At 51.5% G+C, this 137,725-nt stretch overlaps 6 protein-coding genes and 2 long non-coding RNA genes across 16 annotated transcripts; 4 read left to right on the forward strand and 4 right to left on the reverse strand.

Moving 5' to 3' along the window:
- Nucleotides 1-13,956: 13,956 nt before the first annotated feature.
- Nucleotides 13,957-32,883, forward strand: ADA (adenosine deaminase). The gene is made up of 11 exons (XM_086760590.1): nucleotides 13,957-13,995; nucleotides 20,737-20,798; nucleotides 23,657-23,779; nucleotides 23,929-24,072; nucleotides 24,881-24,996; nucleotides 27,236-27,360; nucleotides 29,118-29,189; nucleotides 29,500-29,601; nucleotides 30,224-30,291; nucleotides 30,743-30,872; nucleotides 31,102-32,883. Exons 1-11 carry the CDS (start codon nucleotides 13,960-13,962, stop codon nucleotides 31,201-31,203), a joined length of 1,080 nt encoding a protein of 359 aa, XP_086616716.1. The 5' UTR covers nucleotides 13,957-13,959; the 3' UTR covers nucleotides 31,204-32,883.
- Nucleotides 32,884-34,710: 1,827 nt separating this feature from the next.
- Nucleotides 34,711-50,641, reverse strand: PKIG (cAMP-dependent protein kinase inhibitor gamma). 3 transcript variants are annotated; one of them, XM_086760648.1, is made up of 4 exons: nucleotides 50,411-50,636; nucleotides 44,926-44,993; nucleotides 36,801-36,976; nucleotides 34,711-35,670 (listed from the first exon to the last, which is right to left on the reverse strand). In XM_086760648.1, the coding sequence occupies exons 3-4, from the start codon at nucleotides 36,949-36,951 to the stop codon at nucleotides 35,591-35,593; spliced, it is 231 nt and encodes a 76-aa protein (XP_086616774.1). In that variant the 5' UTR covers nucleotides 36,952-36,976; nucleotides 44,926-44,993; nucleotides 50,411-50,636; the 3' UTR covers nucleotides 34,711-35,590. The 3 variants fall into 3 exon arrangements, with proteins under 3 accessions (XP_086616774.1, XP_086616775.1, XP_086616773.1); XM_086760649.1 differs by lacking the exon at nucleotides 44,926-44,993 and having other exon boundaries at nucleotides 50,411-50,641; XM_086760647.1 differs by lacking the exons at nucleotides 44,926-44,993; nucleotides 50,411-50,636 and adding an exon at nucleotides 40,768-40,880.
- A 15,465-nt stretch (nucleotides 50,642-66,106) lies between these two features.
- On the forward strand, nucleotides 66,107-73,988 carry SERINC3 (serine incorporator 3). The gene is made up of 10 exons (XM_086760346.1): nucleotides 66,107-66,248; nucleotides 66,720-66,881; nucleotides 67,352-67,545; nucleotides 68,676-68,755; nucleotides 69,470-69,607; nucleotides 70,456-70,625; nucleotides 71,397-71,487; nucleotides 71,897-72,074; nucleotides 72,474-72,701; nucleotides 73,076-73,988. The coding sequence occupies exons 1-10, from the start codon at nucleotides 66,210-66,212 to the stop codon at nucleotides 73,212-73,214; spliced, it is 1,419 nt and encodes a 472-aa protein (XP_086616472.1). The 5' UTR covers nucleotides 66,107-66,209; the 3' UTR covers nucleotides 73,215-73,988.
- A 404-nt stretch (nucleotides 73,989-74,392) lies between these two features.
- TTPAL (alpha tocopherol transfer protein like) lies at nucleotides 74,393-83,626 on the reverse strand. 6 transcript variants are annotated; one of them, XR_015260286.1, is made up of 7 exons: nucleotides 83,593-83,626; nucleotides 81,897-82,349; nucleotides 80,981-81,174; nucleotides 78,986-79,096; nucleotides 78,043-78,240; nucleotides 77,115-77,268; nucleotides 74,393-75,896 (listed from the first exon to the last, which is right to left on the reverse strand). XR_015260286.1 is itself a non-coding variant. In XM_086760350.1 (6 exons), exons 2-6 carry the CDS (start codon nucleotides 82,333-82,335, stop codon nucleotides 77,221-77,223), a joined length of 990 nt encoding a protein of 329 aa, XP_086616476.1. In that variant the 5' UTR covers nucleotides 82,336-82,349; nucleotides 83,593-83,626; the 3' UTR covers nucleotides 74,393-77,220. The 6 variants fall into 6 exon arrangements, 4 of the variants coding, with proteins under 4 accessions (XP_086616476.1, XP_086616473.1, XP_086616474.1 ...); XR_015260285.1 differs by having other exon boundaries at nucleotides 77,115-78,240; XM_086760350.1 differs by having other exon boundaries at nucleotides 74,393-77,268.
- An 80-nt stretch (nucleotides 83,627-83,706) lies between these two features.
- LOC147598702 (uncharacterized) lies at nucleotides 83,707-95,682 on the forward strand. The gene is made up of 3 exons (XR_015260344.1): nucleotides 83,707-84,080; nucleotides 85,002-85,074; nucleotides 95,519-95,682. It is a non-coding gene; the product is annotated as an uncharacterized LOC147598702 (long non-coding RNA).
- Nucleotides 91,422-110,954, reverse strand: HNF4A (hepatocyte nuclear factor 4 alpha). The gene is made up of 10 exons (XM_086760783.1): nucleotides 110,799-110,954; nucleotides 106,928-107,102; nucleotides 104,974-105,068; nucleotides 102,379-102,485; nucleotides 99,690-99,849; nucleotides 96,293-96,376; nucleotides 95,659-95,814; nucleotides 95,138-95,374; nucleotides 94,348-94,470; nucleotides 91,422-93,656 (listed from the first exon to the last, which is right to left on the reverse strand). Exons 1-10 carry the CDS (start codon nucleotides 110,917-110,919, stop codon nucleotides 93,514-93,516), a joined length of 1,401 nt encoding a protein of 466 aa, XP_086616909.1. The 5' UTR covers nucleotides 110,920-110,954; the 3' UTR covers nucleotides 91,422-93,513.
- LOC147598703 (uncharacterized) lies at nucleotides 107,054-118,758 on the forward strand. 2 transcript variants are annotated; one of them, XR_015260343.1, is made up of 3 exons: nucleotides 107,054-107,257; nucleotides 114,445-115,092; nucleotides 118,247-118,758. It is a non-coding gene; the product is annotated as an uncharacterized LOC147598703 (long non-coding RNA). The 2 variants fall into 2 exon arrangements; XR_015260342.1 differs by lacking the exon at nucleotides 107,054-107,257 and having other exon boundaries at nucleotides 113,916-115,092.
- Nucleotides 118,759-130,268: 11,510 nt separating this feature from the next.
- R3HDML (R3H domain containing like) lies at nucleotides 130,269-134,483 on the reverse strand. The gene is made up of 5 exons (XM_086760786.1): nucleotides 134,223-134,483; nucleotides 132,778-132,896; nucleotides 132,191-132,323; nucleotides 131,024-131,139; nucleotides 130,269-130,921 (listed from the first exon to the last, which is right to left on the reverse strand). The coding sequence occupies exons 1-5, from the start codon at nucleotides 134,481-134,483 to the stop codon at nucleotides 130,789-130,791; spliced, it is 762 nt and encodes a 253-aa protein (XP_086616912.1). The 3' UTR covers nucleotides 130,269-130,788.
- Between the last annotated feature and the right edge of the window lie 3,242 nt (nucleotides 134,484-137,725).

The following is a 137,725-nucleotide window of genomic DNA, read 5'->3' on the forward strand; positions in this document are numbered from 1 at the left end:
TGGTCTGCAGGCTCTGAGCCGCCACTGCCCATCAAACAAGGTGATGTCCCCATTCTGCGGTGACATCTTCATCTTCACCTGGTTGCGTGAGGCTGCAAATTACAGCCATCACCTCCTGCTGCTGCACCGCAGCCACCCCACCTCGCTCCCACAAGATGCTTGATTAGTGGTTGCAGGAAAATTCCCTGGTTCTTGTTTAATGGGAGTCTGCTGTCTTTCAGCCGTGCTAGCCCTGCCTGCATGGGGTCCCTGCACCCACAGCCCTCCTGGCCATGGGAAGGGAGACTGTTCTGGAAGTTTTTCCTTTTCTGACTAAAGCTTTTTTGATTATTTTCTTTAAAAGGAAGGGGAAAAAAAAGCCCATCCGTGACTCGTGACTCACTGGGTTGTGTCAGGTTCTGGATTAGCATCTGCTCGTTCTGGGCTCATCCCCTTCATCATGGATCGCCTTTTCCGTTTGCTTAACTGGGCCAGTTCTGTTTCTGGCAGGGAGATCGGCACATCCCTGGCTCTGACCGCACCACCAGGAACGGCTCCTCCGAGGAGTCGCTGCTTAGCTCCCTTTGAGCACTTGGATGCCCACTGAGCATCGCAGAGCATCACTGCCCCACCGAGCTTGCTGCAGATCTGTGGGACAGTCTGCAGAGGCATCTCGGCGAGGCAGGCAGGGCAGTGTTGTGAAAACCATGTGTGCCTTGACAGCAGCCCAGATCCCTGCAGCCTGAAGGAAAAATAGCAGGAGCTCCTGCCGAGGGTCATCAGAGCAAGGCTCACACCCGCGGCCATCGCCTCCGCCCTGTGAAAAAGCCAACAGCTCGTGGCAGAGCTGCAGCGGGACCTGGGATGGAATAGGCTGTACTGGGAATTGCAAGGCTTCCTTCATGTAGTCCTCAAATAAAGGCTCTTTGGGGTGGGGTTTCCACCTGCTGCGTGGCTTTGGGGAGGGAAATATAGAAAGGCAGTGTTTAAAACCATTACTCCTTCTTCTATCACTGCATCCTATTGCTGTCCATGCTGCATTTCCAACATTATCTCCATCTCCTTGGAGAGGGTCTTTTTAGAAGGGGAAATAGTGATAGAAGAAGGGGTAATGGCTTTAAACTGAAAGAGGGTAGATGTAGATGAGATATAAGGAAGAAATTCTTCACTGTGAGGGTGGTGAGGCACTGGCACAGGTTGCCCAGAGAAGCTGTGGATGCCCCATCCCTGGAAGCGTTCAAGGCCAAGTTGGGTGCAGCTTTGAGCGACCTGATCTGGTGGAAGGTGTCCCTGCCCAGGGCAGGGAGGTTGGAACTGGATGACCTTTAAGGTCCTTTCCAACCCAAACCATTCTATGATGCTATGATTCCTTCCTGGGGCCGGGAGCTCCTCAGGCCACATGCAGAAATCTGGTCTCCCCATGCAGTGATTTTTCTGGAAACCACAGCTAGCGCAGCATGTTTGGGGTTAGGAAAGCCGTTTCCCCAGCAGTTGGCTGCGCTCTCCACCACCAGAAGCTGACCGCATTCAATCTTCAGTTTTCTTTACGTCCCCCGGTCCTGCTGAGATGTGGTCTGCCGCCTGCGCAGGCAAAGCCACTGCGCCAGCCTGCCATCCAGAAAGCACGCTCTGAATCGCCTGCATGAGTATTACACACAAACACTTTGCAAACCGCAGTCCTCGAGTGCGAGGCAATGAGCCGAGAGCTGTCAGATCCTCGGAGCCGCGCAGGCGAAGCTGAACCAGCCTGGCACACGCAGGCGGAGGAGCAACAAGTGCAGAGGCTCTGGCTACAAGGGACCTCAGTCACCCTCTACGTGCAACCCTGGCTTTGAGATCTCATTTTGCTGCTGCCGCTCCTCACCAGTCCCACGTGTGATCCCCATCACAGAGGTGGTGCTGGGCGTGAGGGGAGCCCGGCGATGTGCCGACCATGCTGCTGTGCCTTCCCCACATTGCACTCACCCTTGTGCCACCTTCAATGTCACCAAAGGTGCAACAACTCACAGAGAGGCAGCTTGAAGGCTCTGTGGCGGCACAAAGCTTCTGCTTGGACCTGGCCATGTCCTCCACAGCCTGGTTGTCCACACACAGGGCCACGGGCACCTGCTTCGAGCCAGCTTTCCTCTCCCAGGACCTTCCCCTGCCCGGGTGAGAGCCCAGCCTCTCTCCTCCTGCCTCTGAGCCCTGGCCCCTGGAAACGTCTGCAAGGAAATAGCTGAAGGTATTGAAAGCGGAGGCAGGAAACGCTCAGAATTTTTTTTTTTTTCTAAATATAATGATACTAATGCTGTTTGCAGTGTTAAAAATAGAATTCAAGGGAACCTGCCTTTTTCCTGTTTGCTTTCAGCTCTTGCTTTTCTGCCTGTCTCTGCGTTCCGGGGATCTGTGTGAAAATAAACCCAACAAAAAAGATCTCAGCAGCATACAAAGCAAAGCCAGATGGGTTTGGCCTCAGCTCCAGCCTCCCCCAGTGGGGCCATGCCCCGCTGTGCGGCGCAGGGAGCCAGAGGCTGTGAGCTCCCCAGGTCGGGAGCTGGCCCCGCAGGCTCCGTGCTGCCGTGGGACCCTGCGCCCACCCAGCTGCCGGGGACCTGGCCGCTCTCACTGGGTGTCTCTGGGAGCGCAGCCACCCTCCCACACCCTGCGACCTGGCTCCGGTCACTCTCCCGACTATTCCAAGTCAGCTCCGAACACTGCTGCTGCTCTTCCTCCTGGGGCTGTTCTTGCATCCAGGGCTGGATCTGCCGGTGTGCTACCGCAGGGGCCCTGGACAAAATCCCCCCATGGCCACCTCTCCCGCTGGAGACATCTCTCCGGACGCCTGTGGCTGGGCTGGAGCACATCCCTCCGCCGTGCCCTGCACACGCCCGTTCCAGGGCTCGCTGCAGCCTCCCTGGGTGCATTGGGAGGATGCATTGCTGCCGGTCTCTCACCAGCTCGTTAGAGAGCGAGGGCCACATTCAGCACTTTGACTCTCAGTTCAGGGTGTGATGGATTCGAATTCCTGAGCTCTACAAGGGCACCCAGAACTTGAGGGATCAAGATGTGGGAGCCAGCTCCCTTCCTTCCATGGGGAAAAGAAGAAAGCTGGAGCGTAGCAAACCGGCTGGGGAGACAGCGTCTGAACAGTAACGTGCCTTTCATTTGGGAGGCGATACCACACCCCGGGTCAGCGCAGCTGTCTGCTTGTTGCAGGTGTTCAGATGAAAAGCTCGGCACTCGTCTTTCTGTAGAGCAAAGCGAGGTGTGCGTGTCTTGGATGGAGGCTGCTGCCTGATTTATTACAGACTCAGCTCTCGGTGCCTCGGGAGAGTCAGTCCTGGCAGGGGATGAGAGGCGAGCGTGTGTACGGATGGATTGCAGTGCACAGAATGCTGCATTGTAGTAAGACTGCCTGGAAGGCGCCGAAGCTGGGAGCGGAGAGGATGAATGAGTCCTCCATCCTGATTTGCATTCCTCTGCCCTCCCCATTCCCTTCTCGAGTCGGTGAGCAGGGCGGGCAGGCAGCCCTGGGCTCTCGCTCTGTCTTGGGAAGCCACGAGGCAGACGAGCGCCGGCCAGGAGTATCGCTGGCACTGGCGTGGCAGAGGATGTGGAACACACTGGCAGCACTGGGGGACCCACTTTGCTGTGTCACAGGTGCCACCCTCTGTACAGCTTCCCCCCAAAAGGCTGATGTTTGCAAGGAGTGGTTTTCCATACAGTGACAACTTACCAGGTTGACCTCAGGGTCTTCAGTTAGCTTGAAATTAAATGTTTAAAATGTCACCGGCTATCACAAGTCACTGTCTGGGCCACTTTGGTATCATGGAGCCAGTTCTGCGTGTCACTGGAAAGTCCGCGCTTGAACTTGGCATGACGTGACACTTCCACAAGAATCTTCCTCGAGTTTCCTTCCCCACTCCAGCGGCTTTCCTGGCCCTGGCACAGCCCCAGGCCCCGGTAGCCAGCACATCCCCTCTGCAGCTTTCCATCTGCCTCTGCCCTGTCATGTGTGTGTGGTCCCAGTAGCGCCCAGTCTCTGCTGTCAGCGAACGTTCAGGCCTCCCCGCAGTGATGTGTCAGCATGCAAAAGGGACATCGATCTGAAGAGTGTGACAACGTCCTGGGCTGGCAGATCATGTCCAGCTGTTAATAGGACAGCCCTCTGCTGACAGGGTTTCATCGGGGGCTCGCTGACCGTGCTTTTGGAGCCCATTTGGGCACTAAGTCTGTGGTGGGAATGGGATTCTGACCCCACCTGCTGCTGATCAGCAGCCGTCAGGGTGTGAACTGGGGCTGGAACTGGAACCACTGGCAGAGGATGGACATATAGCTATGGGGACTGAGCCCATCCCTGCGAGCTCCTCCCCTGCTTAGCGCATGGCACCTACACAGTCCTTCTGTAAGGCAGCAGCGGGGTGAGTGCCCCTGATCTACTGATGGGACCTGGACCCGGACCGCAGGGACTTCCCGGGCTTTCCCCTCGCTGCCGTCCTGCTGCTGACCCATCCACAACCCCGTCCCCGCAGCCGCATCCCTGCAGCCCCCTATCCCTGCAGCTCCGATCCCTGCGCAGCCTCAGCCCCGTAGCCCCCAGCCCCGTAGCCCCCAGCCCCGCAGCAGCTCTCCATCCCCGCAACCCCACCCCCGCAGCCCGTTAGTCCCACATCCCCATCCCCGCAGCCCCCAGCCCCGCAGCCCCATCCCGCAGCAGCTCCCGGGCTCTGCCTCCCTCTCGCGGCCGCTCTGCACGGGCCCCGCCGGTTGCGGCTCCGGGGCTGCGAGCCCGGGCCCCGCACCTCCCTCCAGCCCCCTGCCCCGGGCTCCCCTCCTGCCCCCCGGGTCGCCCCGTGCCCCTCCGCCGGACGCCCGCACGGGTTTATCCCAGCGCGGTGCTCATGGGGGCCGGAGGTGCGAGCGAGGCCGAGCCTGTTCTCTCTTTGCACAGCGCCATTCCCCGCTATTCACTTTTTTTTTTTTTTTTCCAGCAAAGCCTTTCTGCTGCCCCTGGGGAAAAACTTTTTATAGCCAGACTTGCATCACGCCTGGGGAATGATTGGAAACGAAGCCAGCTTCACTAGAGACAGCTGCCTAAAAATTGAAGCTGTTTTCTTCCCAATAATCTGTTTTCAATTTCTTCTGCAGCCCGTGAAGCCAAGAACAGAACAAAACAAGAGGTCCAGGAGATCCTATAGAATACTAATCGGGGCAGGGCCCTGGATTAGATGAATTAAAGTGTCTCCAGAAATTTCCAGCTCGACACAGCGAGGATCGGTTTCTCTTCAAACATTTTTTGCCGTTGCAGGAGGCTGTGCCCTGCCCGCCCTGGGGCTTGCAGCTGCCTTTCCCCGGGGCAGCTGCCAGGCAGCCCCCCTGTACGCCCCAGCACCGTCCCTGCTGGGAGTCAGCCCTGGGGAGATGGGTAGGAGCACCTGGCTGTTCCTCTTCTCCCTCTGCATCTTCTCCCCTCCTTTCCTGCTATTTCTCCTTTTTACAGCACCCGATGTGATGCTCCTATCATTGATATTTCTGCTGGTGGTCTGCAAGCCCGGTTTGAGGAGCGAGCATCTCCTGGGACCAGAACCCCACGTGCGAATGCTGCGACCCTCAGCTTGGGATCAGCCGGACCCCAGGAGGCACTGCAGGGTGGGTGATCTGGGATGGCAGCCTTGAGCTGGGACCAGGGAGGACAATTTAAGTTACTGTTCTCTGGGTGTGAAAGCAGCTCCTCTGTCATTCGAAACCACCCATGGGCAGAGCAGAGCAGCAGCAGGGATGGACCAGCGCAGGATCAAACCCTGCTGTCCACCAGGTTTAAGGGCTCTGTGGGGTCTCGCTGTGCCCTGGGTCGGGGTGGCAGAGGAGGGGAGGCAATCCCCCAGCTTTGCTTTGCAGGATGTGACACTGTGAGTGTCAGAGCCCTGAGAACACTAATGGGCCTCAATGGCCCTGACCAGCCCCACCTGGCCCCACAGCCGTGGGCCCAGGAGCTATATTTAAGCCCAGCCTAGGAGCTCAGGCTCTTTTTGAGCTGTGCTGGAGGAGTGCTGAGCTCCAGTACAGATGCAGGGGTACTTGGCTGTGGGGCCTTGGTCTTGATCTCAGCCTGCTGACTGGCTTGGTGTCAGTCCTGCCCCACTGCTATGGATGGACCTGCCTGGTGCTCCTGGACCTGATCCCAGCCCTGATGGGTAAACTGGCTTGACTGGGGACCTGCCTCATGTCTGTGATATTGCCTTATGATCTGCGCTCTTGATCGGACCTTGCTGTTACCTCTGGGTCTGTGCTGCTCCCTTTGCTGGCCCAACACCTGAGTTTGGGGACAGATGTGAACATTGCCTGGACTGGGATGGAGATGCAGGTATGGGACAATGATGGACTCTTTAGCTCTGGCCCACCAGTGCTGCTGAGAAGACCAGGGACCCCCTTCAGCTCCGGCACTGTTGTGCTACAGCCTGAGCAGGACGGCTTGGTCAGAGCCCATACTGGTGGAATAACCAGCGTTAGATCCCTGATGTGGTGGGGTTTCTGACAGAGGTGCTCAGGGGCCTGCAGGCAGCACCTCCCCACATGTGACCTGCCCCATGCAGTGGCTCCTACAGCCCCACTGCAGCTGACCAGCCCTGCTCCTATCCCTCTTTCCCCCGTTCTACCCTGAATGACCATGCAGTGAAGGGCTGAGAGCTCAGTTAAAACCCCTGGAGAAGCACAAAGCTGATCCTATGGATCCCTGAGGAAAAACAAACAAACAAACAATCAAAAAAACCCCAAACAAACAAGCAATCAAGCAACAGGCTTCAGAAGGTGGCACTGTGCGGAGAGGTGAGATGTGGGATGGGCTTCAGCGGGAGCTGGGAGCTCCCAAATCCCCTTGGGCCCTGCCAGCCCCGGGCAGGGGAGCTGTACTGTGAGCTGGGAAGTGGAGTTTTCCAGCTGGGACAGCATCCTGCTCGTGAGCTGAGGCTGTGATACTAAAAAGAGTCTGAGGGGGGCAATATTATGCTGCTGTTCTCTGCTGCTCAGTCCCAACCAAAGAATTCCAAGAAGGTCAGGTTTGGCAAAAGCTTTCTCCCTTTTCTGGTTTTGCCGTTGCAGTGAGGATGGGGCGCGGGGCGCTGACCTGCGGCATCCCAGCCCTTCTGAGAAACGCTGTCCTCAGTTCCTCTCTGTCCTTTCGTGGCCCGGGCAGCATTGTCTGGCTGAGTGCTCGTAATCTAATTATCTGCTTATGCTGGGGGGCAGCTCAGCATCCCCAGCACAACACGTGCGGCTAAAGCCTGGGCATGTAGAGTCTGGGGCTGGAGAACCTTGTTCCTGCTGGGCATGGCTGCCAGGTGTGCTGACAACACCCTGACCAGGGGTCTCATTTGGGATCCTCGTTACTGCCCCGCTGCAGTGACTCTGCAGCTTTTAGACAGCACTTGGCCATGGGACAGGGTGGGAAACCTGCTCTACCTCCTTCATGGCTGGAGGATGGAAACCTGCTCCCAGCACAGCCCCGCATAAGGAGGAAGAGCCGGGGAAGTGCCATGGGTTTGGGGCTGTGGAGCTTTGCGTGTCTGTAAAACTGCGCAAGCCTTGGCTCCCTGGGCCCTGCCTTGCAGAGACAAACATCAGCGGTGTCAGCCCATGTGTCTCCTTGTTCAAAAAGCGGATTTGGATGGACCGGTGTTAACCGACCATGGCTGGGCTTTTCCTTGTCCTCGGGAGCTGTACCTGTGCTGCTCTGCTCAACCACCCCCTCACACGAGCAGGGCAATGCGCTCTGTGCAGAATTCCCTCTGGAGACGTGCTGCAGGAGGGGGTGCATGGGGCAGCCATCCTGAATGGGGCTTGGCAGGCTTCCCCCCTCCGCTCCCCAGTGGGTCCCAGTGTGAGGGGCTGCACTGCTGGCTCAGGGTGCTTGGGCCAGGCCCTGAAGGGCTGGTCCAGCTCTGCAGGAGAGGTCAGGTAGGCACCAGTGGGGCACTGGGGTGATATTCCATCCCCAGCGTGGACACTGCTGCTGCTCCTGTGCAGGTTTTGCTCTGCAGGAGAGCTCTTCTGCCTTTTGAGATGGTGCTAAAAACCCTCAGGGGAAGCACGCTGTGCCAGGCCAGGCTGAATCTGGGTGCAAATCCTAGTCTTTTTGGGTGGGTGGTGTGTACAAGGAGAGCAGCAACCTCAGCAGGGAAAGAAGGGCTTGATCCCCTCCATCCTTCCAGGATGGTTCTTCCTCCTGTGGAATGGTGAGGATGGCTCTGCCCTGCCTCGCTGCTTGGCTCCTCCGAGTGCTCCTGAAAGGCTTTGCTCGGGGCAGCAGATCCACAGTGCTGAGTCCCAGCTCTGCTACACCCCACGCCTTCAATAGGGGATGTGTTTATTAAAGGAGAAACAATACAGAGGAACGTGACCCAGCAATGAACTCACCTCCTCATTGATGGGAATTGGACCATGCTGCACTGGGACTGGCCCATTGTGGTGTGGAAACCCCCTGGGATCTGCTGGAGCATGTCTGACTCACATCTCACTCCAGTCTCTGGGTTTCCCTTTGTGAAAATCGGGGCCAGGGTGGGGTGGAACAGGTGTGTGGCTGGGCTGGGTTCCTCTGGGGTGCAAGGGTCTCCTGTCTGGCATGGTGGGGGTCTCTGGGCACTGACCCAGGCAGGAGGGGGAACCTCTCATCATTCCAATCAACCACTGGTGGGAGGATGGGTCCAATCCTGCAATTAGCATCAGGTTCAGTAATTCCCCAGCAACAAAGCCTTCTTCCAGTGCCTGAGGCACCATCCATTGTGGTGAAGGTGGTGGGTTTCTTCCAGTGTGCTTGGACAGGGAAGCCTCATACCCACCCACTCCCTTATCTCCTGGCCTCCTCAGGATGCTCTTGGCTGATGATGTTGTTGGCTTTAACCTGGGAAGGGGTGACATCCCAGTGAGGTTTCTGTCTTAGCCATTGTGGCTGGTTCAGACTTTTCTCAGCTCCTTCTCTCAACAGCGCTGGCACAAGAGGGACAGGGTCATGTCTTTCCACAGGATGGAGCCGGTTCCTTCCCTTTACCCACAGGAAGAATCAGAGGGCAGCTGGAGCCCAAGGACCCAGGAGGAGATGAGCTGTCTGCACCACACCTCCATGGCATGGCAAGGTGAAGCCAGCTTCCATTTGTGGTGGTTTTACCGTTTGTGGTGGTTTTACCCTTGGTCTTGAGCTTGCACACCTGACTCTAGCACTGTGAGACAGGCTGACAGAGCGGCCAGGGCAGAGGGAAGGGTGATGCTCCCACCAAGGTGAAGCTGCCCCGTGCTGTGGGGACTGTGTGCTCCTCTCTCCTGCAGGCACCAGCTCCATCCGCACCCTGGGATCTGAAGAGCTGGGTGTGAGTGGGGCTGCCCTTATCCTTGGGTGACCCTCAGAGGCACTCCTGGATCTGAAATGCTGCCAGATCCAGACCACTGCTCTTTTCCACAGCCCAAAGCACTGACACTCTGCCTCTTCTCTGCTGTATGACCTTTAAAGTGGTGCTGTGCCTGTGTCCTGTGGGCCTGGGAGCAGCCCCATGTCCCCATAGCTCAGTTCAAGCATCCCTTCTGGGCCGGGAGATGTTCAGAGCAGGCTGAAATATATTAGCACAGCCTGATGCTCGGTGAGAATTGGCCCTCTTGGTGTTACGGTCTTAATCCAGTTAGGGGATCAGCGCAGGCTTCCCGTGGCCCATGTGGCTCTGCTGGCGGCTGCATCCTGGGTGTGTTGTCATCAGCCGGGGGTGCGCTTCTGTGCTGCTCAAAAACACCCCAAAATGGGAAAATGCAACTTGTTTACCTGGTGTACATCTCAGGGGGTGTCCACTGTGGAGGTTAATGGGTGTCTCTGTTTTCAGGCTAGTACTGCACTTAGTGGGGTGAGGGTTGTGGTTCCTCAGGAGCCCCAGCCAGCTGTGCCCACTGGCAGCTCTGGGGGTACCCAGGCAGCCCTCAGAACCCTGTGGTTGCCCCAATGCTTTTGGGGCTGCAGTTGCATGAATATCCTTAGGAAATGCCTGTCACCTGCTCCCTGCTGATGGAGAGCTGGAGGAAGACCTGCTTGGGACTGCGGTGCAATGCAGGACCTCCTGCTTTTGGAGACCAGTGTCAGATCTGCTTCCAGCTCCTTTGGGAGCAGAGGGGAAATGAAATCCCTTCAGGGATCAGGGTGGCTCCTCAGTTGTTTTTTTGCCTTTCCCATTGACTGCAGGGTCCTGTGATTCCCAGCAGGAACGAAGCCGGTTGCAGCTGAGTTCCCACCAGTGACTCCAGCACGGGAACTGGCGATGGCTCGCCCCGGGGCAGAGGTTTTCCCTGCCCTGCGGGGAAGCTGCAGACGTTAAATGGGAAATGCTGAGATAAGTTGGGGCTTTGTCTCAAAAACAAAAATTTTGCAGAAGCAATGGATGTTTGGGCTGAGAGCCTCTACTCTTGCAAAACCAACCAGTATGTCATGTTTATACATGACAGCAGCATTTGTAATATCTTACTGGTAGAATCAATTAATGTAAACACTTTTTCCTCCCTTAGCTACTTAGAATGAGCTGTAGTGTGACACTTTTTTTTTACCAGATACCAAAAAAAAACCCTGAATCAAAACAGATCAAAAGTGCTTTTTTTTTTTTTAATTTAAAAAAGCATAGCACACTTTTTTTTTGGGGGGTGGGGGAAGTTGTTTGCAGGTGTCAGCAGCCCTGACACACAGTTGGTATTAACCTGTGAGGGCAAGAGAGAGGGAGCAGCTTTAAATATAGCTCCTGGGAAATAAGCATTTGCATAGCTTCCAAGATCAGTTTTACTCCTACTTTGTTGCCTGGGATTTTCAAAAAAAATACAAAAAGACAACCAATCCACAGCAGAGACCAGAGCCGTGGGCAGGCTGTGCAGTTCCTTCCCCCTGGATGGCCCCAGAGCATCCTCATGTGGTGATTGCACTTGGCCAGGCCATCCCAAGCCTGAGGTGTGTCCCTGTCCCTCTTACGGTCCCTGCTAGGCTGTGGTGGCTGCCCCACATGCTATTGCAGCCCAGGGTGCCTCTTGCATCCCCCACCACCATCAGTGTGGGCACTCATCCCTGCGGAAGGAGAGGAGCTGGTGTTCCTGCAGCTGCCAGACGTGCATCCTCCTGCCTGGGATTGCCACCTCTGCCTGTTTGCAGGGGCCAGGAGAGGCTCTGAACTCAGGGCAGCAATGTGAACCAAGTGAGCAGAATCACACCGGGGCCCTTCATAACCACGTTTTCCCCTCAAGCTGTGGTTTGCTCTATTCCTAACAGCGAGGCTCTGATGTGCTGCAGGGATAGAGGGGTTTGGTCTCTTCTCCGCTTCAAAAGCGCGGCTCCTCAAAGCTGGACCCAGCCCTGGGGGTCTGCTGGACAGCCCCTGGGGCTGTCTGTCTCTACAAGCCACTCAAAGGTATGGCCAAAATGGAAAGGGAAGCAAATGAGGTCTGAAGTGTTGGGCTGACACAAATATCCAAGCAAGGGTTTGGGTGGAACAGAGGTCCATGTCTGTGCTCCTCTGGCTTCCCAGGTGGGAACTCACCATCAACCATTAAGTTACAGAGTCCTCTTCTTCTTCTTGAGCCTTCTGGTTGCAGGGAGATGCGGTGCTCCTGATGGGAACGCTTTCATTTACTGACCACGGCACAGCAGCCATCGCAACAACCCGATTAAGCCCGTGGTAAAGATGGATAAAGTGGATCAGGGTCAGGTCAGTTAAAATCAGCCCAAGCCTTATTTCTAAGGCTCTGCAATGAACGTGCTGTGCTGTCCTGGTGTTGACACTCCTGGAAAGAGCTGAGTCTGCAGCGCAGAAAAACCCCATCAAAAAAACCCTTACTGCATCATTCCCAGTCGCTGTGGCCAGTTCAGCTCCATTTGCCTCTTTCTGACCTTTACTAACAACTCTTCTCCCAGCAGAAAATTACCAACGTGCCATTTTTTTTTTTACCTTGTAATTTCCTTTAATCTCAAATAAAGGCTTTAAGTGACCTCTGTCCTCCCAGTGTAGAGGACTTATTGAGCAAGGCTGTGCCCACAAAAGACCATTAGAAAGCACCATGTATTCACACTGGGACCATTTATGCTACAGGTGCTTTGAACCAGAAGTCAGACCTCAAATATGTGATGCTGTGGGACATTCTCCAGGCAAAATACATGTTTTTTTTTCAAGTGGCTGCTCAAAAAAAAGCCTGTGGTGTGAATGGGAAATGGTCCAGGTGAGCCAGAGCTCACCTCGCCCAGGAACAGTTTCACACCCAGTTGCTAATTTGCACTTGCAAGCATTTTATTTCTGCCCCCTGGGCACACCCAGGGGAGTTTTACTGGAATTCAGCTCTTGCAAAGCTTTGGGAGCTTGGAAAATCTCACCTTTTGATGGCTTCAGAAATCATGCTGCTTATTGCTGCTGGTTTCCCACGAGCCTGGTGTAGCCCTGCTCCATCCCACAGGCTCCTGAAAGCCCTGAGCGGTGCTGGTCCCATGCTTGGCAGCCAACAGTTACTTTCCCGTGCCAGTCACTGTTTTGTAAAGAATATTTTTGCTAGTTAACTGTGGCTAATGTGCTTTCATCTCTACAGTAGGGATGCAGCCAGAGCACCTCTGAAAGGTGGTGCTTAATAAAAGAGAACATGTTGATGAACTTTTCTCCCCAGCCAAGCCCCGTGCTTTTCCCACGGGCTCCACTGCAGTGCACATATCCAAAGACCTCAGGATCTGAGCTGAAAAACTGCTATTTTCTCAATGCCTGCTTGGCTTTGGGGCAGAAATTCCATCACTGCTCTCATGGCAAAGCTGGAGAGGAGTGACAAGGGACACTGATGACATTTCCCCGTGGAGCATGTCCAGCATTCACTAAGCAGCGCCTAGCGCCAGTTTGCAGTCCTTGCTTTCAGGGCCACTCGCTCCCCGTTTCACATCACCTTGCTGGGGTGACAGCGTGGCTGTGACAACACAGGGCTGGAGGAGCACCCAGCCCTCCCCGTCCGTGTGCACAGGGCTCCACCATAGCTAATCCCCTGCCGCCAGCTTCCACAAACAGTGTCCCTCTGGTGTAAACACAGCTGGGGAAGGAGAAGAGAAAACTTTATTTTCCAACCATTCATGGTAGCGCTCGTGCCTGCAGCCCCAAATGCTTTCTCTGCTTATGCACCAGAGCGAGTACTAATAGTATTTTCCATTGATAGGGTGGTTTCATCTCCAGGGGTCCCTGCAGCCCTGGCCTCCCCTGGGCAGGTGAGCTCCAGCCATGGAGTCCCCGGCTGTGCAGTGATTTTGGAAGCATCACCTGCCTGCTCAGTGCTCTCCAGGCAGCTTGGATCTCCTCTCACCCAGGGCTGCATGAGAAGCCAAGGGCTGGTCCTCAGAGCTCACAATGGGCAGTGGTTCCATCTTGTAGATTTCCCTTTACCTAAATGGGTGCGACTCTGCGGGAGCTTCAAGACCAGAGCAGCTGAGAGCTCTGCTTTCTCCCAGTACCACAGAAGCCACGCTTGATGGGGAGGAGCTGGACTTTTTGCCCTCAAGGATGCAGGCTGCCATGTGCATCACCTATGGGACAGGAAGGTAGGAGGCAGAAGAGCGGAGTAAAACATCATTAGGTTTTGTGAAATACGAAATGAAACGCTGAGCATGAGCCTGCCGGAGCTGAAAGCGGGTGTTGGACGGACCAAACATGTCCAGGGAGCCACTGGACAAAACACGAGCGACACCAAGCAGCAGCTCTGTGAACAGGAGAGGAGGTGAGAGGTGGTCGCTCCTCAGCTGAGCGGTTAAATCCTTTTTAGGTTAAATAAATAAATATATATATATATACACACATATATTTCCATTGGCTTAAGCTTGCGACCAAAGCAGCCCTGCCCCCCGGGACGCGCGGTGCTCGGCGCGGCGCGGGGCGCGGGGCGCGGGGCGGGGCCGGCAGGGGGCGGGCGAGCCGGGCGGGGCGGGGCGGGCGGCGGGCGCGGGGCGGCGGAGGCGGCGGCAGCGGAGGCAGCATGGAGCGGGGGCTCTGCGTCTTCGGGGACCCCAAGGTGAGGTGGCGGCGGGGCTCCGGCGTTGCCGGGATCGGGACCGAGACCGAGGTGCCGTGCACCAGGGCTGGGAACGGGGACCTGCACCAGGTCATGCACCGGGGCTGAAGTGCTGTGCACCGGGAACCGGGAGCGGAACGGGGAGTGGGAGTGGGAATGGGGACCTGCACCTGGGCTGAGGTATTGTGTACGGGGGCTGGGAACCGGAACCGTGCACCGGGGTTGAGAACCGGGACCGAGAACAGGGACCACGCACCGGCGGCAGGAGCTGGGGCATGCACGGGGGCTGAGGTGTCGTGCACCGGGGGTGGGCACCGGGACACGCACCGGGGGTGGGCGCGGCGGCCGAGCCCTGAGGCTGTGCCCTGGGGTCTCGCCCGGTGGCTCCAGCCCGGCTCCGCGCTGCCCGGCCCGCTGGTCCCCGCGGGAGCTGCCCCGCGTGTCCCCGCCGTCCCGCACACCGGAGCGGTGCGGGCCCAGCCCCCCGCCCCGGGCTGGAGGTGCTGGGAGCCGGGCTGGGGACGGGGTGAGCCCGGCAGGGTCCGGCACTCCAGCCATCGCCTTGGTCTGCTAAAACAAACGTTTTCTCGTTTTGTTTTGTTTTGTTTGTTGGTTTATTTTCTTTGGGGAGTTGGTTTTGGTGTTTTGTGGTTTGTTTGTTTGGTTTTTTTTTCTCTTAAACACTTAGTTCAGCTATTCCTCAGATACCCGTGATACCACCTTGGCCGCTGCTGTCAGAGGGTGCTCCCGTCTTTCGCTCTCGCCATGCGCTGTGTAAATACGTCTCAAGCAGGACCATACAGTACCGCGTTTATTAATCAGATTTTAGAAGGTAGAGAAGGGAGAAGATGAAACGGATGTGGTTGGCGATAATCCCGTATCTGATGGCAGAGCTGTGCCGTTTCTGCAGGACAGCTCAGCTGTCGGATGTGGTCTGGGTGAGCTGGCGCACCAGGAGCAGGTTTTCCCTGCCTGGCTGCCTTTGGGCTCTGGCCCTCCCTGCCAGGAGGGGTAGGGCTCTTGGCGGGCAGCGAGGGGCCGGGGCAGAGGAAGACTGAGAAAAGTGATGTGGGAGTCGTGGTGGTCCCGCTCTGGGAGAACCTAAGGGGTGGCAACTGCAAGCAGCTTCCCTGGGGGAGAAAATTGCCTCCAAACAAAAACCCCAGAGGGTTTTTTTTTGCCACTCTTTGCATCTCCTACCACTCCTAAACCATTTATTTCTCAGTTTGAGCTCACACCAGAAATGTCTAGCATTCTTGGAAAAGCCTGCGTGGATGGCTCTGATTCGTGCCCATTCCATCACTGCGTGAGGCGTCCCCCTCAGGGACGGTGACCCATGCAATAACAGGCAAACCTTGATACTGAAATCTGGGGAGCGTTGACACCTGCTGATGGGTAAAGCCTTTTAAGGCTACTTCAATTGTGGGAGATATTGGCATTTCATCAGCTCCACCAAGAACAAAAGCTGTTGGTTCACCCCATGATTGGTGATTGATTCAACAGCCACGCCGTCACTTTCAGCTGAGAGAAACAAGTTCAGTTCTTTCACTTGTGCTTCTTCCTACTTTTCCAGTGCATGAGAGAGTGGGATGGCAAAGAGAGAGACCTAGGAAAAACCATGCGGGGTTTGACCGCTAAGATCAGGCTTCTGTTGTCTGGTTGCCGTCAATTATGAGACTGGTTTTCCTGAGTCAGGCAGTCCCTTTCAGTCCCGTGAACCTGCTAAGTCAGGCTTGGGGGAAAAAAAAAAAGGGTCTGAAGTCAGTTAATGAGCCCTATTCATTCCCCTGGACCCTCTGCCATTGGGAGCGATCAGTTTTGTGTTTTAGAGATGTTTCTGGTAACCGGAGCAGCTTCGAGCCCCGGTTGAACATGGGGCCGGGGCTGCCTTCATGTTTTTCGGGAACTCACTGACTCCCAGCAGCAGATGAACGGGGAGCTGCTGGAGGGCGACTTTGAACCCTGCTTATTGTGGGCCATAAAAGAGCAGAAAAGACTGCAGTTCCTTGGAGGCCAACCATCAGCCTCTTGAGTGGGCGTCCTGCCCCGCTCCCAGTAACACTGCAGCCTCCCCCTGCCTGGGAGACCTGTCCGTCTGTGCCGAGCTGGCAGTACGGGTGTTTGCCTTGGGTGCAAAACTTAAAAAAAAAAAAAAAAAAATTAAAAAACATGATCCTTGTTTTGGGGAGTGGAAGTGCACAGGAGTGTGCTGAGGATGATGTTTTCTTCAGGTCATCTACTTGTCATGCACAACCTGACCCTTGATTGTCTTGGCACGGGTCAAAGCCTGGTGCTGCCAAGGCCATGCTGAACTCGACCATGCCTTACGCTGTGATGTGTGTACTCGTTCCTTTGTTAGCACAGTGCAGGCATGCTCTCAAACAGCCTTCCCGCTTCCCCGTGTCAAACGTGATGGCTGGGTGCTGCACAGTGCAAGGGCTCTGTTGATCGCTCCAAAGCGTTGCCTCCTCCCAGCCACGCGCAGGTGCGAGATCTGCGATGGCTGAGGGAGGGAAGTGGCCCTGCTTCCCGGTGGGAGCCATCCCTGCAGGAGAGTGATGCACAGCCACTGTCACCTCTTAACAGCACCAGGAGCCTTGTGCGGAGATGGGTGGAGGTTGAGGAAGGAGGTTGAGGGAGGAATGGCACTAAAGGCTGCTCCTCATGGATCATCCTCCTCCTCAGTCACCAAACCCACGTATCATGTGAATGCTTCTCTAGAAAGCACAAATAAGTCTTGCAGTGGAGCGGTGTGTCATGTGGGTCTTGTAGTCTCCCACGTTTCTCTTTTGAAGGCTCCAGCCTTAAAGGTTATGGCAAGTTCATCTCCAAAAGGCGTTTGTGGGTGTCTTCAGGCTTGAGGATAATCCTGTGCCTCTTTCCACTTCACATCCCTCATGACCCGCTCTCACCTCTTGCTTCTGAATGAGTGTTGTGGTGAGTTTACGATGAGGACAACTTCTCTCCCGACAGCGCGCTTTCATAAAACCGGTCTTTGGAGAGCACAGTTCATTCTTCTTGCAGCGGTTGGTGTTCATCCTATCTCTTGTTGAATTTTGCTCTCTATTACATTTTTCTGCCACGTGTATGTAACAATTGACAAACAACAGCTGCAATTACTCTGTTGTTCGGGAGATCAATAGAGTGAACTTTAAATTATCACCTTTCAATGTGCTGATAAATAATCCTGGGCAAAGTCACTGCTAAGGGCTTTAAAATGATGCAACTTCAGCGGCTGCCGGGATTATGTATTAACATCTGCTGGAAACCACCAAAATGAAAGGTGAGGTTGGTGTTACTTTTACCATGGTGAGAGGGTTGACTTTATTCATTGTATATATTTTTAAAAAGACCCTAAAGCCACCTAATACAGAAATTTCCTCAAATGCAGTAGCTTGGATGGTACTTTTTATGCCATGTAATAGGCGAACCAAGCAGTTAACTGCTGTGTCATGGTCCGCTGAGCAAACCGTAGAGTAAGAGAGAAATTCTGTTGGTTTTACTGTAGCTGGAAATACTTTGAATGTTTGGTTAACTTTTTCCTAATTAACTTTTTCTTAATTTCACTAAATTAAAAATGATCAGGCTTGATCTTTGAACGGAACATATTGGTTTGAAGTACCTCATTTTCTGTTTGAATCTATTCTTGAAGCTTGTTAAATTTCAAACAAACCATTACAGTATTTTCAGAATAGAAAAGTCAACCCAGAGCCGCTAAAACTTCTCTTTTTTTTTTTTTTTTTTTTTTTAAGCTGAACCAACTTGCTGATATCTGCACTAACGAGTCACGTGCTGTGCTTGAGTGAAAACTTTTTTTGCATAAAAATAGAAAACGCTCAGTTTGCTCTGACAGCCTTGCTGGGGGTTGTCTGTGCTGAGGACGCACAATTTATGGCCAGTTACAGCCGTTGGGACTCATCCCTCTGGCTTTGGACCTCTCTTCAGTAAGACTGAGAGGTTTCATTGAATTGCACTAAGGTTTTTTGATGGGATCCTGGACCAAGTGTCAAGATCCCTATTTAATCAGTGTGCACAGGCTTCCTCTCCAAATAAACTGGAGGGCTTGAGGTGGGAGACCATGTGTGTGCCAAGGAGTGGAGCCCTGGAAGAGGCGCTGGGCTCCTGCGTTCACCTTATTTCTGTGTGCTCAGGCATCGTCTCCTGGAGCCACAGTTCAGAGAAAACTCTTTCATCTTTATCTGGGTACTTTCCTTGACTTAAAGCAAGGTCACCCACTTGTATCTGGAAAAGTCTTGCGCTTTGTTTGCCCAAAACAAACATGCAGGAAGAGAGCTGCAGTGTAATCGGCAGTGAGCAGCCTCCCAGGGACCTGGAAACCTGCGGGCTTTGCAAGCAAGGCGAGTGGTTGTGCCTCTGGTGATTGCATCCTTATCTGGGGTGGAGACCCTTGTAGACACACCTTTACTTCTTCACTTGAATGTCCTTTGGTCATCTAAATAGCCTAGATTAGCTCCCAGCTGCAGAAAACAACTTCCTCAGGCACTGATCTTGAGGAACTCCAAGAAGTTCTGAGTAGCATTGCACAAGAGTTTTAGCACTTCGTTTACGTCTCTCCCAACCTAGAGGAATGCATGGCAATGGAGGAAGAACCTGTTGCTGGTGTTGGAGAGGAATCCACTGCTTTACAAGGGTGTCACCTGCAGCAGCGGCAGAAGGAGGTGGCTTGCATGGGTGAAGGACACCACTGAATTTGCTCTCTCATTGATGGAAGTGTCACTTTGGGATGTTCTTGCAGGAAATGGTTGAGAAACGTTTGGAATGAGAAGATGCCAGCAGGTTTGGGTTGTTTGGTTTTTATGTCCAGCATGAGCAAGTTTCAAGCCTGTGACTCCATTGGAAGGTCACAAGGGCTGTTTAAAACCTGAAGGAATGGAGTTTACATGGTTTTGAAATAGGGATCAGAGCTCAATGGAAAATGTGCCAGGTGTCCACATCTGGCGATGCAGATCATGTCTGTTATTTTTTCTCCTGCTTCTCGGGACATTTAGTTCTCACAAGCAGGATTGTGTAACTCGAGGTGGGGGAAAAGATCAGGTTTTGCCCTTTTAAAATCTTCGTTCAGATCATGCCTTAAGGGTAGGAGAACTGACAGGGGTATCTTTTTACAACCTGCTATCAGAGGTGTCAGGGGGACATTCATGACCCCTGGGCCAGCTGATTGCAATGGTGCAGGTGCAGGATCAGCAGCTTGAGCTGCCCTGAGCCTGGCACCTGCATTTTGCATCCCACCGGCATGCGCTTCAGCAGCAGCTTCGTGGCTGTCCTGTGTAGGTAGCCTGAACCTGAGCACTGTCCTGGCAACGCTGTCCTTTTGCAGCAGAAGCGGTCAATGAAAACCCCGGCCGTGGGTCAGAAGACGGGTGTCTGCCTGCACGGCCGCTGTCTAGGGCTGTGGGAGGAGGTGGGGATGGGAACGAACTCATGGGCATCCGTGCTGGTCCCAGAGATGGGCACTGCCAGCGCCGCGCCGGGAGCCAGGCCAGCGGCACTGAGCTTACGTCAGCTGCTTGGAGATGCTTCAGAGGAGGGCGAAAGGATCTAGAGGTGGACGATTAACGCATTGCCCTGCTTGTAGGGACCGCTTACTCATTTTTCTTCCACCTCTTTATAGTTACTGTTTGATACGTACTCTTGACGCCAGAGTGTTCGTGAGTTTTAATTAGTAACCCTGGGTGGTTTAGTTATCCCTGCAGATATCCAGTCCTCTTCTGAATCCTGTTTGATTCTTACCCTCAGCATCCTGCAGGAAAATTTGCACAATGTCATAACTAACAAGAACTTTGTGTATTAAGTCGCTGCTCTACAGTTTCATTAAAAATAAAATGAAATTAAATATGTATTTTGTAGGCTATTCCTTTGCTTAAAAGAAAACAGTTCTGGAAATAGGAAGATCTAGCTGAAACATTTTGCAGCTGATGTTTTCCTTCCCAATTTGTCTTCCAAATTACATTTATCATGTTCCTTCAGAAGTCCCAGCTGCCGGATGGAAAAAGCTTGCTTTTGCTCTTCTGGGGCTCTTTCTTCAAAATTCATTGTTTCAGCAATAATTGGGCAACAGGGCTTCAGAGTGAAGGGATCTGAGTTGCTGTCCCGTTTTGAATGAGGCAAAATTTAAGTGTTTTGTTTTGAAACCAGCTTGTTAGCTCTATGGGGCAGCTCTTGTTCTTTTTATTTCTCACAGCATCTTGTATCATAGGACTGACTCCGTGTGCAGGATTAGAAAGCTGGTCAGCTCTGAGAATAGCAAGTAATTGACAGTGTACCGGGAGCTGATTCTTGGAAATGAAGTCAAAGTTTTTGTGTAATGGCTCTTAGCAAATGGATTGATGCTCGGGTGTCTGAATTCAAGAAGGAGCAAGCTGGGAAGTGAAGGTGTTTGGGGTTCGTTTTTTTTGCTCTTCCTGAAATCCAGACCATGCAAGCTAAGAGAGAAGAGCCTGTTGCAGGGCATTCCTGAAAACTGCTGGAAAATGAATAAATTTCTCAAGATCCATTAAATGTGTCAGCAGCAGCAGCAATAAGAAAATATTTAGACAATACTTAGATATTGAAAAATAAACTTTGTAGTGAGGGTGTTTAAAAAATGTTTTTGTGCTTTCTTGTTGTGACTTTGTCCCTGTACTGGCTGCGTTTACACCCGGGTTAGCGCCAGCTGCTTGTCTCTAAACTTCTGCTGCGGCTTTCAGAGTGCCTCACCAATTTCTCTTTATCTTATTGCAGGTCGAGCTTCACGTCCACCTGGATGGAGCCATTAGACCAGAGACAATCTTGCACTTTGGCAGGTGAGTTGCGAGGGGAAGAAAGCTCTGGGAGCTTCAGTTCAAAACTGTCATCCCTTCTGCCGGCCTGGTTCTTCGACAGAGGAGCGTGTGCTGGTGAGCCTGGCTGCGCTGGTCCCGTCCCCGCGCAGATGGGTCCTCTGGCTGCATGGCACGAGGACATTGAGCACATCCCAAAAACCAGTGCTGCCGCAGGGCCGCACCGGTAGTGGGAAGGTGAGTCAAGGAGTCGCGCTCCTGTGAGGGTGACCAGGAAAATGCTTGGCAGTGGCTTAGAGAGAGGTTGTTCCAGTGACAGAGCCCACGCGCCGCTTCTTGCTCCAGCGCAGCTGGTGTGGGAAGAGCCAGGGTGAATGATAAACGGGTGTGAGGGCCTGGCTCCGTGATCTTAAGCAAAATGAGACTTCTTCCAGCTGTCACTGTTCAAAAAGCTAATGGAGACTGGCAGGTACCATCAGATCGAGAAAACAGCAGACTTAAAGATTTCAGGAACTGGCTCTTGGGCACAACTGGTCCCTCAGGGAGGAAATCAGTTCTGAGGAGGATGGGAGGTGGTTCTGGCATCCTGTGAGCGCAGCAGACGCTAAGGCAGTGCAATCCTAGGGGGAAGTATTCTTCCAAAAGTAGCTTTTTCAGCAGGGAGTGGCGATACATTTTGCACTGCGGCCAGAGTAAGGAGGGTGGATCAGAGGTGCCCACCTTGTTCGTTGCAGGACGTTGGCATGGTGAGCTGCGGCAGGGTGAGCTGGCTCTGCCCGTGGCTGCTGGGCTGCAGGGCTGGAATACCAGTCCCCACGAATGGAGGAGTCGGTGCTGACTCCTCGGCGTCCCTCTGCCAGCGAAGGGAAAATGCCGGTGTAGTCCCCCAGGAGGGTCCTAGGAGCCATGAATCCCAGGAGGCACCAGCCATTTGAGGATCCTCTGCTTCTCTCTTGCTCAGGGCAGAAACCTTGGTTGCCCGAGTGTGTGCTGAGTTCCCTCTTATTTTTAAACAGCCCTGGCATCCCCCAGTGCTGCCAGTCCTCGGGTGGAGCAAGGCTGTGCTATTCGTGGGCTCTAAAACCAGCGCTCACCCAAATGTACAGCAACAGGGCGGTGCAGGAGGCTGAAGGGGACTGCCTTAGTGACCTCCCCCTGGACACAGAAAGCTGCTTGTGGTCTATTTTTAAAGGTAAAGAGCTGGAAATAAATTTGCCAGGTGGTGGCTGACTACATCTAAAGAACCCGAAGCTCCTGGGATGCACAAGCTCCCTTGGGCAGTGGCTGTACTCGTCTGTTTTTAAAAACTTTGGCTCCAATTCTGTCAGGTCTGAGTCAGGCTTTGCATCCCCAACCTGCCCAGCCAAAGGGTTTAGAGCTGTGGCAGACCCTCCGTGGGGTCCTCTCCACAGTGGGACGGTGCGCATGGTGCTGGAGGTGGCTCTGGGCAGGATGCCGAGGTGCCAGCGGGCGTCAGAGCTTTCCCCTGGGGCAGCTTTGCTCTGGGAAGGTTCCCGGCTACCGGGCAGGTTGGATGGGGCAGCAGCAGCTCCCAAAGCCATGCCAGGAAGATCCACCAGACCTCCTCAGCTGGAGACCTGACTCCCATATTTCTGCACTGCGGATTGCCCCAAAGCACTGTCGTGGAGGCAATCCTTTGGAAAGCCCATGGAGAAGGTCAGGGAAGTGGCTTTGCTGTAGGAAACTTTCCCTGGGCAGGTGGGTGAAGACGCGGGCCGGTTCCTGGAGCAGAGATCAATGTGTTAGTGCTGCGGAAAGGGCAAGACGGGGAGGAAAGCCGATGCCTTGGCAGTGATGAACGTCCCCTGCTGAGCACCAGCAACTTAATCTGTGCAGATCGCTTGTGAAGGCTGTGCGTGGGGCTGGGTTCCTTCCTGCCGGAGCAGGGAATGAGCAATGTTTATGGAGCCCAGGAGCTGGGTGCTTTGGGCCACTTCCCTGTGGATTGCTCATTGGGACGGCTGCTGGCGTCAGGAGGCTGAAGCTGTCTTTGGTGTTTTGTCTTGATTAGCAGGGAGATCCATCAATCGGCTGTAATTCCTCGTGGCAGGAGAGAGGATTAAAACCAAATGTCTAGTTATTATTCCTAATTTAGGTTGGCACGCATGGGCAGAGCGACAGCCTGTGGGGTGGGGGTGGTGAAGCCTGACCAGGCAGTGTGCAGCAGGGGCTCACAGCCCCTTCGAGCATGGCTGTCACCACACCGGGGACACTGGGTGCTCCAGGGCCAAGCGGCCTCTTCCCTCTTGGAAGAGTTTAGGTGGGCTTTACCATCTCCACCCCTTCTGTGAGAGCAGTTGTTGGGACTGCTGTTTGCTCCTGCTGGGAGGTGACCCCATCAGGGAAGGTGCCACCATGACGTTAAGGTGGGGACTCAGCTCGCTCGCGGGAGCTGTCGGCATTAAACCCCCGAGCACGACACTTCTGCAGGCGTGATCCTGGGCCTGGGAGCGTCTCCATGGTTTGTTAAGCCTTTGAGCCGTGCATAAGTGGAAATTAACTTTTCTAAAGAATTTTGGCAATTCTGCCGCTAGGACTAGGAGGTGCCAAGAAATAATCCAGAGCCCCTTTAGCCAGGGCTCCTTCTTAAGCTTAAAATGAGCTGTGGCTGTGTTCCTGCCAGGTCAGTCTGGGCTTGTATTTCGATTTGTTTGTGCTGTGCCTGTGTTTTGGATTGCCTTCTTCCCTGCTGAGACTCAGGGCTGCATCTGCAGGGAGATTTTGGAAGGACAACGTGTGCCATATCTTTTCTGTGAAGAAGTGGAGGTTCACGCTGCCAGCTTGGGTTGCGACTGCTGTATGACATGGACTAATTAAAAATGCAATACCCTTCCCAGTCAATAATGTGGCTTCATTTCCAGGAAAAGAGGAGTTCCTCTCCCCGGCAGCACTGTTGATGACCTCCTGAAGCATGTCAGCTACAAAACACCTCTGACACTTACCCAATTTCTAGAGAAGTTTAACCACTACATGCCTGCCATTGCGTAAGTACCCCGCTTTTTGCTTCTGCCCCGTCAACCCTTGGCGTGACCCCTTGGCTGACCTTGCTTGGCCTTGGAGGTCACCTTGCCCATCCCCAGTGTGCCCTAAGGGTGACGAGTCTCAGTGATGGGTCCCACTGCCATCCCTTCAGGGGTGACCGTGAGGCGGTGAGGAGGATCGCCTATGAGCTGGTGGAAACGAAAGCGAAAGAAGGTGTCATCTACGTGGAAGTCCGGTACAGCCCTCACCTCCTGGCCAACTGCCGCGTGGATCCCATTCCCTGGGGCCAAACCGAGTGAGTCATCCCGCCGTGCCTGGCATGGCCCAGGCCACTCAGCCAGCGTGTGTTCACAGTCTGGTCTAACCAAACCTTCTCTCTCCTCCAACGCAGCGAGCACCAGCATGCTTCCACCTCTCTTTCCCATCGACAGGATTTTTCCTTCCATAATATGTCTGCCTGCTGCCAGGTGTTAACGTCCCGTGCTTTGGGCATCTAGTTCTGCATGTGCAGGGCAGCTGTGTTTGGGTTTCTGGCTGGAGCCAGTCTCTGTGTGACGGAAGGCAGCGTTCGGATCTGGATTGCTTGCCTGCAAAATAGGAATTTGAGCTGGCAGAGATGGTGGGCAATGTTGGAGGAGGCTGGCGATCCGGTCTTTTTTTACATGTCATCCCTGCTGTGATGTGTGCCTCTGATTAAATCAGTGCTGGGCTCTGATGTGCTATGACAGGCGTTGAGCCCCCGTGCTCGTCCCTGCCCGTCTGCGGGCAGTTGTGTGCCCTGATGAGATGCTCTGGCAAAGAGCGGGTTCCTCTGCTTGGGCAGAACTGGCATCCAGTTCCCTGAGGCTTTTCTAAATCTTACTGTCATCTCTGCATGCTTTTGTGCCCAACACATGTAGATCAGGGCATGGCACGGGTGTAAAAGGTGCTCTTCAGCTCTGGGTGGTCTCGTCGGGCTCCTCTGGATGTTAAGGCGAGTGGGACCCCGGGCAGCCTGGGTTTTGCGTGGGGTGTCCCGTGGGGAGGCTGGGCTGGACCTGCGGCTCCTGCCCGCTTCCCTGGCAGGTGTCCAGCCTCTCGCTGACGGCTTCTCTTCCCTGCAGGGGAGACCTCACTCCAGACGAAGTCGTTAACCTCGTAAATCAGGGACTGCAGGATGGAGAAAGGGATTTCCGCATCAAAGCCAGGTCTATTCTATGCTGCATGCGCCATATGCCAAGTAATGTATTGCAGCTCCCCTGCTGCTCTGCTCCCCTTCCCTGACGCGTGGCGGCGGGTGACGTCCCCTGGGTTCAGGTCCCCACAGAAACGCAGGGAAAGCCCCGTTCTGTGGCCTTGGGTTTGATGAGGGACCAGACAGTGCTGAGAAGGAGTAGTTTTCTTCTTGGTGGAGTCCACTGCCTCCTTCACTCTGGGGAACGGGTCTGCTGGATGTGAGTGAGGGTCTGCGGGTACAACCAGTATCTCAACAGTCTTGCTAGAGAGCAAAATGGGCTCTTCTGTCCTCTCCTGGGGAAGGTACGATTTCTGCTCATACCTTGCTCCCTGCCCAAAGGCTGGAGCTCTCTGTGGGCCAGCTGAAGCCATTGCCACAGTGAATGCTTGCATCTGACGTGACAAGGTGGTGGGTCTGAGAGCGAATGGTCACAGGAGAACGACCAGACATGAGACCTTACGCTTTCCCTGGTCATGGTCATGCTGCTCCTTCATTAGCCTGGACCATGGGTCAGAAAGAGAATCTGCTGTCTGCAGTCTCTGCTGGTTTAAGCTGAAAACACAAGTAAAATATACTTAAGTGACACTTACAAAATGTTTTTTTTTTATAAAGCCAGCAGCTCTGAACTTCATCGGTAACAGGTGCTGTGACCCAGAATAGGAAGAAACCCAATTTCCCCGTGTTTCATGAGGCTGCTAAGTTCTGTGAGCATCTCCCTCTCGGGAAAGATGCAGTCAGAGCGAGGTTGTATGAGGACAGCTGCTCTGTGTGAAGGCTTTGTTGCTAATATCTCCGTATCTCACAACAGTTTTACGTAGGCTTAGTAGGGTAGATGGTGGAAAGATTTTTTTTTGCTAATGAGTACATTTGTGTCTAGAAATGTGAAAAATTATATTCTTGGAATCTGGGAGATTTAAGAGTGTTTTTTTTTTTTCTTGTCTGCACAACCAACATCAAACAATACTTCAAAAACTTGACCCTTAAATTTCTGGTTTCTAGGAAGACAGCTTTTTTCTTTGTAGAAACTGGAAAACTTGAGGCAGTGCCACTCTGGTCTGCAGTTACAGTCCTTGCCAGCACACAAGTGGCAAACACAGAAGGTGGCAGGAGCACCCGAGGGCACGTGCAGGAGGGATTGCTCCTGCAAACAACTACGTTGGCATCCTCATGCCTCTGTCCCAGGGCACCAACTCTTACCCAGAGCCAGTGACGGGCTTGATGCAAGAGTCTTTAGTGCTGCGTTCGGGATGTGCTGCACAGTGAGAAGCGATCCCTGTAATTTATGAAGTGTTGAGAGAAAGGCAGAGATGCCAGCCAGAACCAGCTCATATTAAACTTGTTAATCAAATAATGGCTCTAATCTGGTGAGTTGGAAACTGGTGAAAAAAAAAAAGAAGATGAAGTTGCACTAGTTTTCTTACGTGTTCGTATGATTTTGAGATTGTACATGTGCAGCAGGGGCCTGTTGATGATTAACACTATGGTTTATCTCTCTCTTGGCCTTTTTGCTAAGGATAAGGGCTGGATGAGCTAGAAGATAACTCTGAAGTAGTTGGTGGTCATTTGTTACTCTCTTACTGATGCTAAAAAGATAAAACTTTGCAAGTGTTAAAGGTCACCTTCTAGGAGGCTGACCAGCTCCTTTCCCCAGGAGCAGCATCCATCATCTTGCCTGGGGGAGTTGAGGATGCTCTGCAGCAGGGCAGGGCTGTACACAGGCCCCCAGAGATCCCTCCCAGCCCCAACTCTTCCATGAGACCAAACCTCCAACGGGCTCGTTCCTCCCTTTCCGCCCCTCGCCCAGCCTGGGATGGAGTGAAAGCTCAGGAGTGGGTTGAAGAATTTCTCCCATGCACCAGGTTGCAGCGCCTGGTCAGCTGCAGCAATCACCACTGTGTTTGGAGGGTTTTTTCTTTTTTTCTTTTTTTTTTCTTTCTTTTTTTTTTTTTTTTCCTCTGCTCGAAGTGAGCAGAAAAACATGATGAGAGCAGTTCTATAGCTGGTAAATGCATCTGATTGCCCTTTCATTTACAATACACTATAATCAGTTGGCAGCTTTTATTTGCCTGAAGATGGCAGACTTCCTAGGAGTTTGTTAGCTTTCTCAAGTGTCAAATTTTAGAAAAGACCAAAGAAAATAGCTCTAACCTTCCAGTTATGTGACGGGGATTTGTTTAGAAAAATGCTGAAGGTGTAACTCTGACCAGTGCTTTCTCCTGACCCCTGGCGCTGTCTCTTCCAGGCTGGTCTCCAGAGGTGGTGGAGCTCTGCAAGAAGTATCGGAACAACTCTGTGGTGGCCATCGACCTGGCTGGGGATGAGTCTCTGAAGGTGGAGAATTCCTCCGAGCATAAGAAGGCTTACGAGGTTTGTTTAATTAGCTTCTTAAAAGAAATTATGAGAAAAAAACATATATTGAGGGAGTGCATGAGGGGACATGCAGTTTGTTAGTCAGACTGTAGACATCTGGGACAGCTTAAAAATTCATTGCAGCTATTAAAAACATTCTGATAAATGGTGAAAGTATTTGTTTACATTTCCTAAATGATTAATGGCAGGCATCTTTGCTTAAGCATGGCCTTAGAGCTGCAGCTCAGCACGCTACCCTGTACCACTGAGCGCAACGTGAGAACTGTGGTTTGCAAGCGACGCTCAGGGCTGAAACAACGCGGGGTTTTCTTGGGGTCTTCGCCCCCATCAGCAGGAAAAGAGCAGATAGCAGCGAAAATTTGACTGTGGCTGCTGGCTGCAGAGGAGCACTGGGGTGGAAGTGTACAACCAAGCATCTCAGGACCATGGTGCCCAAGGAGGCAGAAAACCTTGGAGGAGTAGCCAAGGGCAGCACCGTGTGTCCTTGGACAGTTGGGTTGAAAAAAAGGATTAAGCCACTCCAGGATAGATATGCCCATGGATCGACGCTAGATACAAGCTCCTTCCTGGATGCAGTGGATGGGGGGGCTCAGGCTGCAGTGGCCAGAAGGGTTATTGGGGAATTCCTGGTGCATGTGGTGTTCCTGACCCCTCTGCTTGTGTCTCCGGCTCCTGTTGGGACAGTTAGGGATGCCTGTCATGGGAGTGGGGGAACAAGAGTTTCTGGTTTGTCTTCATCCCTTGTAGAAACAAGTGGAAAATCTCAGAGCTGGTGTGAGTCTGTCTCTCTTCTTGGTTGGATCCTTTGGCCACAGAGATTTTGTTGTTTTAAAAAGTGTAAAAAAAGACATAAGCTGTTTGGGAAAAATCAACGCTCACTCACGTGTAGGGAGCACCGAGTGCCTTTCAGGTTGATGCATGCAGGGCTCTTCTGTAGACGTCCCAGGCAGAGCTTGGCCTGACCTTTCCTGGGCCTGGGTGTGCAGCACGTGAGGAGCTGAAAATTAAGTAACTGAAAAAAAAATAACGAGTGAAAAGCCCTGAAGGAATGCCTTGGAAGAGCGTCTGCTGCGAGACGGGGCTTGCAGCCTGCCTGCCGCCGCCGGCTGGGTGGCCCTCCTCCAGAGAGGCAGGAGCCAGGCTTCTCTGGAGGCTGCGTGGCTTCCCAAAGCTCGGGTGGTCTGTGGCTGCCCTGGCAAGGGTTTTTTTGGGATGGCCATGGAAAGCATCTCAAAATGCCCCCAAAGCAGCCCCCATGGGGTGGGCTGCCTTCGTCCCCAGCCCCTTAGAGGAGTGAGGTGCTCCGTGCCTGAGCATCACTTCATCTCTCCCCTGGGGGCTTTTAAGTTCACCCCCTTGGCTGCAGCCGGCCAAAAAGGCAGAAGCTTCAAAGACAGGAATTGCTGCAGGGTTCATGCAGAAGGGCAAGTGGGTGGAGGAAGGAGAGCTTCGAGACAGAGGAGACAGCGGTGAGCTCACTCGGTATTAAAAAACCCTGGAGGGGTCTGGCTGGGCTCCAGGGGAAGGTAACCAGGCTTTCTAAGTTTCTCTGCAGCGTTACCAGTCTCTTCTCTCGCAGCCTGTGCTGCGGCAGTGAGCGTGCACCTCTCAGGGTGTGGGGCTCAGCGTTTGGGGGCTCTGCGTGCAGACCCCCATTGCTCCCACTCACTTGCCCCTGAGAGCAGTGCCAGCACAGGAATTTGCTGACCTTGCTGCGGGTGATGGGACAGCAGCTTCCCTCTCTTGCTTTGCAGGAAGCTGAAAGATGTGGGATTCATCGCACTGTCCACGCTGGGGAGGCCGGGCCGGCTGCCATGATCAAGGAGGTACGAGAAGCTCCTGGCTCGGGTGGGAACAGGAGGGACCAGGGCATCCCAGGGCAGAGAGAGAGGCAGGGGTCGGAAGTGGCCCTGCATCCCCTGCGCAGGGGAGAGAGGAGCCCAACTCCTCTCCATGCTCATAGCAGAGCAAATGTTGGGGACCCAGGCAGAGACCTGACCCTGATGGCTCCAAGAAGGACCGATCTGGAGCTGGCTCAGTGGCATGGGCTGTACCCGTGGTGGGACAGCGATCTCTGGGCAGGTGGGAGCTGAGCTGTGTTTTGACCCTGTACGTGGTTTTTCCCATGCTCTCCAGGCAGTTTATCTCCTGAAGGCCGAGCGCATTGGCCATGGCTACCATGTCCTGGAGGACCCTGAGCTCTACAAGGAGCTCTTGAGAGCAAAGATGCATTTTGAGGTAAGAATGGGTGACAGCCAGGTAGCTGCTATCCGAGTGGAAAGTCAGCCCTCGGCTGAGGGACACGACCCGGCACCCGAGTGCTGACCACGCATGACCCCAGTGCCCAAAGCTCCACAGCAGGAGTGGTGGGGACACCAGGCTGCTTGGAGGGCTTATTCACTGATTTATATATATATCAAGCCTGTGGGCTCCTCCTCCTACAAATCGGGCTGCCGTACCGGAGCCTGTCTGAGTGGAGGGTGGAAGTGCCTGGAAGTTACTGTGCACGGGCAGATTTCCTTGGCTTTTCACCAGAAAGGGTGTATCCAACTAATACACGGGATATATATGTATGTACTTAATGCCAGTGGCTTCATAGCTGTGGTTGACACATAGCAGGTGGCTGACTGGCCATGGGAAATATCCCGCTGGCTCCTGGTGCTGCCATGCAGGCTGTGGGCTCTTGGCACCCGTGTCCTGGGATGTGCACTGGTCCATAGGAGCAGCGCTGAGGGGTGGCTGTGAACAACCCTCTAAACCTGTATCTGGCTTTAGCAGCGTGCTCAGCTATCTGCGTGCGCAGCTGGGGTTCAGATCGGTGTGGCTGATTCTGGTTTTTGTGTTTAACTCCCCCAAACAGGTCTGCCCTTGGTCCAGTTATCTCACTGGAGCATGTCTTCCGGACTTCGGGAAACACCCAGTGGCACAGTAAGACTTCTCAACTATGTGCAACCTTGAATAACCAGGATTTGGGTTGATTGTAGCTGCCTTATTGCTTTACAAAGGTAACGCAGGTCAAACCACGTAGGAAACGTGGTACATCCTTGCCCAGGGGACAGAGGGGCCCACTGCAGCTGGAGGGGTGCGAGGGTCCCCTGGGGAGCCCGTCCTGTCCCTCCTGCCCCTGAGACACGCTGTGCCCTGGCCATGAGCCCTAGTTTGTGGGTGAGAGCTGGGGTTGCTGAACCTCTGGGTGGGAGATGCCCTGCTCCTCGCTGGCCTGGAGAAGCAGCAGGCTCAGCCCTGTGTCTACGTCCAGCAACGCGAGCTGCAGGGACAGCTGCCAGGTCTGTGCTTTTACTGCATTTGACCCTGAGAAGTGCACAACCAGCACCGCATCCGGTGTTCTATCCGCTGGCTCAACGCGATTTCCTTACAGGTTTAGGAAGGATCGAGCTAACTATTCCATAAACACGGATGACCCCCTCATCTTTAACTCCAATATCGACAAGGATTACAGCATAGTGAAGGACTACATGGGCTTCACCGAAGAGGAGTTCAAGAGAGTGGTGAGTCGGCCTCGGCTGGATGCTCTGCTGATGGCCTGAGTACAGCCCAGAACAGCCGCTGCTTTTCTTTATAAGTCGATGAGTGGAAATGAATCTCGGAGTGGAAACTGTACGCCCTCCCTCGCCTGTTGCTGCTGACAGCCAGATGTTTGGATGTGCACAACCACATGTTCATGTCTGGTGTGTCTTAACGTGTGTTCCCCCTTGTGTTCCCCCTCTGCCTCCCCAGAACATCAACGCAGCACAGTCCAGCTTCTTACCTGAGAAAGAAAAGCAGGAGCTGCTGGATACGCTGTATGAAGCCTATGGGATGGTCCCCAACGCCTCATGACCCATCCCTGCCAGCCAGCGTGGAGCGGTGGCCCTTCTTCATTTGTGCTTGACCCTTCTCTGTGCTAGTGGGAGCACCGTGTTGGTCTCTGTTACTGGCACCCCTGTGTAACCCTTACAGTGCTAAGCAGAATCAGGCTATCACATACACCTACACCCCCGTGAACTGTCTCCCAAATGGATATCCAGCTTCCTATCGTGCTGTGGTGCAAGCAGATCAAAACTGCTTTCTGTCCTGCAAATGAGAACAGAAGAACTTCCCTTGCTCTTTTTTTTTCTTTTTTTTTTTCTTTTTTTTTTTTTTTTTTCCTCTTACCCTGCTTTATCCGTCCTGCCCCACTCACCTGCCTGGCCCTTGTCTGCAGTGTGGAAATAACCACCTTTAACTGTGACAGTGGCCTGGGTTAATCTTTGTTTTTCTAGGAAAAAGGTGTGTTAGTGCTGACAGGGAGTCAGCGGGCACTTCAGAGGCGGGCTTTATTCCCATCCGTGCGGGTAGGAGGGTTTGGCTACAGCTGTATTTACCCAGGGCTTGTCTTGTACTAACAAGACTGGAACAAGAACAAGCTGGAAGCTGGTACTCTTGCCTGTGCACGGGTCTGAAGGGCATTTAAAAAAAAAAAGTACAATTTTTTTTTTTTTTTTGCATCCTTTCTTAGATAAGGGCCCCCATGTATGAGGCCTCCCAATGTCACTGCTGCCGAAGCGCACACCTTGAGCTCAGGCTCCAGCTGTGCTCACAGCTGGCCATGACCATACTCACGCATGCATAGGAAGTTGGAGCATATTTTTACCATTTTGGGCCAAAATCTGCCTTCTGGGACTTTTCCCAGTTTTATACTCGTCCTGGAGAATTCCTGTGAACTGCAGTTTGCTCTTCCTCTATCTTTGTTTAGGACTTTGGAAAAAAACATGATTGATTTTAACCGGTCTGCCCTCCTCCTGACTTGACATAATAATCTTTAGGCACTATTAAAACTGAGTAAGTAAATTAATAAGCTAGGGCCCGGTGTCACATATTGACTCCGGTCCACCTGAATTGCTTCTCTCACTCAACCACAACACTGGCTAGAAGTCAGCTCTTCAGTTTGGTGGAGAATTTGTACAGAAATATCCACCAAAATTCCTAAGCCATTTTGGTACATTATAGTATTTTTACTTAGCATGCAATAGAGCCGTGCATCCAGAGAAGAGACCATCATTTTCTCACATGAGTGTGTGGTGTGCTTTAGCATCCCGGGTGTCTGCCACGATGCTTACTCCAAAGATACTGTACCAAAAAGTTGCCTTTGACACGGGGCTGTGGTCGCCCTTACCACGGACGGTGTGCAAGACTGATCCAGTCTCAGCCAGCAGCGACTGCGTGCTGGCAGTATTTCCATTCTTTCTGGACTTCCATATTTGTCTTCTGAGTAAAATACTCATCTCTGAAGTACATGGTGCATATATACACTTCTCTCTATATATAGCTAGATAGATGGATGTGAGAGAGTGAATTTCTTACTTTTATAAAGCAAATAAGGAAGCATCACCTTTGAGATCATGATTGCGGTAAGAACCAGGCTTTTTTGGGTTATTTTTCTCAAAAAATTGTTTCTGAAGAAGAGTTGCTTGTTTGGATTTTGGACAGTTGATTGTTAATCTTGTTTAATAAAATAACAGATTTATATTAAAAAAGAAATCCTCTTGCCTTTCTGTTCAAGGGAAACCGTTAGGAACCATGGTCCGTGGTCCGCAACCTGAGCCATCATAGCCCTGCTAGAGCGCGAGGGTTCTTCGGTAGCTGTGATGGGGCTTTGGCAGCCCGATTCCTGCCTTCTCCTGCTGCCAGGTCGGAGCACTTTGCCAGCCAGAGGGAAGGTACCCCTGCTCCCTTGCTGGACAGGCAAGTTGGATTTATAGATGCAAGTTGTTCCATCCTCATGTGTCCTTTCCCCTTTGTTAATCAAAAGAACGTGCACCTCACCACTAGCAGCAGCAGCACCATCACTGCGTACTCTCACTTTTTCAAATATGTATCAATAATAGTTTACTTTTTTTTTCTTCCCCTGCCTCCTGAGTTTTGCACAGTCGGCTGATGCCCAGAGGCAGGAGCAGTGGAGCCTGGCTGTTGGATGGTGCTGTCGGCTCGGGCAGGGGAGTGTTTGCTGAAAGACTTTCCCATCATTTAGTGCTCGGTTACAGTTTTGGGAGGTCCAAGCATACTCCTATGCCCAACTGAAATGAAGGACTCAGAGAGCATCCGTCTGCTCAGCAAGTTTGGAAGTCAGGATGTGGCAGGATTAAGCCAGTGCCCTTGGTCTTTCAGCACAATCGGCCACGGCAGCTGACCTGGCTCTTTCACTCGTTGGGGGAACCCAATGCCTCTCGCCTGTCCTCTGAGGGTAGCTGGCCAACAGGTCCCTAATCATCTGCCTAGATATAATTCTGGAACAGCTATTTTCTGACCAGGGAGACCTAAGATTAGCTCTTGTTTGACTGCTGGAGGTCTTGCACGGTGCACAGTGCCCCTGCATTGCCTTTCAGCTTGCTTTGTGTGTGTCAGCATGAGCCAAAAATACTGTTCAGTGGTAGTGAGGAGAGCTGGAAATGGGACTTAAAAACCCAACTGTGCTGTCAGCCAAGCCCAGGAGCTACCTGCTGTTTTGCCCTCAAGCGCAGAGGAATGGGAGCAGGCTCTTGGCCGCCGTCCGGGCACAGGGCTGCAATAGTATCCAGGCTGCTCTGGGAGCCGAGCTGGTTTGCAGTTGCCAAAGCAGCAGATGCAGCCACTATCTGGCTGCCAAATCCTCGTTTCCTGTGGGGGCTGAAGCCGTGGACATCTTTGTGTCAGCCCCATGGCCATCGCTTCTCAGAGGCCCACAGACAATTCACCCTCTCTCTGGTAGCCACTTCTCTGCTTATTTACAGCCTTGTTTTCTCTCATAAATCTCAAAATCGTAACATGCAGTTTTTCCCTAGGCTGTCAGTGATGCTTGTCCGTGTGTCACCAGCGGAGAGCATTCCTTGGCCAGCTCTGCCTTGCCCCCACCCTGGCCGTCAATCCCAGCTGGGCTGTAGCTTGCCTTCTGCACCTCTGGCGGGATCGGCTCTGCCTGGGCTGGGTGAAACGCCAGCGATGTCCTCATAGCTCTGTGCGGCAGAGGGAAGACGCCTCTTCCCACCAGCAACTCTTCTGCTGGTGTCTGGGCCACCCCGTCAGGTCCCAAGCCAGCCTTGTGCTGGGTTAGCAACGCAGAGGGGAGCAGCGCTCCCGCGGGCGGATGAAACACCCATGGGAAAAGTGCTGCCTTGCACCAAACCTGGGAAAGTTGGGGCAGACTTTTAGCATTGCCCATGCTCAACTTGACATCTCCTTCCATCTGGGTGCTGCAAACATCGGGGGTTTCACAGACCCAAACAGAAGGGTCTCTCTTGTAACCCAGCTCTGGATCTCCCTGTCAGGGGAGGCTGGTGTACGGCCCTGCAGCCCAGCCTGCTACAAGGGAAAACAGAGGAAGAAGAAACATCCAGGCAGAAATACACCTTCAGTACTTGAAGGCTGTGTTATTTATTCCAACAGCTTATATAGTTTTATCAAACAATCTTTAACACAAAACATGTCTCCTAAAAGAGAGAATGGTGTAAGATCCTACCAGAGATCATCTCAGCTAACAGCTTGCAAAGTTAAGCCTGAATTTCAACAGTCAAACCAGCAAAATGTGTCTCCTCTCCCCTTAACAATATATCTTAAAATGCTAAAACCCAAAGAAAAAGATGCCTGCGGCTGGTGCTGCTGGGTCTGTCGGTGGAGCTTGTCCACACAGGGCTGTGCTTTGGTCCTTTCCTGATGCTAAGCGGCAGCGGCACAGGTGAGTGGTGCTTGACCTGAAGGCAGCGGGACTGGCCGGGTCTCTTCCCCGCTGCCCACCCTGCCAAGGGGCTGCATGGACAGTCCAGAGGCCAGGTCAGCTCTAAGATGCAGATGAGGGTGAGGCTTAGAAAAAACCAACAATCTAAATGTCTAATCTATGGAAACAGAATAAATAATAGTCTAAATTTGTGAAAGAGGAAGGTACCTTGGACAGAAAAGTCTGCTATGTCTATTATTACTGAAATTGGTTTTTCCCCTGGGGGAAAATTGCAGCTAAGGCATCTTGAGAATGGCTCATATCACTACAACCACGGCAGTGTTGCTCTAAATCGTGAGGGATGGGAGCAGAAGTCTTTTGGAGGTGCCAGTCCTTGCACAGCATCTTGTGGCTCTCTAAACAAAAATGGTTGCAGCAAGGCATTTGACAGGCAACTTGCTGTTCCAGGTTGTTTTTTGTCCACAGATTCAATTGCAAATTCTCATTTAACATTCACAGCCAGGCCCTCCTCCTGCCCATCCCACCCCCTGTACACTGTCATGGGGAGGGGCTGTTTTCTTGCCCCTTTGGTCTTGCTCCAGGGTCGTTCTCAGAAGAAGTGGCATCTCTTTGGCTTTCTGCAGAAGGGAGGATTAGGAAGAAAGCATGGTTACACTTTGCCAGGACACAAGCGATCAGTAATTGCTATAGCTGATTTGATCCAGATTGCCTCCTGAGGACCTATGGCTACCCTCCTGCAGCCAGATATTTGGTTTAAGAGTACTGAGTTCTCCCTCTACATTCTTGGAGTACAAATGCTTCCCAAACGATCTGGTGATGCTGGGAGTGAGCCTTGGGGCAGGGATGTGCTGTCCTTTGTCTAACCTGGAAAGGCAACTTGCAAGCGCTCCAGGAATATCTTCCGGACAGCCTGGCAGCTACCTGGGTTGATCTCTGTTAGAAGAGCTCTAATTTGTGCTTATTATGGACCAATGGATGAACATGTGCTAGTATGGACACGTTGGGGTAATGTGTTCTAAAGTGTTTTTTTATAGTTACAGATTGGAGGAGTGAAAGAGAAAGGGTGAAAAAATTATTTTAATGCCCTGCAGTGGTGCTGTGTGTTTTGTGGGTTATTGGTGAAATCATGCTGGCTGGTTTGCTTGGGCTCTGAGTGCAGGAGTTACGCTGCTTGCAGTCAGCTGGTCGACATGGATTGAGCCGGGTGATGCTGCTGCCGTGTTTGGGCTCCAGGGGAAGATTTGGAGATGGCTGGTGGTGTTTTAATTTTTTTCTGTTGTTACTTAAAATACTGTGGAACTATTTGAAGGCTGATTTAAAAACAAAACAAAACAAAAAAACCAACAAAGAAAACGCAAACCACAACCCACCCCACATTTGATTTTTATAAAGGCTAAGATTTATCTCATATGTAATTTGCCCAGGGAATGCTTTTGGTCAGTCCATGTCTTGTTTAAGCACTAGTCCCACTACAAACCAGCTGAGCAAAGGGCTGGAACGTGTAGGGCTTGTGTGCTGAGAACCCCAGGACCGTCCCGTTCATTGCAAGAGCCCCTCGGCCCAGGGAGTCTCACACTAGGTGAGCACCCATCGAGCATGAAGGCACTGACTGCAGTGAGGAATGGGATATTCCTCCTGAGTATCTGCGTGATGCTCCCGGAGGCAGCACTGGTCAGCTGCGCTGCCATTTCGTGCCTTGCCCTTCCAGCACCAGGAACTGGGTTTACTGGTGTCTGTGGCAGCTCACCTGCTCCTTCAACGGCGAGGTCGCCTAGGTCCTCGGTCAGCTTGCGCATGCTGATGGTGGTTGCATCTCGTTGGATGTCGTGGACAGCATTCCTCCGACCAGCCCGATCGCAGGAAATAAAGTCGGTGTACGTGCTGGACTCTACCTCCATTGCATCTCTATATGTCTGCAAAACGCTGTGGAGAAAACCCAGCTGTGAGGTCAAGGATGCTCAGCAAGCCTGGAGTCATGGCTCCTTCCAGGTTAGGTTACTCCATAGAGTTAAATTACAGCCTGAAAAAAATAGTCCCTGTAACTCTGCTCCGGTTCTTCTGACAGCAGCTACTGAAATCTCAGATATCAACGCTGTCACGTGGGGCAGTGTGTTGGGTGACCCACGGTGGCAGGTGACCAACCGTGTGGGGTGACCCATCGTGCCAGGTGATGCGCTGTGCCAGCTGAGAGCAGGCAGGCAGGAAAGCCCTGCCCCAGCTCCCTCACCAGCCCTTGTTCTGCCTTCCCATTGCAGAGCGAGGCAGAGGAGGTGTTTGTCCCTCCTTTCGAGGTTCTGGCTTTAGGAGCTGCGAGGTTGCTTGCAGCAGCTTTTTCCTACAGGAAAAAAAAAGGGTTTCAGAAAAAGCCCTCCTTCCTCCTCAAAATGCCACTAGAGATTTGAACGGAAACCGAATTTGGCTCCCTGCACTGGCGGGGTGGGGTGCTGATCCGGCTTGAATTTGTAACGGGAAATGATCAAGGCCCTGACGGATACCTGCTGGAAAGCTCAGGGAGCAGTGGAGTGTTTTATAGGTTTTGGATCAGTACTGGCCTCCACTGGCTGTCGGATGTCACTGGAAAAGTGTTGGGCTGGAGTGCTTTGAGATCAGCACTTCAACTGAGAATCAGCCCCTCTGTGAGACAGCTGGATCCCTTTGCTCGGGGCCTGTGTCTGTGCCAAGCGCAGAGCGCGAAGAAAGCGGCCGCTCGTCACACGCGAGCTGCGCTGCGAGCCAGCTATTAGTTCAGCCTGGTGAGTCCTGAAGTTGTCGCTTTTCATTTCAGCCGACAGTTTAACTTGCCAGCGTTTGTACAGCACACAGAGTCCAGGGACCTCAGCAGCCCAGGGAACATATCATCAGCGTCCTGGTGCACGCTGCCTCTGCTCTGGAAACCTGGTGCTCTTGGTTCCGGCTGCTGTTTACCCAGTTTGGCACTTAGTTTTTTTCTGCGTGGAAGTTAAGAGATCAGTCGTCATCTCACCTGTGACTCTGCTCACTGTAAAAAATGCCTTTAGCCCTGCTGATGTTGTCGATACTTGAAGAAGGTCCTGATTAGAACGCTTGTGTGTAATGAGAAAAAAAAAAAAATCAACTTCTTGTCATTTACTTGCCTTTGTATTTTGGGGTTAACGACCCACTGAGAAACTTGATTAGCCTCCTGTACAAATCCTGCTTAATATTGATCTTCCTACCAGGGAAATCTGCTGGTTCCTGCCCAGACCACCAGCCTGGGCGGGAATCACACTCCTCACTCCCTAATCCTTGATGTTACGGCAGTAGAAAGAAGATGCTGATGAAGATGCAATAGCCAGGATAAGAAGGACAAGAGAGGGTAAATTCTCCCTGTTCCTGACACTGAGCTGGGTGCAGTAACCTCAAACCTGTGTAAAACTGGTATGTTTCTGTAGCCCCAGGAACTTCTCTCTTGCTGCTGATGCCAGCTCAGGGAGGGCTGGCACTGCCCCACTTGTGGGATGTGGGGCTTGGCCCACCCAGTCCTCCCAGGAGAACCTGCTTCTCCAAACCGAGCAAATCCTTGCAAACACTCGGCCTTCCAGTACCTAAAGGGGGCTGATAAGAAAGATGAGGACAAACTTTTTAGCAGGACCTGTTGCAATATTACAAGGGGCAATGGTTTTAAACTAGAAGAGGGTAGATTCAGACTGGGCATAAGGAAGAAATGTTTCCCGCTGAGGGTGATGGAACACTGGCCCAGGTTGCCCAGAGAGGTGGTCAATGCCCCATCCCTGGAAACATTCCAGGCCAGGTTGGACGGAGCTCTGAGCAACCTGATCTGGTTGGAGATGTCCCTCCTCCTTGCAGGGCAGTTGGACTGGATGGGCTTTAACAGTCCCTTCCGACCCAAACCATTCTGTGATTCTATGATGCTATGAGCAAGTGTGCAGAAGCAGGTTTGGGTCCTGGCTTGATGGCCAGGAGATGGCGTGTGTGATTTAAATATTTTCCATGGCTGGGATGGTTCCTGCCTTCCACTCTCCGTGGGAAGAGCTGGAGGGAGCAGATTCATGAGCGAAGCTTTCAAAAGTGTGCAGTTCCTTCAAGATATTCAAGGTGGGTGGCTCCCAAAAGCCTTGCAGGCAGATCCCTCCCTTCTGCCTCTGGGAAGCCATTGGACTGAGGAGGTGATAAGAGAGGTCGCCTCAATTTTTGATAGAACCCTCTGATTTTTCAAAGAGCATTTCCAGGCAGGTACAGAACAATTCAGTGGGGTTTTAGTCAGTGGAAACATCTTTTAACATCTGCCAGGGACAAGAAAGGAACCACCTTCCCTCAGGCCCACGTAGTTCAACTTGAAACTACGTCACCCTGGGCAGCCATTTAGTGGTGGTGGGGTGTGCAAAGAGGGGTGCATCACATGCTGGCTCCCCACCTTGGGTTTTTCACGCTCCCATGGGCCGGCGGGAGGGAACGTTGTGCCAGCTCTTGCCAGGCATTGCAGGAATAAGGCTGCAGCACACAACTGCGCAACGCAAGGGTTTTCAGGGCACTTCAAAGAGATGATTCAACTTGTGCCCAAAGGGTCATTTTCTCCCTCCCTTCCCTTCTTGCTGATGATAACAGAATCTGTCTCTGTGCCCTCTGCGTGGAGTGCCAGCCCACAGGGACGGAGCAGGGGATGCATGGCGCGGTGACAAAGGCCACCAGCAGGTAGCTGGAACCTGCTGCCTGTTGCAGGCTCCTCAAAAGCTTTCTGTGCTGCTTGGAAGGAGGCTGTGTCCCCTCCACCGTGCTGCCCATCCTAGGGCAGCTGGATGTGAGTGAGGGAGCCCCTCACAAGCTGCCACAGGCACCCGACGCGTCCCCAGAGCCACCTCTGCTCCCCTGCCCCGCAGAAATAACCTGGCTCTGTCAAACCTGCCATTTGGTCTGAACTCATTTTTCTGTAGTGTCTTGTGAAGACTAAAAAATCTGAAGCCATAATAGTCTTGGCTTTGCAGGCGTGCACTTGGCTTCCGGAGCAGTTTTGCTGTTGGACCGCAGCTGGGCTCGCCGGCATTTTCCAGGGAAGTCACCCAGCAGCTGACGGAGCAGCTGGCTCCGCTCTGGGAGGCTGCAGATAGACCAGCCCTATGTAGGCACACCAGGGCTGAAATGTACCCATTTAGAAGGTGGATGCTAAGACATTAAAGGGTTAAATGTTTCTTCTGGCTCTCGGTAGAAGAAACCAGGGCATTTCTTTTGGGTCAGCTCAATGCCCCTCTCAGTCCCACAAGCCAGCATTTAATTCCCATTTCCCCCCTTGCCTGCTTCTCCACAGTGCAGATCTGGGTGACTACAAGCAAACAGTTACCGCAGATAATATGAGAGAGGCAGAGAAATGACCTGCAAACACCGCGGGCGGGTTAAACTCAGCACAGGGCCGCGGGCCTGTAAAGCAAACACAGCCGTGCGACGAGAGCCGCGGCCAGGCCCTGGCTCCATGGGATCGGGCAGACGTTATGGTCACACCCAGCCCCGGACTCCGGTTTCAAGAGGAAACCCTTCACACAATATTGCATCTGTCCCTTGTCTAGGTTAAACTGTAAGCTTTCTATGGCTAGGAAGGGTTATTTTTGTACTCTGCACGATGCTGGCTATCGGCAGGCTGTGCCGAATTCGGCCTGCTTCCCCTCCGCTGCCGGCCTCACTCCTCCTTCCCGCTCTGCCTCGCTTACCTCCTGCTTTCCAACACATTTTCCCCTCCACCTAACCCGCCTTCACAGCAGGCATGAAGGGCCTCTAGGTCAGAGACAGTCCTGTTTGTCTCTACATGGTGCCCGTGGCACTTTTGGGCACAGGGCAGCTTAGTCCCCTTCTTGGACATCCCTGTCCCTCCAGGCAGCCAGCACAGCACACCTGGCCTGCTGTAGGGAAGGCGGTTCAACGGTTAAATGCAGCAATGGATTTCCCTGCTTAACTAAGCCTGAATCATGGCTCAATCCCACCCTGCTCTCCTTCAAAACCTCCCTGTCCTCTGGGTGCAAACGGGAGTGGTTGTTCAGCCTGCCGTGCTGTCCCCCCAGCATGTTTGTCACCCTTTCTTTTGGTCCCCAAACTTCTGGAGTCATAAAGCCATGAAGCCAAGCTGTGTTTCTGGGGTGAAATGTCAAAGTTTTGCTGGGGAATAGGGATGTGACACCTTTTACTGCTCATGCATCGCATCCCTTCATTGTCAACCTGCAGGGACTGGGGCACGAAGTTTGTACGCTCGTCTTCAAGCTCTCTGCTTTGTGCAGAGCCCCTTGCCCTTTCATTCCAGGGTACAGTGACTATTATTAGACCTCTCCTGCTGGGGCCGGATCCATAACAACAGCAAAACATACTCAACAGCCCTGCTGGGCTTTTAAAATATTTACAGTGTAAGATGGTTTGCTGCGGAGGGGGCCCTGGTAGAGCACAGAGATGTGAGCACCGGGATTTCTGTGCTCCCTGTGGGTCTGCTGTGAGGTTTCCTGCTGGGAGAGTCACATCCAGTGAGGAGGAAAAAAAAATCCCGTAGGGTTGAAGCCAGCACTTGAGGTCAGGGGGTTTCCACCAACTGTCTGACGACTTCCAGCTGGAATTTCAGCAAATTTTCCACTGGCTCTTGTCTGGGAACATGTGTGAGGGGTTGCACATCAAAGAAAGAGGGCTCTGCAATGGTGTTATCAGGGTTAGAGAGTATTTTTAGACCACTGCTCGTGCCTTCAAGGCCTTGCTATGGCTCGTGCACGAGAGCTCACATCCATGGCCAGAAGCCAAGCTAAAGCTGCTGATGTCCTGTTGGCAGCCCAGTCTGGTAGCGGCTTCATATCCAACAAGCATTGGTAAGGCTGCTTTCTGCTATGTCTACATCCTCCAAAATGTGGTGGTGGTAGGTCTTATTGGCCACAACTTATGTGCCCCAAACTGCTGACCCCCGAGTTTCCTGGCTGGGTGAGAAATCAAGCAGGACCAGGGCAGCAGCCTGATCTCCTACCAGGGCGCACGTGTCCATCTCATGTGCTGAGCAGCTTCTTCCTGGGTGAGAACCGTGTGGAAAAGCTTCACCACACTTCAGTGACAAAGAGATGCCAAGGCTGGGCATGGCACACTGGTATTTCTGGAAGGCTTTTGCTATTCTTTGTACTAACTCTGCACGCTCTGGCTCTTACACCAAATACAATGAATTCAGCCAGCGCAGACATCACTGCTTCTCCAGCTACTGCAATGATTTTACAGAAACAGAGCTTTTAGGGTTCTCCAGGACTAATTCATATAATTGGAGTAAATTGTAATTCCTATAAGAGGAGAGCACAGAGAGCAGGAGGACTGAGGCTCAGTGCTCACAAACAGACGCCTTTTTTTGCTTTGCCCTCGTTTCACAGTACTGCCTGTAGAATTGGTAACTAATTGCTGAGCCTCAGATTTAAGATTAGGCCTAGATCGACTCCTCTGCAACTTCACAAACCTTGTATTTAGCTCCACCGAGCCTGCCAATCTCCCTCCCCTCCCTCCTGGCCTTCAGCAGGTCCCCAGGGACCCCCACTGCAGTGTCTCTGCTGTCCCAAGGTACCTCCTGCTGCCCCACATCCTCCCGGCCACTGCCTGGCTCCCAGCTGACGTAAGAGATGCTCCAGCCGGATTTCAAAATCACGGCCAACCCTTGGCATCGGGGTAGGGTGAGTCTTTATGCGTGCTGCTGTGGTCCCCAGGGGAGAAGGGAAGGCTTGGGGAGGAGAGGGGGAGGCGGGAGGGGATTGCTCAGCCCCGTCAGCATCTCGTTAGTGTCAGGATGCGTGGGCGATGGCTGGAGGGAGCTGCCTGTCCATCCATCCATCTGTCTGCCCAGTGGCCAGCTCCAGCCACGCAATGCTGCCAGCCTGCATCCCCGTGCCAGGAGTGGGTGGCACCCCTCTACCAGTCCCCGTGGGGCATGGGTACTGCGCCTCTGCTCCAAAAATCCTCTGCCACAGGAGGACTCATGGTTTGCCTTGGCAACTGGGGCTCAGTGGAGCTCTCTGCTCCTCCCACCCCTCAGCATCGAGTCTCGGCTGCAGCTTAAGCCTCTTCTGCAGCTTCTCACTAAGTTGATTAATGGAAATAATTAGTCTCTTCGTGCATCTGGAGACAGTTGCCGTGACAGCAGTTGTATTTTTGTTTTGTTCCCAGGTCAAGCTTGTTTTTCACATCCCACAATTTTGAGGTGCTAATAAATCAGGGCACACTGGTTCCCCTCCTGGCCTCCGAAAGATGCACATCCCTCTGAGGGATGGGGTGGCACAGCAGGATGAGGCACACTTGGCCCCGCCAGCCCTAGGACATGGCAGGCTGGCACCTTTCTGCCCCCCATTTTTCACCCCCTCAAGCCAGGCTCACAGCGAGTGGACACAGCTCTTTGACTTCTGCACAGCAAAGTGCAGCGAGCCAGAGCCCTCTGTTTACCCAGCACAGCCATGAGCACCCATTGCCTTGTGAGCCAGCACCCACAGGTCTCTCCATCCCCTGCAGAGACGCTTTGAAAGCTGTAAGGAGTACAAGGGTACAAGTCCCTTCTCCATTATTTTTATTTTCTCCCAGCTGCTTACTTAGCTGCCTTTATACATCAGCGTATTTTCACATGAACAAAACCAGTGACCCTGTGGAAGATCTACCAGTGCCTGAACTTGCAAAGCAAATGAACCACAGACCAGTCACTTGAAGCCCTTCAGCTGCAAAAGCCCCACAGCTGCTGTTGCAGGCACGTTCCAGGAAGACTCATGTTATTGTCCTCGCTTGTGACGTGAAGACACCCCATCACATCTGGGTCATGGGGTGAATTCCTTTGCAACAGGGATGCCCTTCAGACTTGGGTTCCCTGTCTTCCCCCAAACCACACAGGAAGAAAAGTCCCTGCTGGGTTTCACCTCAAAGGCTGGAAAACTCCCCAGTGGTCCCACAGCTCTTCTGATCACATGAAGGTACTGCCCTCTGAGTGAGTATCACCTACTCAAACCCTGCTTGAATTCCTGGCCCAGGGATGCTCACCCCTCCAACACCTTGCAGGCCTTCCTGGGCAAGGAGAAGTCAAATAAGCCTAGAGGAGATGCAGCTGGGGCTGTTATCTAGCACAGCTGCCCTTGTCATGCATAAAAGGAAGGTAAAGCCACAGCAGCTCTTGATGGGCTAGCTCTGTTTTTGGGTGGAGGAAGACGTTTCTACAAGGTAAGCAAGGATGGGTCTTTATTTTCATGCCTAGCAGGGAAAAAAGCAATTTTGTCCACCTTTTCTTTCTGATCTGAGGAGTTGAGCTCTGCTGCTGTGTGAAAGCAGTGCTCGCATGGCTGCAAAGGAGAGCTTAGCTTGGAAAAGGTGCTGTGCAGGCTGTAACTATGCACTTCTGGCAGCTGTTAGTTGAGAAAATTCTGCTGAACACAGGGTGCGTGAAGCTGAGAGCCACCTGCCTTGGTTTGTCCTCACTCAGGCTTGCATAATCCAACAGGAACTCACATCCAGCACCCCAAGCGTCCTGACTCGGTGTGGTGTAAGGGGCTCAGCGAGGAGCTGTGAAACCTCCTGAGGCGCGGGAGCCCTGGCAGCTCCCAGCTGTGCCTAAAAATAACCAGGGCTGCTCTTAAGAGTGTCACTGTGGAATGAGGCTGATTAGTAAAGCCAGGCTTAGCTCTGCTCTCTGGGGCTGGCTGCCGTGTCCATCCCCCCCGCACAGAAGAAAGCCCCCTGTCTCAAAAAATGGAAAGTTGCTAATGAAATGAATTGCCAACTATTTAATGGCCCACTAAAAGAAGAAGGACATGGGGTGTCTCCAGCACCCACGGGAAAGATGCTGGGTACAAAAGACAAAACCCCATTCCTGTTCATGCAGTATCTCCCTCTGAATAAAAATTCTATCAGTCCATAGCGTGAATCCCTACCTGATTTAGTTGACTTTCCTTCTGGACATGACTTCAAACAAGCTTCATATGCGGCAGGGCAGCAGCTTCTGGGGAAGGAGAAGAAAGTAAACATAAGAAAACATTATTTGTGTTTTTGTTGAGAGGCATAAAGCTGAGCTGCTTTTCCACAGTCTGTGGCGAGGATGCGGGGTCTGGCGGGGCTCTGCCCAGCGGGCTCGGTGAGCACAGAGACACCAAGTGAAGGGCTGCGTGGTGGTGGTGCTCATACGGCACCTTCTCGGGAGGGTTTCTTTGTCTCAATCTCTCTCTTAAGAGAGTTGGTTTGTTGTGTCTAAGAGCAAGGGAAGTCCAGCCAGGGGCCTGGCTTCACGGAGAAGTTCTCTCTGGTTTTGCTTCTCCTTTTGCTAACTTCACGTGGGTGTGCTGGGGAGAACTGAAGCGACTTGCGTCTCCTGACCTGCAGCACGGGGGACCCAGTGGCTGCCTCGAAGGGTATAAATGAATATTGGTTTGCAGCTCCGCTGCCCTTTAAAGAAGTGAAACTTCCATACCAGAGTCTCTGAGGCAGAAGGGGAAGTTTGATCTGGTGCTTTTAGTCGCCTTGCGGGGTCTGTCTCTGGCTCCTGGGGTTTCTCTGCTGTTTGTGCACAGCTGTGCCTTCTCCCGCTGTCCCCAAGCCCCACTCAGAGACATTTCCTCTGTGGCCTTAACATCTGTGGGTGCATTGCAATCTCTCGACCTGCAGAGCCCAGCCAACAAGACGCTTATTTTAGCAGCTGTTTCAGCTTCCAGACTTTTTGGAACATCATGGACTTTTTTTATTTTTTCTTTCAATCCCAGGGACAAATATTAGCAGAACAGAAAGCAAGCGATGAACCATTTAACTGTATAAGCAGTAGGTCATCCAGCAATTCATCTGTCTGGCCCACCTGCGTTGGGTACCACTCTGACTGGAACTATTCCCCATCATTTACCAAGCTGGGACAGATCTGTAGCCTTTCTATATTTTTCTTTTTTTTTTTTTTTTCTTTGACCCACTTTTAAAAGTCCCTGGTTATTGGAGCCGACCACTTGCTGGCTCTGGCCCTGTGTCAAGGACAGGGCACTTGCTGCTCCTGTGTGTCCGTTTGCCCATCTGTCAAACGGCGCTATTAATACTTGCTCCCCTCGCTAGATGCTTCAAATATTTGTAAAGCACTTTCAGATCTGCAGATGACAGGCCTATAGAAGTGGAAAATACTAATTATGATCATGCTAGTAGCCAAACAAAGAGATAGGAATCTAACAATACACTTTTGTTAGTGTTTACCCCATTTACAGTGAAGTGCTTACTGGAAACACCGGAACGGAAAAGAAACGGTATTCCCACAACCCTGGGAATATGCATCACCCTTTTGGGGCACCAAGCAGGCAAACAAAAGCAGGAAGGAAGAAAGCAAGCCAGCTTTGGAAATCCACAAGTCTTTATTTTCTTCCCTTGCCTTCCTGCCTCGCTCTGGCTCGCGTGTTACGCAGCACAAACAGTCAAACCTCCAGCACTTCAGATGTGTTGGGAAATATCTCAAAACACACGGCCCTCTGCCAAGAGAGGCTTAAAGCAAATCTGAGCAATGATGCTCTGAAGTAGAAGTTATCACTGTGCAGCCCTCTTCCTGATGGGATGTGGGAGGAACCTCCCATTTTCTTTCAAAAAGAAAAAAAAAAAGCTGATTTTGGAGACAGAAACTCTTTAGCGACTGGTATTGGCTTTTCAACCCTACAGCCCTGGCTCTGGCTAGATGTTTCTCCCCACAGCCCTCACCTGGGTATCTGTAGTCTGCAAATTGGAAGCTGAGCCCCTTGCTCCATCCCCAGAGGCTCATCCTCTGCTAGCGCATCCAGTCCGGGGTGATGGGCAGAGCTCTGATGGCAAAGGCCAGGCAATATCCCACACGGGGAGTCTGGGGATTTCAGAGTGGTACGGTAGCTTAGTCCATGCAGTGTGACTAAGGATGGGCTAGAGTAACTTGTTAAATAACATTTTACATTTCCTAATCTAGACCTGTAGCTCAAAGTACCACAGATTATTTTGGGACCCCTGTGGAAGTGTTTGTTGGATAGCTAAACATCCATACCCCGGCAGGAATGAACTACAAGGGCATCAGCATGATGCAGGTGATTTTGGGGTTCAGATTCCCTCCATGTTTATCAGCTGTTCCCCAAAAGGAACAAGCACACAAACTAAACTGGTCCTCTCAGCACTGCTTCAAAATGAGTATTTTATGTTCCAGCCAAACCCAGCATGTTTTTTTGGCAGAATTCAGCATTATTCTACACAACAGCTGTACCGGTGCTGCTTTTTGATCCAGAGAGGAAATCCTTTCTGGTTTCGAGCAAGGTGATGGCAGCAGAGAGAAGGTCGTTCTTGTGTCTCTCGGCTCCTGGGTAAACAACAGGCTGTCTGCATCGCTGATCGGAGCGGGGGCCTGTTCCTCCCGGGGCAGACCGAGAGACTGTCCTCCACCACAGCTGGCATCCTTGGCCTCAGAGGTACAAGAAAACTTGAAATTGTAGTAGAACGTTTTTCATCAGTTACTAACTACCCTGAACCAAGGGGTTTTATAATCCTTAAAATGCAATATCCTCTTAATCGTACCCAGGATTGTGTTGTTACAGAGATAACTACCTGGTATCTATGAAAACGCCTTCTGAGCTCCTTATTCCAGTGGTATCTGGTGGCAATGAGCTGCACAAATTAATTACACTTAGTGGAAACAGTAATACCGGTAAAGTTGATGACGCTTCCGTGGGAATATGTTTGGCTTATTACATCACTGCAAACATCAGCAAACGTTGGCATTTTGGCGCTCGCTGGGGAGTTCCTGAGGCAGCGGCTTGTGACCGGCAACGTGCCCGCATGAAAGCTGGCGCGGAGGAGCTGTGCGAAGAGCACCGAGCCTCTCCAGGGCTGCACTGGGAAGGAAGCATTTGGGAACTCGCCCTGCAAACCAGAAATGGGCGAGAGAAAGTACCTATCTCCATAGGCTCGAGGGGAGTGACATAGGCTCGAGGGGAGTGAGTGTTTTGAAGCAGGGGAAAAGGTGGTTCAGAGTCCAACTGCTGTTCTTCCTGCTCACGCTGCGGGTGCCAGCTGCGTCCTGGAGCGATGTCTCGACCTCTATAACTGCCATCATGAGGAGCTGGGGACAAAGTCCACGCAACAACTGAACCTTCCCTTCTCACTGGCTGGGGTGGCAAGCCTTGAGAGCAGCTCCCTTTATGACTTGGCTTTTTCTAATCATAGGCTAGAGACCATTAGAAGGATGGGGTTTTTTTCAATCTCATCCTCTCCAAAATGGCTACTGTGATGGAAAATATGTTTTCTGGATCAGTCCATACATGCTGCTTTGGTGATGCTAAGTAAACGCTTAGTAGTGTGGAGAAACAATTGAATCTGGGCTTTGAATGTGAAAAGGGGAGAGACCAGAACAGGGTGGCATAGAAAGACAAACAAAAAGCTGGATTGACGCTTCTGCTGTTTCTTATAGACTCACAGATTCATCACTGATTCTGCCATAGTAGCCCATGTCAAATAGGAATAACGCTGGTGTTTGGTTGCCCAGATGGGCTGGAAGCATTAATGCAGAGCAGTATGCTGCAGGAACTGGCTCTGAATTGTGAAAGATCAGGAAATGTTAGAAACTTGGAAACAAGTTTTTCACAGTTATTTTGGGGTGGCCAGGTTGTGTGCCTGTGGTTGTTCCTCTGAGTGGGTTCAAAAGTAGACGTACCTTTCTTTGGCATAAGAGGATAAGGGGGAAAAGCAAAACTCTGCATCCCAGCTCACTCTGTGCCTGTACCCCTCCTCAGACTCGGCCACCGAGTGCAGAAACAACAGGCGGTTGGGAGATGCATGGCTCTGAACAGCCTTGGGGTTTCATCTCTCCATGACCAAGCTACGTACACTGGGACCCTGTGTACTACACTTAATGATCTCCAGTTCTTTAAGGCACTGCTTGGTCCATGCTGTCTGGAAACTGTCCCTGAAAAGGATGGCACAGGGGACTTGTATGTCTGTGGGGAGCTCTGTCTGAGGGACTCCATGCCCTGTTCTGTCCTTGAGGTATATTAAGTACTACGGGTGCTTCTATGTTTATAAACATTCGTTTAACCAACATCTGCACTATGAATGAATCCAGGCATTGAGAATCTCTTCATGCATCCTTCTTTCCCAAACACCATTCCTCACGAGAGCAGAAACATGACAATTTCTCTGTTGGGTGGCCGGGCATTAGCACAGTGGCCCCTAGAGCCAAGAGTCTCAGAAGCCAAGGTGTGCCCCACAGCTACCCAAGTCAGGCACGCCGACCTCATCGCAAGCAAACAGCCCAGAGCCTGAAGGGCAACCGTTCTATGGTCTCCACTACCCAGCCAAGCCATCCCCACTCTACAGGTCTCCTCTTGCTCTTGCACTGCTGCAGCATCCCCGCTGTGGCTTCCTCTTGCTCGTTTGACCCAAGCCTGTCCTCCTCCTAGTTTGTGCCATCAGCCCATCCATCCAGAGCATCGCTTCTGGCTTCTCATCTACATTTGGCTCTTGTTCTGTGGACCCATTTACCCCTTCCAAGCAAAGGGAAACGTTTGGCAAATGCCCCTTTGGGGCCAAGGCATTACATGCATGTGAAAGCTCACCACGGCAGCTTGCTACCAGCTGCTCAGGGGAATCCAGAGAGAGGAGAGAAAGAGGTGGAGGAATTTGCAAAGCCTCCTGAGAATACCACCACACAGCAGTTCTTTTTTTATCCTGAGTCTTTGCCTTTTAAAACGTTTGCTTGGAAAGCTGGATGCCAGGGAGTTTCCGAGCTCGCTTCCGCTGCCACGCTCTGCAAAGCCCTCGCCCGAGGTTCGAAGGGGAGCCCCGGGCAGACCTGCAGCTCCCGACAGCCCTAAGGATGGATTCATGTCACAGCCCTGCACGGATGGCACGCCGGGTGCCTGTCCCGCAGGCTGGCATCTGTTCCCGTGCGAGCACAGAGCCGCCCCGATGCTGAAAGGGTTTCCCTCTGGTGAGTCGCTCAGAATAAATGGACACATGTCAGAAATGAGGCCAGAAATCCCCGCGGGGGTCACTGATCCACGGTCCTTTGTGATTTCGAACCACCGAGCCTGCTCTCCCTGCTACCCCTTCGCAGCAAGTACTGAGCTGTGTTATTTTCCCAGTGAAACAGCAGCCACCTCCCTGCCATCAGCCTCAAACGGTTTCTCCCAACAGCAGAAAAACTGGGATGCAGCTTAGTTTTTCAGCCCCAGGTTTTGTGGGCAGAAAAATCTCGCTGTTTGCAGGCAGTTAGGTAAAAGTTAAGTGTGTCTCTAAACAAATCGCCCTTTCGTAGTGTGGCTCTGGCTCCCGTGCCAAGAGGGAGAGCAGCTCCTCACCGTGCTGCCGGGCAGGGCTCCTGGCCACCGACCACCCCAGCCCATCGCCTGCCCCACATGCTCGCAAAATGTGCACAGCCCTACTTACAGCCACCTCACCTCCCGCTGCCTCTCAAATCCCAGGTTCCGTGGTCCCACTGCCGAGGACGGAATCGAGCCCGGATTACACCCTCTCGGCGTCTCTGCCTGCCGTGGCCAGCAGCCAAGCCGGCCAGGGGAGTCGCAGCCAGTTTCAGACTTGCAGTTTCCTTGTAGTGGGAGCTGCTAAATGAAGTTGCACTTCTGGGGCCGAGGGGCGTGTTCTCCTCCTCCGAGTCAGTCCCTGCTGCTGTAATCCAATGCTCATCCCGATGATGTCAAGCAGCTACTGCTCAGCTCCTACCTTACAGTCGGCGGGAGGGATCCGTTTCCTTTTCACAGCGATCTTTGTTTAGCCTCGCCGTGTAACCCCATCCCCAGGCAGCTGCGTGTGCCCAAACATCCTTCCTTCGATGCCGGGCGCTGCAGGTTTTGCTGCAGGGCTCTTCCTCCCGCCCGCTGCTGCCCCAAAGTTCTCCGGTGCATCTCTCGGATGCGCGTCCCACCTGCATCCCGCCATTTGTCCTCTCCATCAGGGCCTGGCCTTCGCACCCTGTGCAGCCTGAGCTATTTTACCAGGTGCAGCACTGGGGAAGTGCCTCCCAGGGAAAAAAAAAAATAGCTGTGTGGTTTTTTAGAGTGGCTTTTGTGGGGTAAAATACACACGTGCTTCAGCACACCTGCCCCTGGGTGCCAGCCTTAATTGGGGGTGCAATGCAGCGCTGGTGATGGCACGTGGATTTAAGGGGGGGAAGGTGCTTAGGGCAAGGCAATACCACATATCAAGCGCATACCTTTGTATCCACCCTGCTGTGAAGCACAGCCTGGGACCTCTTGGTAAGCTTGGGGACACACTAGAAGAGGAAATTTTGGCTGTTCTTGTCACCCCAGGGGCCCAGGAATGTCTTTCTGTGTGGTATCACCTCCCAGTGTCCCACCAGCCTTGGAGACACCACTGGGCTGCTGACGCCAAACGAAGAAGCTGGTTGCGGTGCCGGGTGTCTAGCCTGCCCCATGCTCCTGTGTGAACACACAAGGGTGTGGATATTGCTGCCTGGACGCCCCAAATGCAGCAGGGCTCATTAGTGCTAATTGTTTTGCTGAGAAAGACTCACTCCATCCCTGCTGTAAGGACACTCCGGTCCTCAGCCTTGCAAGGAGGTGGAAGAAGTGGCACAACTCAACCGGACAGCGGGATGGGTGTTTGCCAAGGACCGGATCCAGTCCCAGTCCCTGGTAGAGCTAGACCAGCTTTTATTTCAGGTTGCACGCAAAGTGAGCAGTGGGAGCTGGGAGAACTTGGCTTTCTCAGCCTGCCATCTCGCTGAGCACCAGACACACTCAGAAGCGGTGTCTCTGCCATCCTGCAGCTCTCCCATCACAGATGGGCCCTGGAGCTGTTCAGCGCCGGCGAGGAGCACCAGCCTCTCCTCTCGCCTCGGCACCTGCTGCACAGCCAGACCTGCTCCACCTCCACCAGCCTCGCCACCTCCAGCCAGAATCTGCTTGTGCGTGCTCAGAAACAAGCCATTTGCTGTGATAGATATCCACACCCCTGCCATTGCACGCAGGAAGAGATAAAAACACGAACAAAAGCAGCAGGCAGTGCAGGAAACACCCTGATGACAATAACAAGGCACAGAGGAAGGAGAACAGTTCTCCACGGAGCAAAACATACCCATGCTCGGCACATCCCTAAACTGACCTTGTGTAGCTCTGCCTCCCAACTCAATTCAGTTTTATTTCAAAACCAGCCCGGGGAAGCCAGTTTGGTTTCCTGAGATGCATCACTTGGCAGAAAGCCATCTTTCTCCAGTGCTTTTGGGTCACGCGTTACTACTTACCCGAAGGTAACGGTAAGGGATTCACCACAAGGCCCTGCCTGTCTTCATGAGATGCAATGGAGGGAGGAGGGACCAGCACAGCCTCGGGATGTTGCTACGCTGGCCTGGCCGAGGCTGTGGTTTTGTCTTTACTCCAGCTCATATTTGAAAGTGATCCAGAGGGCTACAGCTTTACACTGATGCTAGGACTGGGGGACTTGAAGGCCAAATCTGGTAAGGATGCAAATGCTGCACCAGCAGCCCAGGCGTTTTCTTGGCAGCCTGTGGCCAGTGCTGTGACAGAACATGAAATATATATCAATGGTAACAACAACGCACTTCTAAAAGCTGGCAGCATCTGTACTTTTTAAGTAAGAGGCGTACTAACTATTTGTCGTACTCAAATCTCCCAGTCCCGTGTGTCTGGTCTGAGAACAACCCTCCAAAGCACCCATCAAGGAGTCCGTCCTTTCCTGCTCACGCCCGCATGTCCTTACAGTGACCTCCTCATCCAGGACTATCCCCTACAAGAACTGGTCAAACATTTTCCATCAAAACTCCTTTTAAGTAGAAAAATGCAGTTAAAGATTTTCTGCAGAACATATCTTGTTTGTTTGTTTGTTTGTTTGCTTTTGCAAAGGAAAAAAAAAAACAAACCCTAAGATGCTAAAAAGTTTGCCTGAAATCCTGACCCATCAGGATATAAATGCATAGCTTTCAGTGATGTTTTTCTCTGGAAATGCACCCTAACTTCTAGCTAATGCTCAGGTTCACGATCTCTTGTCCCATTGCTTTGTACACCACAAAACGTTCACCCAGCGGTCTCGGCTGTGAATAAATGCAGTTCCCATCTCGCCACCATGAGAAGATGTTATAGCTGCCTGGCCCGGCACTCTATGCGTGATGGAGCAGCTGCAGCCACCATCAGCCCTTAATGGCTGCCTGTAGCTCTTCTGTGGCTTCTACTTGACTAATTTTGCCTGTCTTTGGAGAGTTTTCTGCTGCCTGTTTCATCCTTCAGCTTTGTACTGTGCTACCCTGCGTGGGCTGGGCCTGTGTTAATGACATTGCTGCTCTGGTCACCGGCAGGTTTGGCTCTGCTCTGGTGGCGGTTGCTGCTGTTGACCATGTTGGTCTGCAGAGAACTGCGGGGATTTTTTTTTTTTTTTTTAGCTCTGCATCAGTGGGATGCGGAGAGCAGCACCCCGGGGAAGGGCTGGTCCTGTGGGTGCCACCTTCACTGCGCTGGTGCGGCACAGGACGAGAGAGCATGGCTCAGGGAAGAGCAAGAAGCTGTCCCACGGGCTGACTGCCAGCCTTTGGCTGGAGGAGGGACAAAGCCGGAGCAATCTCGTAGGCCAAGTGCCAGAATGAGGTGAGAGTATCCCCAAGGGTGCTAACGTAAAGAAACCCACCCTTGGAGTGGTGCCGCGGTGCCGGATTGCGCGCTGCCTGCTCCAGCAGGAAAAACCACCAGCACAAAGGACCCCGCAGGAAGCTCCGAAGCCTAAGGAGACAAGCCGTCACTTCAGAAGGGCCTGACCTGCCTCTGACCTGAATGTTTTTGCAGCCTGAACGTCACTTCCCTCTGATGCAGCGTGCAGCCTTCTCACTAAGAGCAGCTTCCCACTGCATTTCCCAGGCATTGCGCTCGCCGAGTCGCTTGATGTCATCAAGATTGCAAGGAAATGTGAAATGGCACAAGATACACATGGAAAAAATGTGACAACCTGATTTTTTTCCAGACTTCCTCCCCCAAAATAAATATTTTTAATAAGCTTTTGATCAAAAAATATCCCCAGAACATATCTCAACAGTCTGCTTGGGCTCCCTGAGGAAACTGTGGATGTCTTAAGCCATCAAATAACATCTTGCACTTGGAGATTCATGAGAAGAAGAGGAACTGTCAGGTAAAAGCAGCTTTAGTGACAAGCCACTCTTTTTGCTGTCAAAGGACACAGTTTGTGGTTGATGAGGGAAGAGAGAGTGGGTGTCAGGATGCCTGAATTAATCACTTGGCGTTCAGACCCCTTTTGTTTTTATAGAAGTTGCTCATCCAGAAAGGTTCATCAACAAGTGAAACAGGAGAAAAGCTTGTAATGAGGCCAAACTCATTAGTGAACGACCTCCGGGGTCACCTCTATTGGAGGGCAGGGTGGAAGAGTCGAGCCCGGCGCTGGGGAGTCCCTCTCGGCGTGGGGACCGCGGGGACGTGCGCCGTGGCTGCTGGCACGGTGGCTCGGTGCGGGGCTGACATGCCAGCAGGGCAGAGCACACTCAAAAAACTGTTTACTTTGAGCGGGAGCTATTTTTAGTTCCAGTAATCTGTGCAGAGATGATAAAGCTTTTCATTGCCAAGTGAGTGGCTGCACTTTGCTTCTGGGCAATTTCACTCCACCAGCTCGTCCCTTCCCCGGCCACGACGCCCCCAGTGACCTTATCTCCTCTGTCTGCTGAGCCGAACACCTCCAAAAGGTTTCTCCCAGTTAGATAAGTTTGAGTCTCAGCCCAAACTTACTTTCTTTTTCCCTTTTCCCCTAGGGAATGTATTCAGTTTAGAAAATAAATGAACTTTTTTTTTAATAGTCTCTGAAGTTTGGTTCAAAGCCTTTGCTGAAAGCCCATCAGTGGACACGCACCCTCCAATCCTTTAGTTCTGCAAAATTCCTTCTGTCCAAGGGCTCTCGCAAAATAAGTCACTTGATGGTTACCTCTTTGTAGCTGCCCCAAATACCAGCAGATCTCAAACTCCGATCTCCCGGTAAGACAGAGTCATCGGTCAGTGACAGCACTGTCCTACGCCACGTTTGACCCGGGGGGTCCCAAAGCCCGTCAGAAACTCCCGCACCCACTCTGTACAAGAAGCACTTTACCTGCTGCTGATAGGAGAATGCGCGGCAACTGGCTGGCAGCACAAAGACTACAAAACAAGCATAAAGCCTGCTCAGTAAGGGATTTGTTTGTGTAAAGGAATCCAGAAGCTTCTTCAGTGTAAACCCACAAAGGTCACGCATCCAGCACATGCTTCACCAGAAAATCACCCCACTGGTGAAAGCTTTCTTGTTTGGGATACAGGGTGAACAGCAACATCGCTGTCAGCTCAGGGACGGATTCCAGGGGGGCAGAGAATACGCAAGTATGAACTAAGTAGGTTCGTTCTGCTTGCTAGGAAGGGTCAGATGTACAGAAAGCACTAAGAATGATTGTCAGGATGACAAGGTGCAACCAGAGTTTGCTTAAGTTGATTGTGAGTGCTCGGGGCTGGCTGGTGGGGAAGCGGGAGATCCTGAGGGGTCTGCGCACAGGTCCTGCTTCCCTTCGTCCCTCTGCTCCTGCTGGATGGGGTAGCTGGAGGAAAACAAGTAGCAGGCTGGGTTGGCAGTTGTGCTTCTCCCTTCTGGAGAGCAAAGGGGTATGCTATTAAATGAAAAGAAAATAGTCATCTCTGTCAGCCTTGTAATATATACCAGAGCCACCCAGCCAACGGTGATGGTTTTTCGCCACTGCTTGGCAGCCAGACAAGGATTCCTGTTGCAGATATGCAGAAGCCATGTAAATATTTTGATCCTGATTTGTGCTCTCAGCTAAAAGGGCTTTCACATGATTTTATTCCACGGACTCTATATGGAGTACTGCTTTGGAAAGGTGACAGATCAAACCCAGGTTATTAGTTCTCTGTGTTGAGTCAAAGGATGCCATCTCCAGGCTTCACCATATACACTCGCTCTCTACCAAAGGTCAGGAAAAAATCAGCCTAACCTCCTGGCATGATTCTCAGTCCTGTGTTGGCTCGTTAAGGGGGTATGTGTAATTAGATGCTGTCTTGTGAAGCAGCTGGCCACTGAGCTCAATAAGGCTGTTCCTGTGTCTTGTGCCATCCTGTGCCCTTAAACACAGCGCCGTTTATCTCCTGTAGCTGTTCCCAAGGCCATAAAGACTCGGATCGGGGAGGTGCAGCACCCCTGCGATTTGGTCTGAGAGCAGCAGGAGTTCAGGGCGCTCCATGGGAAGGGCTCCATGTTCTGGTCAGGGAACAAAATATTCTGTTTGTGCTGACAGCGTACATGAAATAAAAACAGGGTTTGCCTAGTGCCCTGGGAGTGTTTCGCTCAGGCATTGCATCCAGCCCTCTGCTCCCAGCACCGTATGTGAGCCTGCCCTGGGTTTCAGGCGTTGCCCAGGTGTGCGGTGGCCGACACAGGGAGGTGTAAGCAAAGGTGACGGGGTCACTCTGCGTATTGGGTGGCCCAGAGAAGGGCTCTGCCACCCCGGGGTGGATGCAGGGGCTGACAAAACCCTGCTGTTCCTTACTGACTGTGTGGGCAGGGTATGGTGCTGGCTCCTGGGAAGAATGTGGGATGCTGCGGGGCGTGGGATGTGCCAGAGGGCAGAGCCATCACTTCTCAAGTGATCCTGGTGGTGCTACACCAGTGTCTCGGACTGAGATCCCACACTCCATCCCTGCTGTAGTAGTAGATACTAAGGCACAGTCCCAGCCTCAGAGAGCTTAATCCTTTAAATAACCAAGACAGACAAAAGTAAAGGAAAAGGGGTATTATTGTCTCCTTTTGGCAGTTGGCTGGACAGAAGTGGCAGTTGGCAGTGGAAGGACAGAAGGCTAAATGGCCGCTACAGAGACAGACTATCACCCAGCGCAGAACGTTAACCTTGTCCACACTGTTACTGGCAGCTCCTCCATGTCCCTCGTAGATGGACAGCCTGATGCTGTGGTGGGTCCATGCCAGCAGACCTTCCTCACCTCATAATGGCCAATCTCACTCCCCAGTGCTCTTGAGATGTATTTTATTTACTGCTTTTTGTGCCATGACTATTCCCTTATGGCTATTCTAGCATTTCTGTTTTTTAAAGGGTTCCACTTACTGTCTTAATTCACTGTATGTCTTTCAGATTCTTGCTTTCTCCAAAAGCTGGGCTGGGTTTTTTTTTGGACAGGTGTAAAATTGTCACTTTTATGCAGGATTACAGCTTTTTGGGCACAGAGTTTAATGTTGTCATACAGATCCCAGTTCCCACTCACTTTTGTGGATTAAATAATTTCCTTTTATAACATCTCTCAAGTAATTGTTTTCAGCTTTGTAAAACTTGGCCTGATAAAGCACCAAGTATCTTTCTTCAGATTGTCCATCACAAGAATAATCTAGCAATGACATTTAAATAGACATCAGCTTCTTTGAGCCATATGTTAAAACCTTAGCTCCATACAACCCTGAGTTGGATATCTTAGAAAAGGTCCTGCAGAAGAGCCTTTAATAAAAGCCCACCATCCAGTCTGTCCTGGGTCAGAAAGTTTCAGTTATATTTGATGTAAAAGTCTGGGTTCCTTGCCCTCTAATACTGAATGAGGTGTAAATGCCAGTCACCACCCAAAATACCTGTAGCCCAAATTGCTGCACTGCCTAATAGCTCCTCCCTGCATGCAGAGGTGGCTGCGATATCTGTGACCGGCCACGTATTCTGTGAGCCATTGGTGCAACAGTTACGCCATTATTGCTATATGGACAGGTATATATTTCTGTATTTCAACATATTTCTATATGTTGGCCATCCTGCAAAGGCAGGTTCAAGGGAGTAACCTGTACAACAAGGTGAATATCTGTGAAACGGCCCACCTTACAGATGGGCACTTTGCAAGCTGCCCTTCCCAAGCTGGCCGTAGTTGCTGGGACCCGGCTGCTAAGCGAGGGGATGCTGTACCGAACGGGCACTTGCGTTGCAGAATTGCTACCCCAAATGGCCTCCGCTCTCTCCATCGCTATGGCAACCAGCAGGAGATCTCGCTGTTTGGACAATAGGTGTGTGCTCCACCGCAGCGCTGCCTGCTTTCCTGCAGAAATGAGGGCTCAAACTGAGCAACCAGGAGGGAAAATCCTCTTTATTTTGACTAAGCAGCCTGTTTAGTTATTATTTATCCAAGTCTCCAGGCACTGTAACATACAATTAATAATATCATTAAATCTCAGCAGTCTTCAAGGATGAGTTGAACAAGAATGTAGCCAGTTGGGCACCTAGAAGCATTCCTTTGTGCCTCTTCATCGCTATGGGAAGTTCATCCTCAGCTCTCCGGCAGCTCCACCAAACACACCGCTTCTGTGCTGAAGGCAGAAGGTCACCAGCTTTTCAGTAGCTAAACCAATTTGGGAAGTAAGTCTGCTAGCTGTTGCATTGCTGGCTAACAAGAAATTGTGTGAAACTGAGAACTAGAATTAATGGAATAACAGTCACCCCCTTTTCCCATCTTTATTTGCACTGGGGGAAAAAAAAAAAAGACTTATTGAATCTACTGGTTTATTAGATAAATTTAAGATGCAATGTTAGAGAAACCTCATAGATTTGATATTGAAATGTCGGATGTTGGAGGGAGGAGTGTGTGATCCCACCTGCAAAGCAATTACTAATCTCAAGTAAACCACTACACGGCAGGGATCTTTACCCCAAGGATCAATATGAAGGGGCTTGTGTGCTATGAATTTCATCCTAATTTGCTGCATGCTGACCTCCTCATGTAAACAGGTCATTTTGGCAAGGCTTATGGCATATTTACTGCTATTTGGTCAACGGTACCTCAAACTGGGACACCACCACAGTCCAAACAATCGAGCTGTGCCTGCTAGCTATGGATCCAGCCCAGCGAGAACCAGGAGCTGACACTGCCACTGCCAAGGCAAGTTTGGGAAGCTGTTAGGAATCATCATTCAGCGTTTTCAGTTGGGTTCTTTTAGTTCCAAGCTGGGTAATTACAGCCTCATTATTTTTTCTTTTCTAATGAAGACAAGAGTGCAAGCCAGGCAGAATAATTCCTCCTGCTACCGTTGCCAAGATATGATAGCACATCTACGCCATAAGGAATGTGTCATGGTATCAGTTTTATTAACGGTAAATAATGGCTCTTCAGTTAGGCAACATCTTAAACAATATCTGGTGCCTAACCATAAAATGCTAACTAAATTTCAACCCCTACGGACAGATAATTGAGTCGAGATTACCACTGCCCAGCACATTCTTCATCGGCCAGCATGTGTCTGGTTTTGCACGTTATTTTCTTCACTGAAATTAATATCCAACTTCAATCAGACTTTCATGCTAAAACCACAAAAACTCATCTAAAAATGAGACATCAAAGTTCCCACGACAGTAAGCAGAGGCCAGGGCTAAGGGAGCGGTGGCAGGTCAGACATCAGACAGCAGCGATTCACCCCATCTGACCATCTTCACTGGCGAGAGAGAGCGCGATATGTGCCATGGCTCAGACACTTCCCTTGTAGGCAGCGAGATGAAACCCATCCAAGCAGGAAAGGAAAAGAGACACCTCGTTTATACTGTCGTATCTCACCTAAGGCTCTGTATTCTTGCAGGGACTGTTTCTCAGCCCAGAAGCCACTGCTAGTGCAGTGACAATTTCTGACACAGACGTGGGCACCAGTGTGTCCATTTCTGCTTTGCTTTGATGGCTTTTGCACGAAATTGTTTCAGGATCGTAACAATACTAAATACATGTTGGGGAAAAAAACAACTTTGAAAAGAAAATATCCACAAGAACTGTGTAGTGGGCCTGTGGAGGCATTGGGTTCTGCACAAGCCCCTAAAAACACAGCCACAAATACAGTTAGACAAGCACACGTTTTAATTAAAAATTGTAAGCCATCCTTTAGAGTCTGAGAAATCCTTCTGCCATTATCTCACAAAGACAGCCAATTCAGAACGGAACTATTAGTTACATTAGGGAGAAACAATTAATTAGAGGGAAACAACTCTGCCACTGAAACACCTGCGGAGGGCAGGCTTAGCAAGGCGCCCTGCTTTTGTTTCCTATGGACGCTCTAAATTTTGCGATAACATCACACCCCCAGCGTACGTTTTGAAAATGTGCGTGTGTGGATTTGTAGTAGAGGTTCAGAGTTCTCAAGCGTGTTCTGCAGCAGGAAGCTGGTTTGTAAGCTCCCCTGACAAACCAACACTCAGCCCTCAGTTCTTCCTCTTCCTTCCCTTCCAGAATTAAGCCTGTGGCTGTTTTGGCCCCCTGCACGTGGACGCGGTGAATACTGAGCCTTGTCAGCTCCTGCCCCACACTGCCGGCAGGAAAGCGCTTGATTTGGGCTCTCTCGGGCAACAACCCCATTGAACCCAGGGACGCGACTAGAGATGGTATTGTATTATTAGACTGCCCTAGGGTACTTTTTTTCTAAACCATCTAGGATGGGAAAAACGTTTATACTAAGAAGAATGCCATGATTTACTCTCCAACTCCACAGAGGTTCAGAGCAATCAGAAAAGAGTTAACAGCACAGCCACCCCCAGTCATATTTCAGAGTTTCTAAATACAGAGTTCCTTTCTGATCTGGGTGCCCATTTTTGTTATCTTAAAAGTATTTCTGGAACTCTTGGCCAGCTTTAAACAAACAAACAGGGAGAAATTTTTCTGAAGATAACGCAGCCGAGAGTGTTTGGTTAATGAGTCTTTCTGAGTTGAAGGATTTCGTTTTTAGACTTCACTTCTTTAAAGCTTGTGAACAGAGGAAAAAATTTCTCTGGAGATGTTAAATCACACAACCATCCCAGCTATTGGCTTTGGAATAACAACCATTCCACTTAGCAAATATCTAACGTGGGAAGGGATTTATCTGACGCATCTATATGATCATGTGAACTTCTTCCTCAAGGAGAAACAGTCTCTCTGCTGGAGACACAAGGGGAAGGAACTGTTTTCCCTTCTTTAAAAAAATACAACAACATAAGCAACTGTAACATGCTAAATGCTTCCTGGCACAAGTGCAAAAATGCAACATCTGAAATGTCAGCTGCTACGCTGGGAGGATTTATGAGAAAAAACTATTTCCTAGCTAGAGAGTATCTTGGAAAGCAGCAGCAGCAGCGTGAGGGACAATGGAAAAAGAGGGAAAAAGAAATCTCCAGCTAAAAGAAATGACCATGGCCAGTATGAACCTGTATTGCTCTTTTTAGTACGACAAAAAAAAAAAAAGGGTCAGACACTCATCTGATTTTATGCTGTGCGGAAAGATGAACAAACAGCGCCTGCCATGGCTCCAGGATACGCTGGTTTTCTCACTCTGCATATTGACTCACGTAGTTCTGCGGCTCACCTAAAGCCACACAACTCGTCACTGCCTGAGGCAGGATTAAATCCAGAAATTCCTGACTTTTCCTCCCACTGTTGTTTCACTAGAAGCTGCTCTGCTGCAGCGATCCTTGACACGAGAAGGCTGGCCAGCTGGATTTCAGTGCAGGCTCTCATGGGAGAGATGGGGTCACAGAGACAGGGGAAATAAATCCTGGCTTAATTAAAAAAAAAAAATCAGGCAAGGAAAAAACATTTGAAACAATAAACTCAGCAACATTTGTAAGGGTGCTTGGACAATGCTTAAGTAGAAGACTGCCTTGCTTTCTGGCTACCCACTCTTGAAGTGGCTACTTAAAAGCAGAAACCTTGATGAGCCCAGCCTGAGGTGCTCTAGCATCAACCCTGAGCCTAGATCAGCATCGCCAGGCGGAGCAGGGGCTGATGCTCGGCTCTGCACTAATGCTGTCTCGCCTACATCTGGAGAAGGTGCCAAGGTCCAGCAATGCCTCTGGCTGCAAGGCTCCTCCTGGCACGGTTTGCTGGCGCAGGGCTGAGGCTGCCAGCCCCTCCTGGGTCAGATCCTGCTCCCCAAAGGGCCCTGCCCGATCATCCCGTGCTGTCTGCAGGGATACCACCTTCACTTGTTGCAAAAGACCACCTCTCACTGCCTCCTCCTTCTTACCAGCCATCTGTTGCCAGTCCTTTCCATGGTTCATTCACAGACGTCACTGCAGATCTTTCATACAAAATATTCCCTCCAGTATATCTCCATTTGTGGTGGTGGTTGGTTTTTTTTTAATAAGCTTTTACTTAATGTTATTTAAATACTTTTCAATACGTTTAAGTTTCATGAACACTTCCGTAAATAAGGAGATGAAACAGCTCAGTAATATAATTCCAGGGTATTGGCTACAGATGAACATTTCTCCCCATCTGTTTTACCAGTAACCTAAACTAACGCAGTTTCCAGACCAGAGCACGTGATCTATCTAAAGTGAACTGAAGTCAGTGAAAAGGTCTCTGGTGACACATAAGGACTTAGAGGACATTGAACAAAGGTGTCCTATAAAATAAATTTCTGGCCAAACAAAACTGGCAAGATTACAATTCCTCTGTCATAGCAGCAGTGACTCATCCAGTTGCATAGTCACTTGGTGTGAAAAAGAAAACAGTTACTCAATCTCTCAGGGATTCAGACACAGAAGAATATATTATGCAAGTTTTAGCAGCGTTACCAACGGCCTTGAAGTGCACAACTCTACTATGACTCTCACTCAGCTCAGCAGATCACAAATAAGATGACTCACGTATCCATGACATGATAGGAAAACACAGTCTAAGGAGTGCAGAGGCAGGTGCTAATGCAGTCACAGAGCACGCAGGCAGGGGAAGATGAGAATTTTAAAATCGTGAGCAAAGGACTGCGGAGAAAAGAAGCTTGCATATTTGAACACTGAAGAGTGTGGACTAGGTTGTTTTTTACTGATCTCAAATTGCAGGGGCTTGTGAGTGTAAAGCCAGCCTGTGTGCAGAGGAGAGCCACGCTGCTGGCACCGGTCACCTGCGCTTCCCTGGGGAATGGCAGCAGGCGGCACACGTTGGCCTTTGCGTGTCCGTGGTGAACGAGTCCCTGTATCTACAGCACGCGATTAGATTAGACCCCAGTGGAAGTCATCTGAGAGCTCCATAAACTTAACCATATTTATACTTGGGAGAGCTTTCTGCCCCGCTGGAACACCATGGTTTTGTAGAAACTATTAACTCTGACCATTTAAAGACTTAATTAAGCCCACCGGTGATTTCAGCCACAGCAGTATTTTGTCTGTTGTCTAATGACTGACTTCCTCGCAGATGGAGGACTTTGACAGCTGCTCGCAGAGCACGGTTCAAGATCTGGATTGTGGAATACAGTTGAACCCAGAGCCTGAACCAAGCAACTGGAAAAGCAGTTGTCCCTAAAGAGAACTCTAGTTCTTTATGCTCTGGAGATCCAATCAAAGTACAGTTATAAGTGCTGTTTAAAGCCAAACACTGTGCAGAAGTCCAGTAATTAGGAGGGTTAAATTAGAAAGCTGACGCCGATACCTCACAATTTGGAGGTTTATACAGGCTCCAGAGCACGGTAAGATGTTTAGACCTGTATATGGGTCAAGGCAACGCTACTGTGGAAACACAGACTACATATGATTTTTTAATGTTTACAGCCATTCCAATTTGCAGTTCCCTTCCTCTGACTGAAAGATTCTGGATGGTCAATGGATTCTTCGATTACAACCTGCAAGGATCTGTTACCTGCAAAAATACAGCCCATGCAGAGCAGGGACCCTCAAATACCCTGGGGAAGATCAGGAAAAGTTCTGCGTTTTGTTATCACAAAAGGGAGACCCTTGAGATTAACAAGAATAGCACTAACGCATAAGCTTGAGTGGCATTTTTTTTTATGAGCTCATTTGCACAAAGAACTGCAGAGAACTACTTTCAAATTACTGTATCTGACACATTCCCTTTAAATATTACCTAATTTCAAGGGTTTGGTTCCAGGCATCTCAACTAACCTATAGATACGTATGGGATGTAACGTATAGATCCATAAGGGATGCACCATTTTATTCTGCTGTCAGAACCGATTAACATACCAGAGCAGGGTATTTTTGCACGGACTAGGATAACCTCCTGCCGTATCCTGTCTCGTTCCTGTAGCCGACAGTCACTGGGCTGACTTCATCCTTATCTCCTGTTAAACACGTGTGGTTTGAGGTGATGTTACGCAGAATCAGAAGGGGTTTACGTTGGGAAGTAAAATGAGCACTCGGAAATCTCCTGTTACGTGGACAGTGGAAGGAAAAAGCTTTTTATCTGGATCCTTTGTCTTTCCCTAGCGTAATCCAGTGGAGGATCCCACAGCACTTAACAAAACTGTTAGTCTCATAAATTTCCTGTGAAGAAAACATTCTCAAGACTCAGGATTTAGCTGAGTTTCATCACTACATTAGCAATACACCTGTGAAAGTATTTACTCAGAATTACTGGGAAGGGAGCACAGAATTTTGAATTGTGCCTCTATTCTGCATACATTCGTGTGAAAAAAAACCAGTGAAATAGCAGGGATGTGGCAACAACCTTCTTACCGATCCAGCTGGTGCACCCAAAAGGGTAATAAAAATATGCTAATAATAAAGGCTCGTACATTATCTGAAGGAAGCATGGTTTCAGTGATTTATGCTGTGATCTTTTTCTGAAAGAAGCCTCTATGTCTTCATGAATGAGGCTGATTACAAGAGAGATGATACTGTTAACATAATGTTCATATATTCTGAATGTTAAAGCTGCTGTGGAAAATAAGTGGCAGGTTTACTGGATGGTTTTTGTCATTTCTTGGCAATTTTAGATGGCAATAAAGCTGTCATTCTGACTACTTGTTGCTTTCTGTGATGGAAGCAGGTTTTTCGTAAAAGGGCCCGTGTGAAGGAAAGAAAACTCTGACACAGTGGGAAGTGATGTGCAATCGCTGAAATTGCTATAGCTGGAATGTATCCTGTAACTCAAACCGGTCAGTTCTGACCCTGCCCTCTGACATTTTGCAACACTAATGCCAATTAAAGAGCTCCAAACTGCTTTCCTAACCTTCTGTGTAAACTTTTGTCACCTTGTCGCTGTTGTTATATCCTCACAGCCACCTCTCATCCCTTTCATTTGCCCCCAGACTTCAGCGATGAGGGCTGCAGTCACTCAGCTGTTTCTCTCTAACTCCTCCAAACTGCAAGTCGTGCAGCATGCTGGTAATCCAAAACCAGAGAGGCCCCTGCGCTCCGGGCAGCAGCAGAACAATGTCTCTTTTCACATGGTTCCTTTCCCCTTCCGTTTTGAAGGAGACCATCTCCAGGTTTTACAGCCCCTTGAAAATACGAACGGAGCCCAGCGTGAGCATCTCTGCGAGAAACCAACCCCACCTCTGAAAGGCTCGGGAGCTTTCCCGCTCGCACCCAGAGCCCTGGTACGACATTGCACAGGCCAAAATGCAGGGGCGCTGTTCAGTGCTCAGCAAAAAAAAAAAAAAAAATAGGGGCAGCAGCATGAGGTGAGCTCGACGGCGGGACAGGAATGGGAACGAACTGCAGATTGCCCCCCAAACAGCTCCGAGAGGCCGAGCAGGCCTCTGGGCCCCAGGCAGGGTGGTGACAGCCGTGTCGCCGGCCCGTGAGCCACTGCTCGCACCCCCGCGGCCCACACGGGGCCGTACGTGAGGTGGCAGGAGGCCGCCCGCCCGCTTCCTTGGGAATCCCGGCTGTCACGGTTGGTCCGGTGAGGTCAGCGCCTCAGCGGTGACGCGGCTGTAACTCATACAGCTCCAGCGCAACCTCCGCACGGACGTGACGCTTGTCACCGCGCCCGGTGACGCCCTGTCCCCTCGGCCACCGCCCGCCCCGGCCCGGGCCCTGCCCGCCGCCATGCCGCCTGCCCGCGCTGCTGCCATGGCAACCGCCGAGGGCCACGGCACCGCCTAGCGCCCCCAGCGGCCGCAGGGAGAAGGAGGTATGGTATGGCTGCAGGGCCTGCCGATCAGCCCAGCTCATTGGCTGTGCTGCCGGAGAAACCGCCCACTCCCTGTCCCGTTTGACCAACCAGAGCCCTTATATCCACCTCACGTCGGAGAAGGCGGAACAAGCGTTCATAAACAACAACCTCCCCTCCCGCGCTCTTCGCCGTCCCTGTCGGCCCTCCTGCTGGCGCGCGGCTCCATCCTGCCTTCTCATTGGCGGACAGGCGCTTCAGAGCTCGCCAGAGTGGCGGGCACAGCCAATGAGCGGCGCCGGCGCTGCAGGGCGGTCGCCTGACGGCGCGGGGTGGGGGCGGAAGCAGGAAGTGGCCGGAGAGGTGTCGGCGGCGCCATGGGGGCAGCGCTGGGGGTCTGCTCGCTGGCCAGCTGGGTGAGTGCCGGCGGGGGCTGCCGCGCCGAGCCCCCCCCTTCCCCCCGCAGCCCCTCGGGGGGCCGGTGCCCCCGCTGGCTGCCCCTCCGCGGCCGTGCGGGCAGGAGCCCGGTCCCGTGGGCTCCGGAGAACAGGGAGCGGCCTGCGCCCCGCGGGGAGAGCGGGCGCCCCGCGGCAGCTGCCCTGCTCCTTCCTGGGCTGGCCGGGAGGCGGTGGCTGGCGCGGGGCCTGCCCTTGCGGAGGCGGCGGCGGCGGCAGCAGAGCCCGGGCGGGTGAGGCAGGTTATCGACGGGTGTTTTGCAGCCCGGTGTCAGTCAAACGCTGACTGGACGGTTTGTCTGGGTGGTCGGGCAGAGAGCAGAGTGTCTTTGGGGGGGTGGGGTGGGTGGGTTTTCCTCTCCCGGTGTCGTTGAGCACCCCGGTGCCAGCCCCGAGGGGATTGTCCTTACTGTTCGTGTCTCTGTCCTTCAGATTCCCTGTCTGTGCAGCGGTGCCTCCTGTCTGCTGTGCCGATGTTGTCCCAACAGCAAAAATTCAACAGTGACGCGTCTTATCTATGCCTTCCTCCTCCTCCTCAGTACAGTTCTGGCCTGCATTATGCTGGCACCAGGGATGGAAGAGCAGCTGAAAAAGGTATGGAGGGTAAAACCTCTTTCTGATTGTTTGCAGAACCATCTCTTGTGCCAACGACTATTGACTCCTTTCCCTTGGAGCGGATTACACGAGAGGCACAAACACCCAAATGTGCCCTGTCCTCCAAGTTCAGAGACTGCGTGTGCTGAACAGCTTCTAGCTGAAACAGCAAATTCAGTGAATGTACGTTTTTAAGTACGTGCCCGGTCTCTGAAACCCCACCAGACCTGGAGATGGCCAGTCGTTATCAGAGGCCTGCTGCTTTGGTATCTTAATCTCCCTGGATGCTTTTTGATGACATGGGGAAAGAAAGATGATAGTAATGTCTCTGCAAGGCTGGCTGAGTACAAGGTCTTTTGTTATCAGATCTCCCAGAAGAGAGCTGACTGACAGCCTTAGCTGTTAGAGTGCTTGAAGAATGCAATTGCAAATACAGATGTGAATTCGCAACTAAATGTGTTTTTACTCAGATACCTGGATTTTGTGATGAGGGCCTTCATACTCGGATACCGCATATGGACGGCTTTGTCAGCTGCGATGTGTTTGTGGGATACAGAGCTGTCTATCGAATCAGCTTTGCCATGGCAGTGTTCTTCTTTCTCCTCTCTCTGCTCATGATAGAAGTGAAAACAAGTAACGATCCGAGAGCCTCGGTACACAATGGGTATGTGTGTGAGCCAGCTGTCTGCTCTCCCAACTTGTTTCTTTTTTTCTCCTCTCTGTTTTCTTTGCTAAACACAGTGGCATTGACAGCCTTGAGTTTCTTCTGAACTGAATACAAAGTAACACTTTGGTCTCCTAACACGCATCCTATTTATCTGTCATGTTCAGTGTACTGATAACGGTAAGCCGGATGTCACAACTCATGCTCTGAGGTTGGGTAACTGAAGGAGCAGCCCTCTGAGCACCCCTCTGTGTTTCCACAGAGCTGCTAGATTTCAGTTGTTTTGTATCTCCTTCCTTGCACTGACTCTTTTGATTGTTCTCTAGGCTAGTCTGACTCAGTAATCCAGCAGAAACTGATTTCCGAGTCACTGATTTAACTGGGCCAGTTCTGGGGTAGATTACTGAATTATCATAGAGTCATTTAATTTGAATGGGACCTTGGGAGATCCAACCCCCTGCTCAGAGCAGGACCAAAGCGGAGTGGGTTATTCGGGATCTTGTCTAGCTGAGTTTTGAATGTCCCCAAGGATGGGGATACTTCAACCTCTCTGGGCAACCTGTGCAATTTTTTGCAATATCTAATTGTAGCTTCTCTTTTTGCTACTTGCATACATTGCCTCTTGTCCTTCCACTGTGCACGTGCGAGAAGAGTCTGGTTTTGCCATCTTTACACCTTTCTTCCAGGCAGTTGAAGACAGCAATTAGTTCTCCCTTTTTCCTTCTCTAAGCTGAACAGCGTAGAGTTAGCCTTCCTCCCTGCAAGGACGAGCTGCTGACTCACGTTCTGTTTGCTGCAGCAGGAGCTCCTCTTTCAGCAGCGCTTTCTAGCCAGCTGGCCCCCAGTCTATCCTGATGGACAGGGTTTTTCAGTCCCAGGTGCAATGCTCTGTATTTGCTTTTGTTGAACTTTGAGGTTTCTGTCAGTCCATGACTCCAATGTACTGACTGTTACTTCGCCCTCTCCCCTTCATTGGGCGAACATCTTTATCTATAATCCCACAACTTTTTTTTCTTTAAATTTCTGTTAGACACTCATCTATGTACAGCAAGCTGCTTGCAGATGATGTAAAGCATGACTATTTTGTGCAGAGTAAGACCAATATTTTCAACTCCTATCTTCTTTTACAGGTTCTGGTTCTTCAAAATAGCAGCCATTGTGGCTATCATGGTTGGAGCGTTTTACATTCCTGAAGGGCCCTTCACAAGAGGTACAGTTAATATGGCATTGTGGAATTCTGTTTAATAAACTCAAACCTTTTCACAGACTTACCAGGCTATAGTTGTGGTAGTGAAAGATGTCTTGTAGAAGACAGATTCTGTCCTACTTCACTGGGGTATCTTGGTTCATCCAGTATTCTGGTGACCACCTGAAGTTACGGCAATAAGCAATCTCTTTTCAAGTGCATAGGTGTTGTGTATTAATAATTCGGTACGCCATGACACGATTGCTACTGGGCTGGGTCTTCTGACACTCTTTAGAGGCAGCTCAGAACACTGACAAGTGCTAAATACTTCCCTAGAGTCTCTGAAAAATCTGTGCAAGAAACCTTTTACTGTCTGGCCACATCACAGGAACCTGAAAGGGCTGTTGATCCTCAAAGAGATAGGGCATGATGGTACTTCTGTACACAAAGATGTCTTGTGTTAGACCTCGTGTTCATTCTGAAAACATGTTGGGCTGAACATTCCCGTGCTCAGCTTGACTAGCAGAGGCTGCACCCTTGAAATAGCTGGGGCTCCTTGCATGCTCCTGCAGGACGGGGCCAAATTGATTAACAGTATCTGCATTTCTGAATATAGGTTCAGATTTTTTCATTATTTGTCTGTATTACAATTAGGAGCACTTTATTTATTTATATTTTTTAAACTGGGGTAGCATGCAGATGAAGAAAGCTAACTGTTTTTCTTGCTCCCTTTTCTAGCTTGGTTTGCTATTGGTATTTTTGGAGCCTTCTGCTTTATTCTTATCCAGCTGGTGCTTCTTGTGGACTTTGCTCACTCCTGGAATGAGAGCTGGGTTGAGAGACTGGAGGAAGGAAATTCTAAATGTTGGTATGCAGGTAGGAATCTTAACCTGTAAAGGATTTGTTTCTGCTGGCCAGTACTCCACAGAATATAACTCACTAGTTTGCAGACATACCTATAATTACACTCCACAATCTCCTTGAGTCACTACTGTAAACGTTCGGAATGAATAGCTGCACTGTTGCCTTTTGTCTTATTAAATAAAATGCAGAATATCCTAGGCTTGTGATTAGCAGATCTGACAGTCATAATAAACAGCACTTGGCAAGTTTGCAGTGCGAATGCAGAGCTCGTAGCCTGGTTCTCTTCAACTCTCGCTTTGCTTTGCCACCTCCCCTGCTGAGGTCCTCGGGAAGTCAGCTATGTCGATGACAGCGGCTGCAGTACAACACAAAGCATGCCTCAGGACAAGCTCCCAAGCTGACCACTAAGTTACAAAGTGCTAATTGTTGTGGTTCTTTGCTCATAGCTACAAATGCTGCAACAGCATTTTGTAGCTTCTTACAAAGAACATAGCAGAATGGAAATGAAAATGGGTGGCCTCTGGCATGGAAGGGGGAATTCAGGGCTTGTAAATAGCCCATGAGAGGTGTGCAGAAAGCACTTTCATTTTGACACTGTGGCTTGACATCAGTTAAACCAATTAAACTGCTTCTGAAAGGCAAGTCTTATTCCCCTGATGGCAGCATTGGCTTTCCTCTGAGCTACACTACTTAGTAAGCCAAAGAAGAAATTTAGCTGTACCTAATACAAATTTTCTGAACTATACTTCCAAGTGAGGAAGAGACACTGTCTCTTTACAGTGGCAGCTGGTCATTAAATCACCTTACATGTACTGTTAAACTACATGCATATTGTAACAGTTAATTTATTTTCCTTCCAGCTCTTCTGTCCTGTACAAGCTTGTTCTATGCCTTGTCAGTGGTTTTTGTTGTGCTGTTCTATGTTTTCTACACGAAGCCTGATGACTGCACTGAGAACAAGTTCTTCATAAGCATTAATATGATCCTGTGCATTGCTGTCTCCATCGTTTCTATTCTTCCTAAAGTTCAGGTACTATTTTTTTTTCTCTGCTATTTACTTCTGACCTACAAACCAGGGAAGTAAGAAAGACGTAGTACCAGTTCAGTCAGACATAAGAACTTTAAAATTTAATTATCATAGCTATGCTAGCTAGGAACATTTAAAAAAAACACACACACACAAAAAAAAAAACAAACAAAAAAAACCCAACAAACCTTGCTCTGAAACCAATGCATTATGTAGTGATGTTATCCTGATGAGACTTGTTTTTTGGCTAAAATTGTTTTGGACTTTGTTTCCATGTGGGGCACTACTGGTGTGGTTTTAGTGGTGAAGGTTTTGGCAGAACAGAGAAACCTGTTACAAAGAAGAAAAATAAGCTGGGAATGTATTGGCTTAATACTGTGGCTTTGAAATTTTGGTGTGTTTAATATGAGAGGAAGCTTGCATGTTACTGGATTCTGAACTGGTATTGCTCAAATCACATTCTAGATTCATATCTACAAAACTGTTAAGCAAGTTGGCATTAACTCAGTAAGAACCCATATCTGAGTCTTTGGCACAGAAAAACTGGATCTGGTTTGCTTATTCCTTCCACGTTTGCGTTGCTCACTGCATAAATTGTATTACTCTAAGGAGTTTCTTCCAGTCTTGTAAACATAGAACAAAGCGCAATGCCTTTCTAAAAAATAAAGTTTTTCACACTAGTAATTGCTGAATCTGTAGCAGTAGGGTAAAATTATCCAACTGTAGGTAAAACTTGCCCTTCTGACCTTGGCTTGCTCTTCTGTCTTTGAACAGGAACATCAGCCTCGCTCTGGCCTCCTCCAGTCCTCTGTGATCACGCTCTACACCATGTATCTCACTTGGTCAGCCATGTCCAATGAGCCTGGTAAGCAACAGGCTGTCTTGAGTAACATATTTTGGTGTGAAAGCAGAAGCTGTTGACAGGGTTTGTAGGTATTGCAGATCACTGTGGGATTGCTGATCTGTCTAGATAAAATCTAGTGAGGCAGGAAAGCTGACTTTACTGAAACCATCAACTTCCCTTTTTCCAGAAGTAAACTGGGGTATTTGTGAGGGGAAAGACAACACCGTCAGGTCACTCTGATTTTATTTATTTATTACACCCTTGCCTAGCTCACGGAAAGGAAAAATATTGCATGCTGTTGCTGCTTCTGGGGAATTGAAGAGATAGCAGTTTAAAGGGAATGAAAAACTGCTAGCTGATCTGTCATCTTTTCTTAGCTAAATGCTGTCAAATCTCATCTCTCTTTAATTTGCCTTGCAATCCCTTTCAGAACGAAGCTGTAACCCAAGTTTGCTGAACATCATTACCCAGATAGCTACACCCACAGTCGTTCCAGTGAACACCACTGTCGTACCTGCTACTCCAGCTCCGCCCAAGTCCCTACAGTGGTGGGATGCCCAGAGTGTTGTTGGATTGGTTATCTTTGTCCTTTGCCTCTTGTACTCCAGGTAGGACCTGCACTGGTATCAAATGATAAACCATTGAGATTTGTCTGCTTTTTTTGTTTGAATCTGAGTCCAGTGAAAAATGTACCAGCTGCAGTCTCAGGCCCAAGCCAAAAAAGGCTGCGTTCTGAAACGTTGGTGAGGATAGGCTTTATGAGCCCAATTCAGTTAACAGAACAAAATATGTTACAAGACCTGGACTAGGAACACTGTTTAATTAGATTAACAAAAGCCTGGATGAAAACAAATCTCTTTGAGGAGCTTCCTTGTGTTTCTAGATGGATTTAAAAAATGTTATTTGGTAGTCCCAGACTTTCACTATGGTCTGTTGCTTGCTTTCTTAGCAACCATAGCTAACTGCAAAGGGAGATTTTAACCATGCCTGTCTTTGTTACACTGCAGCATTCGCTCTTCAAGTAACAGCCAGGTGAACAAGCTGACGCTGTCTGGGAGCGACAGTGCCATCCTGGAGGAGACTGTGGGAATAGGCAGCGGGTCTGCAGAGGAAGGAGAAGTGCGCCGTGTCATGGATAATGAGAAGGATGGCGTTCAGTACAGCTACACCTTCTTTCACTTCATGCTCTCTCTTGCCTCTCTTTACATCATGATGACACTCACTAACTGGTACAGGTAAGAGCAAGACAAAGTGATGGGTTGTGTGTACCAGCCAGTGTTTCTGGGTGGACAGGAGCCTCCTGCCCTCTAGGCTACTCCTGCTCAGCTGGTTAAGGTGCTGTCTCTATGCCAGTTGCATTAGAGTTGCACCTTCTCAATTTTGTGTTACTGAATTAAGATTAAAAAGGCAAAATCAGCAGCTGTAGTCCTAGTGGACTGCTTCACAGCTACAAGGGCAGTAAATGTAGCTACCATCCTTCAGACAGGCAAGTAGCAGGACAGATACATACGAAACTGGCTTGAGTTCTAACTTCAGATTCATATGAAAGGTAGCACGGAATAGTGGTGAGTGCCTTCTCTATCTATTAATTGACTTCTTTACTTTTTAGCCCTGATGCAGATTTTAAAACGATGACCAGTAAGTGGCCAGCCGTGTGGGTGAAGATAACCTCCAGCTGGGTTTGTCTCCTTCTTTATCTTTGGACCCTAGTGGCTCCTCTTGTCCTTACTAACAGGGACTTCAGTTAAACTGCTGCACCTGTCGGAGCTTACAGAAGTGGGGAACTATTTGCTGAAAGCCAAAATGTTCATGTATTGCTTTAGTTGTACTGTTACTGTTTCTTATGTTAATATGAACATGCAGGGAATAGAAAGTTATGTATTGCATAATGCTTGATGCAGGATCAAAATTATTATCAGTTATCTATTTTAATCTTCAGTCATGGTTATCTTATTACTGCCTTTTTAAAATTCACTACAGCTATGCTGTCAAAGCACAAAAGAAAATATCTACTAGGTTGTGGCTATTGGACATTTCTCTTGAATAGAAGTAACACTTAACTAAATATGAAGTAATATATTTTAAAGAACAATTATATTCAGCATAATGCACTAGTATGCTAACGCTTCAGTTCCTAGAAGTGTAAGCCATGCTGCTTGACTTCTACATTCCACTGCAAAAGTTTAATTTAAGTTATACTTACCTGCCTGTGTTGTGGCAGAACCCCCTTATTCCTCACCAAAAGAACAGAACTTCGAGGTTAAAAAAATGGTTAATGCTAATTCCTTTTAAGAACAAACTTGCCCTTTCTAAGAGGCAACTTCTATGGTAACTTCTTTTTTAGTATATTTGCCAAATATTGAATGGTAAATGTATGAGTAGCTTAAACAACTTTATGATTATGGTGGAAAAATAGAGCTCCTAATTGATTTCACTTGTCTAATATGCTTATAAAAATAATGTACATTAAATGATTATTTGCACTGTAAACTCATTTGAATAAAGCAGACTAACTACTGAAACTGGCCCAGCTCTGCTGAGAAGTGTTAAGCAGCAGCAGTTATTCTCCAGTGCGAAATACCACATACAATGATTAAAACATCGTGGATGGTTGTTTGTTAGTTAGTGGATGTTGTTTTCTCCATGCAGCAAATAGTAAGCCATAATATATTTCTTTTGAAACGAACAGCGTCTTCCACGTGATTCTCTGAATGTCAAATCCTGTTCCTTAAAGTTGCTCAGGTACAGTTGTTACAGTAAAATTCAGTTCTGCAGTAGAAAGCAATGCTTCGTTCTAATGTAATGCTGTGGCAATTATACTTTAGTTGCAACTGTGTTTAGTGTGGAACTGAGGTGTATGTTGCTATTGACTTTTACGGTAAAATAGCCCAAGATAACACAAGGCAAACATATTTAAAATATCAAATTAGCAGCTGTTACAATGTGTTTAATCACCCAGTCATGCATCATAAAATTACACGTTTTGACCACTCCATTTTATAAAATGCAATATAAAAATAAATTTTGTCAAAATAAGAAGTACACTGAACCACCCAACACCTCTTGGCCCACATAGAACAGAAGGCAAAATTACAAGTTTGAATAACACTGATTAACTCATGCCAAAATGAGATTTAAAAATAAAAAACAAAAGACAAATAAACCAAACTTCACCCAGTTCCTGAAAATACATCAGGGTTTGTAACACCCATTTGCAAGAGTATAAATTCAAGTACTTTTATGTACAATACACAGCTACCTTTTGTCCCACAATGCCAAAAGCCATGGCTGCCCCATGCAGCTCAAATACCTTTCCTTGCTCTGCACTGGATTTGGCAGGGATGGCTTGTGTACTGGGCAAGGTACCTCTGGAAACAAAGTTACTTCAAGTGGAGAAAAAAAAGCAGATCAGTTTTAGTGCAGCAAAAAAACCAAACAAAATTCCCCAGTAAGCTTTTCCTATCTCTTAACTTGCAGATAAGGAGACTCTGAGCACAAGTGTTTATTTTCCAGATGCTGACATGAGGAATTTTGGGAACAAACAGATTTCTTTGCTAGTAAGTGCTAAAGCTTAGGGAGCATTCTCTCTGGTGCGTGTAAGACAGAGCTGTGCTTTCTGTAAGACAAGCCAAGCACTGGTTATGAACCTAAGAAGGGTTAGAGATACAGCTCCATAACATTGCAGCTCTGTCTGAGTTCTAAAGCCAGGAAAGAGCAAATTAGAAGTAACAGATGCTTGACAAAGCTAAGCCTGGCTTAGTTCAAGCATCCTGACATCAACTGCCCAGCAGCCAGCTTAAAGAGAAGTTGTGGAGGTATAACACAGGCTATTTTCAGCATTGTTAATGTAGCCTTATCTGTTCTGTTTAAATCATATGCTTTAGGCTTGGTTTCTCTGTGAACACAGGAGAAAAGGGGAGGGAGAAATGGATCTAGTTTGCTGACTATTTAAGGCATGCAAGAGAATATAAAAGCCTAGAAAAGGGTTTGGTTTCTGTAGAGGTTCCTCAGCCTTCTGCTGACCACCACTAGATTTTTTTTTTTTTTTTTTCTCTCCTTTGAAGGGCACTAAATTGAATTTTGAATGTTCAACCTCCCTTGCTAGTAGTTACATAAGGAGGGCGTCAAAGTAGCTGTTCTTATAGGTTAAGTGTCAAAATAACACCACTTCAAACCCTGCCACACAATTAAGGAAAGAGTATCAAATACGAGTCAAACCTTCACCTCTAGGAAAAATCATTCATCCTACCTGTTTTCTTTTCTGTAATTGTACATTCTGGCTGGAATTAAGAGGCACTAAAACAAGATAAACACCAGTCTCTATGTTCTGGCAGTTGAACAGTGTGGGCAGCCACCTACCTTTCTAAGTCCTGGTGCTGTGTGCTACTGTCTTGCTAGGTGGCACAAAGCACAAAGAATGGAATTAATCTCTGCAAAACACAGCACATTCTGGTTGGAAATGAGGAGAAAGTGGCTAGCAGTACTTTTTAACCTTATTTCAAGAAGATTTAAATGGTAGGGTTTTTTCTTTTTCCTGCACTAAAGGTAATAGCTGTCAAAGAAGAGCAAGAATTGACTTATAAAGGCAGGAAAAATCAGATGCTTTCAGTGAGGAAGATTTATTTCTTCCCACCTTTATTCTATAACAGCTCAAGTGATGAGTTCCCTACTCCCACAAATTCTGAACTACCATCCAGAAAAAAGCTTCATGTTTTACCCCTTTTCAAAACCTAGTCTCCTTTTAAAAGGCTTAGACGACAGGTATGACATTTGCTACTCCCTAGTTACAGGATGTGGTCTGCTGCCACATCAGGAAGTCACGACAGTGTTAGAGGAGTCTCTTTGGCAGTGCAATTATGCTGCAGGGGAACTGAGACGAAAGCAGACATTCAAAACGGAGTTTGGCACTTTGAATGTCTGAAATCCTCAAGATGCATTAGCTGTATATTGACAGAAGCGTAACTGGTAGCTATAATCACACTTGGCACTGAATAAAGATTTCATCCAGAGAAAGTGCTCTAGAGGTAAGTCTCCAATTAGAAGGGATGTGTTTTTCACCAAAGTGAGATATTTCACCTTGAAGTAATTTGGTGTGCTTTCCTGGTCCCAGTGAGGTTTCCCATCTCCGCAGTATTACAGTGCAGAAAACCATGTGCAAAGAGCGTGCCGAGAGTGAAGTTCTAATTCAAGACCATTAAACAGGTCGGACTTGGGGAGCGGGAACAGCTTATTCAGACATGGGTATCTTACCCTGATTTGACACCAGAGCCTTAGTTCTGTCTGTAGACAAAGACCTAGAAGCACAGGCATACAAGCTACAGGTAAATACTAGAGATGATTAAAGTCTAAATTCATACAGAAACATGACAACCAAAGACAAAAGAGGTCAACAAAGTTGAAAACAAAGTTATAACATTTCACAAAAGAGCCGACAAGCACAGTGAAGAAAATGCTACAATACCAGAAAATTTAAGAATGTGCTTTCAAATAGCTTGTCTGTATTTGGTTTCACTGACTTAAACTCAAATTCTGCCCAAAGTAACGAGCTGAAGCAGCACCTTGCTGTCTTACATGAAGTACTACCTTCTATACATCATATGCCAATGGCTACAAAGCTTCCTTACAAATTCTACGTATGAGTTACTTACCCAATTCCTCATCACAACCAGCTGAAGAAAAGAACAACTGACAGTGTCGGAAGGTGGCTGTCATAGATTTTTCTTATTTGGTCCTGAACCTCATTATTTGAAGCTGTTATCTCATCAAAAGCCTTAGTACTTGAGCTGAAAAACTTCCTGTTTTCTGAAAATGAAGATTGCATCAGTTTATAGTAAGTGTTGGCATAGATGTTATGGTAGTTAATCCAGCAGTTACAGTTCTTCCTACTATGAGGAAATTTCAGAGATGATCTCCATACCAGTATTCATGGATAGGAACATTTTGCTCTGTATTAATTTGAGCCAAATATTGAGATAGTCCAGATTATGAGTTGGCATTTCTGGAATAACTGCCAAGTTAGACTTTTATGTTTTTAGGCAACCTTCACTGACAGAACTACATTTTGCAGGGTTCAAAAGCAACCTTCTTGTGTTGGATTACTGGTGTTTTCAAAAGGGGAAGGGAATGGATGGTCACAGAGCTAGTAAATCATCATTGTCACTGTTCATTTGGGCAGGGAGGGGATAAGAAACTATCAAGCTTACCATCCTGCAATATATTTTTTTTTCCTTTACCATTAGAAAGAATAGACCAGTTTGCATCATTCACACGGACACTGATGAGCATCAAGTATTCTGCGTAACTTGTGCTCTTTGCCTTTATCCTCCCCGAACTCTGCCCTGCCCCTGTTGTGCCCTCTTCAGCTTCCTTTGGTTCTACAGTGTAAAGTGCCTCAGCAGTCTGTTCCTAAACTGCAGGTTTAGGAGTAAGGCAGAGTTCACATCATCACCTATCAGAACAGATCTTAACTGTGCTGGAAAACTTCCCTTCACTGATTTGTTAATAACAGTAATAGAGCTGAGGTTTCATGCCTCGCAGAGAGTCGTCACACTGCTTTTCATCCACATCCCCACTCACTAGCATGTCATGGGGAGAGCTGTCACATGGGAGAACCAGCTGTGAGAAATCATGCAGAAAGTCCTCTTCAGAGGCTAACAGCAGCTCATTCCATGCAGAGATGTCCAGCTTCCCTGAAGTACCACCATACTCTTCAGGAAGGATGACTGGAGGAATGTTTTGATGGAGGGAATTCAGATCAGAGCCATGAAGAAAAAACTGAAGAAGAAAGCAAAAGATAGCTTTAATAATGTATATCAAACACTTGACAGCAAATTATTGAAACAGTCAGCTAACAGGCTTATTTTCAGTTAAAGAGCAAATTCTGGAAGTGATGTCTTTATGGACAAGCAGCAGCACATAGCACCGGGCAGGTGCAGCTAGACACACTAGAGAGATAAGTCTTGAGTCAAGCCAAGTCTAGTGTAGCTTAAACCCCAGCAAGAGAGACTTGACATTTGCTAGTCTGTGCAGAGGTTTCAAGTTCAGCTCGTCCCCAAGTTCGTTCACAGGATTGGAAGTAGTTTTCCTTGTGGAAAAAAAGCATCATCCTTTGCAACTACATCCAATCCTACAGCAAGAACAGTAGTGCCGTGCAGGACGCTTGCATAAGGGAGAAGAGCAAGGAAGGAGCCACACAGATTTCCTCTGACACCACTCCATAGATAAAGTGTGACTTCCCAAGTTAATCCAACTCCAGGGATGGAATTAATGTCCTGAACATATAGCATTACGTACTGAAGATCCATATTAATGTTATGCCAATATTAAGTTCCTCAAAGCTTCTCATGAAGAATTTTTGCAACAGGCTTATTTTTAAAATTAAAGCTGAAAAGACCAGTTAGATCAAGTAAATGGCACCAACATTTTTCTAGTTGAGTTTTTTCAACAGTTTTTACTTGCAGTGGCCAAGCAAGGAACTTGCAAACATTAGCATTAATGTTAAAATGACACAAAGCCTTACCCGATTTGCTATCTTTTCCTTCAGAAAAGGCTTGATGATTGCAAAAATGCCTTTGAATATACGAGGCTCATTTATTATGTTAACGGCTTTTATTCGAATGGGGAATCCATCCTAAAGGGTAAAGAAGATTTTTATAATGCAGTTTCAAAAAAACATTTGCCATCTTCCTCTCTCTGAAATCTCCCGAGACTGACTGCCAGCACAACCCACTGGCTCCCAAACTTTCATCTGAGGTACCAACATAAACCAATACACCAAAAGAAACGCACCTGGTAATAGGGAATAGTCTTAGGACTATACATAGGCATAAAAATAAAGTCAAGAGACAAGAAAACCTTGCATCGAGAAATAAATTGCTGCCAGTAAATCTTCACTTCTTATGTTGTTCTCCCTTGAAAAAGACCCTTAGGTAATCAGTGTCCTTCGGGTGTTCCCAACACTGACAAGGATGCAGTTACAAAGTGATGACCCTAGCTTCTGAGGAGCGTACCACACTCAGAGCCAGAGCAGGCTGGTTCTAACGGTGTTTCCAGCTACAGGATTTGGTGCCTGAGACAGTCTAAAAAGTGTTTTTATATAAGTAAGAAATCTAATAGCACTATTTTTCTGCCATTCCAACTATTCTGTCATGCTAACTGAAGAAGATAAACAGGGTCTGCTACCAACAGAACACACTGTGTCTCCTGTACAAAACAGTTTAAAACAACTGTTAGTTAAGGATTTCTGCTGGAGAAATTTATTTGCAGAAACATTATTCCAAGGCAAGAGCTCATGATCAGCAATTAAGGTCTCCTGTACCACAGTGAAGTTCCTTTCCCTTACAACCAGCTCTACGCACACAGAGCAAGCAGTCAAAGCTTGGAGTGAAAAGCGGACTACAGGCACTGCAGGAGTATTTTTCTCCTTCTGAGGGTCAGTGCATTAGCTCATCTTTACAACAAAAGTTGCAGCTCGGCAAGTCTGGTGCAACACCTTTATACCCACCCACACCTTTATGTCCTTCACCAAGGTCAGCTTTTGTTTTGTGAATTGTTTCCACTCATAGCAGCAGGACACCCATCACTTTATTTGTGCAAATTAAATATGGGCTTGACAGTCAAATGATACATATTTAGATCATAATTTAAAGGAGTGAGTTCTTATACAGGCATTCATAAACTCACTAGTCTCATCTCCATAAGCTCCCCTGATTCCCCCTACACTTCCTTGCATCCCTACAAAGAACATGACCAGCTCAGGCCAGAATAAAAGTAATGAGGGAACGAACCTAGTTAAGAGAAGTTTTCGTCATCTCACTCTTCCAGGTAGCATGACAGAGTAAAATCACCAGATCTTCCTGCCACTTTGGCCAGGTCACTCCTCACTCCTTTCACCTTCCTATTTTGTACAACCCCACTTGTGCTTACACCCTTGCTCTAACTTGCTCTGCACCACTTTCCTTCCAAACACCTAGTCAGACATCCTTTTTATTACTGCCTCTTTTGCTGCCCCTATGCTGACGGAGTCTCTCTTCCTTCAGGGAGTGGATGGAAATCCTCAAGTCAAAACCATTCAAAAGTCCTTGCTGCAAAATTTTTTGCTACTTGAACATGTGCTTGTCCAGTGGCAGTGAGTGACCTGCTCCATCCTGACTGACAGGAACCATTTAAATAATGAGCCATTCCTCAGCGTTCAGGCAAAATAGTGTTTTCTCTCTAACTGTAATTCATGGCTCTCCCTTCCTTATCACTGACTAACAGAACTGTTTTTTTTTTTTCTGTTCCAACTCAAAGCTTGCATTTCTAATACAAATTCAGTTTTAGGGATGCAAAAGTCAAAAAAAGGGCAAGTGAGGTAAGTTAGCAAGGGTCTGAGAAACTGGTTGGGCAGGGACATGTTTTAACTCTGCTAGTAAAAGCCAAGATGCTTAGGTTTCTGGTGACAGTCAAGAACTCTAGACACAGCAGCAGTCATTTACAATGCACAAGCTTATTTTCCCACCAGTTCAGGTCTTACCTGAAGAATTCCAATCACTTTTTTGGCTACAAAAGGACCAAAATGAGACGCCTTAGATAAGCTGACTCCTTTGTAGTCTGCCAGGATTACAATCCCATTCACCTGGGTCTCTTCGGACTGAATGAGTTTTTCTAACGTTAAGTATATGGCACGAATGTTCTCAGTAATCGGATAATTACTGGGTGTCCATCTGTCTGAGGTTACAAGACATGGATGGTAAGTTGGAGAGTAAATATAAGCTAACAATACACATTCCAAAACCTGATTTTCTATTTTCCTGGACTCTTAAAAGTTAGTCTTTAATAGCCACAGTCCTAGTTCAGAGCAGCCTTTCTTAAGCAAGAGATAAATGGCAACTCATGTTTACTTCAAGGAGCAAAGGCAATGGTTTTAAGAACCCCATTCTCCACCCAGCACAGCTTAATTAGCAGTTTCAGCTCAGAAAGAAAGCAGGTAAATGGCAAAGAGGAAAATGAATGAAGATAAATTTACAGCAAGCCTGGCAGCACCAAAATCGTATGGAAGGCTCCGATTGTGTACATGGGAGTCAAAGCCACAGGCTCCTCTCTCCACTTACGGTCAAAGCAAATTACAAGCTTCTAACTGTAGGCCAGCAGTCCTGTTTTAATTTGCGTTACTACACATTAATTTTTCTTGAATCACCTAATATTTCATCAACCCACCTCCCTGCATTTTCATTTTGACATAACTGCAGTTATTGCTGACACAGGAAAAGGAACTGGTACAATGCTGGCTAACGACAAACATGTCCCTTCAGAAATTAACTTTTCAAATTTCAAAGAGAACCCATGTACTCTGTGTAAGTAACCACTGCTCACAGGAGGGCAGGAAACAGATTTTTGGCCCAGACGCACCTCGAAGACAGAGAACAAAGACACTTAATGAATTTCAGTACCTGGACGGATGCAGACAACGTGGCGTCCCTCTGGGTCCTGACGAGGCAGCACGGTGACAAAACCAGACTCCAGGACAGGCTTTATTGCGGACGGCTTCAAGTTATTGAAGACCTCAGGCCAGCTCCTCCTGCAGGTGTGGTAGTTCACCAGAAGCTGAAGTGCTCGATCATAATCAAATTTCCTGGCTCTGAGGAATCTTAACAAAAAAGCATCGTCCAGGCAGGTCCCCAGGGAGGGATAGTCTTTGCACACCATATCTCGGAGTGCCTGCACGTCACGCAGCCTCCATTCAGGTTTCTCTTGGAGCTCTTCCCGGGCTTTGGTAATGAGATCAGGAGACAGCGAGCAAACATACTTTGGCCGATCTGGCAAGAGCTCATTGTCTGATGGAGACCCTGCTGACGGACTTGTCCTGGTGCAGTCGCTGTCTCCTGACATAATGTAGCAGGAATCTGTCAAAAAACAAGCGCTACACATGACAAACAGTCCCAGAAAGCAGCAAGCATATTTCCTATTTACATATTTATTATTATTTGCATCCCTCCATTTCCCTGCTGAAGACACTGTCCTTGCAAGAATCAGCACTACAGCCAGAAGTACAATTCAGACATTTTGATTCTCTTCCTAGGACTGGAAAGTGCAGGTTTCTCTAATCTCTTTATCCTACACAGCAGGTAGAAAACAACTTTGGATGAAACCTAACCAATAACAACAACAACAATAAAATTAAATACATAACTACACAGTTTCATTGCAAAATAAATGATTTAATTTGCCTTAACATTTATTTTCTATGTCTAATTGGAAAGTAAAGCAAAATAAACACATGCCAGCTGGGCAGGATTCTCACATTCAGTCAAATTACACCCTCTTCTGAGAAAGTCTCTTATCTGAGCCCAGACAGCTGGGGGCTTTCATTAACTTCCCTGGTTAAATACGTGCACCGGTCAGCACGTCTGCCCACATGAACGTTTTGAGCAATTCAGGAGGAGCGGCGTTCAGAAATATAAGAAATGTCTGCAGTTCACAGACTGGACGAAAAGGTGAGAAAATTACATACTCTTACGCCAGCACTGCACAGGTGTTAAGGTAGCCTTAATCTAGTTTTCAGTGTGCAACCAATATTTCTGAACTGGGAGCTGAATCTCCAAATCCAGTAACAACTGGATAGAGATGAGTCTGGCATACTTCCTGTAGCTTGATCTGGGACTGGAAAGGAAAAATACATATATATATATTTTTTTCTTTTTCCTGAGCTACCCCTATCTCCTATTCAGAGCCACTCACAAGACACTGCACCACTCCTGGGTGTCACACGGGAACCGCCTGTCACAACCAGACCTGTCCCACGCCACCAGCTTCCCTCTCGCAGCTCAACCGCTCTCCTCCACCGCACCCTCCCCAGGCTGCTCGGGGGAGGTCCCGGGATCGCCCACAGGGACGCGCGTCACCCCCTTACAGCCCGGGCCGTGCAGGACGGGCACAGGCAGGCTCCCACACCAGGCCCCCGCAGCGCCGGGCACCCCAAACCCTCGGCCTTCGCCCTGAGCGTCCGCCTGCGGGTGGCAGCTCTGCGGCGGGGCACCGGGGCGAGGAGCCCCCCGTCCCCCCAGCTCCAGCGCTGCCCCTCACACCCCACAGCCCCTCGGCTCCGGCCCCACGCCCAGCACTCCCGGCCCCGGGCCGCCGCCGTACCGGAGCGCTCCCGCGCAGCAGCGCCGTCTCCAGGCAGCGGGCGCCCCGGAACTACAGCGCCCGCCCGGAAATTACGCGGCCTCCGCGCATCCGCGGTGGCGGCCGGGCCTGCGGAGGCGATGCGGGAGTGGAGGTCGTTGCGGTGCTGGGCTGCTGGCTCTCCCCCGCGGTGGCGGCTCCTGCCGGGTCCCGATCCCCGTAAACCTCCCCTCGCTGGGGAAACGCTCGGGAGAGCCATGTCCTCGGCCCCTCCTCCCTACCAGGGCCGGGCCTTCCTCCCCCGTCTGTGGCCAGGCCGGTATCGCTGAGACAGCGGCGACCTCAGAGGCCGCGAACAGGGGAGAGAGGCGGCCGGGAGCGGGGCCACAGCAAATCTGCGGGCCCCAGAGCCTCTCCGTACCAGCCAGAGCTGCCCAGCGAGCCGAAAGCCAGAGCAGTGGCGGAATTACACCTGGTCAGAGCCAGGGGAGCCTCAGAGCGGGGTCCAGGCAAGCGCAGCCGGCTCCTGCAGTGGGGTGGGAGCAGGGCCCCAGGGACGTGCTGGCTCCAGCCTGGATTTAAGTGCCAACAGAAGGACTAAGTGCTAATAAAGGGAGAATTTTTTTTTTTTTCTGCTTGGTTTGGTTTTTGAGAGAACAGAAAGTTCTCTCAAAACATGTCACAGGAGTTCACATGGTGATACCTGACCTCTCTGTGTGGAATTCGTAATTAAAAGGTGGTCACTGGCAGGCTTGTCACGTTAAAAAGGGTTTCAACAGGGAGTTCGGGGCGGGGGGGGAAATGACACGTGTTTAACCCCACTGATCAGTGGACCCAGAGTGAGACTGCAGAACAGGCTTAGCATCCTGCTGGGGGCTGTCCGCAGGCTGGAGGGTCCCTGTGGGCTTGGTGGGCTCTGCTCGGTCTTCCTGGCTGTAACCCATGTTTTCAGCCAGGAGAGGGAGTCAAAGATAGCTGGACAAAGAGCGGGAACCCCAGGAGTCTGCAGTGGGAAACAAGGCCTTTCTGCAGCATCTGAGATTCAGCTCTGATTTATTTCTCTTCCAAGGTCTCATCCTTCCAAAGTGGAAAATGTTTCAGTGACACTATGCCCGGCAAGACAAATGCCAGCATGGCAGCAAGTTGAGTGTGCTGCTGGCATTTACCTGCAGAGACACATTGCAGAAAAGTGAAGTACACTGATTCAACCCCATGTGGATGTTCAGCCCTGCTTTGGCCCGGGCCAGCTCAGAGCTGTGTGTAACCTGGCAAGCTGGTGCACTAAGCTGGGACCAGTTTGGATCTGTGTGAATTAGACTTGTTCGTAATGTTGCTCTATGCCCTTTCCAGTAGGTTGTGGGATAAATGAGGTTGGAAGAAACCTCAGGAGGACAAGAGATCTTACATTGCTCTCATTTCCATTCATCCAGCTCCTGCACACAGAGACCTCCAGCACCAGTGTAAGAAAAGCAGCCAGTTAGGACCTGGAGTCCCAGGGCAGAGGTAAGAGCCTGAAGCTGGCAACCACAGACACAGTTTGAAGGCAGCTGTCTCTGGGCAGGAGCCATCCCTCCAGAGGGAGGGAGGTGTGTGTTGGGGTGGTGAGTCTGTGGCTTCACAGCTGAAGGGATGAAGGAGGTTCCTGGGTGCACCTGATCCAGCTAAGTGCTGAAATTAGCAGGGAGGCAGGGCAGATCTGAGAAAAGGCTGAACAGCTGAGAAATAGTGGAGCTGCAAACAGGAATTTGTGCTACAGGTTGCAAAATCTAGTTGGAATTTGCACCTCTCAAGGAAGGGAGGAAAATTTAACAGGGAGGTGGCAGTTCCAGACCTGACTGGTTAATAGCTGCTGCAACAGGGTGTTAGGAGTAAGCAAGGATGTTTGAAAGGAGTGACGTGTGAAGGAAGCTTTGCTTTGGGGGACAAGAAGGGCAGGAAACAAGTGAGAATCAGTAGCAATCACATTGAGAGAGATGTGAAAAGGGATCTTAAAATAAGAGCAAGAACCTTAGGCAGGTAAGAGAGAAAAAGGAAGGAAAGTAGTAGTGAGATTACTGCATTGTGAAATATAATTTGAGGATAATCCACAAATTAAGTAACTACCTTACCTCAGTTTTCCTTATGTGGGGAATGTTGAACCTGAAGAGAGTGGTGAGTGTTGAATGGAAGTGAGGGGTTCAAGTGCCAAGCCAAGTTGTTTGGGGAGTTTTAAAGTACTGGCATGTGAAATCACAGAGGGAGTAGCATGAGTTTCTATAATTTACTCTAAATGGTGTCGGCATCCTGTGACTAGAAACCAGGAAAGGCAGAACCTGTCTATAAGGAAGTAAAAGCTGAAAACAAACATCCAGGCACTGACAGTCCTCCCCTAGCTGAGGAGTTTTGTCCTTACCCACAGCTGCAGGAGGGAGAAGGACATACTGTGCCACAGGCAACCTCCCCAGCCGAGAGGGGATGATCTGCACCAACTCTGCCACCTCATCTGCTCCAAATCTGCAGTATTTCACAGGAGTTTCAGTTAGGAGTTGTGTTGCCTGACCTTGGGAGCCACACTTGGAGCTCCATGGGTAATCCAGTCCTTCTCATGTTCATCTCTGCTATCACAGGCGATACGTACCTTTCTCAGCTCTTCTCCTGGGTGCTCCCGTGCCCCTGCCGTTGTGTTATAAATGAATAGCTGTTGGTTTTGGTTGATATTTAATGAAGTCCATGTGATAGTCCTCACTCATTTACTTATCTGAACAGTCTTAATACCCAGCCTGGGAAAGTTATCTTGGCTTCTTTAAGCTTTTCCACCATTAGCAATAAACATTTTACAGTCTTGGCAAGCTGAGGCTGAAAAGAAAGCATGACTTCAAACAGCATTGCTCACAGAGAAGTCTTTAAACTGATATTAAATCACTAAACTGTGCAAACATAACAGTCCTGTAATAAAGATAATCTATGTATAGTTCAGGCCAAGAGGGGCTCTGGTCCTTGGGGTGCAGGCGGAACCTCTGGGCCCCACAATTTACACAACCCTTTTGGGCAGCTCAGCATCAGAGCAGAGAGCCACTGGACCCATCACGCTGGGTGAGGTCTGCCTCCACGTGGGGCCGTGTTGTACCTCAATCCCAAGCTGCTGCTGTTGCACCAGTCCAGCAGCATGGAGAGGGCTGTAGGGGAATCACAGCCCCTACTAATCCCCACAGGCAGAGCCCAGGCTGGCATAAACCTGCTCTGGACATGATGCCTGGCCCACGAGGCACTTAGCTGTGGTACAATCCAACACTCAAAGGGTGAAGCAACTGAGAAAATATGCCCTAAATTACCGTAAATATTCCTGGTCTCAAAGCCTGGAAGTGTACATCCTCCAGGGCAGGCTTCCGTGCCTGCTCTTGCCCTGCATGTTGTGGTGTGAGGTTGGGATGTCACAGGTGACAACCTCAGTTCTGAGAAGCAGACGCTGTGCTGCAGAGGACGGCCCCTGCTCTGCACACGCTCTCCCCGCGCAGGCCAGAGCCACATGCAAAGCTACGGAAACAAGCACTGATATGCAAATGCACCCAAATATGTAGCGTCTGCTGCCGAAGCAGCTGTATGCAGGCAGGCACCCCCCACCCGGGCATATAAAGTCACGCTGCCGTGCAGTTAGACCCCCAGCAAGCCAAGTGTGCGGTGTGACACAGACACGCAGCCGTACCCAGCCCAGGCTTTGAGATAAGACTTCCCCCTCTCCTTGGCTTGACTAGCTTTAAGACCAGCAACGTTTTTGCAAAAGCTCGGCGAGGAATGTGCTCGGCAGGGCCTCTGGATGTTTTAAAATATGGGATTTTTGTAGTTTAATTTACTCTGAACTGAGACAGCGTTTTCCCAGTCTTGCATCATGTTTCATGGTGCCCTTGCACACTGGAAGGAAAGCAGCTGTCTCCATGCTAGGTTGGGTGTCTGGCAGGATTATCCCTGGAAGGGACCTGTCCTCCTTGCCAACCCCTTCATGGCAATGGCTGCAGTGCTGCTGAGTGTGTTAGAGCGGTAAAAGCACTTGGTTTTGCTCCTGCAGGAATCCAGTCGGTAAATGGGTAGGGCACTTTCCAGGGGCAGGATGAGGGAAGCACTGTTGCTCCCTGCGTTGGACGGGGTGCCTTTGGGTGCTTTTGGGTCTTTCAACCTGGTGCCCATCACAAGCCGTTAAATCAGTGGGAAGGAGTGAAGCAGAGCTGGGTGTTGGAGTAACCCCTAAGCAATATCTCAGGCACTTGCACAGCCTTGGGGTGAAGGAATGCAGCTGCATGGTGGGCTGTGAGGAGAGGAGCTGCATGCAGGGAATAGTAGGATTTCAGTGGAAATGTAAGAGCCTGCAGTGCTGGAGCTGTCTCCACTGCCTACTCCATTCGCATGCAGCACAGCAGGTCTCCAGGGTGCTCTCCCAGGTGAGAAGATGCCACTCAAATCCCACACCTTAAGGTAATTTTAAGAGAGGGCTAAAAACCACCCAGAAGTGAGGATCCCAATGGTTGTTCTTTATCTGTGCCCGAAGAGCTGTAGTCCAGAGTTGGGGATTGCGGGTCTGGCACTAACTTTTCTCTTTCCTGCTTCATCCTCAAGCTTTTTTCTCAGTTACTTGCCATCTTACCATGAGCTGGGGATCTCCACATGTCTTTAGGTGGGCCTTTAAGGCTTTGTATCCTCTGAAAACCAGCTCTGAGTGGATCCTAGGATATGCATGAACCAGTGTGCTCCATGTCAGTGGTTAATGGTAATATTAACCCATCGGCAGGATTAATTAATGGGTGCTTTTAAGGCACAGTGAGGTTTTGGAGAGCCCTGGAGAGGAACAGAGAAGTGTATTATTGAGTTCCTTTATTGTAATGATTTTCCTGGTCAGAGAGGGTGAACATGCCATGTCCCAGTCAGTGCTAACACCTGGGTTGGCAGCTGCGGTGAGGAATTCCTGTTGGACTCGCAATGCTTTCTGCTGTTGTGTCCATCTAGGCATGTCCCTCGGGCAGCTCTTGCGCTGTTTATCGCACCCACAGCAGTTTCTAGGAGGAGGCAGGGAATCATCACAGCTCCCTCAGATCACAGTCATTTGATATGGGGCACCCCAGGCTTGGAAGGGCTCCCTCCTCTTCGTGTGTCCATGGGGTCACAAGGGACTGCAGGTCCCAGCCAGGCAGAGCTGCCAGACGTGAGGGACTGAAATGAAGCATGGCCTGTGGAGACCAGCAGTTTTTTTAACCTGTATCTTCTCCTGGGACTCATCTCCCAAGTCAGGGGTGGCCTCAGGCATCTGACAGCTGATGAAGCAGCCATGATCAGGCAAGCCTGGCATCACTGCAGGTCCAAAGCCAGAGAAAGCCTTGGAAAGAGAGTTCCCAAACAACTTTCCTTCCCAAGCCCCGGATTAGACTCAGAGCTTTTCTCCTCCTGGGCTTGATCTGGGAGCACTCTGTTGACCCCAGCCGCCTCTTCTCTCTCACACAGGACACTGAACTGAAGGACGTGACTGCAGTCTTGTTTGTGCCGAGCTCTCCTGCTTGCTCCACACCTAACAAAGCTGACAGTATATTGCCATTTTTATTGTCCTGGCTGGCAATTTTTCAGGTGCTAGGTGTGTTTATGATTATCAGGGTCACACCTCAATTAGGAATGGGGAGAGGGATTTTAAACATACCTACACCTTACCCTTCCTCCTCCAGCCTCTCTGAGTGGAAAGGGATTGTGCAGTACATGGCCTGAATTCCCAAATGGGTTGGTGATATTTGCACTCAGCCTTGAGGGAACTGGCCAGCCTGGCACACAGAATTGCCTGGCTCAGCAGTGCCACGTTGCTGAGTTGTCCCTGCTGCCTCTTGTTGTTCATGACTATCTGTGCCTGTGTGTGCACTTGCAAGTTTAATAGCAGCAATAGTTGCTTTTGTCAGAGATGATATGCAGGCCATAAAACTCGTTTGCCATTCTTTTATTTTTTTTTCCCCTGCTGGGATATGAAAGCTATGGAAAAGGCTCCAAAGCCTGTTGTCTATTTCAGATGAAGGTTATATAAGGAATATGAAAAGAATGCATTTCACAGTGGCCAGAGGACCTAAAAATACCACTTTCACAGATCTTTGCTTGGACTCCGTGAAAAGATCTCGCAGCTGGAGATACTGCTGTCCAAGAAATCACCCTTAGTCTAGATTGCGAGCACAAAGAGGACAGTAAAAAGCTTGAATGTCCAAAAACAGTGTAAGGAAGCTGTGTCTTAAAAGCCAATCCTAGCTGTCCTTATGGCAGCCATCTCCTGTGACATGGGACATTGCCTGGGGGCTCCAGGGAGCCCAGCAGGATAAAACACAGCCCATGAGTGGCAAGACCAGTGTCTCAGGGTGATTCCAGGCTAGAGTGAGAGAAGAGGTGAAGGCTGGGATCAAGGATGCCACTTAAGGACAAGTTTGTCTCTGGGGTAATTTGTGGGGCTTTTTCCACGTAAGCTGAATCCAGCAATAAGAAACCTCCTGTAGGGACTGTGCTGATTTAAGATTAACCACGTGAAGGGCAACCTTGGTAGAGCAGTTAATGGGAAGGAATGCAGGAGAATTTATTGCTTCAAAGATTTGATATTACATATATGGAGTTTTTAGGGTATATACCTAGGTAAAACCAAGTGTTGGTCACAGGGTTCCTGTGGCAGGCAGAGGAGTCCTGGTTTTTACTCCGTGTTAAAGAGAAGGAACTAACTCCTTTTCCTTCTCTTGACTGGGCTAACCACTCGGTCACTGTGTGTGTGCTGAGATAATACATGTCCACAACTGCCGTTGCTGACCTTGTTCAGGCATTCAAGCAGTGGCATCACAGGTGCACACGTATTGAGGGCATGCTATCTGGGGTCTGTCCTGTTCTCCTGGGTCCTTGGCCCCAGAGTGGAGGCAGGCTCTAAATGCTGTCTCCACATGGTCCTCAAATGCAGCTCTGAATCTCATCCCTGCATCTCACACCTGCTGACAGTTTTCACCAGCATGACTGTCACTGGAAAGCCACTGGATGTGCAAAGAGGGTCATGATGCAAGTAGCAAGGTGGAAAATCAGGATGCTCCTTAAGCCCTCGTACCTCGGATGACACTGCCCACCTCATTTCACAGCGAGGGCGGGTGATGGGGGAACATGAGGGGCATCTGCTGCAGATCAAAGCTGAAAATGCTGAATGTCGTTCCTGCCCAGGTACCTAATCTTTACAGCCATCTAAACCTCTCTCCCCTCTTCCCGTTATCTTCCTGGGCATGCTACAGCTGAGAGCAGGCTCCCATGATCGGAAGAGCAGGTCATTAAGAGCCTTCTCTAATTGTCCGTGTATTTCTTCACCTTTACAACCAGTGACAAATTGACTTTCACTTAATTGTCTTTTTGTGCCCCGTAGGCGCAGTCTGCACCTGCTGCCAGCAGTAGGTTGGCTGTGTGTGAACCAAAGAATCATCACCCCAAAATGCTCAGAAATTACCTTTAAAATACCAGAAGGCCTTAAAAAAAAGAACATATTCAAAATGCTAATAATACATTTTGGCTTCCTTTGCTTGGCTTTCAGAGTGTCGTTACTTCAAGTCTTTAGTCTCTCTGGAATCATGAAAGCCAATATGCATTTTTCATGTTTGTTTTTCTTTTAATGAAAATTGGAATTATTATTCAATCTTATAATTCCAGCATGGGTGGCTTCAGGACAGACACCAGCTAACATGAGGCTTGCCAGGAGATAGTGACAGCTGGCGACAGCATCAAACACTTGTTCAGGCCTTTTCCTCAATACACATCTGCTTTCTGCTCAAACCAACAAGGAGGTGAGCCCCTTAATTTAAAATAAATCCTCCCAGAAGAAAGAAATCCATCTGTCTGGGAAAAGTTAGAAAATATTTTTGCATTTATTTCTTTTTTTTTTTTTTTTAATGAATACAAACTCTAGTGAAGAAATATTCCTCTGTTTCCATTGGAAGGTAGTAACCAGCAAAAATTAATGTAACAAGCAAAAATGCTTGGTGCAAATGGACCAGAAAGGATTCCCCACAGAATACCTCTACGTACAGGAAAAAAGGTAGCTGCAGTTGGAAAAGACAGCCTGGTTATTACGGGGGGTTTTTTTGCATTTAATCTCCAAATTATAAATAATCAATGTGATTTACAAAATAATTTACATAAAATGATTGTATTCATCATTGCAATAAATTACTTGATACAATGCCACCAGCGTTGAGAGACAATACAATACTTCGCACGCCGTCAGCGCAAGGCGAGGTGTTTCATTTTTGCACTGGAAATCGGGAGACAGACCTGCAGCTCCTCTGGCTGGGCTGGCTCAGATTCGTCCCCGCCAGGGACCTCTCAGCAGCTGTGGTTCCACCAACTTCATCTTCCCGAGAGGCCAACACCCCACATAGTCTGTGGTTAATTAGAGCTGCTATTGCCTTGCGCTGCCAAAAATGGCTCAGGCCTGAAGTCGTGCAGGGCTCTGTGAGCTCCAGCCATGCTGGCACATGGAGAGGCAAGTGCTGGGCACGGGAGGGCTCTTTTCCTGGTTTCAGCTGTAAACCAAAGGTCAGATCTGCGAGGTTTCGGCACAGGCAGGCACAGAGAAACAGGGACTGCAGCAGGGAGGGAGCAGAGCAGGCAGGTGTAGACCCAAGGCTGGGGCAGACCCAAGGGGCTTGGGGCATTGACAGGGTCTTTCCTTGATCTCTGTCATTCTTCTCTGCAAGACTTGAAGCATTTTGGTTTTGAGGTTGCTGCCCTCAAACCCTCTAAGGTTTGAAGGAGCCATAATGAATTCTTATCGTGTTATGAAGACCTATAAATGTGTTATCAGCCACTCAAAGCTGAAGGAGTGGCACTGGACTGGACAAGTAGATTATATGGCATATCTTCGCATTAAAGCTGGGTCTGAACTGAGATCCTGGGTCACGATACTCCCAGCACTTGGGCAGCCCAAGACTGTGGTCCAGTCTGTGAGGCTCAGCTCTTCTCGCCCTCACAGGTCTCTCCCCTTTGTATGTCCTTCCCCCTGCTTCCTTCCAGATAGGCATCCAGTGGTCTTCTGACAGCGGAGAAGCAGTAGTGGGGTCAGTGATATTTTGGGCAGTGCTGCCCACCACCAGCCTGTACGGGGTGACCCTGTCCTATTAGCTGAAACCTGTTGGATCCCATGGTCTCCCAACTTCCTAGTCCAGGTAGCGCGGAGGCAGTAAGTAGTGCAAGGGAAGGGTTTGGCAGTGGTTGCCTCTCTGAGCCCTGTGGTGGGAAGGCGGTCATGGCACGAAAATAACAAAATCCCTCAAAAGGCAGAAGGATCCAAATAGTGGACAATCCTGGTGGGCCAGACTTTGCCCCAGTATCAGCTGAAGAGATTTGTTAGACCTGCTGGGGAGGTTAGTTTGCTGGAGGGAACACCATGCAAAGACCTGAGACTAGCCAACGCTGAGCAGCGGTTCTGCCAATGTTGCCTGGGAAAACCTGTTTGCTTCACCTGCTGTGATGCTCCTGGGGGAGCTTCCATCCCCATCAAGTTTGGCTGGACTGGGGACTGTCTGAGGAGCTGGCATGGTGGTGGAAGGGAAACCCTCCACTCACACAGCACAGAGGATTGCTTGTTCACAGTGTGTGCTGAACCAACGCTGAGAGGTGGGGATAGCCAGCTGCACTGTCCCCAGCCAGTCACTGCAGCCTCTTCACGGAGGGAGGCAGAAATCTGGCCCTTCTTACAAGGACTGAGGGTTTCAGTAAGGCTTCAGCCTGAGTTCTGGGACTTGGGGCTGCCCGTGGCACACGCCGTCTGTAGCTGCAGGAAGACAGCTTTTGGTGGTGGTGGACTAGTCCAATAAGCATGTCCATGTGTTTGCACCCAAGGACCTCTGGATGGCTTATCTCTTCACAGTGACAGTCAGTTTGGGCTTTTCTCCCACGTGGTCTTCTGAACGAGGCCAGCTGTTCTGCAGATTGCTAGATGACCTCCTGTTTCGTGATAGCAGGTTGCGGGATGGAGGTGGGCTGTTTTGCCACGGTTGCAATGGCTCCGGGCAGCAGCTTGTATTGCTCTGGTCCTGAGCCCGCAGGTGGAGATGGCTGTGGAGTTTCTGGAGTAGCTACAGAGAGAGAAACCAAATTAGAAGAGGGCCTTATGGACCTGACAGCACTGGGATCTGTCCTCAGATATGTGAGGTTCAGGTGTAAGCAAGGCAGAGGCTCTGTGGCAAAACCATAGCTCCCAATGGCTTGTGTGTTTGCTGCAATGCAGCCTGGACGCACAGGCATGGTTAGATGCCCTGGAGGAACCACAATAACAAACACTGAATGAGGGGAGCTGCTGGCATTTGACCTGTACTGGCCACTTTTTTTGTCAGCTGAGGTCATCTCAGCCCAAATTCCCAAGTAGTGGCCCCATGTGGTAGCCCTGTGTGGTGGACCAGATTCTCCTGTGCTTTTGCAGAGGGCAAAGTGAAGTGTGTCTGAACCGTTCAAGGGAACAGGAGCCTTCCCACTGATTTCAGTAGGCACTGGGTGGGATCATTCATCCCTTAAGGGTTATGTAAATGTTACAGTCTGCCAGGGAACATCTTGTTGAATCTAGCCTAATCAGTTAGTCTAGCCTAATCTAATCTAACCCACCTCTCTGTTTGTCTTTCCCTCCCTTCTGCATAGGCATTTCTCACACACTCATTATCAGAGACTCTGTCTTGCATGGAAATTTCCTTGCAAGGTAGAAACTACCTCCACAGGCACACTGGAAAGGTCTCAGTGTCTCCTGGGAGCTCTCTGTCTTTTGGTGATACTCACACATCTGCCCGTTGTGCATCTGAGGAGGCATTGTGTTGGCCACAATGACGTTTGTTCCCAGGTTCTCCTGGATCAGATGAGGGTGCAGGGGGTGGTGAGCATGCGGCGTCTCACTTGAGGAGCCTAAAAACGTGCATGTGACATTAGTTGCTGTGATGACAGAGGATACAGTTCAGATGAGCAGACCCACTGCACCAAAATGTCCCAGGCTTTGTGCATGATCAGCTTGTGCACATGTGATTGGAGCACACCCTTCCCATTTTCGTCCATGGATGCCTTGGGCTCACTAACCCCTGCCTGCTGCCTGCATTTCCTCTTTTACAGGATTATATTCGTCACCTTCTGAGTCACACCCACATGTAAAGAATAGCACAGTGTCACCTTCTCATTTTGTTTTGTCACAGTAGAAAATCTGGGATGCTTTCAACCTGAGCTTTCAGACTCTTTTGTTTTGATGACTCCCTCCTGACACAGAGGAGGATTAATGAAATGGCTAGCTGGTAGGAGTTTAGGGGCTGCATGGCAAAGCTTTGTCTACATGCAGAGGGCTAGGGACGCCTCTCCGTAAACAGATGCACAGCTAATGCATCTCTTTAGGTGAGTAGAAATAGAAGACCCTTTGATACCACTGCCAGTGATAGGGGGAGATAGTTTTGTGTGAGAGAAGGTCTGACTTGCATACAGGCTGTCTCCACCATTTTCAGGTAGGAAACAATGGCTATGGAGGTTCTCAAGGGGACAGTGATCAGGGAGTTCTGGGAGGCCTCTTGTAGGACCCTCAAATACTCACCTCCCAACAGCATCTCCTGCAGCAGGTTGTCAATCTTAGCCATGCCAAAGAGCTTGACAAACTGGATCTGCTCTATCATCTGCCAGGTGATGCTCTGCAGCACAGGCAGCAGCAGCAGCAGCTCCCCGAAGCGGCCCCGTGAGTCGTATTGCCGGTCGTTGATGTAGTCCTCCAGGCTGACCTGCACCTGGTACCGCATCCGCTTGATCTTGGAGGGGTCGCTCAGTCCTTTGGCATCTGAAACAACCCACAGAGCAAACTATCCAGGCTGCTTCCCTGGGAGCTGCCCTTGAATAACAGCATGAAGTCTGGGTGCAGGCTGAGGTGAGGTGTCTCTGATTCTCTATTGTCTGCCATAAGGGATGCTTTTTCTCTTCTTAGGCTGACTTCTCCCCTCCCTCTAAGAATGTTTTGGCACAGAGAGGAGACCAGGCAGCATTTCCGCAACTCAGGACCAGTATTAGTCAGCATAACCCAGACTAGTCCCCTCTGATGGTAACGCTCACCGAGCTGGAGCATACCTGGGTCAAAGAAGATGATGGCTTTCAAGCAGGCATATTCATTATCATCTATCTGCAGCTCCTGGAAGGGGAGGACCAGCTCATCTAGGATGCGGATGGCCACACGGTTCACCTCCACCAGTTCAGGGCAGTTCCGTGGGATGATGTGATCATTCCCTTTGGACAAGCAGCACAGAGACATTGCCTTGTCATTGCTCAAGACTTATCAAGGGTGGCAAGGAGTTGAAAACCCAGGTAATCAATGCTGAGATAATTTTGAGGGTGGAGGACTTAAGAAGTTCCTCCTTCTGCCCCTTCCGTGGCTCAGCCGACCAGAAATGCTCGTCTGTGTTGCCAGAGCAGCCTCTCCTTACTCACGAGTTGCTCAAGCAAGGAAAAGCTGACTGAGGAGCGAGAACCTTTTTCTGAATCACACCACAGCCTGCTTACACAAACCTGAGGGGGGCAATGTGAATGTTCATAGTCCCCCAACTTTGCCACATGTTGTGGCCTTGATGTGAATGTCACCCAGGCCTAGCTGCACCCAAAGCCTGTGCTAGGCTTGCTAAAATGCAGAAACACTGAGCCACCCTCTCCTTCACCCCAGCAGAGAAGCCTCACAGAAGCATACCAGGAGCAGAAGTGCACTCTTTACCTAGCAGCAAGACATCCTTGAACACCATGGACCTCTTGGCAGCTCCCAGTAACAGATGTTCTCCTGCATGTGCTCGCAGCAGTGCTACCTGCAAGGGCAGAGAAAGGTTATTTGGGTGATGCAGAGACAGAGACAAGGCTGTGATTTCAGGTAAGTAAGAGGGAAAGTCCAGCATTTCTGTAGTGCACTCAAGGATGGGGAGCGAGAGTCCCCCTCCATTCACAGTCAGTGAAAGAGGTAAAAAAATTGTTTACTCCTGTGCATAAACAGCTATAAATCCAGCAGAACCAGTAGACAGCACCTGAAACATCCCATACTCATGGCACATGTCATGAGCAAGACCGTGCTAGGCTGTCCCAGGACCTCACATCAGGAGTGGGGCATGTTCACAGTGGGCCGCTTGCAGACAAGGCAACTCCTACCAAGTGCAGACCCAGGGACCACGCTCCCACCTGGGAAGTGGGGAGAAGTGTGATCCACTGCTGTGGACAGTTGCTGTTCCTCTGGGCTGTGCCCGCCTCCCACTGAAATCACGCTCATGGGGACCCACATCCGCCCGGCTGGTGGGGTCACCCTCTGGACATTCCTTCCTTCCTCAGCAATGGGCGTTTGGGCCAGGGAAGCCAAAGGGATGTTTTTCTGCCCTGACGTTAATGATTGAAGTGTTTCATTTTACACCCTTCAGTGGCTCCTGAGAATGTTCTGAATCTTTTGCCCTCCTTCAGTTAAAAATTTCAGAGATTTAGGCAGAAAGAGAAGTTAACGATTGGACAGCCTGACACCAAGGCTTCTTAATGTCCAGCCAGGAGCCTCTGCTGGAGAAAACAATCATTAAACATTAATGGAGAGATTCTGAAAAGTGTGTCCTGATGGGAATGGTCCCATTTTCCAGTGTATTATCCCTCAGCATCTGACAAAGCCAAGAGAAGTCCTACCCTAACAAAAATGCTAGGAGAATGTGTCACCTGTAGAAGAGAGCTCTGGTTAGAAAAGATGCTGATGTCTGAGAGAGGGATTTTTTTTTTTGCAGAGAGTGAAAAAGTTATGCAGAATAAACAGAGTGGAGGTCCTTGCAAAAAGATTACGCACACATGATGCTGAGGAAGCTTTATCTAGATGCCAAAATCTACCCTCTCTCTATCACTATCCAAACATGGGTGGATGTGTTAGCCAAGCTGCTTGTAATTACCAGAGCTGCACAAAAGTGAGCTTTCCTATCTGACAAAACTTTGAGAAGGATGGAAAAACTGTGAGTCCCAAGGGCGAGCAAAGCCCTCATGCAGAAATTTCCAGCCTAATGCAAATTCAGGAAAGCTCAGTTTGGAGCCAGCATTTTTTTTTCTCATAAAATTTGCTTGTTTGAGCAGGGTTAAAGTAAATTACTTCAACAAGGCAAAACAATCTCACTTGCTGTTAGTTCTTGCAGTGATCAACCTGAGATACATCATTCCATTGTGAACTAGGATAAATATAAAAGTTGTAACACAACAAAGTAGAACTTTAACTTTGAAATTAAACGGCTTTGCCCCACCAAACCCAGAACTTTGACATTTTGGTGCAGAGGAAGAATGAGGGGTTAGGTATGACCTTTCCTATAAAAATGCTGTCAGAGATGATTCATTCTCAGGCAACATTTTAACGGCAACGTAACAGCGTTTCCCAACATTGAATGTTCCCCGCTGGACATGTCTTGACTGGCTCTCATGCCCTTTGGGCAGCTGGCTTGCAGTTTGGTTCGTCCGTGCTCCCTGACATTTCTGTCCTTCTTCCTGCACTCCCCTGAGTGTCTCCTGCCTCTGTTCTCACATCGTCCTTTGAAAGCACGGATGTCCTCAGTTGATTAGTTTTAATGCAGCACAGTCTTTCCTCTCAGGCCCTTTGGGACAGATTGGGAACTGTTCGCTATTGGGGATGGCTGATCAAAACAGCAGTCCTGTTTCAGTCAAGATGAGCCTGCGGAGCATGCTGAGAGCAGCCTCTCCCTTGTGGGACGGCTGGGTTCAGACAATGTCATCTTTAGGTTTTGTTTTCTTCTTTGAAAAATTGTGCAGCCCTGCAACTGTAAAATGAGCTCACGTGGAAATTGCTGTAGTTTGCAGAGTTGTTAACCAGGTTTACTGCCTCTGTTCCAAATGGCACGGGGATGCAGTGGGTTGTGCTGAGCTGCCCTGAGCCTCTGCTGGCCTGCAGCCTGTTTGCTAGGTAAATGTCATTTGCCACTGGAGTCCATTTTGGTTTTCATAATTTTTGAGTTGTATTTGCCTTAGGAGTTGAAAAGATTTCTTAGCATTTTAAGCAATTTAGCACTTGCACACAATAGAAAAGAGGGAAATATGCTCCTGTGTTAAGAGCACTGAATTCCTCGGGGTTCTGTGCTGCTGGTTGGTTACTGTAGAGCTCAGATTTAGGATTTAGGGGGTTTTGATCTGCTGGATACTCTCACTTTCTGGATATCCTTTTTCTTCATGATATAAAAATTACCTCTAGGTCAACAGGGCTGAAGACTGATCCTAGCTGAAGGGAACATACACTGGTTTTGTGACTGTGCACTGGGCAGGTTGGAAATACCTTCCTACCTGTGACAGGACCTGTACTGGCCACTGCTAGAAGTGCTGTACCCTGCCAGAAGTGCTGTCCCTTCCCCCTGGAGCCTCCCCACCATGCACACATGCTGTTCAAGGCTGGGCACCCATCATGTCCTGCAATATCTGCAGCAGACCTCTGAAATGTAGACTTACACGGGAGACATCTCCTTGTATCTCTCTGAGGCTGCCTGATACCCTGCAGTACAGTTTTACAGAGTATTTCAAACCCACTGTGCTCATCTTGGTTATGGAATCAGCACATGACATTTTAGTAATTTGTGTTAAATGCAAATATATTTCTGGTTTTTAACTCTGAAGAGAGATTTTCTAATTGCCTTGTGAGCAAACTAGTGTTTAGTTTCAATAATTCCACACCAGAAGAATGGATACAAATATATGTCTGGGCAAGAAGCAGAAAGAAAGATAGACAGGCAGATTGAGCAGACTTTAGGCTAGAAATCTGTCCTACTAAGTCTAATTACCCTCAGCATTTGTGTAGCACTTTAGGTTTTCAAAGTGCTGCACAAGCTATAATTAATAAATAATTGACTGATAGACCCACGCAAAATGCGCACCTGATTATGTATCTAATTTGAGCTCAGTGTTATCATGATTGTGCTCATCGACTGATTAGTTGCACATGCAAATGGCCTGTGCTGGCATTGTATGGATGCCGTTCCAAATCAGCTGCCGCAGTCAGGATAACAGAGCGAACAATGCGCATTTTCCTTGGAGGTCTCAGCTGCCTGGCTCTCCTTCGACTCCCCGCCGCCTTCTCCAGGGCAGAGCGAGGTGGGGTGGAAGTGGGGGACTTGCCTGGTCATCCAGGGGCAGCTCGCAGAAGGCAGGGATGTACTTGGCCCACTCCACCAGCACGAGCAGCTGCTGCTTCATGGATTCACACACGTCGGAGATGTTGGCAATCTTCTTCCCTCGGATATCTCCATTGATCACAGGAACTGGGGATGATATCTGGAAGGAGAGAAGAGATCCTTCAGCTGTCAGTGCCACAGAGGAAACAGGAAAATCCCTAGCCCATGGGTTGTGCTGATGTAGGCTCCAGCATCAACGATAACTTTTTTTCTGTTGTGAACCCAACCCATAGAATATGTGGCCCAGCACAATTCATTTAAATTGGGATCAACTTGAGGATCTGTGAACATGAAATGCTTCACAGCTGAGGCTTTGAATCATGTTGGTAAACTGTCGTGTCTTGAATAGACTGGAAAGCACGGAAGAAATGTTTGTAAAGCCAAGATCTTATTTCCATTGAACAAATATGCTTTGACAAGATCCAGGAGGGAACAGATAGGCTCATGCAGCAGTCACCAGTAGCAATGATACGTCCACCCAGTGCTGCTTCACAAGCTACTTGGTCCCACCAAGAGGCAGAGAACTGCTCCCCCTTCCACCCTGCTCCAGAACCAGTGCTTGGTCAGACCTGCCTTGTCTGCTTTTGACAGGAGACATGCAGGTTCTGCTTCTCCTTCTGCTTGAGTCAGCATGGGCACAAGAAGTCTCTGCTGAAGGTAGCTTTCTAGGTCTGACACTGCTTTCTGTCAGCACCAGGTCATTAATATTTGATATTACCCAATGTGAAAGGCTAAAGACAGACTTTAAAGACAACAACATCCCACCTCCCCCGAACTTTTAGGGCCTTTTGACAAAACTGCACATGTGTGGACATGCCCACAACACAGGTTGCATTTTTTGCATGGCTAAGTATTTGTGATTGCAAAGGCAAATGGGGCCATTTAATTTGCAAAGGGCAAGCCTGACAGCTCTGCAAGTACCATCACACAGAGCTGGAAAGAACATCTCTCCCAAACCAGGCACCCAACCTCCTGCCCAGTTCTCATGCATAGCTGCTCACCCAGCTCATCTAAAAATTTGCCCTTAGTCACTACCTGATCCTCATGCTTCTGTAAGCAATTAACTCAACCCCATCGCTGCCCTCCGCCTGCCCTCTGTGCTCTTGTACAACATCAGCTCTTCCTGTCCTGTTCCGGACAGCACTTTCAGCTCGGACCCTGCCAGCCTCACCAGGGAAATGGAATTCAAATGTCACCTGCATTTTTTTTTTTCAGGTTTCATTACCTGGAAGCTTTCCAGCCCTCAGGCTATTATTGAATAAATAAGATTGTCAAAATCTCACCATGTATTACCCTAATCAGAGAGCCCGGAAGGCTTAGCAAATAAATAAAGACCTCTGAGTGAGTGACCCAAGATCTTGGAGAAAGCAGCTCCTCAGCAGTATCTTGTTCTAATTAGCTAGGCACATAAAAGTTACCAATTACCATGCTGGAGCCTGCCTTGTTAATGAGTCTCTCTGTGCTCTGTGGGAGAGCAGGAACTCCCCTGGATTTGCCGATGGTTGTAGTTTTTATCAGCAGACCCTGCGCCAGACTTACACATGATGCCACTGCAGGACTCGGAGTCCCGGAAATGTCCTTGCCTTGTAGATCTGTTGACTTGAGACCCCATTATCTCACGCCTCTGGGAGCACCATTAATATTATTTTTATAGGGGATATAAATATATTACGGCCTTCGTAGGACAAGGTGAAATGTGGGATGAGCTTGGATATGCTTCTTGTGTACAGCATTGGCCCGTAGCCCCTCTGGCATATCCCCTCCTTGGGGAAGTGGACCTTACAGCCTGAGCCCTAGCATGGAGCCCAGAGCATGGCACATCCTGTCCCTGAGCGTCTCTCTGGCCAGTCTTCAGGGTAATGTGAGCCTTGAAGCAAGGAAGAACATGAACTGTCAACTTGAATCCCTCTTCATTGTCCCCAGGACAAGAAGTGCTCCTCTCCCCAGCTCCCGTGAAGAGTGGCAGCTCTTGCCTCCAGCACAGCCCCATCCTCATCACTTGTTCTCACAGACAAACCCTCCCCACAGCCTGTGTGCTTCTGTCCCGTCCTGTGTTCTCCCAGACAGCGCTGAGCTGATGTACACACATCCAGGTTCATAAATCAGAGTCATCTTTTCAGGTGAACGCTCTAGGAAATAAGTCTTGACAGTATGCTTGTGGAAATGGGAAATTTCAAGCAGCCACTGGAAAGAATATCTGCATCAAACAAGCATGAAATGGATTCCTTGTGAAACTGTCCAGGAAGCCAGAACCTGAAGTTCCTAACAGCTGATGGCGAAGGGAGGCTGCTCGTGCGAGGCCAGCCTCTTGGCTTGCTTAGGCGACCACAGTTCCTTGGATTTCAAGGATCCTACCCCATTTTCTTCCAGCAGGCTCTCCGGCCTTCTTGTGTCCCATCAAAGCACAACAGATTATTGCATATTTTTACAACTGAGGTCTGGACCAAGGAACGTTAAAAGGATGGTTTCAGGTAACAAATGCCTTTGCAAAAACAGTGTTGAGTTGGCAGATAAGTTACTTAGAAAAGAGGTGGTTATTTGAACGCTCAGCTGTTAAATAGTCAGCTGGCTGTACTGGCCAGATAGTGCTGGATGGTTTTGTATTTGCCGGAGGAAAAAGGAGAGGTACCTGTTGTGCCAGGACTTCTGCCTGCAGTAAGACATTGATGGAGGGCAAGCTGCTGTCTTCATAACTTGATCTCCGGGTGCTGATTCTGTCCCGTTCATTTTGTACGGCTGCAAGAGAGTATTTTGGCTGAGCTGCAGGTCATTCATGGCAACGCATACCGAAAACTAGCAGAGACTTTTGGTATTCCCCTTATTCCCCTTCACAGTGCTCTGGAGCCCTTCCTTAGCTGCAGTTCCCCAGCTTCCCTGCCTGGCAGGGCGAAGGTGCAGCTAAGCTGTGTCTGGTTTGTGACGGGATGTGTGCGAGAGCTGACTACATCTGCTGGTTCTATTTTCACATCCACTTTAATGGCTTTCTGGGGATGGGGTCGTTTCAGAGCCAGGCACCTGGTTCAAAGCCTGTAGAGTTCAATGGGAGAGTTTTTTATTTCAAGATACGAGGTCTGAAACAGTGGCCATGCTCATGCATGCAGCCCAAAGTTTATGTGTGAAAAGGAGGAGTCACGTATCTGCATGGCTTCTTTGTCTGTCTGCGTGACTTCTCTGAGCTCTGTTTGGGAAGCTCTTGCACCACGTTGGTGCAGTTAGAAAACTTCCATCTAAGCCACAATAAGGAAGGAAGTGCAGAACAGCTCCTACTTATCTGTCCAGAGCAACAGAGCTCTCTCATACCTTACTGTAAAGACAGTCTCAGGACAGGTTTGACCCCAGTGTGCCTCCCTGCTTGGTCTAGCCTTGAGGACCTGGGCTTTCAGTCTAGGGGTGGCGGCAGCCAGAGCAGAAGCAGCAGTGCTGAAGGGAAAGATTTGCCTCCCTTTCTGCCACAAGGCCGTGGGCTGGCCGTAACTCACCATGGCCACGCCAGTCAAAGCCATCTGCTCAAATAAGGTATTGATCGATGGCAGGGGAAACAGAACAGTCCCTGCCTTAGGCTGGTGGCTCTCTGGATTGATACGTTCTCCATGTATAAATCCACCTGATAAAAAGCAATAATGAGGCTGGGCCAGAGAAAAGCCCTGCAGTCAGCGGCTGTAAATAGGAGCTCTCAAGGTTATGCTGCTTGTTATCAGTAGCAGGCCCCCGAGTTCAGTCACGCCATGATGTTTTCCAAATGTTTGCTCAGTATTAGCTGGTCATGCACCTAATGTAACTTTTATTGAATATTAACAGACAGCAGCGAAGCTCTGGGCATGGGATGAACGGGCACTATGGGGAGAGGAGGATTCCTATGTTCTTCAGGGAAAGTCAAGCCAAGTTCCTTGCAGTATCTCATCCCTTTTAACAGAGAAGAAATGTTCCTGCTGAGTGGTGTTCTTGCAGGCTGGTGTTCCTGGGGAAGCCACCCAGGTACTGCTGGTACTTCCCTGTTGTCTTCAAGGACCCCTTTTCTCCTAAGTTTCTGCTTAAGGGAGTCTGGATGGGGCGGGGGAGGGGGAAGCGTTTAATTTCTCTACATGGAACAACAAAGCCAAATGCCTCCTGGTTGTCCCTTTGCAGATTATCAACAGGACGAGCTCTGTGAGGCGTCAGGCAGCTCCTCTGAGCTGCTGCTGTCAGTTTGTCCCTCCACCGAAAGGGCCACCGGCAGGGCCACCAACAGGGCCACCAGTGGGGCCACCAGCAGGACTACAGCAGGCCCAGGTTTCCTTGCCACTGCGAATACTCCTGAGGACCAAGCAGGGCTCAGCAAGGGGTGAGTCCTGTCCCATCGTGTCTGAGTCATGGGGCCCTGGAAGGGCTGCAGAGGCAGAGCGGCAGGGAAGTTGTTGGGGTGAGCTTGGGCCATGCTGCAGGCTGGATATCTTTACTCGTTTCATCTGGTGTTAAATAGCCAAAATGCTTCACGTTGCACTGGATCCTTTCTGCTGTGGCTGATGGGTCTCTGCAGAGGATCAGCAAGAACCTCTATGCACATTAGGGAAAAAAGGGGCAAAATGACAGCTGGACCTTTGCTGGACTCACCCGTCCAGCTGTGGATTTCGTGGTGACTCTGGGGCAACAGCACTTATAGCAGTTTTCCCAAAGTGTTTCCGTATCTCTAGGCCTTCTTTGAAGTTTGTGCTTCTCGCTGATGTTGAGAAGCATTCCCAAACTGCTCGGATGCCCTGGCTATGTGGGAGCACAGGTGATGTGTGTGTTACTGTGAGCAAGGGTGAGCTGGAGAGGCCCAGGTGTGATCTGTGTGTACAAGCACGGGCAGTTCTGAGACATAACCCTGGCCCTGCGGCACTCTGGTGGGCTGGCATTTTGAGAGGTGTCCTGAGAAGGGGCCCTAAAATCGAATTTGGGAGCACGCAGTGCCCCCATGCCTTGCCCTCAATTGTTGGGATGATGGCTGCTTGCAAGGACTCCACATGGGTGGGAGTGGGCAGGCTGGGCACATGCAAGGTGAGGTCTCCAGACTCTCCCTACAGCCCCTGTGACGGGGTCTGGGTCTGCGCACAGGAGAGCGCTGTGGAGGGAAGACAGGGCTGAGCTGGCTGGGCAAGTGTGTACACGGCAGGGACTGGCCTTGGGCTGCGAGGGCTTCCCCAGACGTAGACAGCCAGCGTGACTGCTGCTGGGGGGAGCGCGGGGAAGCCATGTTGTCACCCACCTTCCTTCTTCATTCCTGCTCGGAAGCACTTCTTAAGCCTGCAGTATCGGCACTGATTTCTTTTGTCTTTGTCTACCACACACTGCCTGTTAAACCTGGGGAGAAAGAGAGGTGTGAGGAGCACCAAGACTGAGCCTCAAGGGTCAAGACAGAGCCCCAAGCTCCAGGATGTGCTCAGAGCAGGTTCCCAGAGGCTCACCCTGAGAAAGAAGCCCCAGTCTGTGCCATTTCCACACTTACTTTAGCCTGAGGTTTCTTTGCACTGAACATCTCAGCTCCCTGCTCTACCTCTGGGTGTTAAATAAGGATGGGCTGGAGCTGGCAGTCGCATGCAGGAGCTCAGGCTTCTGGTTTTATGCGCTAACCAGTAGGCATAGGATGCTCATGATGGACTAACAAGCCCCAGTGAAGTTAAAAGTGTGAGCCAGGAGAGTCAGAGCCAACTTGGTAACCTCTGTAAGTTAGATGCCAGTTAGAAGGGAGGAGGAATGCATTTATTCTGAATTAAAAAAAAAAAAAAAGGAAAAAAAGAGTAGAAGGTTTAAGAAGTAAGTTTAAGAAGTGGATTTAAGTCCCTGCATCTCTCCAGAGCTGTGTCTGGGATCCAGGCTGGTTGGTTCTGATCTCTGGACAGCATTGCTGGTGTGCAAACAGCTCTGCAGCCACCTCCACTTCAGAGAGGACTTGGGAAGCAATCAGCTCCTTCCCTCCATGCTTGTATCCCCAAATCCATCGCACATGGCGGGGCAAATGCTGATTTCCCATGTGTATGGCTCTTGCATGCAGTATGAGCCTGGTAGCCATTTGCAGCATGAATTTCACTTGCAAACTTGCTCCAATTTACTGCTGATTGATCAAGCTTGCGAAGTAAAGACACAGGAAAGGGCCCTTAGGAAAGGGCTCCCAGCCATGCCCGGTTCTGTAGCTTTTGAAAAGGCTTGTTTCTACTGTACTTTTTAAATCCCCAAGCAAAGATTTCCCCAAATGGATGCCTGAAAGCAGCTTTTTAAGCACTTCTGTAGCCCTAGTCTCCAAAGAACTGAGCACCTTGGCTTTTCCCACTGGAGCTGTGGGGAGGGGGGCTCCCTGGGCAGCCAGCCTCTATAACCCTGGGGTGCAAGTGATAATGTGGTTCACATGCGCTCATAAACCTGGGGCTTCTTTTTGTCACTCAGATTTTAGAGTCATGTTGCTGTTCACTCTCTCCAAGTGGCTTTTAGACCCTCAGGAGTAACTCACACAAAAAGCCTGAGTTATTTAGATGGTCTGCGCTGAGGATTCCGCGATTTCCCCTGCAACTCTCTACATGTTGGTTGCTCAGAGCAGGGAGCAGGAAGGTCACAGCTGCTGATGGCATGGGAGAGCCATGGGCTACACACGATGCAGTGCATGAGTTGCAGGAGAAACACGGGTGCCTCATCCTCAGAGATGTGCATGCTACGCTGCCCAGCTTGTTGCCTCTTAGATGGTCTTTTATCATGTAACAGGCAGCGACAGCATTTTAGGCAGATGGCAGACACACTTCCATCCTGTGATGGAGAAGGGATGAGAGGCCACTGAAGTGCCCCCTGGGAGTGAGCGGGGTTTGCTCTGCCCTCAGAGCACAGAGCAGGAAAGTGCTCAGCCCCTGTAATGGGGCTTCTTCCTTGGCACTACCTTGCTTGTTGGCCACATCCACAGTTGGCCACATCCATTTGCAAAGAACACGCTTGGCCCCCAAAGAACAGGGTAAGACCTCCCAGGGTCTCTCCCCAGTGATCACTGGAGGGCAATCCCAGAGTGAGGGCTGTCTCTGGCCCTTCCCAGCTAGAGGGTGAGGTCAGGGAAGGCGATGGAGGATGCAGGGAGGATGAAGAGGATGAAGGACTATGCTGCTGTGTTCTCAGGGCTTTGCCATTCAGCTCCTGGGGACTGTTTAGTCTCAGCCAAATGAATCTGTCCCCTCTGTCCTTACCTGCAGGAGTACATGTGGTTCTTCCGGACACTCCTCCTGAAGAAGCCTTTGCAGCCATCGCAGCTGGAAGCCCCATAATGCTTCCCCGTGGCGCGGTCCCCACAGATGGCACACAGCGCGCTCACCCCGATGCTGTTGGAAGAGTTGAGGTTGGCTGCTTCTGATGGAGATGTGTCTGCTTGAGGAAGGACACAGGAAGAAGAAGACAGTGAGACAGCCAGCCAGCATTTCCTAACTCAGTTTCCAGTGAGAGACTTGGTTTCTGGTGGAACCAGGCAGCTGCAGCCAGGCTGTGCGGCAGGAGCCGGTCAGAGAGGTGCGTAAGGAGTGGTGAGTGCTCTGAGTGTCTTAAGTCATTGCACTTTGAGTGTGCAAAAGCCCACCGTGTGCCAGGGTGAAACAGCCCTTCCTAAAGGCCTGACTCCACCAATGCCTTCAGACTAAGCAGAAATCCATTTCAGGAGTCACAGAGCAGAGCCAAAATTCCTCAGGGATTTGCAGACACTTTGGGCTGCAGTAGCACAGCCAGAGAAAAAGCTGCCCCAGAGTTAAAGCTGAGGTATTATAGCGCAGAGTGAGCTGCTGATTTATTAGAGAGGTCTTGGTGTTACAGCACCAAAAGAGCCCAAGACAGCCCTGAGCAGATGCTGTTAGAGAAACAAGGCGACCAGCTCCCTTTGCTGGAGAGCTTCTCTACCAGGCGTGGAGCTCCAGCCTGCATGACGCTTCTTCAGAACAAGACTTTAAGTCCATAACAAACTCAAATGACTTTATCTGGAAAACTCATGTGGGTAAACACCGCCCATGCAAGGAAAAACTGATCAAGCTAACACAGAAATAGAGGGTGACGCCATAGCACAGAGGTATCTTCCAGAGTCTGGTAGCACCACAGCAGAGATTGATGGGTCTTACAGTCCTTACAGACCAAGGAGGGCTGGCACTTGAAGGGTTTTTTTTTTTGGAGGATGGGGAATTGCAGCAGCCTCTGTAGGAAAGGACATCTGAAAGACTCGAAACCATACAAGCCCTACAGTAAAACCCCTCCAGCAAGCCAAACAAACCTGAAGGCTGAAGGGATCAGTCCTTTATTCAGTTGATCTAATTGTCTCCTCCCATGCACATTTTCCTGTGTCAGCACAGGCACATTCCCCTACTTCAGTGGAAATCCCTGTTGCAAATGATACCCAGGATCTACAAAGCCACAGAAACCTGCTGGGATTTTAATACCCAAGTCTGCTGGTCTCTGAGTTTGGCAGGGACGCAGTTAACTCCCGCCCCAGGAGGGCCACAGCTGCTCCCACTTGGCACCCAGCAGAAAGGGGGCTGGGTGCTGTAAAAAGGCTGGTCCCAACAGGGCTGCCTTTGCTAGCTGGAGTGTGGGTGCTGGGGGAGGCCAAGGCAGTGCTGCCCAGGGTAGGGCTACCATTTTAGCATTTATTTTGCAGAGAAAGGTATATTGCAGCAGGTGCTGCACAGCCTTCTCAGGCCATTCCTTGTTATGAATAATCTGGAGTGGATTCCGTGATCCCTGGCAGTGAGCTGGCATGTGGGGAAATCTCCAGTCAGCCCCTTCCCTGGCTCTGGCAGGAGCTTTCATTTCCCTGCCTGCTTTTGTTCTTTCTAATTCCTTCTGTCCCTCCTATATTTCTTTCGCAGATTGGTTTGCTGCCTCTCTGTGTCCTTGCCTGGCACACCCTGTCATGCAGCTGCATTTCTGTGCGTGCGAAGCTCTTCTCTCCGCTCCCAAAGCCCTGACCTCCTCCCAGATCTGCTCTGGCTGTCTCTCATCCCTGTGAGCTGCTTGCCTCCGAAAACCTCCTTCCCCTGAGTGCATCCCGAGGGCTCGGCTAGATGAAGGTAGTTCCAAAAGGAAAGTTAGATTTCCAGTTTCAGCTAAACATAGGACTTGCACGAGAGAGGAAGAGATGATCTGCCTGTAATCACATTACTTGTGTATCTGTGACAGCCCAGATAAATCCCCTTTTTAGCAGTATATCATGCTGTAATCAGATGAACACAGAACAGAAAAAACTGGCATTGTTATCAAAGAAATTACATCATCTTAGTCTAATAGCCCACTGACAAATTATTGCCTGATGAATAATTTTCCAATTAAGTTTATTTTGCAGTGCCAGAAATGTGTGCTTCTGGCTGCTGCAGTGAAGTGAGTTTAATTGGATTGATTTAGAGTTAAGATAAATGGAGGAAATAAAAAATCTGACTTTGAAACCTCACAGCTGAGGCTGATGTTAGGACAGGAGCTCTGTGAGAGGTCCCCAAGCCTGGCTGAACATGGGATGTGTTTGGTCTGTGGCAGTGGCCAACCTGGTCACTGCTGAGCAGCCACCTCTGGGCTGGAGCTGCGGAGCTGTGCGGGGCAGGGGCCGAGCTCTCCTGCAGTCCTTGGACAGAAAAAGAGGCAGGGGTTTTGCTAGCAGAGGTGCGGGCAGTTGCTGGAGCGTCAAAGCAGGTGAGACCTGCTCCTGGTCTGGAGGTGGGCAGAGGAAGAGGAGAGGTGTTGGTGCTGCCTACCCCACCTGACTCATCCACCTCTGGGGCGTATTTCGTATCGTGCCTGAACTTGTCATATAAAATTACTGTGTTCCTCTGGCCTGTGGAGCCCTCAGTCTAGGGGGACCAAGTCACAGCCCCTTATGCAGGGGCTTCTGCGTGCTGGGTGGGAGAGGGGCATGGACAGGGAGCAAGACCTGGGCTTGTCCCAGAGGGTCCGGATGGGCATCAACAGAGCTGAAGGGGGCTGCTCTCGGCCCTGAGACCCCTGGTTGGGTAGGAGCAGCCCCAGAGAGTGGAGAAGGGGCTGAGATCAGTGTGGCGGGGGGGTTATTGCACAGCAGAGCCACTTTGGTTTGACATATCTGTGATAGAGTAGAGCTGTAACCTGGAGGAGACCCGCACAGGCTGTGAGGGGAGAGCCCACGCTGCTGGCACAGCCCTCCCGGGACAGGGGCACCCCGGCAGCCTCGGTGACGCAGCAGGCAGGAGGAAAGGGCTTGGGGGGTCATTTCTGCAGCGTGCTTCGTTTAGTCATTAACCTCGTATTTAGAGAGACTTTAGGGGGGACTTGGAGAGGAATCTCCTGTTATCTCTGAGCATTTAATCACCAGGACTCCTTGGTTCCCAAATGGGTGGGCCAGCATTGCAAATCAAGGTGGGTTAAGTGTGATCCCACCCTCCTGAGGGGCCGGGAACACTTGTCTATCCCTGCCGGGTCCCCTCACCCTTCTTCCTGGGTGCTGAGCCTCCTGGCCCCGCAGCGCTCCTGGGGAAGGGGATCCCACCCTGCACCCCAGCACTGCGTGGGGAAGGGCTGTGGCCTTGGGGCAGAGCCTGAGTCACTTTTCATAGTGATTTCCACCCTTCATAGGTGCTAAATGGCTTTCTGCTCTGGGAAAATCTTCTGGGGTGGGACTGGCACTCTGCTCTGGAGCCATGGGCTCCGTGCTCTGTCCGGTGAGCTGCCGGCAGCATTTTACTCGGAAGCTTTCGGCTGGTCTTTTCTCTTGGTTGGGGTCTGGGGGTAGTGAGACCCCTCTGTGCTCAGCCCCAGTCCCTGGGCTGAATGTCCAGTGGGGACCTCATTGCACCCAGCTCCCGGTGTGTGCCCAGCCCCGAGGTGTCTGGGCTGCAGGGCACCGTCCCACCTCCGCCGAGCACAGTGTTGCTCCGCCACCCCAATTTCTCCCCAGGAGAAGCAGAAACCCACCAGAGAGCTGCTGGGACCTCCCCCGGCTGACACCCCCATGCCCCAGCCCTCCCCGGCAGCATTTCGGCAGCTGCCCCAGGGACTTGTCCTCCTGCAGCCCCCGGCTCGTCCCACCGCTGTGGAGGGGAGAAGACAGAGGGGACTTACCGTTGCCCATGGCCAGCACCTGCATGTTCTCAAACTCCAGAGTGGTATACGCCGGGTCTAGCGCTGCGCTATAATCTGCCATCTCCATGTCTATTAGGGCTTTGGAAAGGCGCATTATCATCAGCAAACACGGGCCAGATTGTTTCGATTCCCTTGTCCCAGGCTATTGGCCCTTCTGTCTCTCTCTGCCTTCACTGCGTCCCCTATCTGTTGTCTTTTATTTCAAATATTTCTCTGAAAGGATTTGCTGAGCCTCAAGGCCTATACTCCCCAGAGGGGTGGAGGCAGGAGGTAGGGGGTTAATCTTTAATCATTTCACCCACTGCCTAGCACTGCTAAGCTGGTTTTTTTTGGTGGAGCAGCAGTGATTCTTGTTGACTGTTTATTATTGAATCTCGAGGCGCTTTGCTGATCCTGGTTCCCGGGTGCAGGCCAGGCAGGACCGTGGGAGCAGGCGCTCGCCACCCAGGAAACACCTTCCCAGCCAATTGACCTTGATGCTGAGCTGCTGGTGTTGGTCTTAATTGTACCTGGGGTGGAAAATTGGAAAAAACCCCACTGGGAGAACAAGGTTGCTCTTCACTTCTGTCATTGCCTTCCCCTCTCTACCGTTGGTTGCCTTCTCCCCTGATCTTCCCTTCTCTCGCTCCCTCCATCCCTTCCACACCTTTTCCTTTTTCTCTCTCTCTGTCAGAGAAGGTCAGCGCCTGCCTGCCAATTTACACGTTGCTATGCAAAGTAACGACGTACGACTCCTTTTACTTCCCTATAAACCGAGTTTTACAGGAGCTGAATGCCCTATAAACAGATCTCACTCTGCAGCCGTGCCCAAACGGCGAGCTGGGACAGGAGGTGGCATGGGCGCCCCAGGAATTGCAGGGGCAGCTCCTGTCCCACCGCCGGAGCCACCCTGTGCCAGACACCCCCCAACCTCGGGTTTTGATTGACACATCTTAACATTTTCACTAGGTGTTTTACAACGCAGCAGAGCTTTACTCTGCAGCAGGATTTTTCCTTTTGCAAATGCAACCGACATTGGCACCAGCAGTGCCGCCGCTTGCCCAGACCTGGGGTCCGACCCACAGGTAACAGGCAGGGGGAACTGGAGCAAGCAGCAGAGCTGCCTGCGTTCTCCTCCTTGCTAACCTGGGTGCTGTCCTCCCCAGCTGACCCTGGACACATCACTCCTCCGCTTTAGACAGGACCGAGACATTGCAGTGTAATTGCAAGATCAATGAGCGGGGACTTAATTGATCACTGAACGGCATCAGCTGGGTGGCGCAGGAGAACCAGCAAGTAATGGTTCGGTGTCAGCTCGCTCTGCGTAGAAAACATCCCCAGAATTTCGCAACCAGTGGTGAGTGACTGGGTCCACACACTGTTGATTTGGGCTCCCAGCTTGTTTGTATTCGTGCTTCCCATGCACCCCAATGCAGCCCCAGCCCCGCTGGTGCCCCGAGCCACCCTGGCCATGGTGGCATCGCTGTCACAACATGACACCCATGTCTCTGGCTCCACAACAGCACATGCCTCCTTTGGCCAGTGATGCTAGCGACAGTTCACTATTCACATTTTAAGAGCACCAGGGATTGTTCAAGAAGCCATTGCCCCCCCCGCCCCAAACTATGACCTACGTAGCACTTCCAGACACCTGGATTACCCTAAAGTTATAGATCCGCAAGAGCAAAGCTGAGCACAGGGGAGAGCCTCTGCTTTCTCACTTGGGACTGCTAATCAATGATCCTTTGCTGCAGGGGAAACAGTCATTCAGTCTGAGCTCCCAGGAGAGAGGGCAGAGCTCTCCGCACTTACATGCCAGTGGCTCTTCCCTTCGGCAAGAGCAGTCCTGAGCCAAAAATTGGTTTAACAATCTACACACTGGGATGGGGATGCTAAGGTAGAGCACAGCCCTCTTTGTGGCCTCGTCCCAGGGACCTCCATCCCAATCCTGGCCAGGCCACAGTGATCCCTTTGATTAGATAAATGCTACAGACACTAGGTCAAATATGTGCAGGATTTGCCACAGCGTCTAGTAAAATATCGTAAAAGCATGGCTCGTTTTGCTCTGCTCAGCAAAACAGACCTTCTGCTTTAATAGCCTGCTGAGCAAGGAAGGCTGCAAAGGCCATTTGCTCCCTGGGCGGGAAGGATTAAGAGGGCCAGGAATAGAAATCAGAGAGGCAGCGTGTGCAGGAGAGCGGCAGATAAGGAGCGGGGAAGTTTGGAGAGCATTAGGTGGCTCACGAGGCCGGGACTGTCAATGGGACGTGGCGCTTTCCGCCCGGGGCCATGTTGACTGTGGTTTTCTCACTACCGGTGTCCTCTGCCAGTCGCCTGTGCCCCCTCCCAAATCCCTTGTCTCAGTGTGGAGGTCGAGGACCAGACCAGCCAAGGACACTGAGCACTTCCTTTGCCCCGGAGATGGGCTCGTGATGGAAATGCATTGGCTGCTCCCCGGGCATGGTCTGCTGCAGGGGACAGATGTCTCCCTGGGGATGTTCTGCCTGGAGAGTCCTTGTCTCCCCAACATCCCTGCGTGGTGGGTTTTGGGACAGCTTGTCCATGTAGTCATGGCTTGTACTAGTCAACAGGACCTCTGTGGCTGTTTTAGGATGGAGATGTTCAAGTCAGCAGCTGGGTTTGGGGCTGATTCAAACCCTTCTGTCCTACAGAAGATGATTGGTCATTTATGTATTCCAGAGAGAGACAACTCGTAGCTGGCAAACCCCCACTGGTAGACAAAGGCTGTTCCCAGACCAGGTGCTGAGGGGCAGTTTAGCTTTCAGGCCCTCTCCTCTCTCCTCCTGCCCTCATTTTCTGTGCCCTCCACACACCATTTCCTATGCCAGGAGATGGCTGCAAAGCCAACCATGACAGCTCTGGGGCATGAACTGTTCTGCACCAAGCGATTATTTAATTTTGATCTGTTGAGCAGTAAATCCTTTCCCACACTGACACATCATGACACTAATTCTGCCTTATCGATAGATCTCTGACTGGCAAATTCATCCAAAGCAAAAGGGGATTCCCTGGAAATAAGATCCTTGCTTCTCAGTATGTGAGGATCAAGAATAGACTATTAAATAGAGCGTTCATGATAAGGATGCCATCAGCTACCATGTTTGCTAGCTCTTCATGTCAAGTGGGTTGAACAGGGTTTTTTATTAGGATGAAAGGATAACTGAGGTTGGAAGGGACCTAGGGGTTTCTATTCCAGCCTCCAGGCCAGCTGTGAGAGCAGCATGGGTTGCCCGGGCCCTCATCCATTTGGGTTTGAACACCTCAAGGACAGAGAGTGCACAGCCTTTGTAGGCAGTTGATGCCTGACTGTCCTCATGGCGGATCAGTTTCTCCTTAGACGCTGTCTAACATCCCTTATTTCTGTTTTTATGCCCACTGATCTCCTTCCACCGTGTACCCTGTGAGGAGCCTGGCCCCACCATCTCAGTGCCCAGGCGTGGGTTACACTCCTGCGGTTCCTGCTGGCCTGTTTCTCCAGCCTGTCGCAGGACGGCAGCCCTGCCTTCCAGTGTATTGACCAGACCCCCCAGTCTGGGGTCGCCTGTGGACTTTCTGAGCATGGACGATGGTCAGGCTGCAGCTGGGAGCCTGGGGCTCTCCTGCCCTTTGCTTTTCCCTCTTACAGCTCTGCACTCTCAAGAAGTCCAGACATCCCTGGCAGAAATGTTGGTGCCAGAGCCAACAGGACCAACTGCATCTCACAGCATCAGTGATGCCACCGCTGCCTCTTGCAGCCCTGGCTCCAAATCGCTTCTCCCATGTCACTTGCATCTCCAAGGCCACTGTGGGGTTCGAGTGGCTCTCCTTGGTGTGCAATTGGAGCAGAGATGGGCTCAGGGCCCCTGCTCAGCCCACCACCATTTCACCGAGCGAGCTGTTGAGGAAGCACGAAGCCAAGTTACAAGACAAAGAACAAAAATCCCAGAGGAACATCGCCAGCATAGTCATCTCCACACATGCAAAGGTCCCTTCTGCTTTTTTTTTTTTCCCCTTTGAAATTTCAAATTCCAGTTTGTGGACAAAGTCCTGCCTATCTGAGAATATAGATCTTCGACCACTGACCAAACTCCACTCCAAGCAGTCCCGAGGGCTGCTCTTCCCCTTGCCCACAGATGCCTCCACTCAGTCCCTGGATCTGCTGGGATTGCACTGAAAATTTTGCACCTGAGCAGAGCGCTTGTACTTGCACAAAGTGGATTTTGCATGTTTCATCCTTAACATCAGCAGCTCCCTTTCTCCACGCGGAATGGGAAGGACCATCGGGAATAACCAGGTAGGAGCCTTATCACCTGCAATTCATTTGGGCAGCTATTGCAGATAGAAAATGAGAAGGAGAAACAAGGGCTTCCATTGTGCTTATATCAGCAATTTTAGCTCATCATTTAAATTAGGGAAGGGGGAAAAAAAGGGCAGCTTCAGAAGGGATGGAAAACGAGAGGGAACATGAGCTCGTGGAGGCAGAGCCACTCCATATGGTTAACTGATAACTCCAATTTGCCTCTTCCCTCTCATCTTTTCTGATTCTCCTGATTAAGCTCAACTTATTCTCATGCTAATCATTTCTCAACCTGTTTATTTTGCATTAAAAAATTAACAGAGAGCAGTTTACTGCATGACTTGCTCACACAGAGTTGCTACAGATTAGCAGGCAGGCTTTAAGCCTCTACGCAGGGCTTTTGGGTCTAGCAGCCAGTCTGCCCAGCTCGAGGATGAGCTTTTTTCCCTGTTTTTAAAGAACAGCTTTTTCTAAAGTCAATATAAATCCCCCTCCCTTCATGCCTTAAGCATATTTGCTCTGTAGCTATTTCCAAATGGAAAAGATAAAGCCAAGGGCTCGTGTTTTGTCAGACTTTTTGTAAACAGGGATATTTAGGCCACACTGTCAAACCCCTCTGCCTTCTGCCTTGGCGTGCCGTGACTCCAGAGCAGAGTTGTCAGTGCGTTAATAAGCAGCTCCGTGGAATTTGGCAGGAGCTGGGGGGCTGCAGATCAGCACAGCTGAAACAAGCCCCTGGTTCAAGCGGCAGATCTTTGCCTTCACGCCAGGCAATCATATGACGAACACACAGACGAGGGTCTGCTCCCATGTCTGTCCCCACCAGCAGCCTCCAGGAAAACTGGTGATACAGCAGAAGTTGTTTAGGCTCTGTTTGCCTCTTGCCAGCGGTACACAGCATGTCCCTGCCGTGGCAAAACACTTTGTGGAGGTGAACCAGAAAGATCCACCACCTCCATCCAGGGAGGTGGATCAGAAAGATCCAGCCCCAGGAGGCAGGACGTGACCACAGCCTTGTGTCAGACCCATGCCCAGGGTCTAACGCAGGCACTTTATCATCCTGTCCAATACAAGACCACTCCTGGTGATTTACTTTCCCCAGCACGGAAGCGCCTGTCACTGTGGTTGGGACAGATGCTGTTTGGAGCTGGAGGCGATGCCCAGGGCAGGGGATGCCGGAGCAGACCCCAGACACGCTGTCACTGGTGACATGCGGTGACACCCTGGGCTCCCCGGCACAGCTGAGGGTGACAGAGGCAGCTTCACCACAACCTCAGGCTATTTCTCACCAATGCCAAAGTTATCAAAAAGAGCCCAAGCCAACCAGAACTGTCCAGGAACCCAGGCCATAAAATCATGACATCAAGGCCGTTTTTGGACCTGGGGAAGAGACACTTCAAAGGAGGCAGCAGACTCTGCTTGAACTCCTCTCCAAAAGCAACATGTGCATTTCAGCCGAAGCTGGGATGGTTGTTGGAGCTGGAGGCAGTTAATGGAGCTAAAATAAATAACTGCTATGCAAAAGTGGTAGGGAAAGAACTGCAAACATGGGGACAGACAGACCATTTCAGCATCTACTGCTCTCACAATAACACCGTGCGTGCCTTTCATCCCAGGACCAGAACGGGATTTTTTATCCTGCCTAACAAGGGCTCTGAACACGTGAGGAAGTAGTTACTAGTACTCTTGGGAGCTGTTGTTTTGCAAGGACCCCAAGTTTGAGCTGTTCTCAGAAGGGCAGCTATGCTCTGAAACGCCAGTGCATGTGCTGGTGTGTGTTTGCAATCACTCTGGCTGCATTGCAGCCCCTGAAAACAGCATCTGTCCCCTGGGACCTGCACGTCGGCACTTGCGACTCTGGAAATCGGGCAATGACCCCAAGATGAATTGAGGAACAGGAAGTGTTAGTTTCATCTTTTTCCGTTACACCACAAGCTGCAACTTGGCCCAAGCTGCAGCTCCCACTGGAGATCCCACTTACCCCACCTAAACCCCTGCACTGCGAGCATTGCACTCCATCCAAACCCCAACCCAGTGGAGACCCGGATGCTTTCCAGTGAAACACTCTCCTGCCTATCTGGGAGGAAATCCAGAAAAGCACTGCCTTTGCCACATGCTGTTCCAGATTCACTGTCTATGCTGCCAGATGCTCAGCTCGAATCCAGCAGTTTAAGCCACGTTTAAACAGGAGAGCAGACGCCACAGGGTTGGGAGAGAGAGTTGGAAAGAGAGTTTGCTGCCAGCAATGAGCACCTATTGCCTCCCGTGCCTCGCCAGCTCACATTTCATGTGGCAGGGACCTCAGCAGCCTGTGTCTGGACCTGGAGAGAACTTGTTTAGCAGGTGGCTGTGATCCCTTTGGAACTGAAGTAATCTTGCAGCTTCTCAGGAAAAGGATCCCCGCTGAGCTCGCAGTCTGGCAGGCAAGCGAGTCTCTCCCTTCACCCTTGCCAGCTGTTTGCAGGGCTTTTAGGTTTCATTGACTTTATACGTTCGTTATATGCACACAAAACAGCCCCTGGAGCATTCCAGCTGGTGGAGCAATAGGTGGGAGGAGAAGAACAGCCAAAATCAACAATGGTTACAAAGCAAGTTTTACTTTTTTAAAAATTTATTTTATCTTTTTTGCAAAGATGGATGCATCAGCAAGCCATGACTGGAAGTGACCTCCAGTCACTGCTGGGGCTCTCGGGATTGGCCCTCTCTAGAAATTAAGCCAAAAGACTACAAATGGAGGTGTGGAGGGAGAGCTGCGGTGGGGTGAGGGTGGTGGGGGCATGGTCTAAGTCCATGTCCCCAGAGGAGGGCAAGTCAAGGGCTCCTCAAGGGTAAGAAGCATCTTCCTGCATGGGGCAGCATGGGCTGCTGCAGCTGCCCTCCTCGTGCCCCGGGCTGCCTGGCAAAGTCAGCCCTGGCTGGGGAGCTGGACCTGGGGGAGCGTCCCAGGAGAGGTCCACGTGTGCCTGATGGGAGGTAGCACAAGGAAAGGGGAAGGCTGCCGAGGGCAGGAGCGTTGGTCAGGTTGGAACAGGGAAAGGTAGGCTGGGCATGGAAAAAGAATTTTGAAAAGGGTGGTAAGTTAAAATTTGAGAGATTCTAGTTTCTGGAGTCGGAAGGAAACAAATTAGTGCAAAACACTTTTTCTCCACAGGGTGTGCAGCGTGCCTGAATGGCCTTTCTTGTCCCCAGCGTCCTCAATCGCCAGAGCGCAGCAAGTGCCAGGAGGTGAGTGGAAGCAAAACAGCTCCAGGAGCTCCCACTTCCACAGCAGCTTTAAGCCCCTGCAGCCTGTGGCCACCATGGCACGCTCCTACGCAACATAACCGTCCTGTCTACTGCCACAGAGACAGAGAAACACAGGAGAAAGCAAGGTACAGGCACACTGGAACTTTCTACATGCAAGGATTGTTGTGTGGGGGCAGCGAGGGGAGGGGATCATGCATCTCCGCAGTCCCATAAACCTATGACCAGGACACTGCAGTGCCAGCTGCCTGCTCCTGGCTAACAAACAACATGGCAAACTGCTAATTAGCCTTTGAGGATTTGACCTCTGTCTCCGAGACAGGATAACACTATTATTTGTCCCTTTACATTCCTGCAAGGCCCAGTGCCGTTGGCCTCTTGTATCATAAAGAAATTAAAATATATTATGACCATAAACGACATCATTTGAGGAAATGAACCATTTCTAGTAAACGTATCATGGGATGCCAAAGCCATGAACTTTCTAAATCAATCGCCAGCTGATAAAGAGCGCAGGTATTTGCTGGGAGCAGCGCCCAGCACGTGGCTCCCAGTACAGCACTGGTGTGGGGAGCTTGTCCCGTGGCTCGGCTGTTTTCAGGGGCTGGTGTGGGGAGCTTGTCCCATGGCTTGTCCCATGCAGGCTGTCCCAGGGGGCACGAACCCCACCGCCAGCGAAGCCCTGCTGGGAGGGAATTGCTCCAGCAAAAGAAGCCCCAGGATTTTTGCTGTGCCCCGGGGTCAAGCAGAAGCTGTTGGGGTTTTCTGTGGATGAGGCTCTGCAAGGTGCAGCAGTCCGAGGCTTGGGATGCTCAAAACTCATCTGAGTGCTTGCACACTCCGCCACGGGCACCCTGAGCCCAGCCAGCCTCCTCGCTGCCTCACCTCTGCACCAGGGTCCCTGTGGGTGCTGGGGCCAAGGGGCTGATCACAGAGCTGGAGGACCTGCACTGGAGGGGGCCATGGAGGGCACCCAAAAAACCTTGCTAATAAGAGCTCTGTGCAACTGATAAGGTTTGCATTGGAAGTGGTTTTCTCTCAGTTGTTTTTAAGCTTTCATTACAAGGGCTTGGTAAGTCCCGCTGCAGACCTCTTTGGCTAAGGAGTGGGCAGCAAACAGGGCAGGACCTGGGGTTGCGCTGCGAGCTGGCAGGATCCGTCCCCACTGGGACTGGACTGGGAACAGGGCTGAGAACGACCAATTCGTTTCCCAAATGCCATGGGCAGTCACCAGGACGTCTGTGGGATGCCAGCCTGGCTCCACCACCTCTTTGCCCAGGAGGTACAGCGCCCACTCCACTGTGCTGCCCACACTGGGGTACCTCTCTGGAGAGCCCCAGAGCCGAGCTTGGGGACATCAGCCATCGCCACCCACAAACCTGACCTGTTCACTCTGCGCAAAGCAAAACAGAAACCAGAGACTTGGGGGTGCCCTCAGGTGATACGTGGGGGATGAGCATATTTCGGCTGCTCCAAAACCCCCCTGGAGTGCCAGGGGGAGCGCGGGGGGTACCTGGTGTTTCCTGGAGCAGGTCATATCTTCTGCCGTTCATCTTCCAGGGGCACTCCGCTCTGCGGGCAGAGCTAGGGGAGTCTCGCCCTCGGACGGGGCCGCCCAGCCGGCGAGCCCCCCACGGGCAGCGAGGCACGAGCCATGCCCGGAGCTGGCTGTGGTGCGGCGGCAGGGACTGGCTAATCCCTTAATGCTGGTCACAATGAGATTTGATGGGGAGCAGGAGTTTGTGCCGCTGAGACGCAGGTTTTAAAGGGTTCTGGCCACTGCCCGGAGGGGAATTATAAGGTGGCTCCAGGTTTGCGCCCCACTGCCGGTGCCCGCAGCAATGCCCGCTGCTTTCTGGGCCACCTTTCTGAGGTGCCTTCACCCTGGCCTCAGGCCTGATGCTGCATTGCTGCAGGGCAAGGCGTGCCCAACCACACACACAGCTCTGGAGGCTGCTCCAGAAAATGTGCCCGGGTGTATTTAACAGCAGGAGCGGGTCTGACTCCCTCTCTGGGGAGAGGCCGGCCCCTTTCGCTTTTCAGTGTTTCTATATAAATACCCAGAACATCGTATCCTTGAGAAACAACCTTTGTCTGCCCTCCCAGCTGGCATCAGGACAGGAGAAGGGAGGACAAAGCAGGGTAGAGGCAGGGAGGTGTGCCCATGGTGCTCCCCATCTCTGGGCAGCCCTGAGCTTTGTGTCCTCCAGACCCTGGAGAGCATCTCCAATGGTTCAAACCAACCCGGGGGCATCGTTGACAGAGCTCTCCCACGGCTCCTTGGGCACCCTGAACCCTATTCCCAGAACCTGCCTTCTCTGTGCCGGTGCCCTCCTCTTCCCATCCCAGGGTTGAGGTTTCTTAATTGCTTGTGCACATTGGTGCTGTCAATGGGGAATCCAGGAGCCTCCATGTCCCAGGCAGCCCGAGATTTCGGCTAGTGGCTGGGCCTGGCCAAAGCAACCCCAGCAGGAAGAAAAGGGATTTTCCAGCTGCCAGGCTACAAGAGACCCCTCTCTGCCATCGCAACGCTGCACTCTCTGCTTTTTTTTTCTGGAGATGAAGCTGCTGCGATGCTCTCCTGCTGACTGGTTTGGCCCCAGCCCATGGGGAGCGCAGAGGCTGCTGAGCACTGAGATTTTTCTCCACTGCAGGGAGCGTGTGCTGGCGTTTGTTGCCCTGCCTAGCCTGGAGGAGGAAAATTAGGTGAGGGATTAGAGTGGCACTTGGCTGGGTTTTCACAGGCACCCAACAATGAATTTCACACAGAAAGGAAGAGCTGGGGAGCTTTGCAATGCAGCCCTGTGCTGCATGGCTGTGGCCGCGGCCAGGGCCGGGAGCATGCCTGGCCTCGCCGGCCTCTGCGCCCGGAAGAACCGACTGTGGGGCCAAGCCCATCCAAAACAGCTATTTTCTTGCACTTCCCTTCCTCCTCGGATGGCTTTCCTCCCACCGAGCCCACCTCTCTTTTCGCTGTGCCAGGGAGGAGAGAGCTCGTCCCTGCCATGCAGAGACATCAGACCCCGAGCACCATCTCGCAGGCATGAGTCTGATGGAGCAAAACCATTCCTAAACCGTTCCCATCTCACCTCCGTGAGCCTCCTCTCCCACCCGGGGCTGGCTGGGGTTCGTTCGAATGGATTTGGAGCATCTACGGCTACCAGCAGCTTCCAGAAGCTCCTGATGGGCCAGGGATGGGGAATGACCCAGCAGGTCCATACCTCGGCGCCGTGCCCGGGGAAGGGGTGCACTGGTGACGGGGGCAGATGCCCGGCACGTCCCTGTAGGGCAGGGAGCAGCATGGAGGGCAGGGCCAGGTCTGAACTGTGCGTAACCCCATGACACCTCCCTTCACCTCTCTGTTTCCTCACCGGTTTTAACGCCTGTAACACGGAAACACACCTAGGTCAACAGAGGTTTCTCCCAGACGGTGGCAGTCCCTGGGCACACACCCATGGACGAGCAGCGGGCAGCACCTGGCTCTGCTTCCACCACGGTGTCCACGCGGTGGCAAAGCCACCACCTGCATTCCGCCACCATTTAATCCTTGAAGGCAGCAGACTCCTGTCAGGGGAGCAGCCAGGGCTGTGGATCTGAAGCCCAGTTGTTTGTCCCCTCGCACCTCCTGCGTCCTTATCCCACCCTTCATTTCCCGGTGCCGCCTTTGCTGTGACAGTGCCAGGCTCTCTGCAGGGGCTAGGTCCCCCGGACGCTCCTCGGTGCTTTCTCCACTCCTCCCTCCTGGGACATCTTGACTGGGCTTAGCCTGCCCATTCCTGGGGCAGGACCTGATCCTGCTCACGAGTCACGGGAGCCGCAAGCGAGAAGCCGTGCAGCTTGCTGGATGGGGAGCTGCAGCATGGGCAGGGTGTTTTCCACGGGGCGGTTGCTCTTTTATGCCTTCTGCTGGGCCTCCCAGTGCTGCCCTATCCGTTAACCTGACACCCTGCCCAGCCTCGCAGCCCACGGCCAAATCTCCATGGGTGACGATAGCACCAGGGAATCCTCTTCCCAGGCTGGGCTGCTGTTTTTCACTGGGGGTGGTGGGGTGGACCCTGCCATCCCAATGGACAAGACGAGGTGGGATGCAGCACTTGCCCAGTTGGCTGGAAACGGCGGGCAGGCTGGCACGCTGGAGAGGAGCAGCAGCAGCTTCTTCTCACGGGGCGTCAAGGCTTTGGGGACTGTGCAGCAAAGTGACGAGCCTTCCCTGGGAGCAGAGAGGGGGAGAAGTGGCCGAGCGGGGCGGGAGGAGCCAGGCTCTGCGCTCGGCCATAAACGCGGTGCGGTGGCTGTCGTTTATGTGTCAGCAAACACATCGAGTGGGCTCGACTATTGATTCTGACCGTATAAAAGAGTGTTGTGGCACTTGTTCAGGTTTGCGCAGGTTTTACAGCTCTTGTTCTGAGAAGTGCCCATGTATTTGGTTTTGCTGCTTCCTTCAGGTCTGTCTGTTGACATTGGCTCTCCTAACCAGAGCGTTGGGCCATGCCAGGAAGCTGAGTGTACCGCTCTCCCTGCGTTTCCCACTTTCCCAGGGATTATCACCTGTAAAATCACACACACACCCATGGCCAGGACAGGTTTCTGGTGCAGAGGCAGGTGAAAGGTGCGTGCTAGTCCCATGCTGGTGGGTTTTGGTGCCCCACACACGATGGCAGGAGCTGAGCCACCCATCCCAATGGTTTTACAGTGGATGGGCAAAGCCGTGGGGAAGGTGCTGCCCAGGGTGCCCTGGGGCAGGATGGCCAATGTCAGAGGTCTGTAGGGCTGCGATGAAAATCAATTTGTCTAATCAGCCTAGCTGTCCAGAAAGGGAGAAGGTATCAGAGCTCCCAGAAGATTGTCACAGAGGAGATGGCCCATGCATGGTGACCCAGGGCCGGAGGCCCATGGTATTGCCCCTTCCACACCTCCAGTCCTCTTCCCAATGGGAGTCACCAGCACCGGCTGAGACTGCAGGGACACCTTGGTGCTGGGGGCTTGGAGGGCTTGTGCCTGTGGTGATGGCCTTCATCTGCCCTTCGGCACTGAGGGTCCTGATACCATGGGGCCACAGTGAAAGTCCCTCCAGTGGCTGCAGCATTTTGGGATAGAAATTCTGGTCCAGCCATGCAGACCCTCGGCTTTTTGGAGACAGGATCCATCTGCTCCTCATCTGCTGGTGCCTTTCCACAGCCGCTCGTTCTGCATGGAGCTGCTCCTCTCACACTTTTGGTGTGTCATCCAGAAGCCACTATTATTTTTTGAGGCATGTGTCTCCTGAAGGGGTTTGCTGGGTAATTTCTGTGGATGCTCAGGCTGGAGGTCGGACAGGAGCCATTCCTGGGCGTAATTGCTTCTGGCACCCGGCTTAGCTCGAAGGTCCCGGTGGGAATGCAGTGCCTCTGTCTGGCGCAGGTGAGCAGAGCCACCAGCCCTGGGTTCACAATACAGCTGCTACCTTGAAATTTGCCTTCCATGGAAATTCTGCAACATTTGCCATTTCCACAAACATTTCTGCCAGGAACCTTGTTTGCGCGAATATTTGAGGAAAGCAAACAGAGAAGGAGCCTGAACACAAACAGTCATGGACAGTTTTTTGGAGTCTCTGCCCTGTTCTAACCCTGAGCCTGCCGGCAGAGACACTTGCAGGTGTCCCCCCTGCCTGACGTACGCCTTGGCTCTACCCTGTACGCTGCCCAGCTGCTGGCCCCAGTCCCGCTGCAAATCTTGCTGTATTTAAAAGAAAACCACCCAGACCTTGCTGTCTGCAGGACCACCATCACTCGCCATCCCTTTGCACTCACTTTAAATAAACATCGGGTTTTGATGCCGTTTGAGAACTGTCAGCAGAAGGCTAACCGAGCGTGTCTGACTCGCAGACCTACACCTGCCCTGCGGAGCTCAAAATAGCTCTCAGACCCTCCTCAAACCTCCCCCAGCCTTGCGCTGCTCGCCTCCCGGAGCTGGAGCTCACTGCCCACTGGAAGCAGCCCTCTGTGCGTACTCCCCCTTGTGAAAATGCCCTCGTGTTTCCGTGCGAAGCCGAAGACGAGGGTGTGCTGCTGGGCCGAGAAGCGGCCGGGGTGAGGCGGCTGCCCCGGCGCGGTGGAAATCGCAGCTTTGCGGGCAAGCGCAGCCGCCCCACGACACTGAGCAGCATCCCTGCAGCCCCCAGAGATGAGGAGAGCATCCTCAGCTCTTCCCCAAGGAAACTTCCACCAAGCACCAGCAAACAGCACTCAGGATTGGGCCAAGGTGGCTAAAGCAGCGATTGTCCCTTTTGCACCCCATCTAAACACTCCTACTCATTCCTGGGCGCAGCAAGACTCTGCTCGGCCGTTTCTTGCCCTGGTAAGCGCAGACCCTGCCAGCACCAGTGTTATGGCCACCCCCAACAGCCAGCGGGGACGGCGGGAGTGGGGACAGGGAAGGGGGCTGTGCTGGGTATCCTGACACCCGCTGGTCCCTGACAGCCTCCAGGCCACAGACACAGAGCACAAGGAGTAAAGAGAAGAATTAAATGGCAGCTGATGTGAGAAATCAAGAGGAAAGAGCTCGGTTTGGGCCATATCTAGTGGAAAGCTATAAAAAATCAGATCCATTTGGCAATGAAAAGTAATTGCTTCACAGTGAAAAGTAAAAATACTCAGAAATTCTGCCTCCTCTTATATTCTTCAGCTGAAACCGTTCACCACATCTGACCAGAATGCCTGAGCAGCTCTGACGTCTCACATTTTTCAGCTGATTTCCAAAGCTGCTTTACTGAGCTAGCCCCGATCATGCGCTGGTCCCTGCTGTAACCGTCGGCTCCGGGGGATCCCCGGCTCTGAGAGCCGCTCCCAAAATAGGAACGAGGGGTGCTGCCTGCACTGGGTTTGAGGGCAATTGCCTGGATTGCACCCAAGTCTCGTTGGAAGGATAAAGGTGGAGCCAGGGGCTCGACACCTCCTGGCTGCCCAGGAGAGGACTGTCCCCTCGCCCCCTCTCATCCCTGACTCGTTTGCAGCCTCCCCTGGGGATTTAGCACCAATGTGCCCAGAGGGGCCTTTTCCAGCTCACAGCCCATCCCCAGTGGGTGCTGGTGAGGATGCTAACATGTCCCCAGCCCCATGCCTCTCCGAGAGCTGCTGCCTTGCTCCCTTCTCACCCAGGGAGCCAAGCAGGGTGCTGGGGACAGGCCACCCTGTCACCACCTGGCAGGGCATCCTCCAAGTCCTTTACACAAGGGACAAGCTCGATGGGAGGGCGGTAAGTGCCCCCAGGAGATGCTTTCGGGGGAATGCTGGGCGGTTTGGGGCAGGGATGGATGGGGAGGGTTGCAGTAACTGCTGCACTGGGGGCCTGTGGGCACAGCTTGGGCTCAGTGCCACTGCCGACTCCGTGGAGCATCCCCAGTGCCTGGCCAGGGAATAAACTGCCCGGTGACCCTGGGAATGGTTCGGCCACCACTTTGCCAGCGCATCCCAGCTGCTGTGCCCACCCTGCCGCCCAGCCCAGCCGCAGCCCCAGCCCTGCAGAGCCGCAGGCTCCCCGGGAAGCCGAGCGCTGCCCGGTCCCCCATCCCCACCAGCCCTTCCTCGCCTCTATTTGGATAACTTTTTCACCCGTTTTATTTATGAGGACTCCCCTCCTTCTGCCAACACTCTGAGTTTCCTCTTCCTTTGGTCTGGGAGGCCCATCTTGCTTTTTTATTCTTATTATTTTTCTCTCTTCCCCCTTGCAAGGCCCCAGGCTCGGCAGCCTGGCCCCACAACCGGCTGGCAGGCAGCGGGCGCTGGCCGGAATGCGCCTTTGTTTGGCCACGGGAGCAGATGGGGAGAGCGGCCGCAGGTGGGATGTGCGGTGGTTCTTCCCCAGCCGCCCCACAGCTCTGCCCGCTCGCGCCCCGGCTCGGCCCGCCGCTCAGCCGCTGACCCTTAGGCTGAAAAATTAGGAGAAAATTGGAATTGAAAAAAAAAAAATCAGGGGAAAATTAATGTTTGCCTGCTTGTGTTTAAGGTCACCGGTGTGCCTGGGCTGGCAAGCGGTTTGCTGGCATTAGAGCCACTGCAAGTGCGCAGAATAACTTAATGGTCAGTTTAAATTAAAGAGCTCGTTCAGCTCCGTGCTTGGCATCCATCAGGCAAAGCCTGTTGCTCGCTGCAGAGATGAGTCTGGCTTTGCACCCTGGGGCAAAGCAGGACACAGGCACCCTGGATTTGGGGACACCCAGACTTGGCCACCCTGCACAGCCATGCTGAACGTCACCTGAGCCTCCCCTTCTGCGAATGAGGCACCGTCAGTTCCTGCCAGCTCGGTGGGTCAGGAGCCATCTCCCCACCAGCAGCTGAGACTCATGCGGGGCTTCAGCCTGGAGGATGCTCAGCACCCGCTGCTTCTGGGCCAGCCACAGAGGTGCTCCTGCTCCAGGATCCGACCCTCTGTACATCTCGGGGACATCAACCCTTCAGTTGACCCGCTCACAAGCGGCCTTCATCGCACGGCTCCTTGCACGTTGTCCAAGCAGTACCAGCTGGACCCAAAACCACAACCTGTGCTGACCAGACCAGAAACCTGGCATTTCTCTGAGCCCGGGTTCATGTGAGGCCGCATCCCGCTGCTGGGTCCTGCGGCTCAGAGCCATGGGGGATACGGGGTCCACCAGAGGCTTGGCTCCTGTAGGCCTGGGACATACGAACAAGCGACCCGGTAAAAATGGGCTAAAACTCAGCATTTCATAACTGCTTGGCTGTAGCTCCCTGCTCCAGCTTAGCCCAGCAACGCTATTGCAGACCCTGTGCAATCCCTGTATGTTGCCACTGCAATGGGCCACGGACCCACCGAAACGCTGATGAGCCCCACGTCCGGCCGTGGCTCACCATGGGGCCATGCGAGCTGAAATTAAAGTCGTCTGGAGAGTATTGAGGTGCTGAGGGTTGGGGCAAGGAGGTGTGGGGCCTCGCTGAGGCCTGGATGCCCAGCACAGGGGCAGGTTAAGGCTGGAGGTGACACCCTTCAGAGGCTACACTCCTGGAGGAAGAGAAGCCACCACACAGAATGGAGCCATGAGCAAAGTGCGAGGAGGTGGCCTGGGAGCCCCACAAGCCCTCCTGGGACCTGGCTGCAGCACCACAGCGGCTGGAGAATGGGCTGGTGGGGCTGTGCGTGTTCTTGAGGTGGGTGTGGTAAAGGAGAAGAGGAGCAGGACGTGAAAAATACAGCAAGGAGAGCAAGGTAGCATGATGAAGAGACATAGGGTGTGATGGAGAGCCAGGGGCAGTGATGGAGAGCAAGGAGAAGTGATGGAGAGCCATGGGATGTGATGGAGAGCCAGGAGAAGTGATGGAAAGTGATGGAGAGCCATGGAGATGTGATGGAGAACCTCCAAACTGTAAGACCTTGTCTGCTAGGGCCTCACTCCACACTCTGGCCATGCCAAGGGGACTGGGGTTCCCAGATCACACACCACCAGACCAGCCCCAACCCCTTGCCGTGCGAGAAAGCTGCAGCTGGGCACAGCTGGACCCAACCCGAAGGTAACAGCGGGTTGACAGCAGCCCAGGCAGGGGCGCCCATCCCCTGGTGCCCGCGTGCGCTTGTTGGCAGTTGGCATCTGGCACAGCCAAGGAGAGCTGTGGCGCGGGGCTGCCCCGGGCTGGTACCCGCTGTGCCACCTGCGGAGCACGGGACCAGGCCTGGTGGGCATCTCCCTGCGGCCGGAGCACCCCAGGCAGTGGTGTGCCACCCGATGCTCTGCGCCACAGAGACTGGAGGCTGCCGTTCATCCGGGCACCACGGTCCCTGCCGGGAAACCTGCCCAGCATGGACACCAGCCCAGCCCCGGCCCTCGGCAAGAGCAGCAGTGCTGGCGGGTGCCTGCCATGCCCACTCCCGCAGCCCGGGCGTGCCACCGGCCGCCCGCAGCCTTTGCATCCGGGCCGGCTGCGCGTCCTGAGGCAGCACGTCACCTCCTTCCTAAACTGCTTCCACTTCTGCTGCAAAGCCTGCAGCAGCCCCTCTGCCAGCGGGTCAGAGCTCGGGCACGTGCCTTCTCCGTCAAGCCACACAGAGTGAAAGAGAGAAAATATATATATGTATATCAATTATATAAAAATTAAGCGGGGACCCTTTTTCTGCCTCCATCTCCAGCCTTTGCAGGTGCCTGAGCCGGCGGGGGCCGGGCAGCGCAGCAGAGCCGGGGTGCGGGGCCGGGGTCTGCTGCCCGTTCCCAGCCCCGCTTCCCGCGAGCGACGGCGGGGCGGCAGCGCGGGCGATGGAAACGCTGTACTCACCATATGGAGCCTCCATCTTAGCGCTTAGCTGGGTGCTTACATTGACCATGTCTCGCCGGCTACTGCTATGGGGACTTGGGGCGAAAACCAGAGGAAGTGAAGGAATAAAAAGAAATCTAAATAAATAAATAAAAATGTCTTTCACTAAGGAACTAGGTGAAGGCAGGAGGGAGTGCGGAGAGGCAGGGCGAGGAAACCTGCCTCTCCTGTTATCTTATTGATTCGCTTAATCAGGGCTAATGTGGGTGGAGATGTTAAATAGTAACCAAGCTCTTATGGAAACCAATCTGCAAGGTGCCGTCGCTGTAGCTATAGTAACTGCTGCCAAGCTAGAAACTCAAACACGGCTTTTACTGGACTCTTTTGGGGCTCCCGTTTCCAGCCGGTGTCAAGGCCGGGGCAGCCGCCGGGCTGGGGTTCACCCCCGGCTGCGGGGGGAAGGGGGTGGCCGGATCCGGCTCCGCAGCGCCCCGGGTGCTGGCGGTTTCTGTGCCGTCACCCGCCTGCGATGGGGAAAACCACGGCTGAGGCTGCCGGCGGGCGAGGGGCAGCCACCGCACGGGGGGCCGTGGGACGAGCTGTGGCGGCTGGCACGTGCTGGCACGGGCAGAGCGGAGCCTGGCCGAGGCACGAGGAGCGAAACGCCCCGGCCGTGGGTCGGGACTTGTCCCCTCAGTGTGAAACCGGAGGGGTCCCTTGGGGATGGGGAGCCGTGGGGATGCGGCAATGGGATGCAGGGATGCGGAGCGCGGGGCTGGAGCGCGGGGTGTTTGCAGCTCCTCCCCGTCTCCCTCTGCTCCCCAAATCCAGGGGACTTGCAAGGTGCCGCGGCCGCTCATGGACATCTGGGACCACAGCACCCAGGAGGAGCCCGGGGACCCCATGGTGGCCGGGGGGGCAGGTGTGGTCCCCAACCTCCTCCCCGTGGGGCTGTGGCAGCCCCTGTGCCACCAGTGGCTCGGTGGCCGGAGCAGCCTCTGTTCCCGGGGGGCTGCGCTGAGGCAAGCGGGGCCACGTGCAAGAGGTGTTGCTGAGATGATGCCAAATGTATGGGGGATCCAGAGCTGGAGCTGAAAAAGTGATCAGCCAGCAGTGCAGGGCCTCCCGCAGCTCCTGTACATCTCGGGACGGGACCCTGCCAGTCCCGGGACCCCCAGCACCCTGGCTATCGAAACCCTGCAGCACCGAGGGGACAAAATTTGGGACATCTGCTCCTCTGGATGGAAAAGCACATCCCAAGGGAGCGTGCAGCAAGGCGGGGGCCAGCGGGCAGGGGGCTGCTGGGACGCGGGGGGCTGCAGCACGAGAATCCGCAGCTGGGGGGTCAGACCCAAGGCCCAGGAATTTGGGGACCCCAGAGTTTGCCGAGTGCTGAGAGGTCCTAGCGAGGGAGGGGATGTGGATAATGGGGTGCTCAGCGGTGCAGGGCAGCGGGGCCATGTGGGGCAGCCTGGGTGGGACAGGGAGCTTGTGGCCCTTCGGAGTCATCGTCACCCGGTGTCCCAGCAGTGCTGGCTTCTCCCACACGATGGAGCAAAGCACCTGGCCATCTCCCGTGGTCCCACCGAGGGCTCCTGCACCCCTTCACTGTTTACCCCCAAAACCAGAGCGAAGGCACTGGCTCAGTGTTTCCCGAGGCTGCAGGCTGTGCGCGAGGGACCGACATGAGCACGGGGGGTCTCCAGGTGGCTTTATTGGGGGGCTTGGAGCTGGGAGCTCCGTCGTCGGAGGGGCTGCCATGGAAGAGGGGGACACTCGGGGCTCCCTATTTCTCCAGCTGCTCGCCACGAGGGGAACATCTTGGTACTCGCTTACACCAGCCTCTGCCTTAGCACAGATGGGGGCTGTGGGGGAAGCCCCCCCGAGCCTGCGGAGCAGGGACCGTGCCAGCCAGCCCCGCTCCCTTCACACCCCCCCAAAGCAGCCCTATTTTGGGAAAAAGAGACTTGCACCATCCCTATTTCCCCCAACACAGGAAGCAGCTGGACAACGCAAGTGCTGCCAGAGGAGTTGTGTTAAAAAAGCCGGATCCTACGCGGCTCTAGGGATGAAGGCGTTGGACAGCCGGGCCGCCGAGAGCCACCGAAGATGGAGCAGGGAGGGGGCTGTGGGGCGGCCAAAGCAGCTGCGGGGAGACACAGTGTCATAAATAATTCTGCCCCATCCCTGGGGGTGTCCTCGCGGGGCTGCAGCCCTAGAACCAGCTGACGTGGTTGGATTTGAGTCCGGTGAAGCACATGTTGTTGGAGCAGCCCCCTCCGTAGGTGGGGGGGCAGGCTGAGCACGGCCGCCCCACCTTGTACGGCGCTTCTCCCAGCCAGTTGCCCCTAAAAAGAGAGGAGGGCATCACCTCTGAGCACCATTGCCTCGCTGCCGACAGCCGGCGAGGTGGGAGGACGGCACAGGGGGGCTTCCCTCTGCGCACTTACTTGATGGCGTAGTTGCAGACGAGGAGGACGGCGCGCCGCCACGTGCTGCCCCACACGCGTACGTTGGCGCAGGTGCCCAGGGCGCAACCCAGGCGGCTGGAGGATGCCCACACCATCTGCACCGGGACAGAGGACAGGCGCTGTCAGTGACCACCGGCCCAGGCACCCCGCAGCCGCTCACCCCAGGACCCCAGCACAGGACTCCAACCCACAGGGAATCCCATCCCGCCTGCCCAGACTCCTCGGGCTGGATGTTGTGCCCATCACGGGCAGTGCTTTGGTCACCGGAGGGTGATTTTTCGCTGCCCCTCTTCTGCCTGCAGCCTGTGCTGCCCTGCAAGGCGCTGCCTTCCCAGGGTCACTTAAATGAGCAGCAGAGTCCAGGTCACTTCTCCGATTTACCCAAATTAGTTCCCAAACATCACCAAGAATCATCACCGGCAGCTTACTCTGCACACAGGGAGGTGAATCAGAACCAGAAGCTCCTCCTAAAGCCTCTCCAGCTGGAATTTCTTCCTTAAAAAATGTACCCTGCCCATTTGCAATCCAGAGCACCCCCAAGCATCCCCAGGGACAAGCCACATGGGATGCACTGGCTCAGGCGAAGGTTGGAGCCATGCAGAAGACGTCATTAGGGGTTGGCACAGCTTTTCCCCCAGGCAGGGGAGCAGGGGGAGGTTTTCCACCTTGTGCTGGCGGTGGATGTGCCAGGATGAATGGGCTGCATTCCGGGGAGCCGGACTCGGCTGGGTGCTATAAAGCCGCTCCATCGCAGAGGAGAGGGGTCAAGCTCAGCAAAAGCACACAGGGGCTTTTTTTTTTTTTCTCTTCATGACCTTTGAGGTGCCAGTGGGGTAATAAGCAGAAAAAGCCCAAAGCAGGGAAAAAACACTTAAAGGAAATGAAAACCTCCCAGCCAACTGGCCAGAAGGTCCCAGCTGCACTTCAGCGGGCTGCGAGCCCCTGGGACCACCCAATTGCTGCGGGGGCCCAGGGTGGGAGGGCACCGCTGCCGGCTGCGTGCAGCCCTCCGGCAGCCCTGCCGCTGGCTGTGAGGCAGCTGCCAAGATTCGGATGGAAGGAGCAGCCAAGGAGCTGTGAGCTGCCCCTCGGTTTGCAGCCAGGTCCCGGGGGCTGTGGGGGGCCGCGGGGGGCTGCGGCGCTCACCTGCGTGTAGTGGCTGCAGACAGAACCTCTGCATTTGGAGGGGCAGCGGGGGTTGCACTCGTGGGGGTGGGGGAAGGAGTAGTGCTGCTTCTCCTGGTGCCACGATTTCACCATGTCCACAACGGAGCGGTGCCTGCAAAAGGTGCCGTGCTTAAGATGGACCCCCTCCGCCTCAGAGGTGGTGGGCGAGGGAGAGGAAGGGGACAACAGCTCCACATAGACAGAATGGGATGGAGAGGGGGCAATGACGTCCTTGTGCCAAGTCCACTTGTGCCCGAGGCCAGAAGACCTGGCCCTTGCTTGAGGCACCTGAGGTCTCTGCTCCGTGTGCCAGGCAGAGATGAATGCCATCTTCCCCAAATGAGCAGCGGGCGCCTCTGGTTTCCCACATTTACCCTGCTGCGAGAGTTGACCCTCCTCCTCCTCCCCTGGGGGGCTCATCCCACCCCTTGGTTGCATCTCAATCCTGTGCAACCCCAGCTCAGAGCCTCTGCTCCTCGACCGAGGGGCTGCCGCTGCTCGTCCTCCTGCAGCATCGCAGGGTGCGGGCTGTCCCCAGGAACCCACTCCGCCCGCGGGACACTCACCTGCCCGAGTGGATGGAGAGGTTCTGCCCCACGTATTTCATCAGCTGCGGGGGGCCGTGGTCCCACAGGCAGCGTGCAGCCCACGCCTCCGCTGCCCTGGCCAGCCGCTCATCCCACACCTGGCCAGGAGGGAAGGAAAAGGGCAGGGATTCGGGTGCCCAGAGGAGGGAAGAGGAGAAACTCACTCCCTTGTGCTCAGGGGGCGGTTTCTGAGCACCCGTGGGTGTCCAAAAAATATGGCACACGTATCAGGCTGGAAGCACGGCAGCGTGTCCAGGAGCGATGAGCCACCCCGGCTGCCCATCATGGCTCCTGGGCGCAGAGCGTGCCTGCTGCCCTGGAAGAGCACGGATGCCCTGAAGCAGTGCAAGCCCTGTGTGTGTGATTCCCTGCGGGAATGAGCTCCTTCTGCCGAAGGTGAAGCTGAGCCCAGGGACGAAACGCCACAGCCCCGCGCTGCTGCTGCAGCTCGCAGCCGTCCGCAGCCCCACCACAGCCCTGGCCACAGACAAACCGGTGAGGACAGCTGGTTCCTTCATGCATTATTTAAAGGTTCCTCACCCATCCTGAACCGCTTTGGGGAGATGCCTGGGAGAGTTATTTTGGAAGGCAGGAATTTAGTCTGAGCAAGAAGCAGCATAGGATGCTCCTGGGCACGTCTGACCTGCGCTGGTACCCAACAAGCTGGGCTGCTGCCTGCCTCCCCCAAACTGGCATCCAGGGACCACCCAGCCACCCCGTCTCGGACCTCTGGTCCCCTCCCTGGGAGCAGAGCAGCACATGGCACCTCCTGCCCGGAGGGTCCCACTCTGTGCTGGCTGAAATCCCTCTTTCTGGTGGCTCCCCATGCCTCCTCCCTTTAGGGCTGGAGCGCAGGAGCTCCAAGCAGGGTGGTGACAGCCTGGGGAAAGCTGCTCAGTCCCTCGCCACCTCACTCCTGCACTTCCTGGGGGCTGGCATCCGCACCAGCTCCCGCACCAGCTCCCGAGGGATCCTGGAGCTTGGGGTGGGACTGTGTCTCCCAGCTGCAGTTAGGGGAAAGGCTCCCACCAGGGTTTGGGGTTGGGACCTGAGCTTTTCATGCTTGTAACCACCTCCTTTTCCCTAATGCTTCCTCTGCAGCTCAGCTGGACAGACCCTGCCATCCCACAGCCGACAAGCTCCCAGACGTCCCAGGCATGGGACTGGGGGTCCTAATTCTGCTCCTGGGTGGAAACATCCCTGCATTGGGACTCTATCCCTCCTGCGCAGAGGCCGCATGGGTCTGTCCTGCAGCAGGGACGCAAAACACCCCCGGCACAGGTGTTCAGCAGCACCCTGACATCCCCGTGGGTGGGTGCCCATCCCTGCCAGGTTGGGTGCCCACATCATGGGTGAGCTCCCCGACCCCACTGCAGCAGCCAAGAGCTGTGGACCCAAAACCACCCCGCCAGAGCCCGACTCACCATATACTCCATGTTGGCAGCGGGGGGGGACACCTGTGCCCGCACTTGGTTGTGGTAGTCCAAAATCGCGCTCATGTCTTGGGGGGAGAGGTACCGCTTCCGACGGCTGCGGGGGACCCCCGCACCCCACAGCAGGCCCGCGGCTCTCCCGCCGGGGGGGGACAGGAGCTCGGTGGCATTGGGCAGCAGGAAGGAGCTGGACTGGTGCGTCACCCAGAAGCCCAGCGCGGTGAGGTACAGGTGCAGGTGGAGCACAGTCATGCTAGCCCAGCCGGCGGGATCGGCCGGCGTTCCGCTCCCGCACGGAGTTAAGCTCAAATAAGGTTCTGCTGCTGGCACGTGGATCTAGGAGAGAAAACAAACAGGCACCACTCAGGTTTGCAGTTCATGTGCAAAAGATGGAAATAAATCTTCCTTTTTTTCTTTTTCAAAATAATTTTTAAAAATTAATCTCTTTGATAACCTCATAACCTCCTTTATCACAGCAAATTCCCCAGGACCAGCACGGAGGTGGCTGGGGAATTGGCTTTCTTGTTCTTTCTTTAAAAAAAAAAAAAAGTACAAAATCTCCCCCATTTTTTCACTTATCACACATACCTGTCAGGCAGGGGCTAATTAGGAGCATGTTGAGATATTCCCTGCGGCTGCCCACCTTGTAACTTCCCAGGCATTTGGTGCATTGAATAAATCCCCAGCACAAATGGAAATCTCATGCAGATAGAGAAACACACGGCAAGTTTTAAAAAGCATCAGCAAGAAATCCTAATGACTCTTTACCTCAGAGAAAGAAAAATAAACCACCGCAAAATCAGAATAATTAAAATTTAAAAAACAAAAAAGAAAAGAAAAATGCTGGAATATCGCCTCATCTGCCAGCCGATGCACCTCCCAATATCCCTGCCAGCCCTTCCCGGAGCAGCGGGGAGGATGTTTCCCCAACTACGTACCTCGCGGACTGAGCCAAGAGCAGCCGAGCCCGGCGGCGGCGGCCGGTGGGATTGACCTTTGCAAACAACCTGCTGAGACAGATGCAGGGAGAGGTTCAGCCTAGACCCGCCGGGCAGCCGGCCGCGGCTTCTGACGCAAAAGCGGCATCTTAACTCTTCCCCTGGGGAATGTCCCGGAGTTTGGAAAGAGCCCTGGAAGGAGATTTATAGGCTGGTGGATGCCTCCGCTCGCACAGGCGCGCAGGCACGCTGAGCCGTGCGGGATGCCGGTGGAGGGGAGTAAGCAGAGCCTGGCTCGCTCCTCCAGCGGGCAGAGGGGGGCTCTTGGGCCGCTGGCTGGGGGTTTGTTATCAGCTACATTCGAGAAGAGATTCCCAGAGTCATCCCTCTGCCGTTCGCCCCGCAGCTGGGGTCTCACTGGGAGCCGCAGACAGGGAAGCGAATCCATGCCGGCGAGGGATGCGGAAAGGGTTTTGCCCTGGGCAGGTGGCAGCGGGGCTGACGCTCACCAGGAGACCCAAGGGCACCCAGCTTTGGTGTGAGCTGAGCAGATGGCAGAGATGTCCCTCGCCAGGGGTGGCTGGCAGGGGACTCGGTGACCACACATGTCCCGGGGCCAGGAGCTCTCCCTGTTGGAACCGAAGCCGCTTGCTGGGTGGGTTCCCAAAGGACCAGGGTTTGCCGCAGCCCGTGGGGGTCTGCCCACGGCCCCACCGCTGACCTGGGCGATGCCCGGCCAGGGGCATCTCAGGGGAAAAGAGCCCTTCCTCTGTGGCTGCGTTGCCCCCGCGCGTCTCTCCCCAGGGGGGGGAAATGGCTGCAGAAGTCTGAAAGCTGCAGACAATCCTGCAGCATCAAGTGTGTTTCCCTACAACATCCCAGCGATCACGACGCCTGGGGCCAGCTGAATTATTGGAGGTCACAAAAATGCAAGCCTGGCAGGCTGGAGGGGCTGCTTGCAATGCCCATGTGTATTTTTCCTGGCATCTGCTCTGCCGTAAAGCAACTCAAGATGCTGCGGGCCCTGGGGAGCAGCTGGAGACATGTGCCGGGGGGATATTTCCACCCGCTCCCCTCCCAGCGGGTGGGATGACGGTTGTGCCAGCGAGATGGAGAAACTGCTGCCAAGGCATCTCTGGCCCTGCTGTGGCACCGCGGGACGGGACCCCTCGGTGCAGGGAGCAGCAGCACCCCATGGGCTGGCAGGGCTGGGCACACTGCTGGGGGCCGTGCTGTGCCAAGGATGCCGGTGGTGGGCACACCAGGGTGTCAGGGTGGCTCCCAGAGCCCACCAGCTTGCCCGTCGTAAGGGGTCTAACCAGCTCGGCTTCACCCTTCCAGCACTAGACCACCCCAAAACCCCAGCCACGTCTCCACAGGTGCCGGGCAAAACACCATCCCCAGTTTGCCAACACCCCTGTTCGATGTTCACCCGCATGCGGAGGCGAGCGCCAGCCCCAGGGGCTGGTGGCAGGACAGCCCTTCGCACCACGCCGGGACGGCACACGCCGGGGCTGCCTCCCTTGCCCAACCCTAGCTACCAAATCTCTCGTTAGTAAGGCTGCTAAGGGTGGTTTCATTCCCAACGGATCAGAAATGCAGATGGGGACACGCAGCAACCATCTCAACTGGGCAGACTGGGAGCAGCAGCTGCCGCCAAATGCACACCAAGGTAGGAAGGGCACTGGGGCTGCGTTATGGGAGGGGTTTTTAATGATTTATTACTTCACAAAAGACAGAGCCCTATGCAGCAAGTGCTCATCCAGCACTGAACTGCAAAGATTTGCATTTAAGGATTTTTTTTTTTGAGTTTTTCTTCCCCTGGGGCTCGAGCAGAGCAAACCCACTGCAGCCCCCCTGCCACGCAGCAGCGGAGCCGCACTGAGCCTCTGCGCGGAGAGAAGGCGAGGGCTTTGTCTCAGGTGCAGATGGAAAGCACTGCTTAATCAGCACTCCACGAGACAATCCAAATTCCAGGAACTGGAAGGGGCTTGTGTCCCTGCCAGGCGTAATATCCTGCAGCCCAGACTGGCCCAGCTGCCAAAGCACACGGTATCGCAGCGAGGACCTTGCTGGGAGCCAAGAAGCACACGCATTCAGCTGGATACAGCAGCAGCGCCGGCAAACTCTCATTTTAATGGGCATCAGGGGAAAAAAAAAAAGAAATAAATCACCGGGTTCACAGCACTCTCCTGGCAGAGATGCCTGTCGATGGTTTTAAGACGGACACACATAGAGCTCACTCCAGAATAAGCCACAGCGGGACCTGCAGGATTTCTCTATCGTGTTTGTTTCTCCCATCCGCGGGCTCCCAGCGTCACCCACCACCCATGTATGAAGGCGGCAGCAGGTGACATGAGCCCACACAGGACTGAGCAGGGCTCTGCCCCTTGCTGGGGGACGGGATCTGCTGCAGTCCCTGAGCACCAGGCAAGAAGGTGGCCGATGCGGCTTTCCATAGTGGGAGCCTCCTCTTTTCCGAGGGTAAACCACCTTTTGATGGCTTTTTGCATTTCTAGAGCCCTGTAAAGGTCCAGTACATCCACAGCTTGGTTC

This window comes from Chlamydotis macqueenii, chromosome 16 (assembly GCF_036417535.1).
Source record: "Chlamydotis macqueenii isolate bChlMac1 chromosome 16, bChlMac1.mat, whole genome shotgun sequence".
In the NCBI taxonomy this organism is placed as follows: Eukaryota; Metazoa; Chordata; class Aves; order Otidiformes; family Otididae; genus Chlamydotis; species Chlamydotis macqueenii.

Excerpts from the sequence above, each read along its gene's own strand:
- SERINC3 (XM_086760346.1), top strand. The coding sequence starts at position 66,210 with ATGGGGGCAGCGCTGGGGGTCTGCTCGCTGGCCAGCTGG. Across the intron at positions 69,608-70,455 it reads TTCTAAATGTTGGTATGCAG|CTCTTCTGTCCTGTACAAGC; the intron begins GTAGGAATCTTA and ends TTTTCCTTCCAG. Across the intron at positions 71,488-71,896 it reads AGCCATGTCCAATGAGCCTG|AACGAAGCTGTAACCCAAGT; the intron begins GTAAGCAACAGG and ends AATCCCTTTCAG.
- PKIG (XM_086760647.1), bottom strand. The coding sequence starts at position 40,880 with ATGTCCAAGAAGGGGACTAAGCTGCCCTGTGCCCAAAAGTGCCACGGG. Across the intron at positions 36,977-40,767 it reads CATGCCTGCTGTGAAGGCGG|CGTTTTGCAGACATATAGAG; the intron begins GTTAGGTGGAGG and ends TTTTCTCCACAG. Across the intron at positions 35,671-36,800 it reads CCTCGCCGTTGAAGGAGCAG|AAAGCCAAAGAGATGCCACT; the intron begins GTGAGCTGCCAC and ends TCCCTTCTGCAG.
- R3HDML (XM_086760786.1), bottom strand. The coding sequence starts at position 134,483 with ATGACTGTGCTCCACCTGCACCTGTACCTCACCGCGCTGGGCTTCTGG. Across the intron at positions 132,897-134,222 it reads CTGCCAACATGGAGTATATG|GTGTGGGATGAGCGGCTGGC; the intron begins GTGAGTCGGGCT and ends CCTCCTGGCCAG. Across the intron at positions 130,922-131,023 it reads GTCTGCAACTACGCCATCAA|GGGCAACTGGCTGGGAGAAG; the intron begins GTAAGTGCGCAG and ends CTCTCTTTTTAG.
- HNF4A (XM_086760783.1), bottom strand. The coding sequence starts at position 110,919 with ATGATAATGCGCCTTTCCAAAGCCCTAATAGACATGGAGATGGCAGAT. Across the intron at positions 105,069-106,927 it reads AACCACATGTACTCCTGCAG|GTTTAACAGGCAGTGTGTGG; the intron begins GTAAGGACAGAG and ends CTTTCTCCCCAG. Across the intron at positions 93,657-94,347 it reads GATGCACAACGGGCAGATGT|CTACTCCAGAAACTCCACAG; the intron begins GTGAGTATCACC and ends CTCTCTCTGTAG.
- ADA (XM_086760590.1), top strand. The coding sequence starts at position 13,960 with ATGGAGCGGGGGCTCTGCGTCTTCGGGGACCCCAAG. Across the intron at positions 13,996-20,736 it reads GCGTCTTCGGGGACCCCAAG|GTCGAGCTTCACGTCCACCT; the intron begins GTGAGGTGGCGG and ends ATCTTATTGCAG. Across the intron at positions 20,799-23,656 it reads ACAATCTTGCACTTTGGCAG|GAAAAGAGGAGTTCCTCTCC; the intron begins GTGAGTTGCGAG and ends CTTCATTTCCAG.
- TTPAL (XM_086760347.1), bottom strand. The coding sequence starts at position 82,335 with ATGTCAGGAGACAGCGACTGCACCAGGACAAGTCCGTCAGCAGGGTCT. Across the intron at positions 81,175-81,896 it reads CGTTGTCTGCATCCGTCCAG|ACAGATGGACACCCAGTAAT; the intron begins GTACTGAAATTC and ends TTGTAACCTCAG. Across the intron at positions 78,241-78,985 it reads AGGAAAAGATAGCAAATCGG|TTTTTTCTTCATGGCTCTGA; the intron begins GTAAGGCTTTGT and ends TTTCTTCTTCAG.